General features: G+C 42.3%; 1 protein-coding gene across 1 annotated transcript; it reads right to left on the minus strand.

The window, feature by feature from the left end:
- Positions 1 to 10,615: 10,615 nt before the first annotated feature.
- CACUL1 (CDK2 associated cullin domain 1) lies at positions 10,616 to 66,597 on the minus strand. Its single transcript, XM_010998937.3, has 9 exons — positions 65,815 to 66,597; positions 47,101 to 47,227; positions 46,141 to 46,243; positions 29,946 to 30,041; positions 27,595 to 27,697; positions 25,447 to 25,536; positions 22,236 to 22,374; positions 15,943 to 15,986; positions 10,616 to 15,515 (listed from the first exon to the last, which is right to left on the minus strand). Exons 1-9 carry the CDS (start codon positions 66,179 to 66,181, stop codon positions 15,475 to 15,477), a joined length of 1,110 nt encoding a protein of 369 aa, XP_010997239.1. The 5' UTR covers positions 66,182 to 66,597; the 3' UTR covers positions 10,616 to 15,474.
- Between the last annotated feature and the right edge of the window lie 77,582 nt (positions 66,598 to 144,179).

Raw genomic sequence — 144,179 nt, forward strand, 5'->3', positions numbered from 1 at the left:
GATGTTTTCTTGTGTGTAGACTGAGGTCATGGACTTGGACGTGAAGTGTCCTTCTCACGCATCGTACCAGGGGGAGGACATCGACACAGCTCACTACCAGGTTGTGAACCTTGATCACTCAGTTAAGGGGCTGCCCCCTGGTTTCTCTGTGATGAAATCGGTTATTTTCCCTTTTTTGTACTCTGTTAGAAGCCAGTCACTGAGTCCAGCCCACATTCAGAGGGAAGGGTATTTAAGCTGTACCCCTTGGATGCAGGAATATCAAAGAATTTGCAGACATGTATTACACCAACCACACTAATAAATATTTGGGGGGTAGAATAACTTTGAGTTTACGTAACTATCCTATTTCTCCTTAAATTCTGCTCACTAATTTAGCATTCATCAGTAAATCTTGCCCACAGCAATTATTACTGTGGTGTTCTAATGGACTTTTTTTTAATTGAAGTATAGGTGATTTACAAAGTGATATTTCTGTTGTACAGCATAGTGATTCAGTTATACATATTTATGTATTATTTTTCATTATAGGTTATTACAAGTTATTGAAGATAGTTCTTTGCTCTATATAGAATAACCTTGTTGTGTATCTACTTTATATACTAGTTTGGGTCTGCTAATCCCAAACTCCTAATTTATCCCTCCCCCTACCTCGTTTCCCCTTTGGTAATGATAAGTTTGCTTTCTGTGTCTGTGAGTCTGTTTCTATTTTGTAAAGAAGTTCATTTGTGTCATTTTTTTAGATACTGCATATAAGTGATATGATATTTGTCTTTCTCTGTCTGACATACTTCATTTAGTATAATAATCTCTAGATCCATCCATATTGCTGAAAATGGCATTATTTCACTCTTTCTTATGGGTGAGTAGTATTCCATTGTGTGTGTGTGTGTGTGTGTGTTTATTTATTTATATATATAACACACCTTCTTTATCCAATCATTTATCAGTAGACATTTAGGTCATTTCCAAGTCTTGGCTATTGTAAATAGTGCTGCTATGAGCATTGGGGTGCATATATCTTTTCCCCTCCATATATATGTGCCAAGGAGTGGGATTGCTGGATCATATGGTAACTCTATTTTTAGTTTTTTTGAGGAATCTCCAGACTGTTTCCTATAATGGCTGCACCAAACTACATTCCCAGCAACAGTGTAGGAGGGTGGGTGGTTTGTTTTTTGTTGTTGTTGAGTTGTATGAGCTGTTTGTATATTCTGGAAGTTAAGCCCATATCAGTTGCATTATTTGCAAATATTTTCTCCCACTCCGTAGATTTTTTTTGTTTGTTTTATTTATGGTTTCCTTTGCTGTGCAAAAGCTTTAAGTTTAGTTAGGTCCCATTTGTTTATTTTTGCTTTTATTTCTATTGCCTGGGTAGACTGCCCAAGAAGAACATTGCTAAGATTTATGTCAGAAAATGTTTTGCCCCTGTTTTCTTCTAGGAGGTTTATGGTGTCTTGTCTTATGTTTAAGTCTTTAAGCCATTTTGAGTTTATTTTGGGGTATGGTGTGAGGGAGTGTTCTAACTTCACTGATACGTTGCTGTCCAGCTTTCCCAACACCACTTCCCAAAGAGACTGTCATTTCTCCACTGTATATTCTTGCCTCCTTTGTCGAAGATTAGTTGGCCATGGGTGTGTGGGTATTTCTGGGCTCTCTACTCTGTTCCACTGATCCATATGTCTGTGTTTGTACCAGTATTTCCAACAGCCCATCAGGACCCTTCATGCCCCTTCCTAGGTTGATACCTACACTGCCCCTCCCCCCACACCCAGACCAGGTCGCCAGTATTCCGACTTCCATCGCCGCAATTCAGTTTCTCCTTTTCTTGAACTTCACACACGTGAGTCGTGCAGCGTGCGCTTGTCCGGGGCCAGCTTCGCCCCTCAGCCGTTGCTGTGTCTGCGAGTTTCAGTTGTGATGTTCTTCACAGCAGACACTCTCTTTCACTATTGCCTCTTATTACACTTTATGAATAGTCTGCAGCGTATACCAAGTCCACCTCATTGTAACAAACAAAAATCGGAGAGACAACATGTCATGGGCGTGTGCTTAACATCCCTTTAAAACCTCTACACCCCTTCTTTCCTCCAGCACTGCAGGCCTGAATCTCCTCTCTGTTCTCTTAACCAGAGTTAAGCCTGAATATTTCTGATCACTGCTTTAACGTCTTTCATCTCATGGTTGGTAAAACCAATAAAATTTCGCGTCGCCCACTGGTCTTTGATCCCATAGGGAGGAGCCGTCTGCTCACCAAGCTGTCTGTCCTCTACGCTGTGAATGCTTCTCCAAGCCTGGGCTCCAAATCTGAGGGCCTGCATTAGGCTTTTGACAAATAATAATCAAACTCAAGTGATGTCAAGTTGAATTTAGTCCCAGCCCTGGATTCTTCTGTTAAATTTCTTTTTTGTTAAGGCCGTTTAACTATCCATTTAACTATCCGACAGCCAGTGCACACAGGAAGACAAGCACTTCCCCTCATGATGAGATTTTATATTCACAAAACACAGCCTGAGGACTAACTGGTCTTGGTGGCAGGTCATGAGCAGAAAGAACAACTGGGAACCAGTCTCTCTAAAAGGAGTCATTTTATCTGGCAGACGGTGTCTAGGATGAAAGAAATGATTCTACTAACTCCACCCAGGCCTCTTCTGTCCCTTGGAGACCCCAGTTGGCTTGACCCCAGTTGGACTAACTAGCTGTGTGAGCTGGAGCTCAGCTCTGAGTCTTGGCTGCTTGGGAGAGAGTGAACCCGAGACCGGCTGTGCAGCACTGAGCCGGGCGACTTCCATGCAGCATGTCCTTTCATCCCTGGTGGCATTATTGCCACTTCACATAGGGGAAATTGAGGCTCAGACAGGTAACTTGCCCAAAGCACGTCACTAGCAAAGAACAGAGCTGGGATTGAACCCTGCTCGTCATAACTCCAAGGCCCAAGTCTCCACCCAACAGAGAACATGACTTTTCCCTATCCACCTGTCACCAGCCAGGTGACAAATGAAGAAGTGCCTGGGGAAGCATGAAGTATGGGACAAACGTTCCTAGAGGTGTCCTCAGGTGTAAAGACATCACAAGCACGGAGAAAGAACCCACAGAGCTGAACACGCTACCTAAAATCTTCCTTTTCAGAGCTCCGTCGGACATCACCCCACCTGACAGGTGCTGCGTCAATGGCTGGACCCAGTCAGGGTCGCGAACTCCAGGAAATCAGGCAGCAGCTACAGGCAGAGAAACCTTCTCCAGAAGGAGACATAGACTTGAGCAATCCAGGACTTCTGATGGGAGGGAGCAGGGCAGCCATGAGAGTAAAGTGGTCTAAGTCTGCGGGTGGGAGGCAGCCACTGGGGTGAGTATGGGAAACGTGGTCCAAACTAAAGAAGCAGAGGTGGGGGTGCCGAGAGCAGCATTTGACACCCCCTCCCCAGGCTCCTCCCACTTCAGGAGGCCCCTGGAAAGTGCAGGAAAACTTACAAGTGGGACTCACATACCCAATCCAGTGAAAGCCTCACTCTGTTATCACCTGGGCAGAGCCACGGGCTGGGGGAGGGGCAGAGAGGGGACAGGGCTTGAGGGGACCCTAAGCAGGGCTCTGCGGACAGGGAGTCCCTGCCCTCTGCCGGTGGCGCTGTAGGCTGCGCCATGAGGGGAGTCCCTTTTCTAGGGGATGCTCACGGCATGAACCGCCACCCTTCTCCCCACAACACACCTCAATTGTCCTTCTCTGCTTCCTTCTCAGCCTGGGTCCTGGAGGGAACTGAGCTCCTCTGCTCTGAGGCATCCGTTGTATGAACTTTTCCCTGTACATTTAGAAGTTCTGTGCCATCCTTGGGAAAAGTGGGGAAAAAGCACTATTCAAACTGTTTCCTATAGGGCCTCTCTCCTGGAACTCCAGCTGAGAAAACTGTCTCCCCTGAGGTTACTGTGGACACAGTTTAACAGCCCCAGCTAGGGTGGATGTGATTAGTGCGTCTTAAGAAAGACACCGCCTCTAACGAAACACAGGTCAGGGGTCAGGGGTCAGAGTTGGGACAGTGTTTACCTACACTGGAGGCTGACAGCAGGGAGGACCAAGCAGGGAAACAAAAGCGTCCTGACAGACAACTGTTTAAATCTGTCACTATTCTGTGACTTTGAGCAAGCTACTTAAATCTCTGACATCTTGACAATCTCATAATAGTTATCATAATAGTATCAAATTACTCTAAAACTTAGTGACTTAAAACACCACACATATATTATTTCCTAATTTCCACGGGTCCAGAATCTGGGCACAGCTTAGCTAAGTACTCTGTTTTAGCATCTTTCCCGAAGCTACTGTCAAGGTGTTGGCCAGAGTAGAAATCATCTCCAGGTTCCACTGGGACAAGATCCACGTGCAGTTGCTGTCAGGGCTCCATTCCTTGTGGGCGGGTGGCTGATGGTCTCAGTCCCTAATTGGTCATGGGATGCAATCAATCTTCGCTCAGTTCCTGGACAGGTGGCCCTCCCTGTTAGAGGGCGCACACCAGCAGGTCAGATGCCACAGTCTTCTGTGACCTCCTCACAGAAGTGACATCCATCTCTGTTGCTGAGTTCTCTTGGTTAGGCATCCCTAGGTCCAGCCCATGCTCCAGGGGAAGGGGTTACACAAGGGTCTGAATTCCAGGTGGGGATCACGAGGGCCAGACAGGAGCTGCCAGCCACACTGCTCTAGAGCGGGGCTAACGACCGCCTCGCAGAGTGTTCAGATGTGCAGGTATCCACAAAGAGCAGCCTTCACCACGTGGCAGGTGCTCGGTTCACGGCCACCCCCTCTCCCCTGGTGTGCTCTCTGAGCTGTCTTCTCTCGTGGATGGAGGATCTGTTCACCCCAGTGCCCTCTCGTCTTTGCAGTGTTAGATGCCGTCATGCTACTTCGCTTTGTGACAGGTGAAACTAGACCTGCCTTGGAGCCTCTCCAGCCAGGGCCTGTGTTCAGCTACCTCAGGCTCTTTTCAGCTTTCCCTTATCTGTAACTCCCGACTATTCCAGGAAGGGGGTGTGACTGTCCTCTCTATTGTGTATGGATTCTACATTTGGACCACCATGACTTTCAAACTAAAGCGTATCAGTTCATTCTGAAGGAGGTGTAGAAAGAGTTGGTGCGTATTTGTGTACGTGTGGGGGAGACAGCATTGATGTGCAATCAGAGGGTTCATTTGTTTTGTTTTCTGCCGTCTCCCAGGGGCTCCCAACTAGCAGCAGTCACAAGTCCGCGTAGTGGACGCGGGCAACCAGCAGCCATTCGAGTATCTCCTCTTCCCCAGGCCACTGGGGGGTGAAGCCCAGTTACAGCCCCAAGAGGTGAGACCTGTTTAGCCTAAGTCTGCCATGGTGGTCCCATTCTCCTTCCGACTGGTTAGTTTGGGCATGTTCACGTAGCCCAGTTTTCCCAGTGGAAAGTGAGGGGAATTGTGCTGGTGGGTTTCTGGGAAGTTTCCTGATGCTGGAGAACAAAGAGACCGCCTTCTCAAGTGGTTGGTGTCATCTCTGATGACTGCGGCAGCCAAGGGAGGATCCCGAGGGGAGCAATACGGGGACAAAGCTCACATCCTGAGGCCAGCAGAGCAGAAAGCTGGAGGGAATCTGGGTCCTTGATGGTATCAATGAGCCGCTGCATTTCTGGAGCCTGGAAACTGCCCAACCTTGGGACTTCAGTGAGATAACAAATCTCCCTTAGTGTTTAAGCTATTGGTCTCCAAAGCAAGCAAGAGGGAACACAGAGATGCAGGAAGAAAACATGAATTATATGTGTTTTTAAGAGTAAAGCAGCTTTACCGATATTTAATATACCCAGTGCACATGTAGATGGGTCCAGCAGCATGCAAAAAACCCATGAGGTATCCTGAAAGGAGCAGAGGGACTCGACAAGGCTTGAGGGGTTGACAACAGCACCATTCTCTTCCAGAAAATTGTAGTTTATACGCCCCCACAAGGCAACTGGACTTAGATTTTATCTCACGTGAGAGCATCTTTACAGTATTTTATGAGATAGAGAAATTCAAATCCCAAAACCGGTTTGCTGGCTATCCCATAGCAACATTCTTAAAAATACTGTGAATATTAAGGATGTTATGTATTTTTTACTTATAAAAAGACAAATGTTTGCAATTTGCCAACCTCTCTTGTGGTGACAAGAAAGAGCCTGTCAGTAATATGGAATCAAGAAGGCATTTCAGAAAAACAGAAAAGGTTTTATCTGACCGTTCAAGGTAAAGATAATATACTAACAATGAGTAAGACAGTGGCTATTTTTCCTAAAGGAATTCATTATTAAGAGCATTTTGAAACTGGTTAGACATGTTTCCAGTTTTATGACGATGTGTTGCCAAAAACTGTCACCTATAAAAACTCTCATAAAGTGCACTCTTGGGAACTAAAACCCCAAAGTGAGTTTCGGGAGGTTTTGAACCTATTTGTTAACAATAAAAATATCACACTTGAAATTACTGAGCAGGTACAAGTTAGTGTCAGTGAGAAAGATGGACGTTTATTACAAAGATTTCAACACACCTTTTTTTTTAAGATGAGCAGATAGAACTTAAAACTGAGTATTGTTTTTCAGAAAGCACAGTCATCTGATTCACAGATCTTACTGAAGTGGCTTTTTCAGCTACAGCAGCGATTAAAACCTAGCATTACAATAAACTTACCTTAGAATCAGACATTTAAGTTGTGTTTATCATAAAGTGTTCAAACTAGGAGTTTCAAAAATAATGAAGTATTTTTAACCATGTGGCTCTCACTATATTTTTTAGAAAGAGCAAAAGGTTGGTTTTTGTTTTTGTTTTTACCACAATACACACAAAATACATTTTAAAACGTTTTCACCTCCTCTTTTTTCTTTTCTGTTTTTTTGTCTTACATGGATTAGTATAGTGCATAGACATTAAGTTAAAAATATACACGTATATACAAATGCCCGGGGGTAGTGCCCTGCTGAGTGCAGTCAGGTGACTGGTTTACACAGGGTTCTGTTTCAGGCAACTGCTTACATCCTTCCAACGAACTTCTCCCACTTCAAGAAAATAGTCACTGTATTCTAGTTTTCATAACTTCTTTTGTCATTTTCAGGCCATCTTGAATTTTTTTGGTGAATGGTATGACAGGAATCAATTGACTTTTCTCCAGTTATATCTGCACCTTTCATTGAATAATCCATCATGGTCAGAATCATTTCAGAAAGCCACCTTTAACGTACTCAAAATTCTTGAAAGCATTTGAGTCTTTCTATTTTAAACGATCTTCCATTAACTTGTCTATTTTTATACCAGTGTAAAAACTGCACATTTTTGAAGTGCTTTTTGGTACAACAAGTTCCTCTTCTTCCTCCTCCTACCCCACCCCTTTCAATGAACATTTTCCCATTTTTGTCTGCTTATACCTCCATACGAACTTTTAACTAATATTTAAAATATTCTTTGGCATTTGGATTGACTTTATGCTGAATTTAGATACTAACTCAAGAACCAGTATGTTTACAGTGGTCAAAATGTTCCCATTGTTAACTGCTTATAAGCCCCTGTATTCCCTTTCACCCCACCCCCAAGGAAACCACACTCTTGAATGTTAGTAATTCTTTTCTTTAGAGTTTTACTACTTATGAATCCCCAAACAATACAGAGTTTTTCCTGGTTGTGAACTTTATATAAATGTCCCCAGGCTGACCGCTTCTGACTTGCTTCTTTAACTCAACACGACTTCCGAGATGCATCCATGTTGATGTACAAAGCTCTGCACTGCACTTCGGGCTCTACAGAATTCCTCTGCGCAGGTGTACTTCGTTTATTCATTTTACTGTAGATGAGCAGCTGGCTCTCCTGCTCTCCTTTTTGGTTACTACAAATAATGCTGTTGTGACCGTTTCTGTACACGCTCCCTGGGTGTAGACATCTACACAGGAGTTTCTCTAAGCGTAAATCCTGGGCTGTAAGATACCTGTTCAACTTCACTAGCCGACACTGTTTTCCGAAGTGGTAGCACTGACTTCCACACCAAGAGTAGCAGATGAGAGTTGCTGTTGCCATAATCTCTCCAACTGTTGGTATTTTCTGACTTTTTAATTGTTGCTAATTTGGTGGCTAGGAAATGGTATTTCTTTATGATTTCAATGAACATTTCCTGATGACTAATAATGTTGGACATTTTTTCGTGTTTATGGGCCACTTCTGTTTCTTCTCTGTGATATGCCTACTTAGACTTTTTGCCCATTTGTTTTTTTGTTATTGATTTGCATTCAGGTGCTTTTTTTTTTAGCAGTTTATGTATATATTGTGATTATCTGTGTCTTGTTCCAGTTGGGGCTTATTGTTCACTCTAGGGCATGTTTGGTAAACAAAAAAGTACTTACTATTAATGCAGCCAATTTTTTTTTTTACCTTTTCACTAATGGTTTGCCCTTTCCATCTTGTTGACAAAATCCTACCCTTCCCCAAAGTCATAAAAATATTCTTCTATATTGTCTTCTAAGCTTTGTAGTTTTAACTTTAATCTAGTAAATCTCTAATCCACTTGGGACTGATTTTTGTGCCTGGTGCAAGGTGGAAGTCCAATTCTTTTTTTTCCCCCTTGGGAAGAATTACTAGAGCCCCATTTACTAAATAATCCGTCCTCCGCCTCTAACTGATCTGCAATGATTACTTCCTGTACACGAGTGGGTCAGTTTCCAAGCTGACCTTTATTCTTGTCCATTCACCTGTTTATAACCTCTGTGCCAGTTCCGCCTTGTTTTAATCATGTATTTCACAGTAAGTTTTATACTCTGGTAGTGCTAGTTCCCCTCGCACTTGATTCTTTTTTAGGAATGTCTTCTATATATCCTTGACCCTTTGCTCTCCCATTTATATGTGAGGATCAGCTTGTCAAGCACCACAATGAAAGCCATTGGGACTTTTTTGTTGGAATTGCCTGACTCTTAGGAAATTTGGAAGAGTTTGAGACCTAGATGATCTATGTATATATCACACTCTCCATTTATTTGGGTCAACAAATGTGCTTTTTAAAATTATCGTTTTTCTCATTAAAAGGCTTATATACCTTTAAGATTTTTAGGTACTTTATAATTTTTTTGTCCCTACTGTAAATTCTATTTCTTAATTACATTTAAAAAACTTAAAAGCCATTACTGCTTGTGGCTGCTGTGTGACATGTAATTGATATTTGCATATTGATTTGGTTCCAGCAACTTTTGATTAACTCATAATTCTAATTTACCTTGTAGATTCTTTGGATTTTCATAGACAATGTGATCACACAACGTTAATCCATTAATAGATGAGTCACATTAATTAATTTCCTAATATTAACCAATTTGCATTCCTGAGATAAATCCAATTTGGCCATCATTTGTTATACTTTACTTTAGACTTGGCTTACAAAAAATGCTTTAAAATGCTTTCCTTATTGATGAGTGCAAAGGGATATATATGTCTATCAGATCAGATTTATTAACTGTGCTATTTAAATCTTTTATGCCCTTAGTGATCATAATAGTTATGTCTTCTGTATGACCTGCTAATTAAGAAGTGCATTGAAAATGCTTATTATATTAGTAGCTTAACCTATTTCTCCTTGTAGTTGTGGCCTTTTCTTTCTAAATCTTAAGGTATATTACTGGTCATTTAGGTGCATAATTTATAAGTTCAGAATTGTTATATCCTTCTGGCAAATTAAGTTCAATGTCATATGTAGAGGGGAAGGAAAAGGGCTTAGTGTTAAAACATGGGGAGACTGAGGTTCAGGAAAAAAACCTACCCAAGAACATACAACTAGCTGAGACTTAAACTTGTGCTCTCAGATTATATGTACAATATTCTTTCTACTATACCATGTTCTCTGAAATTCAAAATGCTTTAGAATTCTGGATTATTGAGGAATAAGACAATAGAGGAAATAAACACACATAAAGAACTGGCTCTAGTAGAACATTTTCACTCAATTTTTTTTAAAAATTGCTAAGAGGGAGGATTTAAATAGCTCTCTACTTGACTGGGACAAAAAAGCTGAAGAAGAAAAAATCAGTGATTCAAATGCAGAGAAAAAGAAAAGCTAAAGTCATCGAATCCTACTGTGTGGTAATCAAAGAGCGGACATTACAATACAGCTCAGGTTATAAAGAAGAGGAGGATGAGAACTGGCACCCTCAGAACACCTGTAAAGAGAGAGCAAAAGAAACTAAAATTGTGAAGTTAAGACTATAAAAATCTAGGGGATATTACTAATTTCATATCAAGGAAAACAAAAAGTAATTTTTATAAAGCACAGTATAATCAATGCAAAAAAGCTCCCAAATCATAAAAGTTTTGATTAAAGGTCCATAATGTACCAGTGTCAAAAAAAGAAAAACTACGTATGTTCACATGTCTATATACTATACATGTATATAGAATATGTCACCATATGTATAAGGTACACAGTTTATCACTGGCACAGAGGTCAAGACGGACACTGACCCTGCAGGCTAATTAACTGTGATGGGACATGGACAGAGTGTGGTTATCATTTAGGAGGCATTATGAACGTCCTGTAAGCAAAACTGTACGTTCTGTATTGTAACAAAGTTACAGTAAACCAGGTATCAACATAACAAAGCCAAGGATATCTGTACAAGATTTATTTCATTAACCACAATGTTTGAGTGATGGTATATACCCGATACAGAAGGAGTGATTCAAATCCATCAAGGGTTAAAGATCAGAGCCAAAGTCAGTGGCTTTGAATTCCCAGTCAATAAGAGTTTCATCCACCATTTTGTTTTTCTTGGATTAACAAGAGTTGATGTACAAAACACCCTGTTTGAAGCTCCACCATGCTCTCTAACAAACAAGCACCACCAGGGACTAGACTTCATTGCTTCACTTCATCCTTCCTCTGGCTATGCTGGTGGGTGGCAGAAGCCTCTTGCCTGCATTTGACCTCCATTTATTCATAAGCATTCCTGTCTCCAGCCATAGCTCCCCCCAACAGCACATCTCAATAATTTCTCCTGAATTGCATGGCTGTCATATTGACAAACAGGACTAATGAGAGCAATTAAGTTGCCATCTGTTTAACAAAACATACCCTTCTAAGAGAACATCCACAGTCTTATTGCATTTAGTACAGTCACAACATTGACATGGCATGTGAGAATCAATACAAAATATTTATTTTCTTCAAACCACAGAATTCACCCTAGAGCCACATTATAAATTTCCCAGAATTGTAAGCCATTAACATTCTTCTAAACAATGCAGTCCAACCAGAAATGAACATAATTTCCAATCAGCAGGGGTACAACATATACTAGGGTCCTGTAAGAATGTACCTCTGATTAGCATTTCCTTTAATTCTCCCACAGCCACTCCACCAACATAAGCAGAAAAAGTGTATGTACTTGTACCACTCGGCTCTGGAAAGAGGTTCAAAATAGGGTCTTGGCCAGTGGAGATGGGAAAGCGTCCATGACTTAGTTAATAACCAGTGGGGACAGAAGAGGAATCATTTCCTTTGGAAAGAACAAGAGTCCTTTCATATATCCTGGTGGCCAGAAACTGGGGCAAATTTCAACAGGGTAATGACAGTAACAGGAAAGCCACTTCTCCATGGACTCCTATGTCTGTTTTAACTTCTGATAAACATGAGCTACATCTTACACAATCTTATTGAAAACAGTCATCACAACCAAAAAGGTCCTTTTAAACCTCTCCTAGGTGTCAGTCAAGGGATTCATATTCTGATCTTAAATTTTAAAGTCCCCTTAAGAGGCTTAAACCTGGATTAAAGTACATAATACTCTGAAGCTCAATGAGACACCAATTAAAAAAAAAAAATCCAAACAATGACTGGATAGTCAATGGAGGGGTTTTGCTTTTTAGTTGTAAATATTTTTAGTATCTCAGATTAGCGTATATTCATAAAACAATGTTTAGTTATCTAATAATAGCTGCTTATTAGACAATTGAATTTTAGCTCAAGGGCAATGCCACTTGCATAATAATCACGGAAATAATGAGCTGCAATGAAACAGAAAAAACATAGAAGAAAATAGAGCCAGTCTCAATGAGAAGACGACAAAATCTGAAGGGTTACCCTGGGAGATTAAACAGGCTCACTAAATACCATGACACAAGTGCTCCCGCTCACTTCTTAACTCCAGAAACCAATCGTGTTTGCTAGACCACCATTACCTTTGCTAGGACGTGTGCACAGACCATCACTCTGAAGTTCTCCTTTTGTGCTGAAAAACTTTCAAATCCCTTGTTCGGTCAGTACAGAATATTGCGAGGTGATGCGTGTGCAAACTCTTCCTGAGGAATTCTTTGTGTGCAAATTTGCAACCTGACAGAAAGCATGGCATAGAGCAAGGGGAGTGACAGCCGTGGTGCTGGAAAGGGGCATGCAGAGTTAGCCACCATGGGCATCCAGCCTTCCGCAGGCTCGCTCACACATCAGCTCTCATCCCCCACCCCAAAGCAAGGGACGGGGACCGCCTCAAACGTGTAAAAGGGACAGGGTGAAAAAAAAATAGTAACTTTTCCACAAAATTTAATAATGCACAGCTCATGCATCCAGGTTTATGTTTCTTCTCACAAACTCTACCTAAGAACTAGTAGGTTGAGTCACACCACCAGATTTTGCTCTCTGCCCTCCAGAAAACAAAGCAGTCGAGTTAGGATGCAGCTGTGACAACAGAGGACATGAGATGACACTGTTACTGAAGCTTAAGGCCAACCTTTGAAATAAGTACAGTCTCTCAAAACAATGATCATCTACTGATGTTACGTGTCATCATTCCAAGGGGAGCAAGCTGGCTTTCTCTGGAGGGTCTGGTTTCGGGCCGCACATACATACCAGGCAGTTTGGCCAAACCAACTGCGTGTGTTGCCTCATGAGACCACCAACCTGCTTTACAGTTTTCTGTCTTCAGCGACTTGGGCCCCACCAAAAGCCAGTGTTTAACTGGCATGGAGAAACTGTATACTGTGCTGGCAAGAAGAATACAAGGACACACGAGAAGAAAATACTTTCAGGCAAACAGTGCTTAGGCAATACAAAATGGAGGCAAATCTGATTCCCTCTCATGTTGCAAACTAAGATTTCTGCTAAGACTCCCAATTAAATAAGCAAAGCCAGTAACAATGTAAAGAAACAGATTCTTCATACTGCAGTATACTTCAAGGGGCCAAGATGAGTAACAACCAGGTCACCTGCACTGGAAAAACGTGTATATTCTTTCTACAGTGCCTTCCAATCACGGCTTTGCATCACCAAGCCCTCACCCACAGCAAGCTGCAGCCACTGTGCAAAAATGTACAGAGAAATTCAGTTCTGCAAACTTTACTCTGCCCACTTTTTGTTAATACATACATAATAAAAAGAAGACAATATAAAATATTTCTTCATTAACTTAATAATGCAAAAAGCATCCAAAGATTTTAATGCCAATTCACATCATAATACAATGCTTTTTATAGGGAAAGTTTCGTTGTTGGCTGAAGAATACTCCCTCCCAGAAAAAGCATTTCGGTATATGATTAGGCTACTGGAGAATTCATCCACCTTTAAAGAACCATTCCAATTTTATTCCTTACAGAAACATCATTAAAACTGCTCAAGAGCTCAGTTGCAGGTGTTATTTATAAGCCTGCAGCAAGCATTCCATCAAGTAAAATCTGAACTTCATAATAAAATGGAATTCTTCCTTGATACTAGAATGTTACTGGTGTAGCAAATCAAACTGTACAGGGCATACAGAGAGCCTGTATATATTCTTACAGTAATTCAGTGTTTATCGAGACAGTCCAAACTGCTCACAGTTAAATGAGCCCAATTTAAAGTCCTCCTCAAAATCCACCAACTCTGGTTGATAAGTACTTAAAAAAATAACTCTGACAACTTTTACTTCTCTGAAGAATAAGTGGACAAATAGAGGACTTATTTTAGGTGACTGACTTGCTCCTAACACCACACTTCTAACTCTCCCACCCAGCCCGCTCCCCCAAAAAGGACAAAGTGAATTGGCAAAGGCACCTCTACTAAAAACCTGCCATCAGAGTGTGACAGTATCCCTGCCAGGTCTTCTTGTGTTGTCCCAAGTTCTCTGAAGAGGCAAATATTAGTCCAACACAGCCCAACGCTCAGGCATATGCTCGATTCAGATTTAAGCAAAACTGAGGAGGAAAATGTTTTTCCCTTGCCACAGCTTTCTATTTCTCTTTGCCTTTCAAAAACAATTCAGAATAAGCTTCAGAGTCTTTTATAAGGAACTAAATAGCACTGTGGGTGTATGGAGACAGAAAACACAGCTTTGCCACAGCCGGAAGGGAGCCTTTAAACAGAAGTGCTGCTGCTTCTCTATTATGCTCAAATGTGATGTTTGAAAAGACGCAGACTGCAGACTTTTTTTTTTAAGTACTTATCTCACCCATTTAAAATGAAATGGATCAGGAATCCCACATCATTGATTATATTTGGATTTAATAACCGTACCTGCTTCCTAGAGCATCGCAGGAACCAGCTTTTACCGATGGGTGATTCTCCACAGTATTAAAAAGGGAGTTTTAGTGCTAAGGTACTGTCCCCTAAACTAGCATAATGCCAACACTACAGCAGCTGGTGAGATCATGTTGTGATGGAGGAAATGGAAACGTTCTATAAGGTTGGTCCCTAACATGCCACGGTGAGGCCAGAGGAAATTTGGCCAATGTGCAACATGTTTCTATTTTCCCACTTATTCAGCATCCTGTTATCAAAGTCACACCTGACATCTTGGCGGGTTAGTCTGTGATTTGATAAACGTTTTCGGGAAGCATTTGTGAGTTTGACAACATGGTCACAGAGTTGCAAAGTGCACAAAGCTCAAGGCACAGAGTAGAAAACAGTTGTGAACTGATGGGGGGAAGAAGTTATATTGAAAGCAGGGTTAGCATTTTTAACAAGACTGTCTAATGCTAAATAAAGACCAACTCTTTTAAAGGGGTTTGTTTTGGTTATGGGTGAAAAATACTGTATTGTAATGATCTGCTTGATTTTAAAGCAAAAGATATCTTGATGTGTGAAACCAATATGCCAAAGTGCCAAGTCCACAAATGAACAAAACAAGTGCTTTAAAAGAAAAAAGAAAGATTCTTCTGCTCTTGTATTTTTGGAGGAAGCTGCTGATTTTGGCTGCCGTATCGCACTTAGCAATGGTCACTCTTCATGACGCCTGTTGCTCACGGAATCTGTAGATAAACTCATTAGAAGATTGTCCCATTTCAAAATTATCCCCAAGTCTAGCAGCAACTGTTTTTATCGTTTTTGTTTTTCTTTGTTAGTTTTTTGTTTTTTAAAATTACAAACCAAAGTAAGAAGTCCAACATCCTCTTCCGAGAACAGCTTTGTGACAGAGCTCCTGAGTGTCTGCAGGACCCCCGCTGTGCTCTGCAGCTCCAGTGTGTCCTCTTTTCAGGAAGGAAGGTACCTCCAGCACAGTCACTATCTGTACCCTCTGGAACTTGCACATGCTGATGAGCTGTCTGAAAAAAACATCAGAGGAGGAAAAAGCACCAATGGCAGACAGCATCTGACAACGGTAGGAATCTGTTTATTTAACACATACATCTCACCCCTGTCCTAATCCCCTAAAAGGAGGTTGGGGAAAAAAATACCTCAAAACCATGTGGTTTTGAATGAAGTAAAAGGGGACGAGATCGTCAGGAATTGAGTCTGGGTCCTTATCTCATTCTAGGAGAGCCTGACGAGCTGGCAGCCTCTTGACAACTGCCCAAGAACCACCACCACCAACTGGACCTGAGAGCTGCCATGGCTTTTGCACAACAGCCCGACCCTGACCACACACGGGGCCCGAGAGCCCACCATCAAGAACACCGTGGGTATCATTATAGCCAGTGGCTGCCTTACATCACAAAACCATCAAAGACGGCAAGGAACATCATTACTTACTATAAGCCAACTCATCCCCAGCTCTCTTCCGGGACTGGTCACCTCTGGGGATAAGAAGAGAAGAGGGAGTCAACAGAGCTGACTGACATCTTCACACATCAAAGCAGGAGAAATACACTGGCATAACCGATAATGGAAATGGAGCAGACATTTCGGTGCTAACCATCTATTCTAAAACAGACATTAAATGGTAGCTGAGTCATTTATAATCTGAATGTTCTTAGATAAAAGGTGCTATCTTTTAAATATAGAAAGCCATTAAATGAAGGAAGGATTATCTATAAAGATGGTTTATACTGGGTTCTAGAAATTGGTTCAGACTAAAATGTCTTTGAAGAGAAATCTGGCTCTACTATCAATGTCCCTGGTGACCTGCATATAATAGGGCAAATTTCAAATATGAAAATAGAATAATTCAAAATCTTCCCTTAAAAGCCCTATTAAGTGACCAAAAACTGCTTAAAGCTTCTGAAAAATCTCAGAATCTTAATGTACATGAATATCCTTCTTGCAGATAAAAGAACATGAACCTTTACATACATTAACCAGTTCATCTCCAAACACCAACAGAAGTTCTGGTTCCACTTTAGAGATAAGAAAATCGAGGTATGATTAAGTCTTATGCTACCTGTAAATCCTATTTTTTGTCTCTCTAGTTTCTTAGGCAATAATCCAGACAAATGACTAAAATGCTTAAGCAATGAGTGATAATAACCAATTCACTAGCTTTTTCTTCCTCGGCCTCTGAGCAGCATTTCCACAGTTGACCTCGTCCTTCCTAGGAAACAGTCCTAGCTCTGCCCAACAATCTATCCTTGGCCACTTTTTCTTTGTATATATTCTCCTTAGTCTAGGCGAGCGGTCAATCCTGTCTTGTGACTTGAAATACAATGCATATGTCAGTGGCTTCCAGATTTGTCTTCAGCTCTGACTTCCTCACTACACCAGGACTTACAGGTCGAGCTGCCTCATCGCCACTGCTGCTCGGATGACTTCCAGATACTGCAAACTTACAGCAGCCGGAATGCACTCCACCCCTACGCCTTCCTCGGTCTTCCTCAATAAATCGCACCACCATCCACCCAATTACTCAGGCCAAAATCCTAGGTTATCCTTGATTCCTCTCTTTGGCTCACTCTGGAGCATTCTGACCCAAAACATAATCCAAAATCAACCACTCCTCAACTGCACAGCTACAATCCCAATCCAAGCCACTACCATCTCTCCCCTACACAACGGTGAGAGTCTCATTATCAGTCCAGGCAAGAGTCAGGCAATCTTATGTACAAGCATAAATAAGATTATTTCATGCCTCTGAAAAGCCCTTCAGTGGCTTTCCATTACAGGTAAAAACTCAATTCAAATTCATTTTCCCAGCCCTGTGAGATACGGCTCCTCCTACCTCTCAACCCTCATCTTCCACCTCTGCTCACTATGCGTCAGTCACTCTGGCTTGCTTTCTGTCCCCGGGACCTGTCAGCACTTCTGCACTTACTCTTTTCTCTGCCTGCAGCACTCTTCCCCCAGTAGCCATGCGGCTGTCTCCTAGGTCTAGCTGGAGGCGCTACATTACCAAGTGAGCTGAACAGCCCCTCTGCCAGGCCCTGCTCACTCACTCTCTATCCCTGCTTCGTGCTGTTTTTAGCCCTTGTTATTACTTGAAACAATTTGTTTACATGTCTGTTATTAATCTCCCAACAGCAGAGCATAAGCGCCATGAAAACAGGAACTCTGCCCGCCTTGTTCCCCCAGTACCCAGAGCAGTGTCTAGCACATAGTAGAAAATGGTGAGTAATTCATTAGCAGCCTCTACAGAGGGATTCAAATCCTAGCCCAAGTAATTACTTCATGCTTTCGTGTCGTCTTCCAGATTACCGAAGTTTCCCACTTTCTCTAGTTACGCCCAAGAACGTAAACCAGGACAGAACCCTCTTGCGCTGAGTGAGAAGTCTTAACGACTGGCAAGAAAAGAACACACCAAACCGTCTCTGAAGGGTTTTTCTCTGGGCTGAGCATTTAGAGAAAAACAGACGCAAGTGTTAGTATGGACTAGCTTTAGGTGGCCTAGGGAGCTCTGAGCAGACCTGCTCTCCTGCCACTTTTTAAGCATCTCTATTGTTAACGCTGGATCTAGCCAAAGCCAGCAGAGAGTCTTACACTAGCCATCATCACGGCGGCGTTAACCAGCTATTCTGTAACCAGTAAGTTAATGCTGATCAAGAAAGAAGACACAGGACGGCTCTTGTATCTGGGACCTCTATAGACAGTCTTCATTCCTACCTCCCCCCAAATATTTTTTAATGGAATATGCAAAAATAGAAAACCACAGATGTGGAAACCACAGGAGGCACAAAGAATGTAAATGTGAGGTGTGTGAGAGGCTGCCAAAGATATTATTCAGCGCCACAAGCCTGGAAAGCTATTAGCTACCCTCAAAGCCAGATCCCTGCTACTAAACAGAAAAGCCCCAAGCCCAGAGTGACCCTCTCAGCTGAAGAACCAACAATACCCCTAACAAGGTTCTATTTTGTTCCAGAAATCCAGGTAACAATCACTCAGCAAGAACATTTTTATGTGCCTTTAAAAGCTATTTGGTACATGCTTCGAAGAGGCCTGGAGGCTGGTTTGAATGCAGACGCTCCATCTGAGGGCCTGCATGTTAGAAGCTCCCCAATGAGCTTATCTTACGTAATGTGATCGCTGACAGCGACAGACACCAACCTGCCCTTCCCCCACAATAACCAATACAATAATGCAGGTAACACGTAAACAGAAAATGTTTCTCTTAGCTTGTATGTTACTTCTAGCTTTGAAATAAGTCCACACTATACTTCCATGCAACTAAAGACGTTTCACATAAACTTCAGCTCAAATGAGAATCTGTCCATTAACTTCAAAAGAGGATATATTTGACAACATTAACATGTTATTTCAAAACACTTCAAAGACCTTCTCTGTGCCATCCACGTTACAGCTGTGTGCTGCCTATTCAGGACTCCCTACATCACATAAATGGAACACAGCCTTACATGAAAAAACAGCCTGCAAAGCTGAACGGGAATCACGTGATTGGCTAGACACAAACCATAAAATGACTGCTCACAACAGGAGAGCCAGTAACAGATTTTTTTGTTAGATAGCTAATACTATATTTTTGCATCATGGGACACCATTTCTTCCAAAACAATCTAGCCAAATAATGGTGGAAGGCAGCACCAAGTCTGGCAGGGCAGCTACGGAAGGTCCATGCGCAAGAGCTGGCAGCACAGGCAGCCCTTCCCTCAGCTGCCAAGTGCATGGTGTGCGCACGCCTGTCTGACCGCTCGGAGGCAACTCAGCAGTGAGGTGGAGTGAGTCTGGACTGTCACCTAAAGCAGGGCCTACTCTGTGCAAAGCACCCATCAGAATAACTTATGAGGCAGACTTTAATCCTCCCAGTAAATGTATAATACACTGTTAATTCTAGAAATGGCCCAATTCAGTTCATAAAATAGAACATCTTAATTTTATCACCTTTTGGAATACTAATATTTAAATTTCACATGAAAGAATTCCATTAAGAGAAACAAAAATTCCAATTTACACAAAAATCCAAGGCATTTCCTTGAATATGACCAGCCTGGCCTTAGCAGAACAGCGCCAGGTTGGTTCTTCATGTTCAAAGGCAATGTTACAGGAGACTATTCATGGAGTCAGTGCCCCATCTCAGCCCAAGCAAATTTTACATTAAGAGCTGCTACACACCAAGCAGTCCTGCTCCCTGTTCCCTTATTCCAGTTCCAAAACTGGGACTAGGAAAATGTCTCCAGATATGTTTAAACAGTTCCACACAGTTCTGGATGGTGAATTTAAGGTGCTCAGAGACATGTACAAGAGCACCTTCCTACACTGCTTCACAGAAGTAAGTTTTCAGAAGGCTGTTTATTTGTTAAAGGCTCAAGAAGCTTGGCTCTAAAATTACAAGCAAACATTCAAATAAAACATGAGTGAAAACATAAAAGACTTCAAAATTATGGTAAGCCTAGGAAAAAACTTACAGGTACACTCGGTTTCTTTTGCATTTATTTGAAAAGATTTGAGAAAAAACTTATAATTCAAAATACATTAAGCCATAAAGAAAAAACTTGATAACGTTAGTTACACAAAATAAAGAACTTATGCATGACTTCAAATAAAACAAAAAACCACCAGAAGCAAAGTCAAAAGACAAACTGAGAAAAATAACTGTCTTATCTTGAGTAAACAATCTCTTCACTACAGAAAGAGCTCCTAGAAACCAAGAAAAAAAGACTAAAAATCAAAAAATCAGTGAAACACAGAAACAGGCAGTTTACAGCAAAAGACATACACAATATGAAAACATGCTCAGCCTCACTCATAAGAAGAGAAACGGAAATCAAACCAACTCTTGAGTATTTTTCACCTGCCAGACTGGCAAAATCTCAAAAGTGGAACAACACACTCCACAGGCAAGGCCACAAAGAACAGGCACTTTGACACGCTGCTAGTGGAGGTGCAGAATGGCACAATCCCCCGTGGAGGGCATTTTGTTGGTATTAAGCAATTTTACCACTGCATCTCCTCCTGACCCAGCTTTCTCACTTAACAGGAGTTACTCTCCAAACACACTGACAACAGGTACAAAATTACACATGCAGCTTTCTCTGTAATAGAAAAGACTGGAAATAATTCAAGTTGCCATCTACAGAGAACTGGTTAAATAAATTATAGTGCATCTACACAATGAAATGTTTAAGAAAGGAATAAAAACAAGAACATACATTGTGTTTCCTGTCTCTGTATATAAAATAAGCACTGAAGGGAATCATAAGAAACTAATAAAAACGGTTACCTAATGGCTGGGAGCAGATGAGGAGACAGGTGGGAGTAAAACTTCTCAGTGTATATACACTTCTTGTATCATTTTTTAAAACTATACGAATATATTACTCTTTGAAAATGAGTAAGTGAAATTATTATAGCATTAAATGGCCTCATTCTGTGTATGAAAATAATACTGCTGTCAGAAATACTACAATTGATGTCAGGAGACACCTGACCACTGGGCAACAGGGAGAAAAATCAGCTGTTTACATCCAGCATGTCCCAGTGGCCTTTCCTCCCCCTAACTTGCCACAGGAAAGGCAGGATTACCAGGCCTGTCTACACAGCTTCCTGGGGATAGCTGCCTGAGCCTTTCCAGTGTGAGCTGCCAGTGAGGGGGGTAAATGACCAGTGGATTACTCAGTGCCCCTCTACCACAGGAATACAGATGCCACCAGGACAAAAAGGGAATTCATACCAATCCGTGGGCCAACAAAGAACAAACCTGTGCTGAAACCAGAAACTTAGAAACAGTGATCTTGGTCAAGACTAGAATCCTGAGATGGAGCTTGGCCCCAGAACCTATGAAAGACGGTGCCCATCCTCCACCCCACCCAGACAGGTGGTCTATTCTCAGGGCACTCTGTGGTCACAACTACGCCTCAGTGAGGAACTCGGGTGTCTTCCTTTCCACAGGTTTCTTCAATGTGAGGGATTCAAATAAGAGAAGGTATGTAAAAGAGCTAAGGAGGAGGCAAGGATTATGAAAATATAAAGTACCACACTGCTGTACCCTTCAATGATTTGGTGACGTAACAGGGTGTTTTCCCACAGGGAATCAAAGAATTTTTACAAAATTTTAGTTGAAAATATGCACTTGAAAGATTTTCTCTGATAAAGCCATGATACTGAATTGGAAATTTTAGAAAAATTAGCTAAGCGTATGTATCAAAACCAAGGGAGGCAAATTTTTGTGGACACATATAAGTGATACTCTACTTTTTAAGAAGAAACAAAGTTTAGGAAAAAGTGAAAATATGAAAAACAGAATCTAAAGCCTCTTTACCAGTTTAGCCGTAAAACTAGTCATCTGCTAGTTTAGTCATCAAAGTACATTATAACTGATCATAAAACTTTTACGAAGTTTTTCCAAATGTTTGGAACTAGTCAGAAGAGCTCTTGGAGGCGGCCCAGCCTATCTGCCACCCCCACCCATAAGAGGTGGCAGGTGGTCTCTCCATAAGAGACCCCTTCCTCAAACTCTACTCAAGTGAAAAGCAGCTTCCGTGACGTCAGAGCCCAGCTTCAACATGTCCACGGACAGGGAACTGACCCCTCTCCCAGCAGCACCGCCCCGACTCCTGGACAGTTACCCCCCAAATCCTAAGAACGCCGGCTGCCCTCCCCCGCCGAGCCATCTGGCCCAAACAAGCAGATACCTTTTGTCACAAAAGGAAAAGAAAACTTGCCTCGTAAAACCGTTTTGTATAAGTTCTCTTTGAAGTTTCTGATCTTGAGCAGCATATTCAGAAAGTTCAGATTCCACCGCCCGAGGGAGAATGTTTGGAATAAATTTAGAAAATAGAGTCGGAGCCATCTGAACCCACTCTGTGAGGGAAGGAAAAGATCCATTAAGGAAATCATGCAGAGAAATTAAATAGAAACGAGAGAGTTTTCTTCTCAAAGAACAAGAATATATACTAAACCAAACTTAAAATGGGGAAAAAAATCAGTGCAATCCCTTCTGATACAGAGGTTAAATTTCCTTTCTAAATAGAAGTTACAGAAAGTGAGTATTTTTACATTTTACTGATTTAACAAAATTTAATGAAAACCCCTAGAGAATTTCTGAATGAACCTTATCAAAATTCCTAAATATATAAGAAAACATGAATAAAATAACCAAAGAATTCTAAGTGGAAGGGGACCTGGAGGGAAGGGGTTTGGTGGAAATACTTAGCCTGAAAAAGTATTAAATAAAACAATATACTGGCCAAGAATACAATAGCACATGTAGTAATAAGCAGACATAAAAAAAGAAGTACCACAAAAATGGGGAGGCGACAAGAGAGAACATGACAAAGATGAATTAGTATCTTTATTGTAAAGCATTTTAACAGATTAGGAAGTCCACATAAATGGGTGAAAGACAGGAATGAATTTAAGAAAACAAAAATAAACAGAATAATAGGTTTGTTAATATTCAGAAAAACTCAAGCTAAAACAAACATACACTCTTGCCCAGTACTCAATGGACACTAACAATATGAAAAATGTCCACCTGTATGCCCTTTTGGACTCTTTTAATCTAGCCCTTCCAAATTTTCCCTTCTGGAAAACATCTTAGCTGTATATATCAAAAACCATAAAATGTCAGTGCTCCATTTAATCTAGCAAATTCACTTTAAAAACTGTAATCTAAATAAGTAATTCTAAATCTGAAGAAAAAAACAAAACACGCTTAATGCTATGCAATGCTGAGTCATTAGTAAATTTTAAAAATGTCCAATGAGAGAATACCTAAGTTAGAGATGGCAAAAAAAAAAAACAAAACACCAAAAAACTCAGAAAACAAGCACCGCAAATACCACCAAGGCCAATCCACTCACCACCCCTTGTACTAATTCATGTCAAAATGTTCTCAACAGTGCAGTGTCTGTCTCTCCTTCAAGTTCAGCTCAAAGATGGCTTTAGTCTCAATTCAGTGCCCTGGGGAGCCACTAACCCATCAGTCTGAGCTGGCAAGGAGTCAAACCAGTCTGCCATTTTATGGAACTCCAGGCATTCAAAGTGAAAATGAAGAACAAAGAAAGTATGTGTATTAAATGAAAAAAGGCAGAGTAGGGTGGTGGGAATTATTCCTAGACTGAGCTTTGAAAGACTGGATGGAAACACATCTAAAACGATACTATTTATTAGAATCTGCAAGGACTAGGGCCCAAGAATCCATAGTTTAAAAAACTTTAGGTGATTCAGATGCATTCATTTATAAAAATCAGCATTTAAGGACTACTGCAATGAAAGAAACATTTACATTTAAAATTCAACTTTTAAAATATTTTAACCTTAATCTGTCTGGTGAATAAAACTGCTTTAACAAACCAGGAACACAATGGGTACTGGGAAGACAAGTTAATGTCAAAATTTGCTTAACAGTATCTCAGAAAATACCTAGGGTAGCAAAAGGTTAGTCTGTGATAAAATTCACCTTTTCAAAAGGACAATTGTCAAACACAGAATTCTCCTCACAAGTAGTAGGAATCCTATTACCAGAGCTCAAACCTGGATAAAATAGCACTTAGATAAACATGTATCTGTAAGGTTTTCTACCCTTAGTGACTATGTTCATTCTGTAATTTTGTTACTTATGATAAAGCCAGAGCTGATAAAGCTGCCTATTTGGGAAGCAAAATTTAGAAATTTGTCATACTGCACTTGGATGCCTGCCAAAACAAAAGAACGAAATCATTCATAACCTGGCACTGAAAGAAAAATTCAGGAGCCACTTTCATCACAGTTAGTAACATGAAACTCAAAATTCTGAGAAACTAGAAACACATGAGCTGATTGGACACACGCAATATTTCTGCCACCTTAGGTAAATAATTACAGGAATCGTATGTTAAAAAATTATGAAGACTAGAGTAAGAGCTGATCCAAACTTAAGCAACATTAAATCTGAATACTCTAGAAGTCACTAATTGTTTAAAGTAGACTGAGAAAGGAGTTATTTCTGACATCACAGTCTACCCCCAGTATCAGTTTTACTTGGTTTCCATTTTAACAAGCTAAATTCTGACATATATTTTAATACTAAGTAAACAAACAATCAAGACATCAATTAATTAAAATAAAATAACCACTGGATCTAAGTGGACAGCAGTAACCACAGTTAATAGTGGCATGCTTACTACACTACAGGTACTGTGTTAAGCTCTTTAGATCACATTTTATTTCATTCAATCCTCAAATGATAAAAGAACTTCACAAAAAAGGTAATTACTGTCAAAAAAGCATCCCTTATGTTTCTAGATTGAAGAACAGTTTTCTACCCTGAACTTCTGTAGTCTCTCTCCTCGCCATTTTTTAATTGGCTAGACAACTGTATGGGAAGTGTGAGGTTCTGGCTTGCAAACAGGAAGATATATACAAAAGCATGTTGGGATTCCTTTAAATTCACAGTGTTTTAGTCTAAGATAGAGACATTAAGATAATCTACAAACCACACCTTTGAATATAGTGATCTCTGAGTTTTGGCTCTGCTAGTCTCTCTCCTCAAAATATCCTTATGCAATGACTGTAACGTTACCAACACTTCCAGATTCCTTGTGTAACAGGCCTAACAATAGAGTTGTGAATGTGTATGTCTGGGCAGATCTGCAGGACAGGGCAGAAGTGAAGGAGAAACTCATAACAAAAAAGAGATTAATGACAGACATGAGATTCAACTTTCATCTCAAGTGTCACCTACAAATTATTTCTTGTATTTCCCAAACCTGTTGGTTTTCACTAGTATAGAGAGGTTTCCAAGGGAGGTCATGATATCTACTCAATTTTTTGCTGTAACAAATCCAAACACCATTAGGCCTCAGAAAACACAAAGAAACATGGTCCTCTCACACAGGGCTGGAACTGCCATAAATAAACAAGCCCAGCCCCTGAAGACATGACGCTGTTTACCTGGTCTGAGAGTGTACAGGCCTTTCACAATATTTGCCATAGTTGAAGGTGTGACCTGAAATGGTGTTGACTGGGCTTCTAAAAGTAAAGCTGAAATAAAGAGAAAATGATTTAGAAAAATGTACCACTTACTGATTGTCAAGGTTTCTCTATCACCCTTTTTCCCAAAAACTGAAGGGTAAACAAGGGCAAGAAAAGAACAGCCCAAGAGGACAAACCAAGGGTCTATATACTACAGTTTTTGGTGTTTGTTTTTTTTTTTTAAATCCAGTGCAGTAGAGTTCAATCTAACAAGTAAATATGTGCAGGACTGTTGAGACACTAGCAGAAATGATTCAACTCACGGAGGTTCTTTAAAGTAGTAAAGCTTCCTAAAACCAACAGTCTTCACGGTTCTTGTGAGTTACAAGTGCTTCCCATTAAGTTTATGATTCACAACATTTACATTTGGGGGATGAAATGTTCCCTAACTCTCGTAATCATTTCAACATTAGGGTTCCCGTTCCTTCAAATCACCATGTATGATGCTCTTGGAATTCTTCTGAAAGACACGTCACTAGTAATTTTAGGAACCACAATCAGAGTCAGACACTCACTTTCCCAAATGCTGCATGTGTACTTTTTTCTTACTGAAGGTGAAGGTAACAGATCACACTGGCTCATCCTTCCCAAGTTCAGGACTCTGGTAACTACATGACCCTGACTAATCATGACAACAGTTCGTTTTCTTTTAGGTTATCTACGGCCATACAAAAATCTTATTAAAACATTTTTAAATGGATAGGAATAATTCCTTTAAATAACATTAACACATACAGATGAATTCCATCATTTAGTGACTACAACAGGTACTACTGACTCAAAACAGCTCGTTTTTCATTTATTTTTCAAAGACCTTAGTCTAAGTCAGGCTTGTAAAATTACATAAGCTGTTTTCTTCTGTCCACGCCTTTCTTAAAATGAAAACGTCATCTCACTTGGCCAAAAATGATTTTGTAGTTTCAAGCATACAATGTGAGTTATATGTGAATTTATGATGAAGGCCAGGGGAGCACTGTTCAAGTTTATCCTTATGATTTTATCATCAGTAGTTAGTTATAATTTTGAATGACAGATAAATTTTAAGGATGACAAATGTTAGGCATTGCAGAAAATCGTATTTTAAAATGCGGTGTTCAAAAACTGAAATTATAAACTGTAGGTTCTCTTCTACTCAAGGTTCTAATTTCAAATGTACCCCAAACCCAGGCTCTGCCTCTATGGATCCATCTTCCACCTTTCTGGCCTTGTTCCCACTAACTCTTCATGTTCTATCACATTCATCATGTAGTCAAATATACACGTTTGCAAACAGCCTCTATATAACTATAACCACCTGTGTCAAATTTGATAGCTATAAAGAAATGATAAATTCACAGACTAAATTATACATAAAATGTATATAAATTTAGGATGAGTTACTTGAAAATAATCACATTCAATAATAAAAGGTTATTAGAGTTGAGAAGGTGTAACATTTCACTAAACTCCTCTGCACTTAAAACTCCGTAGGAAAACAATCTTTAGAAGATTTTCTAGTTGAAATCCCCTTTTAAGGAAAAAGAAATGGGAATTTGAGAGAGCAGTAGCTTGAGAGAGGAAAGAAAATATTTACTGAGTATTTAATACGTGCTAGGTACTTTACATATGTTTAATTCTCATAAGTTTTATTTAATTTAGGATTTACTTTCTCACAAGCTAAACTGTCATCTCCCTTTTTTTTTTTTAAACACAAACAAGGAAACTGAGAATTCTATGCTACCATTTCAGAAACATTAACATTGCACTCCTTCTAGAATTACCTGTAACAAAGTTAGGGGTGAACCCCTTAATAATATCTCCCCCAATGTCAGAGAAAAAAGAAAAGGGCAGCAAGCATCATGCCAGATATGAAGGCACTGTCCAGTGACCAGGCTGCTCCTAGCTCCCTGGGTCACATTTTCAATTCCTCAGTGTCTCTCTCTATATAACTGGACTTTAACACTTGCTATATGATTCAGAAGACGTCAACATCAGGGTTGAGATGCCAATGCTCTTTGATTAAAAAAAAAAAAAAAAAAAAAACCACTGCTAGTGTTATCTTACCCCTCTATAAGTTGAATTACTTACGCATTAGGCTGTATATGTGCTTTTCTGCAACATGTTCCGTAAACAGCTTTATAAGATCATCTTTTAAGTCTCTGTTAAGCTTGGTTTCGATGTAAAACTTATTCTGAAAAAGAAAATAAATTATTTTTCAGTGTATCAATTAGAAGGAAATGATTAGTCTAATGAACTGAAGCACTAAAAAAATTGTTTTGGCAAACAATTCATAAAGGCATCAATTAAAACATAAAAACTCGACATCAAAAAACAAAAGCCCTGTCACTATTAGTTATAGTCTTCCTAGCATGGGGTTAAGAGCACATGAAGATAAATGCTATGAATCATATACCCCAAAAGGAACATGGGAAGATACCCAACATTAACTAGTCAGGAATGTAATGGACCGCACTGTGTGACAGGCACTTAATATGTCCTTTTAAATTACTACATCATCATCTAAAGGCAATACCAGGAAACACTAGTGAAAGGTAACCCACTTATCAAAGATCCAGGCTGACAGCAGACAGTGGACACACATTGGTTGACTCTTTAACAAATATTCCACTTCAACGATTAGTGGACGTCACTCAGCTTATGACATTCCTTAGGGATGGATGGTCTTTGGTTCAAAGACAGACACAACCCAAGGTAGCCCAATCAGACTGAGAGAAACCTAGGCTTTAGTGAAAAGTATCTTACGGTCATCTTACAATGAGGAAAACAACATGAAACAGAAGTGTAAAGCAAAGAGACAAAAAACAACCTGAGGTCTTCATAACACTGCTGAACCACAGATTCAGCCAACCTCAGAGACTGCCTTCTTTCTAGAGTTTTATTACAAGAGATAATTCTTTATTTCCTACAATCACTTTGAATCGGGTTTTCTGTTTCTTGCAGCCAAAAGCATCCTAATAAGAACAACTGGCTAGTCAAAAGGAATTTGTTCATGTTTTAAATGTTAACTCAACGCACAGGAGTGGAAAATGCAAAGAGGAATGTCAGCAAGTTGCTCAGAAATTCTCTCAATGCTTAACATTTTTTTCTTTCTAAAAAATTATAAAAATAACATGCACATAATTACAAAATAAAGCCATGCAAAAGAGTATGCCACAAAAAGAAATCTTCCACAGCACACCTTCTCTCCCATTCCCAAAGGTCCCATTCTGCACTGCAAAAACTTTTATGTATTCTTTCTAAAATGTTTTTTGCATTTTTTTGGATATGCCTTTTTTTTCCTAATAAAGAAGAAAATACTTGCTGATGAAGAAATATAACATACTGCTTTATATCTTGCTTTTTTTCACCTAACGTATCTTGAGAAGATTTCTCTCTAAAATAACACACAGACATGTCATTATTATTATTATTTCTTGGTGGGGAGGCAATGGGTTTTTTATATATTTTATTATTTTTTTCTTTTAATGGAAGCGGGGATTGAACCCAGGACCTCATGCATGCTAGGCATGCGCTCTACCACTGAGCTATAACCTCCTCTCTCAGACATGTCATTATTTTTTAATTGCGTATTTTTCTACTGTAAATATCCTCCATAAATTATTTAAATAGAAGTCCCCTGCTGATAAAACATATTTCTCCCAATTGTTCTGTTTTGCTTTTTTCAGTAAAGCGTATCTTGTGGAGAATAAACCATTTTATAGATTGGCATTACACATACAGCCATCTCTGCTACAAAACGTGCCACCCATCATCCCCTGATCTAATCAACAGAGAGGAACTGGGATATTGGTTTCTAAGGGCTCCTCCGTTTAACAGGAACACTAACATTAAGATCCTATAACTTAGAAACTAATACAACACTGTAAATCAACCATGCTTCAAAAAAAATCCTGTAACTTTATATATTTAGGGGGTGAAGGAGCAACTAATCAACAAAGTCAACAGGCTGCAAGTTATACTCATGGCATAATTCTCCAAATGAAAGAGATCATCAGAATGAAAGCAAATTTTATTGTTCTATTTTTTTATGACGACTTAAGTTGGCATTTACTATACGTCATGTTTTTAGATATGTCTTAACTCTCTACTTTCTGAAGATAAGAAATCTTTCTTACATATCTTTATTTTCCAAGCATAGAATCTTCCATATGGCAGAAAAAAATTAATGCTAATTGGGTGACTGCTGATTATTAATGCTTAATTGTCTATTCAGCAATGATATTTATGAAATTTTAGAACAGTAAAAGGCTAAAATATTTCTTCTGTGTCAACACTATCAAACATTGATGAACTAGATTAATTTCCTTTTTTACATAATAAACAGTAAAAGAAAAATAGAACATGCTTAACCTTCTGCCTGTGTCTGCACTTAGACCAAAAACTGGAGTATCTTGAAAGAGGAAACAGCTCTAGCTTACCATATATATGAAAAGAGGCACAATGCTCTGCAATGCTCCCATATATTGTCCAAGAGCTATATTAAATCTTTCAATATAGAGATCTGGCGGGCTGGCCTGTGAAAAAGAACATAAATGTGATTATTCTGGGAAATGTGGTATAAAGATCTTCCAGCACAATCTAAAATGCAAACAGAAGTTAATCAAAATCCATACTGAAATTCACAATAAAAAAGAGGAGGCTTATACCCTGAAATTTAGTTAAAGCTTCTATCTTTACTCCAAAATCTGCTATGCAAAGCTGAGGTTTGGTTTAGCTGTCATTAAAAATTGTGTAACCTTACCATATTAGTTAAAAGGCTTGCTCTGTTAACAAGTAAAAAGGTGAATTCACAATTAAATGATATTATTTTAAAAATTATCATTAAACTATAGACATTTACTATGGGAACCAAACTATATTTGGACCTGTAATAGGGAAAAAATTCAAGGAAGTGGTAAGGCTTAATATACTATGAAAATGGCTGTTGATAACATTATTGGCTAGAAAGCAGAACTCAGATGGTCCAAATACATCTACAGCTCTGGACAGCAGTTAAAATATAATACATGCTTGGCATTTAACTCATTGTTACCAAATACCATGTCATAAAGCCATCAAAAGAGAACACTTCCAATTTTACTGCATGTTGTGGAGTGTGTGTGTGTCCCACACAAAAACTGGTATGTTGAAGCCCTAACCAATGCAACTATATTTAGAGTAAGAACGTAATTAAGGCTAAATGAGGTCATGAGAGTAGAGCCCTGATCCTATAGAATTAGTGTCCTTATAAGAAAAGACACGAAGGGGCTCACTGTCACCTACTCCCTCTCACCCCCCCTACACCCCCCAACCCATGTACACTCAGAGGCAAGGCCATGTGAGCACACAGCAAGAGGATGGATGGCTTTCTACAAGCCAGGAAGACAGCCCACCAGGAACCAAATCAGCTGGCACCTTAATCGTGGACATCCCAGCCTCCAGAATGGTGAGAAATAAATTTCTGTTCTTTAAACTACTCAGTCTGTGGCATTTTGTTATGGCAGCCCAAGCAGATTAAGACACTGTGTTTTACAAAAATAAATCAACGTACTATTTCATTTTATTCTCTAAAGCTAAATTAATTAGGTACCAGTTTAATACTGAAGAAACATACAAATGGGCAAGCAATTTGCCTAAAATTAGTGTGTTAGGAGATGACAGATCCGTGTCTTCCAGTATAAATTCACTCCTGGGCCAGGGAGTTAGGGGAACGGGCATGGCACAAAACATCATGCAAACAAAACTGATTCCACACAAAGGGATGACAGACTCATAACCTGACAACCGTATCCTACACAGAAGGTCTGGCTTTCAAACAAGGATATAAAGAAATGCCATATGAAAGGCTCCTAAATATTCAATTTAAACACTTAAATTATAAAACCATTTCAGCTAAGCTGTTTTATAAATGTCCAAATACTCCAATAATACTTTTAAATAAGACAATTCACTTCTTTCTGTTCTATTTAGAAGCTTAGCGTATGTGTAGTGAACTGTCCTTACTTCTAATTCATCTTCCATTGCTGAGTTCTTACAGGTTTGGTACACACTAGGTGCTTTTTTTTACATTTACTTTCCTTAGTCCTCCTACTGACTGTAAATTGAATGTTACTTCCATTTTACATTGAGGCAACTGGGGCTCAGAAATATTTAGTCACTTGACCATAGTCCCAAAGCTAATAAGCCAAGAACTAAGACTCAAATCTTGTTCAAACTGAGTCCTTCCGTCTATTTACATTTCGTTTTTAGCACCCTCAAACCTTTATGGAAAAAAGTTCCAACTTCCAATTTAGGGCACACTCTCTGCTTTCTTATCCTGCTCCTCCTCACGCGGAGCCCAGCGTGGCGATCGCATGGAACTACCAGCAGTTCCACAACAGCGTCCGTGCACTGTTCAGGCCTCCCTGACTGCGCTCCTACCTCACGCCCTTTGTCACCACCCCCTAACCAGACTCACCCTGGCTAACTCCTGTCCACCCTCTGAGGGTTGTGTCACTTCCTCAAAGCTATCAAAGCCCTTCAGCAAGACACCACCGCACTTATTCGCTTCTCCACTAGGTGGTCTCTTTCAGCCGCCGGAGGGCAAGATCTGTCTTATCTTTACATTTCTAGTGCAGACCACAGAACCTGCAACGTGGTAGGTATAGACGAATGTGAAAAAAAAAGAAAAGAAAAAAAAATTTTTTTTTTTGCATTTAGGACAGTCTTGCTTAAATCCAAACTAGTTTAAATCTAAATCTAATCTAGCCTTGTTTAAATCTAAACTGCTATTTTACCATTAACAATGTTACATAATATTAGGCAATTCAGTTAGCCCTTTGAATTTCAATTTCCATAACTATAAAAAATAAGAAAAATACTAACTGTCCTACTCCTAAGATGTGCTGAGAATCAAAGAAAATAACGTGTATAAACGTGCTTTGAAAAATGTCAACTGTTACACATGCATATGCAAGCAGGAAGAGTAAGTAAACTCCTTTCTGAATTAACTACCCATTTGTCTAATACTTCAGAAAAACCTATTAACATTATCAAAGACATTCTTTGTTAACTAAAGAAGTTGGGGAAAATGGTTCCACATTATGGGCAAACTTTTCACTATAACTAATGAACAGAATCGCATGTAATATCGTTCTCTAAACTGCTTCAAAGAACTCTGCAAATGATATTTCAGTATTCAAAGAAATAAATTTTAGAAGTATTATATGAAAAAAGAAAATCTGAAGAGTTTTTGCATTAAAATAATTTTCCCTTTTCATAAAAGGACATTTTATCTATCCAAAAGTTAAAAGTACGAACACAGATCAAAAGCCACACTTAATAGCAGACAGAATAAATAAAACTGAATTCCTTTTTCTTTTCAAGAATTCTCAAAACCTCAAAGGTTATGAGTATTAAAAAGCATTTTGTACTGAATCAAATGTCAGAACATTTACTTGGGTTTTTACTTCCATATTTCATACAGCACTTATTCAAAACCTCTTAAATGACAGGACTATAAATTATAAGTCTTCTAAAATAAACCCAATCTCTCTACTAGGAACCTAGAAATAACTGCTAGTAAAAACTAATCAAATTGTTCCTCCTTAAAACTTAAGTTCAATATACTTTGGGCCCCACTAGGGAAATTGCTACCTACTTGATTTACATAACTTCACCATGAATGTATTTGGCTTGGAGATTAAATGAAATTTTTACCCTCAAAATAAGCAAGCTTCATTTTCTTCTCAAATAAAATATGACAAAGCAAGTCACCAGAAAAATAACCATTACTCCAAACTTGCTCCAACTTTTCATAATAGACTTAAATTCCCTGAAATGTGTAATATAGCTGGTAGGAATGTTTTAATTTCTTTTTCTTTTCTTTAATGAGTAATGACTACATTCATCTGGTTTAAAATTCAAATGAATTCAAATGGGTTTACAGTAAAGAGTTTACCTTTCATTCCTTCCTTGTTGAACAAACCAACACTTAATTCCTTTTTATACTTCCAGGAGAATTTTATGTATATACAAAAAAATAAGTATCCCATTTATATTCCTTTTCACATAAATGCTAGTTTACAATGAAGCTGATCTACACTTTTCCTAACAATGTTATCTTGGAGACTTTTATTCTACTAGTTCTCAAACAATTTGGTCTCAGGAACCCTTTGTACTCAAAAATAACTGAAAATCCCAAAAAGATTTTATTTATAACATAGGTTGTAGCTATTAATATTTACCACATTAGAAATTAAAGCTGGGTTTTAAAAATATGTATTAATTCAAAGTTGACAATAATAAACTCATTGCATCTTAGCTTTTTAATGTTAAAATACAATTAAATAATTTATATTATAAACTATACAGTTGTACTTTATATGTGAATAACTATATTTTCCAAAAAAAACTGGTAAGAAGAGTGGTATTGTTTATACATTTTTGTAAGTCTCTTTAGAGTCTGGCTTAATCAAAGACAGCTGGATTCTAACATCTGCTTGTACTGAATGAGTTGTGACTCTGTATTCTGTTATAATAAAACCCACTGTTCTACCTTCTACTTTGAATGGGTCTTTTACACACGCATTTTATAGCATTTGGGTCCTTTATACATACATTTTATAGCATGACAAACTAGTTTTTTGCAAAATACTGACTCACTGAGTTATGTAGATCTTTCAAATGTTGACACATTTCACTATACAACATCAAAAAAAACAACAATTGTTAATATCACCTCTTATCCTATCAGAAGTCTTCTTAAGTATTGGGAAGTTATCAAGGTCAATGTGGTAGATATATGTTTTCCAAAATTCTAATTTTTACTTCAAAGTTCAAATTTTATCATTGGAAACAAACACTAATTGTTCTCCTTGGATTGACACACTTCCTTCATTTTTCAGAAAAACATCTATTAAATACTAGTTAGTCTAAATAACCAGTCTGTCAGTCAGACATTCCTTCAAATAAAAAATTGTGTTCTATAGGGAAAAAGAAAAAGGCTAGTTTAGCTCAAAACTCATGTAACCACACAAGTGCTATTTCTCAAAACAACTACTGTTACTTTGGTATACAGCTTCCCTTTTCTTCACAAAGAATTTTTTTTAAGTATACTGAAAGGCACAATTTCATGAATTAATACTTTTCACTGCTCCGTCTAGGACATTCTTAAGTGAAACGCTTCTGTTTCCTGCCGGGAGTGTGTGGAAGTGGGATGCGTGCTAAGGCAGCACCAGCAGCTTCACCCACTGCGGCTTGTGCATCATCAGAACAAGTATCAACCGAGTGAAAGGAAAAATAAGACCTTAGTAGCATTAGAAAAACAGATCTGATTTTACAGACTCCTGAAAAGACTTCAGGGACCCTCAGAGGTCCTCAAACCACTTTTTCAGAAATCTATTCTTTAAAGTACAATGTTTGAATGTGCTGTTTATTTAATCAGTCCCCATACTGACAGCTTGCTGCTAATCTTTTGTTATCACACAATGTTGCAAAGAATAACTTCACATAGATGCTACTTTGCAGACAGTAGTTTTAAAGAAAAATTAAGTTAAAAAAGGTAGAACTAAATGATAATCTTATGTATCATTATATAAAAACAAAGTAATTGTGGCACTTACAGTTTTATAGAACCAATCAGCTAAGTATCACTTTAAATACATACATACATACATATATACATACATATATATATATATATGTATGTATTTACTTATTAAGTATATTCCTTAGTTAACTTTAATTTTGAAAGCTAGATAAGGAAGCTTGGTCTGTCACTTTAATTAGATGTATAGTAATTTTAGAATAACATGATTTGTTTAAATAATTTTACTAGCCAATATACAAATATATTATGACCTAGTCAGTACTGCCCAACAGAACTTTCTGTGATGATGGTAATGTCCTAACATTTATTCCTATATTACCAAGTATGACTTTGGCATTTTGAATACCATACAAATGGACCGGAATGCTCTCTTAGTATTATTTTCTGAATCAAACTAGAAATTCCTTTTTTAAAAAAATCTGCCTCTATCTAACTAACTTTAGTAAAAACAAATAGTGCAAAAATGTGACAATGAGTGTGTATACGCCCATGTATGACTGAAAAATTGTGCTGAACACTGGAATTTGAGACAACATTGTAAAATGATTATAAATCAATAAAAAATGTTAAAAAAAAAGTGAATATTGCAAAAAAAAAAATAGTGCATAATGTGCTTTTGGTCTAACTAGCTTACTCCATGACTTTCCAGATCAACACCATATTGCCAACAGACAGATCTATCAAGGCTTCAGAAGCAACACTAATTACACCAAAGGCTGACAGAGATGCTACATAAAAACAGAATTTCTTCCCAAACAGACATATACATACACCTGACATTATATTCTCACCCATTCCCATTCCTGCTGTGCAGATAATGTTCCCATAGTAAAATATCCAAAAAACGTTAAGTTACATAAAAGGTAAATGAATCTCAGGAGCTATTAAGAGCTATAGCATACATTTCAGATGCTCCTAATATAAACTGCAAGAACGATTTTCTAATTAAAAGCAACAATAAAGAAGTCAGAGTGAGTCTAACAGTAGAAGACATTTCTCTCTTAGGTTTCTTAACTCTCAGAAAGTTAACAGCCACTATCACTATTATATGGAAATTTCTTCCTCGCTTACTTCTAAAATAAGACTTTCCTCACTTTCCAAATACTATTTGGACCTGAATAGTAAACTGAATTCAAGTTTGGCCTCTGTGATCCTACATTCCTTTAGCTTATCCACATAACAAGATAAATCTAGGTTCTAATCTTAGCTTTTTAACTGACTAACTAGATAACAAAGAACAGTTACAAAAGGTTCGAGGATTACTTAACAGAGAAAACAGCCAGAGAAATCAGATGGACTAAAATGACTTCTCAACTTCCTATACACCTCATCCCTTTTAACACTGAGCAAAAAGTATCACTTATCCCTCATAAACAGACTCTGTACACTGTGATAATAAACAATTGCAAATAACAATTTACTATTCAAGCGATTTGACTCTCATCATCAAATTCCATTTTCTGAGCTCAGAATGCTGGTTTAACAGGAATAAACAGGTAATTCTAGTAATCTCGGCTGTAAAGCAAGCATATGTTTTCTATTTTTAGCAACTAGTAAGTACTGTTACTGGATCTCTCTTTGAGGCCTGGCATTATGTTAAGCCCTAAAAGGACACATGAAAAGAAAACACAGACACAGCCTCCAAAGGATGATAGTAAACTTATTAGAATAATGATCTGAATGGAAGCCTGTAGCCTGTGTTAAGTTTTGGTTTGGATTTAAAAACAGATCTCCTAATAACATATTGAGAAAAATGTTCTGTAGAATGCACAAGTGAAGAAAGAACTACTTACTGGTTGGCCGTAACATTTGCTTTACTTGAAATCTGAAATCTTCCTCACTCTAGCAAGGAGTGAACAGCATTATTCGGGGAGAATGAAAAGTTTTTTTAAATACACTTCATAGTTCAACAGATACAGAAATTATTGCCTTTAAAAACTATATAAAATTTCATGTGACCACATTTTACAACTAGTTGAGTTATGCTGCCACCCACCGGACGAAACACAAATAGCAAAGCAATCCTTGCTCTGATTTTAAACACAAAAGAGAGAATCTGGTTCACTAGGTTGGCAGTTTGGCAATAAAGCTTTTTATAGGTAATCTGGGGTCTGTAAAGAAAGAATCAAAGTTAAGTAAATCTGACGGATTATGATTTAGTTTCTATTAATTTCCACTGTTAACTGGTTTGAGAGTCAAATTATATTTAACTAAATCAAGATATATTTAGCTTAAAAGACACCATTACTCTAATTTCACTTAAATGAATGGTTTAAATGTAATTAGTTAACTTCCTTTTAATTAAAATAGTTGACAAATACTCATTTAACTATTCTAAATTCTGCCCTATTTGAGAATAAAAATTGCTGCGTTTTCCTTCTTTGCCTCTGTCTTTGTGTTCTCTCTTTGGGACCCTGAACTCAAGTTAGTACTAGCAGTTCTACGCCTAACACTTTAATATTATTGTCCTGGTCTGGGAACCAAAAACCTCTATTTAAACACCATTTCTTAGGGGTAACGTTCAGTGTAGGTTCCAAACCACTGACAAAGAAATTGTTGGAAGAGTCACACTCGTTAGCGGGTTCCTGACTATAAAGCTACTAGAGCAAAACATCACAATATTTTCATTCAGTCAAAGTGAAAATATACTCTCAACTCAATAAAGCTTATTAACATATTCAATGAACTTATCAACATTACGTGGGGAGAAAATGCCTAATTGCTGTAGTGAATTTTGGATTCCAATGTACACAAAAACCATCAAAATGTGTAAGTGTCATTAAAAACAGTAAAAGAGTAAAGGATGTTATGTCCATAAAGTTCAATAATCCAAATGGCAGTAGGGCAAAACAGAATATTCTAAATATTGTCAATTCAAATACTTCTTGTATCAGTCAAAAAACAACTTCCTAAATCTCAGTGACTGAACATAACAAAGCCTGGATAAATAAAATGTGGTATAACCATACAATGGAATGTTTTTCAGCCATAAAAAGGAATGAACCTTGAAAATATGCTAAGTTAATTAAGCTGGATACAAAAGGCCACATGCTGCCTAATTCCATTTCTATGAAGTGTCCAGAACAGGCAAATTCACACAGACAGAAAGTCAATCAGTTGTTGCCAGTAGCTGAGAGGAGGGGAGATTAGGGAGCGACTACTAACGAGAACCGGGCTCTTTCTGGGATGACTATAATGTTCTGACGTTAGTGGTGATGGTTGCACACCATTGTGACTATACTAAAAACCACTGAGTTGTGCACTTTAACAAGGTGAATATTAGGGTATGTGAGAAGTATCTCAATAAAAAAACAGATTCTTAAAAGGTGTTTTTAAAAAAAGGAAAAAACATATCTAGTAAAGCTTTCTCTCTCACTCATGTTACACGCCCATCTTGAGGGTCTGCTCCATTTTATACTCACTCAGGGACCAGGTGAAGGGAGCCTCTACCATCTAGAACACTTGCAGAGAAAAGGAAACATGTAAAATTGTACAGCCAGTCTTAAAGGCTTCAGATCTTCGGGTACACACGTCACCGAACACACTACACTTTCTCTCACAACTCACAGCACGTGGCCAAGGCTAACTTCAGTGGGACGTATCCAGAAGGAAGAAAACTGGAGACACTTGGTCAGCAGCATTATGAGCAGCATATGCATCTAATGAGGACCGAGTTCAAGACTACAGCAGACCGAGAGAAACCAGTGCTCTGCAGTCAGGACTCTCACCCTCAAGAAGGTCCCAGTGTTGCAAAAGTGACTTCCTGCTTGGTAACGAAATCTGTGCCAAAGTGCTAAACTAAGGACTCCAGCAGCAACACAAATAAAGCGCTAGAGCAGCAAAAAAGAGAAAATGATTAATTAAGCCTACAAGCTGGGCAAACCCTAACAGACAAGCAGAATGCCCTCCTTTACAGAAAGGGAAGGGAGGAAAGAAATAGTGGCAAAAGAAATCAAGTTTAAAAAAAAAAACACAAAGATGAAAAAACCCTCTCCCCCATTTAAATTCTAAAAGCAAAACTCTGTTACACCATCTTGCTAAAGCGTGAAGAGCCTTGCGACCCTTGTCAAGGAGCACGGTCTTTGCTCTTTAGGCAAATGGAGAGCCAACGCATTCAGAAGATGAATGGCGTGCGGAAGTCTGAAAAATAAGCAAAGTAGATTGAGGGAAGGTGCAGGGCCAAGACACAAACTAGAAATTGTTTTCTATTGTTTCTGTTGTGTTCTGTTGTTGTACAAATGAGGACCTAAACCAGGAAAGTGGCAGGGGATAAATCTGAGTCATTTTACAAGGGAGAAAATCAGCAAGACGTGCGACTCATTTTGTATCTCTATCCTATTATGCGTGACACTCCAGTATATTACGATGATTATTACACCTTTCCCCTGACAGTACAAAGAATAAACCCATCTTACTTATCGCTGTACCCTGCGCACCTAGCATGATGCCTGGCATACAGACACTAAATGTTAGTTGGACTAAACATTCTAAAACCACCACCATTCTCCTTTCCTCTCCCAAGTCCCAGCTATCAACTTCTAACATTTTCACTGAAACTAAAATGACCTCTATCCTCTTACCCTCTCTTCCAACTAGTTACTGTCTTATCTATCCTGTTTCTTTGATCTTTGCAATGTGGCCCAGACACCTCTTTCTTCCTTTGCATTAACCAACAGGTCCACAATTTCCTATCCAAGATTCCTGGGGCAAGATGTGTCATAATTCAGAGCTTTGCAAACTTAGAAGGTATTATGGAACATATACCATATATTATGTAAAATACCCAGTAGAGATTAGGACTATCAACACATTGATATTTCTGGGAGAAAATATATGAATATTCCTACTAAGTTCCTCACATGTGTTTGAACCAAGTTACTACCAAATGAGTTTGCACAAACAGAGAGGGGAAAAATTCCACTTTCAAAGTTTTATTTTGTATTTTGGAATTACAGGTAAGGGACTGTGGGCCTGTAATTCACCTAGTGTACTGTGATTACACGTCATTCTTTCCTATTCCAATTCATCTTATATTCTCTTATCCCATCCATCTTCCTAAAATGTAACTCCTGGCATTTAAAGGCTTCTACAATTTGGCTCCAATCTGCCTTTTTCATCCTTACTGCCTCCCAATCTTCCTCAAATACCATACATTCTAAAAGCACAGGACACTGCTTGTTTCCCAAACCTCTCTGAAGTACTGCTCTTAACTTATGTTCTCTCAGCTCCCCAAACATCACCCATTCTTCATGATATATTTTTAATGCCTCCATCCTCTTCATTCCTCCATCTGGCTGTGATCATTTCACCTTTTGTCTGACACAGCACTTTCCTTATTCTTTGTACCACAGTTCCCTGAATATTTCTCATTGTTCCAAAGATCCACGAGTACAGATTGTGACCTAATAATTTGGGTTTCATTTGTTATTCTTTTTTCTAATTTCTTGAGACAAACGCTAAAGCCATTCATGTGTTAATTTCTCACTATGATTGTAGAGTTGTCTGTTTCTCTTTTTGGGTCTGTTAATTTTTGTGGCTATGTTACTGGGTACATACAAATTTAGAATAATCTTCCTAGCAACTGAATGTTTTGCCATAATAAAAAGCTCTCTTTATATTCAATAACACCTCTAGCTCTGAATCTACTTTTTATGATATCAATGTAGCTGTATCATTTTTCTTTTTGGTTACTGTTTGTATGGTGTCTTTTTCCATCATTTCCTTGCAATCTCTCTGTCTCCTTATATTTTAGGTGTGTCTCCTGTTTGCAGCATTTAATACAGCTGCAAAATTTCATTCAGTCCAATAATTATTCAATTCTTTTAATGCAGCATTTTGTCTTTAACATTTCATATAATAACTGATACACCAAAGTTTAAACTTATTATCTTACTATTTCTTTTCTATTGGTCCCATCTGTTCTCTGTACCTTTCTCTATCCTTTCTTGACTTTTTTATTTTCAAAGTGTTCTATTTTCTCTATTATCTTATCACATTTTCTTTTACTATTCCTTTAGTGATCACCCTAAGATTACAGACTGCATCCTTGGCTTATCATAGTGTAAAATAAACTAGTACTTTTACCTCTTCCTCAACAATGCAAGGGCATTAGAACATTTTAAATCCATTTACTCCCTTCTACCACCTTACATGAACTGCCATGGGTTGTGATTATTTCTATTATACCCGTTTAAGACATAATTGTTATTATTAACACTTGCATATTTATCTTCTCTGTTGTCCTTCATCCCTACCTGATTCTCCAAGTTTTCATCTAGAGACATTTTATTCTATCTGAAGAACATTCCAGTATTTCTTTAAAGTGAGGGACCACTGGTGATGAATTCCCCCAATTCTTATTTTAAAAACGTATTTCATCATTTCTCTTGATTTCATGATCACCTCATCTCCCAATACGACTAGTTATTTCTAATTGAGTGTCAGACACTGTTTATGAAAAATCATGGAAACCATTTGATGCCTAGGATAATGCTATCTTTCTCCAGAGAGAATTTACTTTTGCTTCTGGTAAGCAACCGAGGAGCTAGCAAATCTAGGCCATCTTAATGCAATCAGGAACAGGTGCCAGCTTCAACAAGCTAGTCCATAACTTATTAGTCTTAACTACTCCTGGGAAGTGATCCTTTAGGTTTGTGGGACCTAAACTCTAATCTTTATCAATCTACCCCCATTAGCCCATTAAAGCTCTATTAAATTTCTCAGCCTATTAGCTTCTTCTTCCAGAATAAATAGGTGCCCCCTAGTAGAGAAATGGCTCAAATGCTATTCTCCTCTCTCTGGATTTCTTTCTTTTCCCAGATCTTGGTCCTATAATTCTTTACTTTTGTATTAGCCCACTGGTCCATCTTTTTAAATTGTCCTCAGCAGGAGGGTTGGTCCAAAGTTATCTAGTCTTATCAATCGTATGTCCATGGCTGTACCGAACAAGAGTACCTCACATACTTGCACAGGAAAATGCTAGCTATGTTAGGTTCCCAACTAGGAACGCCTGCAACCAATCAACCAGCTCGGTTTTTTTATACTGACCAAGAAATCAACTGTGATTGACTGAGAAAAACAACAGGAAGTCTTTAAGGTTTTAGAACAAGAAAGTATGCCCATCAAATTAGCATTTTTGGAAGATCATTAAGCCAAAAGAACAGACTACAGAAAGGCAGAGCAGTTAGGAGACTACTGCACTAGTGCAGGCATGAGCGAGTAATGACACGGGAAAGGATGACAGTTATGGGAATGAAGCCATGAAATTATCGTATACTACCAACCCTGACTATCACCTGGAAATGAGGTAAGGGAGAAAAAAGGAATCAAAGGTGAATATGAAATCTCAAGTCTGAGAGTAAAGCTGATTTGGCAGAAGAGGAACTTAGATTTAGACATACATATGAAGTATTCATAAGAAGAAATTCAAGTTGAAATGTCTAATTAAGTATTTGGAAAACCTGGTTTAAGCCCTCATCAAAAATATAGTCATTGCTAAAAGTTTCAACAGAATTTTCCAAAACTAACCAGAATATCATTTACTAAACTAATAAACCAATTTTCTCTCCATGGTCATCTATTTCCATTCATTGGTGTATCAAAAAGTCAGAACTGAAAAATTGACATTTTGAGGTTTTGGAGACATGGGAAAAGGAAAATAAAATAGAGATGTTCACTATCACATTTAAAGCAGAGGAGTTAAGCATAAGGGGGGAGAATGGTTTAAAAAAACTAAGGCAAAATGTATGTCACAGTTCAAATAATCTAGTAGTAAGTAAGAAAGCAGAGAAATACAGGCAGTAAAACACAATAGTAAGCAGAATACCAAGTGGGTTTAGCTACTTAAGTGGTTTTATAAACTTAACAACAAAAAAATGTTTCGAAGTGAACTGAAGTGATTAAAAAGGTCATTTTTTCCAAAATAAAAGAAATATGGTGTTTTTTTTTAAGGTGAAGCAAGTTAGATTATGTTATTTTATAAAAAAAATATTTAGGTTCAACAAATTAAAATCATCTTTTAAAATCTCTAGAAACAGTATTCTCTAGCTTTTAAGTCAATAACTGGGGAATATGAAATACTGTATCATATACTCTTGAGTCGCTCCAACATGACATGGCTTTGGTAGAGATAATTAAGTCACTCTGACACAGTTTACAGTTTACATAGAGACCAGCTGCTATTTTAAGATGCCCTTGAAAGACAGAGGCTGATGCCCTAAAGGTCCAACTCATTGATTTATCAACCCCCCAACACTAAATTTCTGATTATCTGCCAAATGCAACTCATCCCACCTTTTGTTTTAGCTCATAATATTTCATTACTAAAATCAGAGCTGCAAACAAAACACTCCAGCCAAATAAAACTTTCCTGGCTCATAGGGCCTGGCTTATACTCTTGTTCTGTCACGAATGAAAACTGCCCTTTAAAGTCTCTGTAAAGCAGAGATTACACCAGGATTATGCCGCATACTTGTAACACTGAATAAATAAGTAAACTGAGTTAACTGAACAATGAATAAATTAATAAAATGCCTAAGCGTCTGGGGAACATAAAGGTTAGTGGTCATATAAGGCTAATTATGCTACTCTTCCCACTGGAACAGGTCAAATTTGATGTTGAGCGTTCATTCAGTAAGCATTTGCAGAGCTGGAACTGTGCTAGGCACTAAGGGTAAAAAGACAACAAGACAGAGTCTCTGCCCTCAAAGGAGGACAGACCTGTGAGGTGGCCAGACAGGGACACGGAAACGGAAACAGTATACACGATCTCTGCTGTAATAGAGCTGTTATTGCCAAGATGCTATGAATACACAGAAGAACTTCCAATGGTCTGTTTTGCTTTGTTTTAAGGGGAGTATAAGGATTCCAGGAAGATCTTACACAGGTGGACACATATGAGTTTAAGCCTGAGAAAAGAATGAAGCATTTGCCAAGCAGGAAGCAGAAGAAAAAATATCTTAGAACTTAGCTTAAAGGAACCAGATATTTCTGCAAAGCCATGTCATTTAATGTTGAGAAAATTTGCAAGATGATATGAGCATGTTTAATCAAGAGGCACACAGCTGCCAAGTGGCAGAGGTGAGACCAGAGCCCAGGTCCCCATGTTTTTATCCACTTTACTCTGCTATTTAATAATGGGTTTGACTTTACAGTCTTGCAAAAGAGATCATTTTGAAGTAAGATTTTTTTACAGTCCCATATTGCTGAACTCAAAGCAAGACATGTGCTGATTCTAAAAATAAACTAAATTCCCTGGTTTTACATCTAATGTTACCTTCACATTTATCAATATGGCTTTTCAAATACTAACAACAAAAGAGATTATCACCCTTGTCTATGTTTTAATTTTTGTAAGAATTATTCCTATATTAATACAAAACAAAAATTCTTTCATTTCCTAATACACTGTACTAGTAACGGTGACAGAAAACCAGCATTTTGATACATACAGAACTGGTGGGAGAGGGTCACTTGCTACAACTTTTGTGAATGCAGTATGGACACGGCAAACGACATGACAGACAGATCTCGGAGATGTGGGTTCAGTTACAGACCATCGCAGTAAAGTGAAATGACACAATAAAGCAAAAATATCAGTAAATCGAGACACACAAACTTTTTAGTTTAGTGAGATTGTACTTAAAAAGTTCAAGGAACTGAAATAAGTTCAGTGTGCAGGAGCAGAGAGGTAAGATCAGGCTGCAGAAATAAGCAGTAGTCAGATAATGAAAGGTTTTCAAAATCGTATTAAGTTTAGACTTTATTCTGATAGAAACATGATAATCAGAGCTGTGCTTTAGAAACAGTCACTCTGACTGAAATGCAAGAAGTCAGACGTGTTAAGTCTAGAGGCAGAGCACCAGTTAAGATGGGCGTTTCAGTAAAACATTTGAGATGTGGCCCAGACTGGGCAGTGGCAAGTGAACAGAAGTGGTCAAGAGCCAAGAGAGAAACAGAAAGTAAACAGGACTTGGTAGTAAGCGGGATACAGGGAGTCAGGGAGAGAGTAAAGTCAAGAGTTAGTAGCAAACCATTCAAAGCTGTAACGCACAGATCTTAGGTTTCATCTATAATTTACATATGATGTCTAGCACTAAATACATCTGTTAAATGAATGAAGATTTTGTATTTAATGGCAAAAGATGAAGAAAACAATTTATACTAACAATAGGAAAAGATATATTTGGCTATGATAAACACAGCTCTGGCTATAATTACAAAAAAAAAGCTACAAGTGTAACGACCGTTTGGAGTAATTAAGACTAAGGTGTCTCAGAGCCCACGGCAAGTGGGGAACAAAATCCAAGCCGTGGCCCAGCATCTGCTAGAGACTGCGTATTTCAGAATTGCCGGGGCACTTCCTAACCGTGGTACAGACCCGGGTGGTCTAGTGCTGAGGGACCTGTACACACATCTTGTAACTTCCACACCATAACTAAAACCACGATCTGGCCCTGGAATAAAGACAGTACCAGACCTTCAAGCACTGAAATTTTACTGAAGTGAGGAGGGGCAGAATGGGATCAAGAGGCCAAGCGCCTCCTTTAACAAAATATCTTCCACAATTCGCCCCAGGCTTTACCGCTGGGATGATGTTCATCTATAAAAGGTTTATCAACAAAATGCTGACCTCAGTTGTTTATATTAGCAAATGTTAGAAACTGGTAGGCAACTCACACTCAAAAGATAGTAATAAAAAAAAAGTTCCAGAAAAAAATTAAAATATACACATACATTTATATTATAAAAGTCATCAAATAATGAAGTCGACAAAGATTTTAAATGAAGAAATGCTGACATGGTAACAAATGGAATCAGTTAAAGTCTGAAATACATTCAATCTAAACATTTCCACAGTTTATGTTAAAATTTCAGATTAACAATCTATTCCAAAGATAAAATGATCTGATCAATAGTCACCTAAAAATATTTATAAATTTATATTATAATCAAATTAACAAGCCTCCAAAGGAATAACAAACAGGTTAATTCAAACCAGTCAGAAAATCCCAAAGCAGCAAAAATCAATACAATCAGTTCTTTACCTGCAGCTCCTTTGAAACTCTCTCTAAGTGATTAGTTATCTTTTTAATCAGATCACTATACATCTGTTCCGAGTGCTGCTGGCACACACATTTATACACACAACTGTGGGGGGGGGGGGGGAGACAGAAAAACCAAGTTAACAATGAAGCACTTAATTCAACCTATGGTTAAAGCATACTTTCAACATACAGCCACCCATCAAATAATTCAGGCCTAAAAAAATGACCAATCACAACTCAAATAAAAATATATCCCATCCCAGTCAGTGTTCAGATGGGAGAGACATTATCACCAGCTACAAGTTATCTTTTTGGGTACTCTGTTAAATATTTTATCAGTACTAGACAATCCAATATTGGGCGGTAATCTGAGAGTTTGACTATGATAACTACTTATAAACCAGCTTCTCTCACATTTTAATGAGTGTCAAAATAAGGAAGAGAGAGTGATAATCAGCACAAAGTTTCTAACTCAGAATCGCTGTGCATCACTTGTACAGAACAACACAGCTGTCACTTCCTCCTCTTCTGACTGGACTGATTTCACATCCGACACTAGTTCCTCATTAATTTGCTGCTTCCATTTACCAGGAGATGGGAAACAAAATAATCAAAGATAGTTAGAATTGTGTCATTAAAATCAACAGATTAAATTAGTGTCTCCCTGTGAGACTAAAAATACATATTGTTTTGCCTTTTTCACTGACCTCCATAATTTCTGCATTATGTATGGCAGGGATGGCGGGGCTGAGGTGCGATTAACACTATCCTGGTTTGAAAACCAATTTTGAAGCAAAAAGTATAACTCAAACCTCCAATCCACAAGTGTGTAACATATAAATAACCTACAGAGCCCCATTTTAGGTATGATAGATTATACACATACTTACTGTCATCATTCATGTTGCTGTGAACCTCAATGTGCCCTCTCAAACCCAGGCAAATTAAACCTTGACTTACCTGTATATCTGTTCATAGGATATGGGGATATAGTCACCGGGACTCTGAGTTAAAAGCTGATCTATGGCACCATCCAATTTTGGCCAGTATGTGCTCTTATAATCTTCAATAGTTATAACATTCATTACTAAAAGTAAAAAGTAAAATTAATATTACTATATGCCACATGTAAAATAAACACAAATCACAGCAATTCTGCACTCTCAAATTCCTTTCACTTACTCTCTGATTTCACACTGGCATTCTATCACCCAAATACAACTCAAATTAGTAACCCATTTCCAATTAAAAAAAAAAAAAGCAACCTGGTCAGGGATTTTAAGCAGACATTAATTATGATTTAAAAAGGAATTACTATGAATCTATCCCTGTTTTAAAAATGAAAACAAAAAAATATGCAATTATCACTGATTTCCTTTCCTGGTTTCTGCAAGCTTCTGTTTATCAGTGGAGTGTTCTCAAACATGCACTGACCCTCAAAAACACATTGTCAATGATGTGGCAAGATGACCTATTAATAAACCACAATAAAGTTTTGGGAAACTATGACCCCCAATCAAACCTTACAGACACGCCTGGGAAAATCTACCTAAGGAAAGGACTGTGGAGATTCAAGGCCAAATGCTAGGGTCACAAAAGAGGGTGCTAGGAACTTGCAGAGATTTACGGCATCACTAGTACCTCCGAGACATGACCAGAGCTGAAGGTGGCTCTCACTATCTCACACTTTAGATAAGCCCAACAGAAAAGTCATCCATGAAGTGGAGCCTTACCTCATTCCTAATGGCTGGCTCTTTTTCCTTCACTATGGGTTTAATAAAGCATTTGTAACAACTTGTCATAACATCTTTGAAATGCAGGACCGACAGGTGCTTCCCAACAATAAAAAGAGCTACCCAGAACACCTAAGATGCCCTGCATCTTATGAATCACAAAAAAAGCTAACAACTACTAGATCAGCCATTTTACTATTTATTTTACTTGAAACTGGGGAACAGAAGGTTGACTTCCCCAAGAGCACACGGCTAATTACTGGCAGAAAAACCAGGTAAAGTAACGACTTAACCTAGCATCCAATTTTAGTCATACAGGTTCAAGATGTTTCTCATACCTACGTGCCACCTCTATCATGTTTGTTCAATATTTCCTTTAAATACATTCACTTTTTTGGCTTAAATGTATTTATTTTAAAAGACATCTGGGGAGTGCACTATTGATTTACACAACATGAAATAATCCTAAATGTATTCTGCTAAGTGAAAGAATCAGACCAAAAAGGCTACATATGGTAAGATTCTCACTTATTTATAAACGCAAAACTATAGGAAGGAAAACAGGTCAGTGGTTGCCAGGGAGTGGAAGGTGGAAAGGACTGTCTACAAAGAGTCAACATAAGGGAATTTTTAGGACAATGACTCCACCGCTCCATGCATTTGTCAAAACCAACAGAACTACATGCTATAAAAAGTACATTCACTGTATGAAAATAAAAAAGAAATGCCTACCAGGATGTAGTGGTCAAGATGGAATGCAAACTGTGACAAATGAACCTAATCTGCAAGTGAATCACATAACCTGCACTAAAGGGAATGGGGAAGGCAATGGGGAAGAACTGAATGTTTTTAACTCACATGAGGTTAAGAACAAAAAGAACTGCCCACGCATGTGCATATACAGGCACACACACAAAAGGCAAGGGGAGGTCAGATCCGGGAGGGCCTCATGGGCACTGGAGAGACTTTGGCTTTTACTGAGTAAGACGGGGACATCTGGAGGGTTCTGAGCAGACTAGTGACGTAATCTGACTTAGATTTTCTATGGATCATTCCAGCTGCTGCACTAGGAGTAAACTAAGCTAGAAGGCTGCAAGATGACAAGGGGTTCGACCAGGTGGTGGCAGGGAGGGCAAGAGGAGGTCAGATTTCAAATGTATTTTAAGGTAGGGCCAACAAGATTTGCTGATGGTTTGGATGTGAGATGTGAGAGAAGGGGCAAGGATGACTCCAAAGTTTTTAGCCTGGGATGAGGATGCTGTTGACTAAGATGAGGAGGATGTCAGAGAAGCTTATTAGCAGGTTTGGGAGTGTAGCTGAAACTACTGGAACCATATCACTTACTCTGTCCACAGAGATCACTGTCAATACCTACCATTCTTTGACTCTGTTCTCTCTGGCTGCCAGAGCTGCTCTGCCTGAAGGAGGGGCAGGTTGGATGTTCTGGAGAATGAACACCCCCAGGAGCTGCTATCAAGGAATGACTAACAAGAACTTGGTGTAAACACCCCAGCATTTCCTCTGACTCTCAGTTGAGTGCTACACTGACTCCCAAAGTCCTCACTGGGATTACACTCCAGTTGCCACGGCAGTGACTTCACCAGCTTCCTTACTGTTCCTGTCTCAGTCTCCACTCTCCTGTAGGAATCACCCCCTCTTGTGCTTAAAACTACTTGCATTAAAAAAAAAAAACAAATTGATCAAAAACAGAAAAGCAGTTATTTACAATATAGAAATAAACAGTGTTATTAAATTCTACTAGGTTCTACTGCCTTTAAAGGCTCTGAGTGATGCTTGCTTTCCCTTTAATAAAAAAACAGAGATCGGCAGATGTTGAGAAGTGTTACCCACTAGCTCCAAAACTCTAACTTTCTGCTTTCAGAAATATTAAAAAAAAAAAATTACCAGAAATAACTGAAAAATAACTTTCTCACTAAGCGATTCTAGGTTACTGAATCTCCAATCAGCGTTATCACCTAAACCACATCATACACCTGCTCTACACCAAAAGCTGGGACTTAACAGAAGGGAACTGACACGCTCAGAAAGAAAACTTCGAGAACTGAAAGCCAAGAACGAACATGTCAATCCCATCGGCTCCTGGACCGCTTTTAACGAACTACATCCTATGCTGCTGAGGAGCATGCGTGCTTCTCAAGTGCAGGTTTCACACGTCTGCAAATCACCGAGTCAAAGGTATGATGGAGGAAAACATGAAGGCTTGCAGAAGTCCCACTACAGAGCAGTGATTTCTGATGCCTCCCCAGGTGTCTTTCATGTGGCACTAAAAAAAAAAGTTCTGCTTTTAAATATCTTTGAAAAGAAACTTTCAAGCCAAAATGAAAAAGGCATTAGTCACAGTAGAAAATCTTAAATCTTATTTTCAGATCTAAAAAGACACTATTTCCACCTATATAGAAATCTATTTCCACATATATTTTGCTCAAAAAACAAATAAACAGGAAACCAATTCACTTACATGCGGCTATCGTGGAGTGAATGTTTGTGTCCCCCCAAGACTGATGGTGAAATCCCAACCCCCACTGCGATGTCATTAGAAAGTGGGGCTTTGGGGCAGTGATGAGGTCATGGGGCGGAGCCCTCATGAATGGATTCAGTGTCTCCAGAGAGCTCCCTCACCCCTTTGGCCATAGAGGACCCAACAAGAAGATGGCATTTTATGAACCAGGCAACAGGCTCTCTCACCAGCCTCCGAATCTGCCAGCACCTTGATCGTGGACTTCCCAGCCTCCAGAACTGTGAGAAATAAATAAGCCACCCCATCTATGATATGATATTCTGCTATAGCAGCATGAACAGACTAAAATACTAGCAAACGTAACTTTCTTCTCAGGAGACCAACCAATCTTCACCCCAGCAGCAGAGGAAAGCAGAACACAAGCATCTGCGGGGCTACAGGGGGTCTGAAGAATGAGCACTCGTTAGTATATCTGCACTCTGAGTCAGAGATTAGGAAGGCTTTTTGTAACAATCTGCAGTCAACACTTAAAATGACAATACAGGAATTGTGCTCTATGCTGGATTTGACACAACACTGTAAAATGACTGTAACTCAATAAAAAAAAGTTAAAAAAAATGACAATACAGGAACCTTTAATAAAATATTTAATCCCTTGCTAATCTCAACCCAATCTCTGATTTAAAACAAACAAAACAGATTAGCTGTTTGGTTTTTTTTAACATTTGATACAAAGTGTGTGTGTGTGTGTGTGTGTGTGTGTGTGTGTGTGTGTGTTCTTGAATTTTAAAACTAGATCCTTCTGTTAGAGAAATGTAATCAGTTGCTTACAACTCTGCCCATAAAGTTCAGACTGACCAAAAGAAATACAAAGCATTGAACCTAAACGAAAATGAAATTACCATTAAATAACTATTTTATTTAGGTTTTCCAGCTTAAAAATAATGCACTATTTTATAAACCATTTTAAAAAGGCATTATAAACTCAAATGCCTTCAAGGCCCAGGCCAGTAACATAAATGATTAAAACAGGACTGGTATAAGAATTAAAAAGAGCAGCGAGCACTTTAGTGAACACATATGCCCTCTGGAGACATTCAAGTTGAAAAATTTTTTAAAACCTCATGTTAGCCTCAAAACATCATGCCACAAGGCTTAAACCTCATATTTTACAAGATAACAAGCTCATGTAGCTTCAGTCCTATTGAGAAAGTACTTCAACTGACCTTTACTAAAATAAAGCGGAATAAAATCTAAAACACATGGACCAGCTGGTATCTAAGGTTCAGGAAATATTAATAGGTTGCTAATAAATGAGAAAGTATCAGAGATCTGTGATTCATACCAGGCAGGAATCAGTATGTTCAACTCCCATACTTTTTATCCAAGTAACTAATCAAAACGACATATTATTTGTTTATTATCCATCTTCCTCAGAATAGACACAAGCTCCCCGAAGCAGGGATTCAGTGCTAGAGCCCCAACTCCAAACTAGCACATGTAGGGATTCAATAACGTATGTGAACTAAACTAATTTAATGGAGGTCAAAATGAATACTTACTACAAAAACCGTCCCGGGCGTAATACTAATTAGTTGTTCTGGAATTAAAGCTTGAAGTGTATTTGGTTTCACACAGGCTAAAGCAAACCAGGTAAACCCTACTAGATACTCCTTTTTACTTTTTTTCTTGTTACCTGTGTGTAAGGGGAGGATACATTTAGAAATTATAGCAGGTATTATTAATGCATACTTGGTCTGCTGCAAAGAACAGTCATCACCTTCTACCAGGGGCTCTCAAATGTGATACTCAGAGCAGCATCAGCATCACCTGGAAACCTGTTAACTTGATGTAAATGCAAAAAGGCCGGGGAGGGGGGTGGGCAGAAAGGGCGGCGGGGGCAGGGGGTGGGGGGGCGGGGCGGGGTGTGACACAGGATACAGAAATCTGGGCCCTCCAGCTGATTCTTACAACTGCTAGTTTGAGAACCACTGCCTAATGATACTATTCAGCTCAGAACCGCCAAGGTCACAGGTGCTCCTCCGTTCTCAACTGCTAGCACATGGTTGTTGGTTGTGAACAACTTGAACTGGCGAGTCAAATAAAGGTGTAAATGTAGCAAAGAAAAAAATGTAAAGGGCAGCTAGGAACTGTGTTCATGTCAAAACTCATTAAAGTCCTCTCTCCCATATCTCTTCTCCCCTGCAAAAAAGCCACCTGCATTTAGAATTGACTTCTTAAGAATATATTCGCAATTATGAAATAAAATGATTAAGACAAAATTAATGGGCTAAATTATGTCTCAAACATAATGACTTTTTTGATTAATTATAATTAACTACAATTAGATAATCTGACAGATGGACTGGCAGAAAAAAGCTCTGGGCTTTCTTTTTAACTCTGGCCAGTGTATGTGGTCTAAGGGGAAAATAATAACTTCTTGCTGCCACAGTGTGCCCACCTACCAATAACGATCTAGTAAATGTGTGTGGTCCAAAACATTACCACCTGGTAGAATATTCTCTACCTCCAGCACAAGGGGATGTCTGAAATCTTTCAATTAATGAAGAGAGAAGAGCTGAAGGCCAAGAACCAGGCCTGCAAAACATGGGAGAAGCCTTTGGGAATAAAGGAAAAGATTAGTAAGAGGGGAAGAGGAGGATCAGAATCAGAACAAGGTAGTGCAGCCTAATAAATCAATAGTTTTACTCTTTATTTTTAAAAAAAATCCCAGTTACTTATTTCTCTCAAAAGGAAAATAACCTGATCCTGGCAAAGCAAACAGTACTACTTAGCTGCTCCTAAGAGAACTGCCCAGTTGGGGGAGAGGGGGGATAGTAAAAGATGTTACCAAATCCTTTAAATATCCTTTTCCTCATTAGGAAGAAAAAAATAAAACCTGCACCTCCTACTCCGGTTTATTTTGATTCGCCAATAAAAGAAGATAGCTAATGTTAAATTCTAACGAAGCAAGTGTTTCTAAAGTAAGCTAACATCTTTTAAAAGTTACATGCCCTATGAGGAGTTTCTAAGTTTTAAGTTCTAAGTTGCATGTGTCCGGTGAGCTTCTAAGGTTTAGAGTTTGTGGTTTGCATAATTCAGTTTAAACACTATGGACAATATAAAATGTCAACCGTGATCATTAAGAAGTCATTCTCTGTGATGTAGTTACATCCATGTAAACATTAAGCTGCATTCCTATAAACAAATAACTAGATAACATTTTGGTCCAGATAAGGCTTATACAGTTTCACATATTATGTTATAACCTGATTTGCCTTGCTTCAAATGACATGTTTCTTTCCCCAAACAACTGTAAAACTTGTACAGAGAACACATTTGATTATTGTCTTACTTCTTAGAAATCCACACATTTCTCAATTTGAGGAAAAATAACTTAATATTAGAAACTTCCCTCATCACTACTATTTTAAAAAACAAAAAAGTAGCTGCAGTGGCTACCAGCAAGATCGAAATCCAGATCACTTTACGATAGTTACCGCACGTTATTCTACAATTACAACACCACACTTGAGCCTGTGACCCAGTTCCCAAAATGAACATGTTATGAAAGTACATATATGAAAAAGTCAAGTGCTATCAAAACATCCATTATGGCTCCAGCTCCAACTTACCCCAAATCTCACAATATTCAAACAGAAAGTATCTGATTGAGATTACATAGGCACATAGTTTTTAAATTCTGATTTCCTGCAAGGTTTAAACAAGTCAACCTCTCCATGGCATTAAGACCAGGAAATAACTCTGAAGTAGTAGCACAAGGCAGTGTGGGCTGAGGTGGAAACACACCAACAGGTGATTTAATCTTGCCCTGCAGGATCCTGAGAAGTTCAGGACCTGAGGACAGGACATACAATGAGTCACGGTTAGAGGCAGAGAGTTGGTGGGTGGTGTGGGAAGGGTGAAAACTGATTACAGGTCTGGAGACTAACTAGTAAAAAAGGGAAGAGAGGGGGTTATTCTGCACAGAAACTGAAAGATAAAAGCTTGGGACTCCAAGACACAGAGACAAGGTGGGTAGGTGGGTGTGTGAAGCACAGGGCTGGCAGATTTCAGTAAAAGTCAAAATAAGAAATGATCGAACATCTAACCATGCTCCTTCTCTTTAATTCTACAATGTCATGGGCCAGGGGAAATGTCTTTACTTCCTGTACCACCTACCCACCCCCACCATTCTCTCAGAATGGGAGATCCTTCCCTAGAGAAACTTAACAGTTTCAGAGAAAAAATGTTCAGGTACTATTTGGCAGTTCCCCAGGAAAACAGCAGCTCTGCATCCAATTAGCCTGAAGTGAAGCCCAATACTTGCACTTGGCAAGGTCCCTTGAAAACAGAACTACCAATCAGCCTTTTTCATTTTTAAATATGAATAGGCAGTTAAGGATCACCAAGATTCGCAGTCTCAGACATGAGATCAAAATAAACAAAAATTGCAAAGATAAAAGCAAAGATAATTAAGAGAATAAAATAAAACTTTTTAGAAAACCTTTAATTACTATGCTTGGAGAAAATAAAAATTCAAAAGTCATGAAAAAAAGCAGTCCAAATTGCTCTTAAAATTAAAAATACAGCCACTGTTAAAAATCCAAGGAAAAAAGAAGAAAACATCAAGAAAATCCCAGAAAATTAAGAGAAACAGACTATAACATAAAATAGTTAACAGACTTAGAAGATCAAAGCAGGAAATTCAACATCTGACTACCAACGATTTAAAGAAAAAGAATAGAAAAAACTGTAAAGGGAGAAAAACAGTGACTCATTAATCTAAGAAAATATCCCAATAATTTCTTCAAGGGAAAAAAGGCCACATGAAAAATAAGAATTAAAAATGGTACCTAAATTGTCCATTGTAATACTGCAAGCTTAAAGTCAATGAAGCAAGACTGTAAAATTTATTTAGATAAGAATTCTACACCCAAACTGTCAATCAAGTGTGAAACCAGCATTTTTGTATATTCAAGACCTGAAACTATTATCCATACATATTTTCTCAAGAGGCTGTTAGAAGATATGTTCTACAGACACACACACACACAGAATACACCAATAAAAAGGAAGACATGAAATGATGTGGACAAGACGGTGGAGTACAAAAACCCTGAACTCACCCCTCCTCCCACGGATACACCAAAATTACAGCTACTTACAGAGCAACCATCTGTGACAACGGCCTAAAAACTAGCAGAAAAGATATTCCACCACTAAAGACATAAAAAAGGAACCACAATAAGCTGAGTAGGAGAGATGGAGACACAGTATAGTCAGGACCCACACCCCCAGGTCAGGGACTCCACCAATGGGAGGAACATCACAATCACAGGAGTTCTCCCCAAGGAGCAAGTCCCAAGCCCTCCCACCCAGGCCAGGCAGAGAGCAGTGGGAAGCCTACTCTACTCTCCAGCAGCCCCACAGCCACCACATGAGGCAAGGCCTAGCAGCCAACCAGGCAGGGGGCCAGCCTGCCTCGGTGCCCACCCACAGCAGCAGTCCTGCCAAACAGAAGGGTGCACACAGCCCACAAATGAGGCACCCCTAGAGCATATTGTTCTGATGACCAGAAGGGAGCGTGCTGGTGGGCCCCATAGGATGTCTCCTACAAAGGTCACTTCTCCAAGACTGGGAAATGTAACCAATCTACCTAACACAGACAAATAAACACAGAGAATTGGGCAAAATGAGAAGACAGAAGAACATGTTCCAAACAAAGAAACAAGATAAAAAGCTCAGAAAAAGGACTAAATGAAGTATAGACCGGCAAGCTACTCAATGAAGAGTTCAAGGTAATGATCATAAAGATGCTCACCTAACCTGGGAGAAGTATGGATGAACACGGTGAGAACTTCAGTAAAGCTAGAAAATCCTGAGATGAAGAATACGATAACTACAGTTAAAGATACACTAGAATATTAGATGATACAGAGTAGTACTTTGGAAGAGTAGTAGAAATCACCCAAGCTGAACAGGAAAAAGGAAAAAATAACTTTTTTAAACGATGATAGTTTAAGAGACCTCTGGTACAACAGCAAATGTACTAACTTTACAGGAGTCCCAGAAGAAGAGAGAAGAGGGCAGAGAGCTTACTTAAATAATGGGAGAGGGTATACCTCAAGTGGTAAGGAGTGCATGCTCAGCATGCACGAGGTCCTGGATTTAATCCCCAGTACCTCCTCTAAAAATAAATAAACCTAATTATCTCTCCCCCACCCCCAACAAAATAGAATTATCAAATAATACAACAATAAATTAATAACATTTAAAAAAATAATAATGGCTGAAAACTTCCTTAACCTGGGGAAGGAAACAGACATCTGAGTCCAGGAAGCACAGAGTCCCAAACAAAATTAGCATGGGTGCAAAAGGTCCACACTAAGACACATATTAAAATGGCAAAATTAAAGATGAAGAGAAAATTAAAAGCAGCAAGAGAAAAGCAACTGCTTACACACAAGGGAACTCTCATAAGACTCTCAGATGACTTTTTAGCAGAAACTTTGCAGCATGGAAAGGAATGGCATGATTTTCAAAGTGATGAAAGAAAAAACCTACAACCAAAAATATTCTACACAAGGTTATTCAGATTTGAAAGAGAAATAAAGAGTTTTATAGACAAGCAAAAGCGTAAGAGTTCAGCACCACTAAACCAGCTTTACAAGAAATGTCAAAGGGGCTTCTCTAACAAGAAAAGGCCACAACTCAAAGTATGAAAACTTTGAGAGGAACAGTCTCACTAGCAAAGGCAAACATACAGTAAAGGTAGTAGACCAACCACTTACAAAGCCAGGAGGAAGATTAAAAGACAAAAGCCAGTAGGAAGGTTAAAAGAGTTTATAGTAAAAATCATCTATATCCACAGAAAGTAGTTAAGGGATATACAAAACAAAACAAAACAAAAAATGGAAACAATGACATTGAACATGATGGGGGCAGTAAAAGTGTAGGGTTATTAGAACACATTCAAACTTACAAGCTGATCAACTGAAAACAATGCCAGAGGGATGTAATATCCAGCATAAGATACATGGTCAATAATACTGTAATGACTTTGTATGGGGACAGTTTGTATACAGTGAATCTGATAAGGATGTTGAAAAGCTTTAAGAATAATTTTTTTAAAACCATGCAAGTATAAACAAGGCAACTTCATACCAAAGTTCTCTGTGAAAGAAATGTAATCTGAGTACACTCCTGGCCCTTCAGTAAATGTTTACATAGTCATAATGTACGTACAATTTATTACTGAACCAAAAATTGCAGTATTAAGAGAATTAAAGAGGTAAGGTGCATAGAGGTAGAAGAAAACTAAAACTTCAAGTTAGTAACAAAGTCAACAGATAATACAAAAGTGATTAATTCATCAGTAACAATATTAACACATCGAAATATGTGGATAAAAACCAGAAGAAACAACCAAATGAATTAAAAATAATTGACTCTGCGTTACAGGTCTAGGAATGGGAAGGAACAGGAGAGGGAACCACTGGTTTTCATTATCAGTGAATTAAAGATTCAACATATTTCATACAGTTTGAGTTTTTTAATTATAAACCTGTGTAAGAGAAAAGTTCTGTGTTGTTTTAAGGCCAAAGAGTTTGGTGAATCTCAAATTCTCAGAAAGGGAAAAACAAATCTGGTGAAAATAAATTTTTGTTTCAATACTTCCAATATTCTAAGGCACAGAAAATGAGAAAGCTCAGTTTGCCAACTGCCTACCAGACCTCTCTATCCAAATGTACCATAGATAACTTAAAAAAGAGACAGACAGGTGCATGTGTGCACGCGCGCGCGCGCACACACACACACACACACACACACACACACACACACCCCTACCACCCATATTGCCCCCATATCCGTATTTTCCCTTGTTCACCCCCAAATTTTATAGACTGAAGTCACAAATATTTCCAAAATCTGACAACTCTCTTCCAATGCTTTATTTGTTCAGGCTGTCACCTCTTGCCTAGACGACAATAATTACAATCCCCAACCAGTCTCTATGCTTCCATTCTCTCTTTTCTCATCTAAATTAACACACTAAGACAAATTTTACTGAGCTGGCTCCCTTAACATCCTTCAGTAGCTCCTGTTCCTGTAAAAGAAAATCCAACCTCTAGCGAGGCATGCCCCTCACATCTAGGCCTTTCTACCTAGGTTTGGTTTGTGCCACTCCCTCCTCACACCTCATGTTCCAACAGTAATTTCAACTTGTGAGTCTTTGGCACAGGCCTCCCCCTGTGCAAAGGTGTCATCAAGCCCAACCCTGCCACCTCGAGCCTCCTGACAAACTAACTTTCATTCATTTCAAAGATTATTTTTCCTCTACACTACCATGCATATACACATAACTTTACTATAGCATTTAATCATAATGTATCATCATCAGTCCATCAACTCCCACACTGAACTGTCTCATTCAACACCAGAGGCTAAAATATTACCTTAGCATACAGAAGGCAGTAAGTAAATATTTGCTGAATAAAATGCCATTCTAGTTGGCAAGCCTGCAAATATAAATTACATACCTATAACTCCATGTATAGAGGTTAACAGACAAATGACTACAAAAGTAAAAAAAAAAAAAAAAGGAAGGCCAGTTTGCCCTGCGAAGACATATTACAAAAGGATATCAACAATAATTTTTTATATAGCACTTAACAGATTACAATGTAATTACATATGGTCTACAGCTTACAGAGTTACAATTTAAAGAAGTAAACAGCATTTTTCTTTAAGGATTTGGGCCTGGGCCTCACATAAGCATTACAATGGCTTTATCTTACAGTTTCATCAACGCCACTTTGTCCAATACATGGCAAAAAAACGACAAGACAAGATCTCCAACGAGTTCCTAAAATTCGGACAATCACTATCAGAGTGATGCTTGCTGCAGCACAACTCCACTAAGCTGGAAGGCAGGAAGATACCAAATAACCACAACAGATGCTGCAAACAGTGCCTATTTTAAGACCTGAATACATTAACTGATCCACTGACAAAACAATCTGGAAACTGGCAGACAGGACCTGACCAAGTAAAGAGCAACTTTATTTAGAATTTACTAAAATCAGTTAACACTTTCACTGAATTGAAAATTTTAACACACTTTTGAATCATTAACTTAAAAATGGAATAATTTCACTCAGTTCAATTAAAAGTACTGTGGAGCTTTTGTTCATCTGGAGAAGCTTTTGGTGCACTGGGTCATAATTCTAAGATCATGGCACAGTATCATGAGTTAATGCAAGATTCCCCCACCTCCCTCTTTCCATCTATCCATACACTGCCTTTTATCCTCACACTCCAGTCCCACCTGCTCCCATCACATGCAGACAAGGAACCGCTCTATTCTATTTAATATATCTGGAATATAAACAGATGTGACATGTGCCACGTCTGAGCTACATCTGTGTGTTGCTGTCCACTCTCTTCTGCCTCTGCCAGGCGTGACAGGACCCAGGAAAGAGCTGCTCTTCAGAACACGATGGCCTGTGAAGAGCCATAGCCAACTGTCGGCCACTAATACAACGTGAGCAAGAAATAAGCCTTTGTTGTTCCATGAGCTCCTGAAATGTGGGGGTTATTATGATAGGAAGCTGACTAATGTACAATGGAAAACTGAAATAAATAATCACACTTCCCAAATTGCATTCCATCAACGAGATACATTTGAATGAGATTAGGAAGGCCAAGGACAGATTATTGCTGTGGGTGGTTCTGGCAAGTAAGGCAAGAGACGTGAGTCTGTGGCAGCCAAACTCCAAGTTCCAGTGTCTGATCACCAACTTCAAGGATGAGGGAGGCAGCCGTGATGATGTAAGAATGGTGGTGGTGGCGGCAGGGGCAGCAGCCTGCCCTCTGGCATACAGCTTTAGTGCAGCAGCCTCACTGACCTCTATACCTCCAACCTTTCCAACAATTTACAAAGGACCTAACTCGTGCTGTTACATCTCCTGTTGCTTTAGACACCTAGAGTGTTTTCTTGCACTGAACTGTGACTGGTAAAGTCTTCGGTACCAGAGTAGTTACAGTGACAGATTCTTAAAACCTAGGAAGCTGGCTTTGGTTTTCCAATCTAGTTGGATTTAAAGGCAATGATTTCATTGCCACCATTAGATAACATGATACTAACAGCACCTAGCATGTAGCAGCAAAGAATTACTTCAACATCACCTGTCAATACCTGGAATAAAGTTCTTCTTGAAGAAAACATGCAGACTGCTATGGAAGTTAAGACAGAAATGAGAAAGGCAAGGGCTGTGGAGTGGTCTGATTCTCATGACAGGTCAAAGCTTTAAGAAAATGATTAGCTCAATGAACAGAGGACCCAACAGCATCCATGGCTGCAAAAAAGAACCGCTTACTTCTTATAGTCCCAGGGTTGATACAGCCAAGAATTAGAAACCAAATGATCCTGCAAGTTACAGAATTACCATACAAAAATAAGTCAAAGCCTAGAGAGATGGCTTAAGTGAAAGTTAGGGCACTGATTACGAAACAGCAAGACCCTGAGATCTGAAATGGGGTCAGTTTGGTGGAGTTTGATCAATCTGAGAACCCTGATCTCACAAAACTCACTGAGCCTTCCCTGCCTAAGACGCACTCCCCCTCCCCAATATGAGGCTAATCTCTACTTGACTGAAGACCCTGCGTAATGTTACCTGGAATCTTGCAAGGAAATGCAGATTCTCTTCATGCCTAACCTTCAAGCAGCCCTCACTGCCTCTAAACCTCCAACTGAATCAAATTTCCCAGGGGAACAGGCACCAGATGTGAACAAACAGGAGCCAGTCTACAGTCCAAAAGAACTACAGGCACACCTCGTTTTACTGTGCTTTGTTTTATTGCACTTTGCAGATATTGTGCTTTTAACAAATTGAAGTTTTGTGGCAACAAGTCGAGCAAGTCTTTCAGCACCATTTTTCCAACAGCATTTGCTCACTTCGCATCTGTCAAATTTTGGTAGTTCTTGCAATATTTCAAACCCTCCACCAGCAAAAAGACTGACTTGCTAAAGGCTCAGATGATATTTAGCATTTTTTAACAATAAAGTATTTTTAAATTAAGGTACATTCATTGTTTTTTAGACACAATGCTACTGCACACTTAACAGACTACATTATAATGTAGACGTAACTTTCATACACATTGAACCACCAAAAAATTCATGTGATTCGCTTTACTGCGACATTCGCTTTACTGTGGTGGTGCAGAAATGAACCCATGTCTCTGAGGTGTGCCTATGTGGACTCTTGGAAGACTAAGAATTTTAAAGACAAACATAACTTTAGATAAGACATAAGTTATCAAAAGAAATACACCTACTGAAGATTATTCTTTATTTATTTTACTATTTCAAGATGCTAGATGTGGTTATAACAATTTGCTCAGTTAACTGACTGAAATCTGGACTCAGTGACAGCCTATGTTTAAAAAAACTGGAACTCTTGCTGATTAAGAACAGATTAATGAAAACAAATATATGTATGTATATGCATGACTGAAACATTGTGCTGTACACAAGAAATTGACACACTGTAACTGTACTTCAACTTAAAAAGAGACAAACCATAAAAAAAAGGTTAGACAGCAAATACAACATAGCAATAGAAACTAACTGAACTAAAGCAGAGGGATGGGGGGAGAAAAAGCTGAGAAAGATAATGAACAAAGCCTCAGTGACTTAGTGTACAATAACAAATGGCTAAATGCATGTGTAATGGCAGGTATGGGGCAGTAATTCTGAAAAAATACATAACGAATGATAATGTTCCAAATATGACAAATTCTAGAACCCCACAAATCCAAGAAGCTCAAAGAACACTGAAAAGAGTAAGCATAAAGAAAACCCTACTGTAAGGAACATCACAGTCAAATTAAATTTGATTTAGTGAAAGATATAGTGAAAATCTTAAAACCAGCCAGAAAAAAAGGACACATGATATAGGAGAGGAATAAATATAAGAATATTCAAACATTTATTTATAAGAATAATGGAGGGCAGAAGACACGGAAAGACATCTTTAAAACATTTAAAGGAAAAACAAAAATAAAACAATACTGTCAATCTAGAATTCTATATCCAGCAAAAATATCTTTAGAAAATGAGGGTAAAATACTTTGCAGACAGAAAAATAAATTCAAGGCCAAATCTCTGGCAATTTTAGGCACGATAAGTATCTTCTCTAATTCTTTTATCTGTCTTTTGCTAAAAAAAAAATCTTCAGTTTTTATCTAAGTCATTACTTTTTCACCTTTATAGTTTTAGGAGCTTTAAGAAGTAAAGAGCTTCTTCAACATTGTCTTCCATTAATCTTATAACTTCTCCTTTCATATTTAGATCTTTAATTAGCCATAGTTCATCCTACCTGTGGTACTGCTTGTTTTTTCTCCATACAGAGCCACTCTTCCCAGCAACACGACCTTTTCTCTGGTGATTTATGATGCCACCTTTATCTTAAATTCCTGAACATATATATATATATAGATAGTAAGTCTCTGCTCTCCAATTTGTTCCCCTCAGACTATTTTTATGTTCTTGCACTTACACTAGTTTTATTACTATAGTCTTGAAACAGTATCTTAACTTCTGATAAGCAACTCCCCACCGAAGCAAATCTTTAAGACTGATTTAGCTATTCACAGACTTTATCCCACCTGTCATATACATTTTAGATCTCAGTTACTGAGTTTGTCGGACAAACCAACTGGAATTTTGATGGCAGTTTAGTCAAATTTATGGATTAAAATGGAGAAAACTGACATCCTTATGACAATAAGTAATCTTATATCCCATTTACTTCTAGCTCCTTATTTAAATTTTCTCCTTAAAGATCTTATGTATTCTCAGGTTAATTCCTAGAGACTATAGTTTTGTTGCTATTAATGTATACAATACTTACTGTTGATTACCTTTATTAGCTGGTTATTGCTTAGTGTAGCAAATGCCACTAATTTTTGTATCTTAAATCCAGTAACTCTGCTAAACTCTTAACTAGTGCTAGTAGTTTCTCTCTTCTCATTGTTCTTCTAGGTAAGTGATATTATCTGCAAATAATGAGTTTTATTACTTTCCCTTCTGTCCTTATACTTTTTATATTTTCCCTCTGGAGTGTCAGTCATGTTAAACAGTAACAGAGATAGAGAGCACCCTTATCATGTTCCTAATCTTAAAATAAATGTATCTAAGATGTATCTGTTAGGTATTACTATTTGCTGTAGATTTTTGGTAGTGACTATTATCTAGTTTTCTTGTATTCCAAGCTTGCTAAGAGTTTTTATCAGGGGGGAGGGTATATAGCTCAGTGGTAGAGCACATGCTTAACATGCATGAGGTCCTAGTACCCAGTACCTCCACAAACAAACAAATTTAACTGCACCCCCTTCCCCAGAAAAAAGAAAAGAGCTTTTATCATACACGGGTGCTGGATCTTATCAAATGATTTTATGATATCAAAATGATAATTTTTCTCCTTGAGTCTATTAATGAGATAAATTACATTAACAGATAAACAGATGATAAACCACATTTACATTCCTAAAAGAAGCTCTACAGATTATGATTCTTTTAACACACTGTTGCATTTGATGAGCTAGTATTTTGTGTAGGATATTTATATTTATGTTAATAACTGAAACGTGTTATTTTCTCATATTGATCTTACCTAGTTTTGGAATCAAGATTTCAATAACTTCAGAAAAAGAGCTTGGGATCTCTCTTTTTTCGTTCCCTATTTCCCAAAACAACTTGTAAAAAGGAACGATTATTTAAAAGTTCACTGCAACTCGTAAGATTATCTCCATCCAGAGTTTTTGAAAGGGGAGGTTTTACTATTTCAGTTTGTTAAATATTTATTAGTCAGCTTAAACTATTTCTTCTGATACCAACTTTCATAGTTTGTAGTTTCCCAAGAATTTATACATTTCCTCTGCGTTTTCAAATTTATAAATCTATAGCAATTCATAAAATTCTTTTTTAAACATATCACGTTTGTAGTTACTTCCCATTTATCACTTATTTTATTTGCATCTTTTTTTAATCAGAGGTCTGTTCAGCTTATTAATCTTCATAAAACAATCTTTTAGTTTGGCAAATCTTTCTTTTGTTCCTAATTTTACTGATTTCTGCTCTTATCTGTATGCTATCTTTCTGAACTCTTCAAATGAACTTTGTTGAAGCACTAAAGCAAGCTTCCTTCAGCATTTAGAGAAGTCACCCTGCCACTCCATCTCATGTTTGGTTTCACTAAGTAGACTTCAAAACACACACAATATAAACATTATTCTCATATATGCAAAATAGGGAAAAAAACCCACACAATTCTCACCAACCATACCCACATATGAATGTCTCTGACTAAAGCAGAATCTTGAAACAAGTAAGGTTATGTGCTTGTTCCCCCCCAAAAAAACTTTTGTAAAGCTATGACTACGTATATGAACCAAGGGAAATATTTTCTCTGCACAGCTAATTGGACAATTACTGGCACAGCTTGATAAAATTAGTAACTAGAAATGAAATCTCCAGTTGCTTTACCAGATGCCATTCAAAAACTTGCAGTTATTAATAGGAGAGAAAAATCTGGCTGTGACGGTCAATTTTCACCACCACCAGCCCCCCAAAAACCCACTTAAAGCAAAAGCACTTTTTTCCCCTGTGGAAGCATACATCCTGGATGGGAACAGTTTCAGTTACAAAACAGATTTTGATCTTAAATCTTTCTGCCTGCCACTGAATGCTTTAAGGCAGATCACTAACATGAAATTCAACATTCAACAGAACCTTGGATTTGGACACATATGGAATGGCTTATTCTTACGAGTGTAGGCTTCGAAAAGTAATTTTACACATTATTAGCTTCAAAACGGATGTCGCAGCTCCCACTGTACTGGTGTTAGGAAGGTTAACGTATCTCCCTGTCAGGATGCAGAAGGCGTACACTGGAGAAGGGAAAGAACCAAGTGTAGATATAGGTCAACTTTCTAATTCCTGACTTGTTTAACGCAGACTGGCTAAGGGAACAAGAACACAAGCTGCCAGATTTCTTTTTTTCTCTAACTGTAAAAAAACACTGAAGGCCTCTCCCAAACGAAACTCAGGCAGCCTTATTTTCCCTTCACGTTGGAGGGTTAAACTTTAAGGGGGAACGGAGAAGAAAAGAGCTTCCAAGGGTTGAGAGATAGCCAGTTGTGATACGGATCGCGTTTGTGGGAGAACTTGGGGCTGTGTGCGCAACCAGGCTGCTCCTCTGGGCCAGGTAATACAAGAAGCCAGGGCCGCTCCGGCGCTGGCCGCAGACACCAAACGAGGCGGGGGAGGGAGGCGGGGAGGGAAGGGGAGACCCAGGCCTGAAACAAAGGGAGCGGGGCTGGCCGACAAGGGTGGATTCGGCGTCCGGGTTGGGAGGAGAAAAGCCAAGGCTGCTGGGGAAAGGCTGGACTCACAGAACTTGGAGGTGGAGGTGTTGATGTTGATGGTGGAGCTGGGGGTGGGGGCGGGGGCCGCCTTGGCCACGGCGGCGGCCGCGTCGCAGCTCTTCAACATCATGATCACACCATTGGCCTCCGGCGGTGGTGGCGGCCCCATCGGGAGCCCCTCCTTGGGGCCCTTCCTGTCCACGGAGACCGCAGGCATTGCCAGCAGCTGACCCCCCGGAGGCTCTCGGGCAGGGGCCGGGATCGAAGAGGGGGGCGGCGGAGGTGGCGGGGGCTGCCGGAAGCTGTCCACGGCGGCCTCCCAGTTGTTGTGGTTCTGGTCGTCCATCATCGCCTCGTAGCTGCCCCCCTCCTCCTCTTCCATGCTTTCCTCCATCCTGCAGGCCCCCAGCACCCGCCCGCCTCACAAGCACCTGCTGCCCGTCTCAACCCCGGGCCGGGGGGCACCGCAGCCTCCTCGAGCTCACATCGCCGAAGGCCGGAACGGGCGCGGCGGGGAGGGCAGCGAAGTGCCGGGTCTCTCACTCTCCGCAAGGCCGACTCTCAGAGATAGGCTTACGGCGGTGGGCGCTCCCGGGCTCGGGTCTGGGAGAGGCAGCCGTAAAGCCGCAGCGCCCCTCACGACATTTTACAGCAGCTTCCAACAGGCACTTGTAAAGGGCAGCTGGGGGAGCGGCCAGGAGGGCACGTGGTGCGGGGAATCAGCCGCGGGAAAGCTAAGCGAAAAGGGGCGGGAGCTGTGAGCCACCCCGACGCAGTAGAGCAGAAGTTCGCCCCGCCTCGGCTGGCCCCGGCCTGAGAGGGACTGGGCTGGCGTCCCGAGCAGCTTTCGTCGGCCCCGCCCCCAGCCCGGCCTCACGTGATAAGGGAGTTTGGCTGCGCACGCGCGTTCTCAGTTCGGTTACCAAGACGACGAGGAGCGGACGGGGCTACTGAAGATGCTCCCAAAGCCCAGCGCGCGGTCGGTGTGACCCAGGCTCCCTGTCTCGCTGCGGTGTTTTTCTCGAGCTCGCCCAATTTACCCGGCCTTAGCATCGCAAAGGGCCTCTCAGCCTCGGCCTTTGGCGACGGAGCTAGGGGGCCACTAGAGGCTCCGCGCCGCACATTACGAACGGGTGGGACCGCCCTGGGTGGCCCTTGAAGGGACTGCATGCTGGCCTCAGCCCACACAACCTAAACCCTCAGAATCGAGAATAACCACCGAAATATCATGGTAGCTAAAATAATACATGTGTTTGAGCTATTCAGGGATTTTTTTTTTAAGTTCCTTAACTTCTCCATACACTGAGGCCAGAAATTTTACACTTAAAAATGCCATGCGCCGTGTGCTGTTTCACAAAGCTAACTACGAATTGGAGATTATGTATTAGAGTCTTGAGGGACAAAGAAGGAAGAATGTGTGGCTATTATAATTTCTTTGGCCCTCTACATTCTCAAATTATAGTAACAGCAGTATTTTCTATGAGAATGTATAATTGTTTATTGTGGAGCTCATTCTAGCAACTGGTGATAACAAAGTTGTCTAGAAAAACCATTTATTACATTTAAGCCAGAGATAATGAATCTTTATTTCCACAGATACGTAATTAGTGTGAAGTGAAGTAAAAAAATCACTTAAGCCACTGGGAAATTGTCTCTGGTATACTTCGTTGTCCACATTTGCTTCAGCTTCTCTACACGTTTTCTCAACGTAACTGTGCACTGAATGAACCGTTTTTACCGATCAGTTAATATGATACAATTTCAGACAGTGTTCCCTCATATTAATTAATGGCATGTAATTTTTGGACTCAGCACACGTCTTTAATTCTCTGGGCCTGGAACTATACTAATTATCTGGCCTTGGGATATTTGGGGGATATGAAAAAAAAAAGAAGAAAAGGTTTTCTCAAGTAAAAGACAATTGAGTGAAATGCTGAGGGGGGAAAAGGTAACCTTAGAATTCTATGCCTAGCAAGAAAAGGAAAGACAAATTATAATGTTTTTCAGACAAACAACTGATAGTTTGTCATCAATAGATGTTCTAGGTGGTTGAGTGCTGTTATGTGTAACAAGATAAAGAGAGGTCTCCACATAGTAAAAGACTCAATACACAAGGAAGATCTGAGAGTCAAATCTGTGGCTAATAACATGTTCATGAACAATATGAAGCAAGAGTTGACAGAAGTACAAGAAGGAAGAGAAATCTATCATCAGAGTAGGTGATTTTCACATCTCTAATAGGTTGCAGTGGGTTGAATAGTAGCTCCCAAAAAAGAAATGTCTATTCATGTCTTAATCCCTGGAACCTGTGAATGTTACTTTATTTGGAAACAGGGTCTTTGCAGATGTAATTAAGTTAAAGATCTTGAGATGAGATCTTCCTAGATTATCCAGGTAGGCCATAAAACCAGTGACAAGTGTCCTCATTAGAGAAAGGGGGGAGATTCGAGACAGAAGAGACACAGAAGAGGAGGCAATGTGACTCCAGAGACAGGTATTGGAGCAGTGTAGCCACACTCCCACCCCAAATGCCAACAGCCACACGAAGTTGGACGAAGCAAAGAATGGATTCTCCCCTAGACCCTCCAGAGAGTGGACAACCCTGCCAGTGCCTTGATTTCAGACTTCTAGCGTCCAGAACTGTGAGAGAATAGTTTCTGTTGTTTAAAACCACCACCTTTGTGCTAATTTGTTACAGCAGTCACAGGAAACTAATACATAGATCAAAGAGACCAAAAAAATCTTTAAGGGATTAGAGGATTTGAATAACACAATTACCATGCTTGATTTAAATGAATACATATAGAACATCACACTCAACTGCAGGATATACATCCCTTTCAATAATATGAGAAACATTACAAAAATCGAACATACTGGGTCATAAAGCAAGTCTCTTTATGTGTCTAAGGATTGGTATCATAGCAACCACATTCTCTGATCACTGTGTAGTTAAATTAGAAATCAATAACCCAACAGACAGCTAGTAAATCCCCATATTTCTAGTCTTCCAATCAACTCATGTGTCAGAAAATCATAATGGAAATTAGGAAACATTCAGAACTAAAGGGATTGGTACTATCACAGCACTGTAACTTCTACCTGTAAGGCCCTATTCCAGAGGTTTTTACCCAGCATACTGGTGACCACTGAACCCTTCCCATGTATACTGCCAAAATGGTCAATATAAGACATTCATTTTAGCTGGAATTGGCTAAACACATCATTATGGAAAAAAATCTAACAGTGATTGAGCCAAAGCAGTTGCTGACAGGGTACAACTTGCCATAAATAAGGTGTATCACCTACTGAAGGGAAACAAATGAACATACTGATAATTGGTTGATTTTATGGACACCATGAGACATTTTTATATTACCCTTAAAAGCTTAATATATTTTAATAGGTATTAACTTAAAAATCTTTGGTGATTTGTTCCAGGATGTAGAGATGGGGGAAAATATTATTAGCAACCATTGACCCAACACTGGACAGTTATTAACAAAGGTTAATAATTACTACAGCTTTCCATAGTCTCAGATATTAATCTGTTTGTTTGGCTTTTGGGTTTGTTTGTCTTCATTTCCCACTAGGCTATGAGTTTCATTAAAGCAGGATTTTATATAAAAAAAATATATATATATACACACACACACACACACACACATTTGTAAAATATGTATGTAACTTTATATAAAGAAAAGATTAATTCAAAACATTAATAGGAGTTATCTAGGGCTCATGAGTTATAGATGGTTTTAATCTTCTCTATTTCTGTCAGTCTTTTTTATATTCTCTACAGTGAGCATGTATTATTTTTATAATCAGAAAAATATTCCTAACCTTAAAGATTAAAGAATAAAAACAACATTAAAAAAGTAAACTGGGATTCTGTATATTAAAATTTATTTTGGCTTCCAGAAAGAGAAATCTCAAGTAAAAGTTGCTTAAAAATCAAGGCTATTCAAGATTTACTATATGACCCAGTAATTCCGCTCCTGGTCATATATCCAAAAGGAACCCTACTTCAGAAACACACCTGCACCCCAGTGTTCATAGCAGCACTATTTACCATAGCCAAGACATGGAAACAGCCTAAATGTCCATCGACAGATGATTGGATAAAGAAAATGTGGTATATTTATACAATGGAATACTATTTAGCCCTTAAAAATGACGACATAACACCATTTGCAGCAACATCAATGTTCCTGGAGAATGTCATTCTAAGTGAAGTAAGCCAGAAAAAGAAAAAAATAACGTATGAGATTGCTGATATGTGGAGTCTAAAAAAAAAAAAAGGAACATAAATACAAAACAGAAACAGACTCATAGACATAGAACACAAACTTGTGGTTCAAGGGGGAGAGGGGTGGGAAGGGACAAACTGGGATTTCAAAATTTGTAGATACTGACAGGCATATGTAGAATAGATAAACAAGATTATACTGTATAGCACAGGGAGATATATACAAGATCTTGTGGTGGCTCACAGTGAAAAAAAATGTGACAATGAATATATGAATGTTCATGTATAACTGAATAATGGTGCACTATGCTGGAATTTGGCACAACATTGTAAAATGACTATAACTCAATAAAAACTGTTTTTAAAAATTAATTTTTTAAAAAAAATCAAGGCTATTCATTGGCTCACAGACTGAAGGTTTAGGAAGGGCAAAGGTGAGGTGTGGTTCAGTCAGGGCTCCAGCTCTGTTCTTCACCTTGTTACTTGACCTGATCTCTCTCCTCTTTAGCAAGCTTCAACCTCAGGCTGCGAACAGAATGGCTGCCACAGCCCCAGGCCTCAGATACTTGGACAACGATGTCCAGAAGAAGAGGGCCCATGACTTCTGGTAGCTGTCTATTATGGGCAAGGAAGTTCTCTCCCAGAACTTCCTCTCCATGTCTCATTGACTCATTCCTGAACCAATTTACATGGCATTTAGAGCCATTTACTGCAAAGAGTATGGATTTACTCCTGGAAAATGAGGCCCATCTCTGGGTCTCAGAGTGGGATACAAGAACAAAAACTAGGGTCAATTTGGGAGGTTTAAATGGGTGCTGGGCAGGCAACAATGCCCATTATAGGCCCAAGTACCTAATTCCCAGAGCCCTTCCATTAATAATCTCATTCCAACTGCTCCCCTCCCTCCCCTTCATAAATGCTTCCCTAATCAATATACTTATACAAAATTATGTATGCACTGATTAGAATCAAGAAAGACATAATTACTAAATAAATATGTAGCTAATTGTCTAAAATAGTTAAAACTTGGAGTCAAGGCAGAGGGCGGTGGCACAGAGACTTTGTCACTAAGAATTAGTCTTTGTATAGCTTTAAATACCTTAACATCACCTTTCCCACAGGATAGTGCATTGCAATTGTTCAATATTTTTGAATAAATAAATACCTTAAATCTACTTGAAACCTTATTTCATGTCAATAGTCCTTTTTTCTTTAGTCAACTCTTAAAACATAACCTGGACAATGATATATATTTCTCCCTAAGAGAAAGCAACTTTTATTATTGCCATTTTTACATCTTTTCATCTATACTACCTTCCTAATTCTTGCATTGTTAGAAAAGGATGAAACTGCTCAGAGGTGAGCAAGGAGAGGAAAGAAGAGAAGAACATTTATGACAAAATTAATGACAAAATTCACAAACAGCACATGCTTCTTCTCAGTAATCAGGTAAGAACTAATTGAATCAGACAAGCTTATGGTAGACAACATACAAACCTACAGATGATTTGTTTTCATTGCTATTTCATTTAATATTTACTATTAATTTCATGAAGGCATTAGCATGGAAAACTTTAAAATACAACTTTGATACAGATAAACTATATTAAGATAAAGGAGAATGAATATTTTTTTTAATCCCTAGGAGATTATAATGGTACCAGTGCGGCCTTTGACGAAGAAATGACTTGTGAACGCATAATGCAGTTGGAAGTCTAAAAGCAAAGCTATTGGAATGATCTTGATTAGACGGTAAGAGGATTAGAGACATGTAAATAACTCAAGCGTCAATAGCTGCACACCGAGATTACTGCTTACAGTGAAGATGTGTAGCCACTCGGGGGAGTATTCTCTATTCGATCTTTCTTTCCAGGTTGGATTTTGTTCTTTCCTTCTACATCCCAGCATCTGAATCCTAAATTTCATCCTAGCAGGGGAACAGAGATAAGGATGCAGATTCTCTCTGTAAACCTGATGAATCTAGGAGCTGGAGGAAAGGACTTTAGGCTGAAGGAGGCTGTAGAAAAAAGCTTTTCCTCCCAGCACCCTGTTGCCGGTCTATTCCTTTCACTTAGTCATTCACAGATGTCTGTGTTCAGGCCCTGTGTTGGGGCTGCAAGAGTCAACAGACAAAAAGGGTTTCATCCCCTCATGGGTTGCCATTCCTCTGAGGTGCCAAGATTTAAACAACTAACCGCATGAACCAAAGCCTGACACCAAACATAATAAAGGAAAAGATTAGCGTGACGAGAGGGCGTAACAAAGTTACTTTACTCTGGGTGATCAAGGAGAATCGTCCTGAAAAGGTATATTTCTGCCAAGATAAAAGGATGAGTAGAAGTGAGTCAACAAATTAGGGAGAGAGCTTTCCAGGCAGAAGGCATTTGACATCATCCAGGAACTCTGAAAGAAAGGTCATGAGACTCTAGTGGAGTGAAGAAGAGGGAAAGGGGCGTGCCTACAGAGGAAAGGAAAGAAGTAGCCAGGTTCTGCTTGTCTTTGTAAGTCTTGTTGAGGATTCTGTGTTTCTGTTCAAATGGAAAAGAGGTAAGGAAATGCTGCAAGACGGGACTTACAGTCCATATGGGCACCCAACTTCCCTGAGGGGAGTGGCCTGTAGAGAAGGGAAAAGAGACAAATTAGGGAGTCATGACAATACTTCAGGCAAGAGATGATGATGGATTGGATCAAGGGGGTGGTAGTGGGCACAGAAAGACATGGTGGACTGCAAATTTATTTTGGCGTTTGAATGGACAGCACTTGATGGGTTAAACATGGAAGGTGAGGGAAAGGTTTCAAGGATGACACAGCTGCTCTGACATAGATCACATTCATCTAAAGCTGGGGTTTTATCAGATCATGCAATTGAAGGAGAGTTGGATTAGTGATGAAAATGATGAATCAGTTATGGACTGCAGGCTGAATAAGAATGTAAAGACAGATGGGGCAGATGGCTAGAGAGAGAGGAGAGTTGTTGGTGGATGAGAGGTCTCCATGAGGTGGAAGATCTACTGTAAGGATGTCGGTCCCTGATCAAGAAACCAGCAGGAGAGTTGATAACCAGGAGGTAGAATGTTTGAATTAGCAATTCAGTATTGCTTCTCCACACCCCACATCCTCGAAACAAAAAGCAAAAGCTTCTGGATGCCATGAAGGTTTCTGGGTGGTGTCTACCACCAACATGAGACAGCGGCATAGAGTGCAGAGAGGATTTGAGCAGCAGAAGCACTTAACTGAAAGAGAGGATAAATTAATTAACTCCTGAAATCCTTTCCACTTGGCATTAATGCGATAGATACTTGCATGACAAAGTATCATTTCCCAGTTGTGCCAAGTGTCCATTTTCTTGTTCTAATTCATGGTCTTAGAGCTACTCACTGTGTTAAAGCAATCTGATTTAGTTTAGACAAGATAGATGAGATGCACTTGAAAAGTAAAACAATAGATCCTCAAATATGAGTGAACTGTAGTCTTCAGTGCAAAATAAAATTACTTATTTTGTATTTGTATTTACACAGTCCACAGGTATGTGGTATGAACTGTTGGCTTACAAAAGAAAACCATAGAGTTGTTTGTGTATTTCACTTTTTAAAGCATCAGTATTATAATTTTTAAAGTAAGTTTTAAAGAAAACAAAAGTGTTTGCACAACTATAAAGAGACTCATACACAACTTCCCAAAACTAATTTCTGTGGAGACTATTTTTGGCCATTATAGGTCAAAATGTAATCTGAAGAAAGATTTTAAGAAATTAAATAACATGTGCAGTTGTCACTTACTCTTATCTCAGCATTGAAGGATTTAAAAGGAAGATACTTCAATGTATGAATCTTGATCTTGCTCTTAGGAGCCAGTGAAACTCATGATATTCATGAAAGAAATTTTCACGATGAAATTAAAATATTTTGTACTATTTTCTGTGACAATAATTAATCGTATACAGCCTAACCCCATCAAAATGTTATATACTAAACATGATGTATTAAACCCATGATATATCATGATCATATGAACATGATATATTGGACTCATGGTTCATTTCCGGTCTATGTGTTTCTTTAAAAATTTAATTGACAATTTCAGTTGCTCCTCAGCCAAACAGTTTCTTCATTTTGAAATTAATGAAAAGCACCCTTAGAACCACAATGTCCCCAGAAGTTTGTCTAATTTGTCATTACTCTCAGTAGAACACAAATTATGTGAAAGTCTTGATTATAACAACATAATTAGTAATTTACTTAAGTGAAGGCAAGAAAATTAACTTTTATGGAATAAATATAATTTATGAATTATGTATAAGTTCATCTTATTACTTATCCAAAGAATAAGCTCATGGAAAGAGCACCCAGACATATATAAAAATAGTTAAATTCAGTCATCTTTGAAATTTTATCATAACTTTATACATTTTTTTAAAATCTTGTCATATAAAGGTATTTATCAAGGAAGGGTTTAGTACGTGTCCTGTAACGTGTGTTATTTAACATTTTGTTAGCTAGATGTATACACGTCAATATTTGGACACATAGATGAGCCTCCATGGGCACTCTTGCTGCAGATATTAGAACTGGCCTGGTGAGGAGGCTGGTGACGCGAGAGGCTGGAGGACTGAAAGGGCAGCCATGCAGGTGTTGCTGATGTTTACCTCATGAGAAAGATGGCAGGAGGTGACGTGGAGATAAAGGGCGCCTGGAAACAAAAGTGAGGGGTGGTCATGACCAGGAGGTGGTCACTGTGCAGAGCGGGGTAGAAAACTCCAGCGGTGTGAGCCTCAGTGGAGCTCACAATGGGCAAGGGAAGGAAAGGAATGGAGCAAGGAGGACGCCAAGGCCACCTCCCCACAGGAGGAACACAGGCTACAAGAAAGGTGTCCCTCTGAAAGGTCACAGGGAAGCTGGCTCAGGGGGTAGCTAAGTCTGGGTTAAGGCAAAGACGTGGAAGGAGTATTGGAAGAAAAACTACATAAAAGAACGTGCTGGTCATGGAGCAAGTGTTCTAGAAAGCAGAGCAAAAGGGATTATGAAGGTGGGGAAAGGGTGAAGGAGTGCTTCAGGGGAGAAGATTACAGAGGAGTTTGGAGATGAGAGTTGAGAAGTTTATTAAAAGTCACCGCTTGCACTTGAGTGATGAAATGGTGTTGAAAGTTCCAGTGCATCCCATCCTGATGGAGTCCCAAGGGAAGGGAACACCTGGGCCTAGCATAGTTCAGCTGTGACCTAGAAATAAGGTCCTTCCTGGGATTAAAATTCAGAACTGGCAGTCCGCCATCAGCCAGCACTGGCAGGTGCCACGGCCATAAATGTGGTTGACAGCAGTGAGCACAAAACACCTGGCTCTTCATGGCCATCAATTCAGGCAATTCTCATTGGCATTCCAGGTGGATGGACCAAGATGCTTCATGATCTTGGGGCCAACACTCTCAATGGATTAGCCCTGGGCAGGGACCAGAGCCTTTTAAAGACCACACTGATCATCTGGTAAGAGCTGACATCTATCTTGTCATGTTTAAGAAGGAGCAGACACAAATGGGCCTCAACTCCATCTGTTTTGCATACATTCAGCACTTTCAAACATTATACCTCAAATTGCCTCTCATCTTCTAAACCCAACCATTTCCAGCTTTGGCACAGTGGTGCCTTCTGTTAGCCAACTGGTCAGTTTGGGCAGCTCCCTTTCAGTATCTGGTCAACAGTATATGTTCATGAAAATTGCATGTTTTTGCCTTATTGTTTTATAAAAATGAGTAGAAAATGGAAAACTGGATGAACTGATACCAGTGATTTTTAGAAAGCTGTAAAGTGAATCCTGTTTAAACACATATGGAAACCATTAGGAGAGCCTCAGAGGCTCTAATCTCTACTGGCCGTTCACTGGACTTCAGCCAGTTATTCATGTGTTTAATTGCAAAATAAAAGAACAAAATGAAGTTCAAATGGCAACAAGATATCATCAAGGAGTATTAAAAAGGACAATTGTGATCGAGGATTTTATAATATTTTTAGCTTTCTGAGAATGGAATAGCCATTTATAACTACGTGGCTCCACTGATCAACCTCGTGCATGCAGTTGTCCTAACATCTTGAGAAACACGTTTTGTAGGGAAGTGGAGGCTGCCTGTGCTGTCAGCAGAGATTCAAAATGGAAACTTCTCTCCTGGAGCACAGTGTCTCCAAGGTGACATTTAAGCATCACTCAGAGGCTTGAAAGGAGAAACAGGTACAGCAGAACAGTAGAGTTTGGATCAGACAGATAATCCCACCTCAGAAGACTGCTGGGGGCATCTGCTAGATGCTGAGGTCCAGTCCCACTTTCTCTGATACCCTCATTCCCAAGGCAGGGCTCTCAATGTCCCTCGGAGACAACAGGGCCAGCTTGGCCACTCTCATAGCCACATGGACCTCTCTCTCATCTTCCAGTCAGTGTGGCTCCTCCACCATTTTCTAAACAGTCCTCTTGCTAACCGATCTTTTCCATCCTTTTCCCTTACGTTACCAACACCACCTACAAGCAAAGCTAAAGCTCATCCCTCAGGAATACAGAGATGGCAGTCTTCTGATGGAAAGGCAAGAAGCAGTTATTTGCAGCTGGAGTCCTTTGAGCATCATATTGCAGATCCAGGCTAGGCTCAGACAGATCTGCCTCCGGTGTGGCCACGCTGGCTCCAGGCATGGACAGTTGGTACCCTAGCTACCAGCTACACCCCCTGTCCTCATGGCCTCTGCTAAGTTGCCAGCAGGCATCAGGCTTTGGGCAACCATGGGTTCCACAGAATGAATCTTTGACTTACCCAAGCCAATCATGGTGATTCCTTACAAACAGTGGTTGACTTAGGAAAAGCCTGGGCTAAGGTCCTGGCCAAGGAGTCACAATAAATCTTCTGGAGCTCAAGGGATGCAAGATATGCATGTCCTCTTCTAGGGGACATGGGAAAGCTTGGAGCTGCAGCAGGGGTCCCACAACCTTGGGCTGGAGGTCAGAAGCCAACACGCTGAAGTTAGTAGAGCAGGAAGATGGAATGAGCCTGGGTGTTTTGAAAGTAAATTAACTAACCCTGGAACTGCCTCACCTCCATGCTTCTTACCATGTGAGACTTTAAGTCACCTTGAGGTTCGAGCCTCATTTGGTTGGATCCTCTATTACATGCAGCTGGAAGCTCCCTGATACAATAGCCCAGTAGCATCTGGTAGCCCTTGCCATCACTGGGGTACCACGTCCAAGTCTGCTTCTGAGTTGGGGGCGGGGGGGGGGGTACTGTGGGAACTCTAGTCCCATTACCACCGCCCCAGACCTGTGGCCAAAATGCAAGTGAATGAGTGAGAAGTGATATAATGAATTTTCCTTGAGGCCGGGAAAAGTGTCAGAGCACTTTACAATCAAACCTAATTGAAAACAGCAGCTCTTTCATCGAAATTTGCAACATAATCAGCCTTCTGCTTACCTAATTATAATTAAATTAGATCGGTAGCGTATTTCATATATGCTAATTAAAAGCACCAAAAGAAAAAGCTGCATTTGGAAACTGCTGTGTCTCTTCATTCCCTATGAGAGCCAAGTGTGAACGGGAGCCCCCTGGGCTGTAGATCTGGAGACCTGGGCTCTAGTCCTGCCTCTGCTCAAACTGGCTGTGTGACTTTAGGTGAGCCCCTTAGCCTCTCTGAGTCTTCTTGTCTGTAGGATTCCAATCAAAGGCCAAGTGTCACCATTTATTCATTTTACCTGTTCTTTTTTTTACTTTTTTTTATTGAAGTATAGTCAGTTTACAATGTTGTGTCAATTTCTGGTGTACAGCCCAATGCTTCAGTCATACATGAATATACATAAATTTGTCTTCATATTCTTTCACTGTAAGCTACTACAAGATATCGACTATAGTTCCCTGTGCTGCATAAACTTGTTTATCTATGTTATATATACCAGTCACTATCTGCAAATCTCGAACTCCCAGTTTATCCCTTCCCACCCCCTTCCCCCCGGTAACCGTAAGTTTGTTTTATATGTCTGTGAGTCTGTTTCTGTTTTACAAATAAATTCATTTGTCTTTTTTTTTTTTTGGATTCCACATGTGAATGATATCATATTCATTTTACCTGTTCTTAAACGTCATAACTAAAATCATACACAATGTACTTTTGTGTGTATCTGGTAAGAAGCCTACTACAATTTTTAGGGTGTTTTATTGCTAAAGAAATGACAAGCCCAAACTAGCAAAGATTTTGACTGTTCAAGCATTAAACAACCCTCGGGGCACCAAGATTGCACAGGAATTGCGGGAAGTTGGCTTGTGCAAGCTGTACAGCCTCTAAGTAGGGCAAACGCCCCAAGATTCACTTTAGATGTGGCCTCGGAGATAACGATCAAGGAGAACTCTCCCAGATGGCGGAGTCAGCCATCAAGAACAATGGACCAGGGAGCTCCTCCCAGAACTCAGAATGGATTCAGTGAAGGAACTTCTCCAGCCCTGGGCCCCTCTCCTCAGTGCCTGCCCAGCAGTAGGGCACAATTATCAGGGGCCAGGCACTGCTCTGGCTGCCAGTCTTCCCCTTGCCCCTTTCCAAATACAAGTTTGTATTGTAGTCATGCTATTTCTGCTCTACCTCTGTGGGTGTGGGGGTGGGGGTGGGGGGTTCAAATAACTTGTCCTTTTAGTTTTTATGTCCCTAAAGCAACAGAAGCCACATCCAAACTCGAGAGGACTGCCCATCCTCATCTCTGAACTGGGTACAATGCCCTGAGAGTTCTTTGGATCGTTTCCTTTGGGGACGAGATGAGTATGTTCTGGGAGAAGGAGGAGGAACGGTGCATACCGAGGTTTAGCTGGTCACCAAAGATTTGTGACCCCCTTCTGAAGTGTGCAGTTGTCACTGGGGAGCCCCAGCTGCCTAGCCAGGGATGACGTCTTTCAGACCCCTTGCATTCTTTTTTTCAATTGAGGCAAAATTCCCATAACATACAATTAACTGTTTTAAAGAGTATCATTCAGTGGTATTTAGTACATTCACAATGTTGTACAGCCACCCCCATATCAAGATCCAAAACATTTTCACCCCCCCCCCAAAAGAAAACTGTGCGCCTACGCCATCTCTGTAGACCTACCTATTCTGGATACTTCTTACAAAAGGAATCATTTAATGCGTGTCCTCCTGTGTCTGGTTCCTTTCACTTAGAACAATGTCTTCCAGGTCCATCCGTGTTGTAACCCGAATCACTGCTTCATTCCTTTATATGACTGAATAGTATCCTATTGTTTGGATTTACCGCAAGTTGTTTATCCAGTCATCTGTTGATGGGCATTTGGGCTGTATTCCACCTTTTGGCTTCTGCGAATAATGCTGCTACAAACATCCATGTACAAGCATTTGTTTTGAGAATCCCTTTTCAGTTCTTTGGGGTAAACACCTTGCAGTGGAATTGCTGGGTCGTATGGTAACTCTACGTTAAACTTTTTAAGGAACAACCATACTTCTTTTCACAGCATCAGCCCCCTTGCATTTTGGTGGCATCATGTGACTGACCACTCATTCTTGCCAATGGCAAGTGTGTGGAAGGGATCTCTGTCACATCTGGGCAGAAGTCTCTGCCCACACAGTGGACTCCAGACTTGCACGGGAGGGAAGAGACACAGTATGGAGGGATCTGGGTCCCTGGATGAAGGCTGCCTGGCCAGGAACACCCACACACCATGGTGTAAATAAGAAATAAACATCAATTCTGTTAAACCCACTAAGGTTTCAGGGTTTATCTGTCCCAGCTGCTGGCGTTGTCTTAATGAATACATCACTCAGGTTCCATCTCTTAATTTCCATCTTCCTGGTAGAGTCTGATCTGTATGATCCACCCCCAGCATCTCAGCTGGCCTGTATCAGAAACCAGATTCATCGCTTCTGTTCTAGACAGGGAGATGCTGATCTCAGGGATCAGAACCCACTCAAACTAGCTGAAGCAAAGGAAGAGTTTACTGTAAGGCTACTGAGATGTCACGGACTTTAGAGACAGGAAAAAAAATACATCCAAGCCCGAGCCAACAGTCAGAGGCATAGCAGGTGTGGAGGGTAGAGGGAACATGGGTGCCTGAGTGCCAGTCAGTGCGGGCATCACAAAGATGTAGGTAGAGAACTTTTTCTATTTCAGTTTCACACTGAGCTACTATTTTTAAATATGTTGACCATGAAACCTCTAGTTTTGCTATGTGCTTGATATTTGTTTCCAGGTGAAGACCAGCCCCTGGGCCCTATTTATCTCCCTCTGTCCTGGGATGAAGGTCCAGATTGCCTTTAGAAGCCGAGGCAAGTACAATCACCACTTCCTCATCCAGGGTCCACGTGGTCTCAGTCCTCTGCTTCCCTTTTGGGGACTGTGCCAGGCCCTGCCCTGAGGACAACCGTTTCCTGCTCACTTTCCTCTCCCAGGCCTGGCTCCCTGCTGGAGACGGTCCAACCCTTATTCCTGAAAATCCAGACCTCACTGGCTTCTTGGTTGCCTCTGAAATCTTAAGCGGTGTGCAGTCCCCTCCCATCTGTCACCTGGAATTATTACCTCATGTGGCTGGTTCACTTTCTGGTAAATGTTTATCTCATCTCTGCAGGGAGAAGACAGGGCAGAGTTTCACGCCCAGGTCAAAATCTGGCATCCCCACACGTTATTTTGTGATCTCAGGCAAATGATTTAATATCTCAGAGCCTCAATTTTTTAATCTACAAAATGGGTAGAATAATAGTACCTACCCCAGAGTTCTTGCAAATATTATGTATTTTTTTAAAAGATAATGCAAGGAAAATGCTTAGTAGGGTTCCTGATACACAGTGAGAGCTCTCCATTGTTATGGTTCTGTCTCCCTCCTCAGCCTTGCAGGTGTTTGAGGAGTAGCAATTGTGATCATAGAATCAGTCTGGTCCTCAGACCTTTAGATGAACAGAATCAGATAAGGAGCTTTGGGAAAGATTCCTGGCTCCTCCTCCATGCAACTGGATCAGAATCCCAGGGTTGTGCTGAGATTCTAATAATCAGCCTAGGGGAGTCCCCACCGGGCTGGCCATGCCACCTCCTGCAGGAAATAGGGTGAAAATGCCAATTTCAGGGTAAAGCAGTTATCCCCCTGCAGTCACAAGAGTTCCTCCCTCTCTCATTCAAGCCCTCGCTCAAAATCCATCTCCTTCCTGGTCCTTCACAGCCCGTCACTCCCCGACCTTGAGTGTGTGTTTACTGTTCATCTTCTGTCTCCCCCACCTTTGATGCACCTGGCAGTGCCTAGCGCACATGAGGAAGAATAGAACAAACCAGCCTCTGCTGAATCTCCCTGTCCCATCCTTTAACAATATCTTGGGCAGATTTCAGTTTCCAGGTCCCCTTTCTTATTAAAACTCAGCCCAGTCTGGTTTAGAACTCTGATGCCTTACCTGATTCCATGGTTCCCCCTTCCCCATCACGATTGGGCCGGGAGCTCTGAGGACCTGAGAGGGGATAGGCAGTCTGCTTTTCACCTCCTCCCCCCCATGCCTAGGAGTGAAGGGGAGCTTGGTGTGACTTTGAGATAACCCTCCCCTTCCTCGGGCTCATCAGGGGTTGGAGGCTGGGAGTCAGCAACTTGTGGGAAAAGAGGGAGGGCTCCTGGTGGAGCTGGTGCTGTGCAGTCCTCTCTGGGTTGGTAGGTGAGGCTTGCCTGGCTAACCCTGGGCCTTGTCGGGGGGCAGGCATGGGTTCCCCCGGACTCGAGGTGGCCTCTGCGTGCCAGCCAGTTCCCTAAGTGAGCGATCTAGTTCCACTCCACCACGCTCCTAAGCTGCCCCCCACCCCCGGCAGTTACACCCACCATCTCTTGCTGCTGGAGTCCTTCTGCCTGGAGGCAGCCACCTCCCACTGTGTCCCCTTGAAGGCCTGAGAAACTCACACACGTGGGTGCTCAGAACACATGTGGGTGGACAGGTGCCGGCCCTCACCCTGCCATTTCTCTCAGCCCTCTTCTGCCCTGCGCAGTGAAGCTCACCTGGAGACCAGCACGTCCCGGGACTGAGCACTGCCTGATGTGGATGGAGTGGCGTGCTCCCCGCCCTGCAGGCACCCCCAGTCCCGACAAGGGATTCTTCTGCAACGTTTCCCCGGTACGGGGCTTAGTGGCACAGTGAGGGTAGAAACACAAAGGAGCAGCCCCACCCTCCCACAAACACACCCTTACAAGTGTGCAGCCTTGGGCCCAGTGCCATAAGGCAAGTCCCACTCTACAGTCTGTCCAATAACCAAACACTTCTTGATCTTCTGATCAAAGCTTGCAAGTTTGGAGGCTCTGCCAAGGGCAATGAGCTCATGAACCTTGTAGAAGACACACTCATAACAGAGCCATAGGAATAAAATTATTGGTTCCTCCCTCCCCTCCTTCCTTCTCCAATTCTCCAATGACTGAAGGAATGTAAACTGCCTTCTAGGAAGAGGCCCTTAAAGAAAGCGGCAGGATCTTCCCTGCTTCCTGATGGCTAGAAGGTAGACATGATGGATGATGGCTGGAGCTGCAGCAACTCTCTTGGGCTATAAAGTAGACTCCACATGATACAGGTGTCAGAGCAACAGAGTAGAAGGAGTCTGTTCCTGACAATCATGATACTGCCTTTCTAACCCTGGGCTATTTGGGTTTATTTACATGAGAGAGAAATATACCTTAATATGTTCAACCAATCTTTTCAAACTTTCTTTCTCTCACAGCCAAACCTCATGCTGATAGTCTGGCTCTACGCTTGAGGTCTGCTCTTTACTGGAAAAATTGTTTCCTTAATATAACCAGGATTGAAAGATAAGTGGAAAGGAAATGATTATTGCATTATGATCTGGTATTCTTTAAACATGTTTCTGTACTACTTAAGTTATCTCTCCTGCCACAGGTGGCACCTGCCTCATGCTTTAGGAAAACCTCACAGGTACACTCTACTAGATAGACAATAGATAAACTCAAGGACCTACTGTATAATATAGCACAGGGAACTATATTTAGTATCTTGTAATAACCTTTAATCAAAAAAAATCTGAAAAACAGTAGATATATGTGTATAACTGGATCCCTTTGCGGTACACCTGAAACTAACACAACATTGTAAACCAACTATATTTCAATTTTTTAAATTTTTTTAACTACTTAAAAATTTTTAAATAAATAAACTTTAAAAAAAAAAAAAACCTCATAGGTTCCAAAGTCAATCAAACACAGGTTAGAAATTGGTTTCTCAGATTCCCCAGCTGTGTAACCTTAAACAGGTTCCCTAACATTTCTGAGCTTTAGTTTCCTGTTTTATTCAGTAAGAATAATAATGTCTGTCTCCAAGAGTTCACCCAACACATTTTTATTGAATATCCACTATCTGCAGGACATTATGCTGGAGCAAAGCCTCTGCCTTCATGGGGATTGAAGTCCAGTGAAGGTGAGATGGCAAAGAAGGGAAATTAATAAGCAAACAGAATAGTCACAGTAAGCAGTTTACTGTCACAGAAAGTATGAATGTGGGAGCCCTGGGAACTGGGAAATCATCCCCTCTTGGGACTAAAAGAAAAACCTCATGTCCCTCTCTGAGCACACATGCCAGTTACTATCATGATCCTCACCTGGAAGCTTCCAAACCTCCTTCCCTCACAGGGGAGCCTGCCATTAACAAAGCTTGAGACCACCCCCACCTCCACCCCCACCCCATGCAGCCAGTGCACAGCTCCTACCAGGGTAACCCAATCTGTGCCTTTTCTGTCCATCCGAGGAGGGAGGGAGGGATTGGGGATGGACAGACAGAGGGCCTCACACAGACTGCCAGCGGGGAAGGCTACTGGCCGCAGACCCTGCCTGGCACAGACCCACCACTGAGCTCGCTTTGTCCCTTTGCCTAATGGGCACCACCTGGGTCCCAGGGCAGGCAACTGGCATCAATTAGTTGTCCTTGAGCCCAAGCTGGAGTGGCAGCCTGGCTCCCCTCCCAGGTAGTGGAACTGGAAGCCGCCCACGCCTGGGCTGAGTGTCTTTCACTCCTAATAGCCTCCACCGGTGACCTCTTTTCGAGTAGGCAGGACCCACCAGGCCCGCAGCTGTCATCATCATGAGCAACCTGGTTCTCAGAGCTAAGGGATCCGACTCCATCCACCACAGTGCACCTGAAGGGGCCAAATGTGTGCACCGAGGACAATGGAAGCAGCAGCAGGACTCTGAAAATTCTCTTCCTGGCTTTCCTCCTTAGAATTTCATTCAGAAGAGAAAGACAGGCGGTCCAGAATCGGAGGTTTTGAATAGAACCTAAGCAGGCACTGTGAAGGCTGACCAGGGAGAGCGGCTTGGTTTTTCCGTCTTAAAGTGGGCATGGTAACCACAGTACCTACCCCATACTGGGGGGCAGGAGTAAGTGAAGGAATCCACGTAAACACATTCATGAAATGTCCCGTGTGTTCGCTGTGACCCATCTTCTTCACTCCACAAATGTTTCTGAGCATCTAACACGGGTGAGGCTCTGTTCTAGGCTCTGGAAGTGCGAAGACAAATAACAAAGCTGGGAGGACCATTGAACGCCATCTCTCCTGGTGACCACCCATTTTTAGACTGCGATGCATCTAAACTAGGCGAAAGGCGGCGCGACCTACCCACCCCACTGTATCACTCCGCTTTTGCGTGTGACAAACCACTCCAAAACTCAGTGACTTCCAGCCATAAACGCTTCTCCTGTCTCATGACTGTGGGTTATCTGGGCAGTTCTTCTGGTCCGAGCCAGCCTGGCCAGGGCTGTGTGGGCCAGGTCAGTCCCACGCACAGCTCCTGCGCCTTAGCCGGGGTGTCTACAGCGACCGTCCCATGGTCTCTCAGCTCCTGGAGGCTCTTGGTGGGCTTGCTCTCAAGGGGCCAGAAGACCCCACAGTAAAAGAAAAGGAAGCGGCAACTCATAAGCCCTTTCCAAGCCTGACACATTAGCTATCGTTCCATTGGCCAAAGCAAGTCACAAAACTAAGGTCAGAGTCTATGGGAGGGGCCTCCCAAGGGCGTAGAATGAGGGAAGCACGAATAAACAGGGGCTGTCATTGCCACAGTCAACCACGCTGAGCCATTTTCACTTTCAGAGGAAAAAGAATTTGATAATAAAGAATCAGAGAAGGGATATATGGTGTGAAATAAAATTCGTATTTTATGGCAAGACAAGAAAAATGTAAACATAAAAAATTCTCTGCCCTTTGACTCCTTACACACCACTGTGCACTGTGGATATAAATCCATCTTTCAAGTAACTTTTTTTTAATTTTATTTTATTGAGTTATAGCCAGTTTACAATGTTGTGTGAATTTCCAGTGTAGTGCACAATTTTTCAGTTATACATGAACATAATACACATATTCATTGTCACATTCTTTTTCTCCGTAAGCTACCACAAGATCTTGTATATATTTCCCTATGCCATGCAGTATAAACTTGTTTATCTATTCTACATATGCCTGTCAGTATCTACAAATTTTGAACTCCCAGTCTGTCCCTTCCTTCCCCCGTCCCCCCTGGCAACCACAAGTTCATGTTCTATGCCTATGAGTCTGTTTCTGTTTTATATTTAAGTTCATTTGTCTTCTTTATTTCAAGTAACTTTCTTGATAATACTAATTTTGGGTGGCAAGGGGACTGACTTCTTCTTAGATCTCATTTCTACCTCGTTATGTGCTAATACAGAGTTCACACTAGACGTCTCAGCTAATCTTTTGTTTTTTCCCAGGTCTTGTGCTATTAGTATTGTCTTAAATCTTCAGTCTCTCTACAATAATGTATTAAACAAGTTTCCCATTTTGTGGGATTAGTTTAGCTAAAACTAGATTGTGTAATTTGTGAATCCACTTACCCAATAATACCTGAAACTCCCCTAGCGGGTCACGCACAGGTGAGGTTGCCTCTCTTGGCTCCTCATTGTGGAGCCCCTGAAGGCCTACCTGTGCCATGGGCGACATCAGACCCTCTGACAGCTCCACTGGAGGAAGCTACTGGTGCTGATCTCAACCTGCAAAGATCAGGAAAGTATAACTGTGTTCTTATTTGCGGGGGGAGGCTCAAAGTTCCACTTTTTCCACACACCCAGTGGACTGTGTTGAGCATCCCCCTGGAGACCCCTGATTGGCTGTGTCAAAGACAAACATGAGATTTGACACACGATATTAAAATTTAAAACAATGCCGTATGCCCAAACTTGGTGGCCTAAAATAAGAGGAATTTATTCTCTTACAATCTGGAGGCTTGAAATCTGAAACCAAGGTGTGGGCAGAGCCCTGCTCCCTCTGGAGGCTCCGGGAGAGAATCCTTTCTTGACGCCTCCAGCTTCTCTTGTTGTCAGCACTGGCTGGCTTGTGTCACTCTGTGATGTCTTCACATTGCCTTTTTCTCCAGGTATGTGTCCTCTCCTCTGTGTGTCCTTTACCAGGACATTTGGCATTGGATTCAGGTCCTACCCAGACAATTCAGGATGATCTCATCTTGAAACCCTTAACTTAATTACATCTGCAAAGACCCCATTTCCAAATAAGGTCACATTTGCAGGTTTTGAGGGTCATCATTCAACCCAAAGCACACATCCTGCCCACAGTTTTAATGGGCGAAGTGGGGCCCAGTGTGAACCAGCTTCTGTCTTTTCCTCCCTCATGACTGTGCAGAGCTCCTCTGAACACAATGCTTCTTTACAGAACGCTTCCCCCTGCAAAGAAGCACTTCCTCGTTGTCATCCGTAATTCACTCCTGTTTTCTGGTGTGAAGGAAATGCTCGTGCCTTGGAAAAGCAAAACCAATTTCTTGCCCTTAAGGACCATTAAGGCTCCTTCCTCCTGTCTTTCCACCACCATTTCTACGTATTTCTCCTCCTCGAGGACTCTCCAAAACATTCTCTCCAGAACTGCCAGCCTGGTTTCTGATTTCCAAGGAAGGAGCCAGCCATCGGGGTTTTATAGTGGGCATGACAGGGCAGAGCCTGGCCAGCCCCAGGGCAGAGCTCTTGCCAACAGGAAAGGGAAGAGTGGCCTGGGGAGACTTCCTCTTGGCCTCAGAGTCAAACCACTTTCAAGTTTTAACTAGGTGTTTGCCCTGTGATCAGGGTTGCTGTATTTAGCAAGTAAACACAGGATGCCCAGGTGAATTTGTATTTTGGATAGACAATGAGTAGTTTTTTGGTATAAGTATGTTTCATGCAATATTTTTAAATCTACTTAAAATGCAATATTTGGGACATACTTTTTTTTAATTGTTTATCTGAAATTTAAATTTACCTGAGTATCCTGCATCTTATCTGTCAACCCAACCTGTAACCTTCCCTCCCTCTCCACCTTTCTTCCTTCCAAAAAGCTTACTCTCTGCAAAGTCCTATATTCAGCATAAATAAAACATAATGCTTTCCTTCAAGTATTCATAGCATAAAGAAGGAGGCAAACGGGTAACAGATGCCTTTTGCACAATATGGTCCATCCCCATCCTAATAAATTTTATACAAATTATTTGGAGGACACAGAAGAAACAATTAATTCTGTATAAGGAAAAGCCGGATGAGGTGGAAGAAAAGCTTGAGAAAAGACGCAGGGGTTGAGGTTCCTGAGCTGACCTCCAGGGACAGGTGCAAAGCAATGGACGGTGTGGTCTGAGATCTACAACCGCAGATAGCAGTGTTATTCAGAGCTAGAAAAATCTGCTTTTTGAGACCCTTTGCAATCTATACACACACACAATTTTTTAATATTTATATTCACCTGAACATCCCCGAATTCTTTAATATTCTAAAGAAAGTCTTTGTATCTCCAAAGTGCAGTTTAAAAACAAGAGTATTGTTAAAGTTGTCGTTTTCTTTTTGACAACACCTTGTCTCCCCTTGTGGTAAATTGCATCAATTTACCACACTTTCCTGCATCCAGGCTCTCAGCCCTTTGACTCTGCAGCACCTCCCACCAAGTGGGTGGAGCCCCATGATGTTAAGTCTGGTCATGTGACCTGCTTTGGCCAATGGGATGTTAGCAGATATGATGCAGGCAGAGGCTTGAAACAGCCTTACTTCCCCAGGCTTGGGCCCCTGCACCTTGGCCAACTGCAGGAGAAGCACGTGCTGGAGATAGTCTGCTGGTCACAGGAAGAGGATGAGAGTCAGGTGGAGCTGTGCCACCTGCAGCCAAACACAGTATAGTTTAGACAACCACCAGCTGACCCACAGACCAATAAGCTAGTTATGTTTTGATGCCTCTAAAATTTTATGGTTCTTTGCTAGGGAGCCCTTTTGTACCCATAGTTGACTGTCCCACCCCTCGATTTCCAGAATCTCAAGAAATTTTTCATTACCATGAATATGTGATTATTAATAGCAAATCCTAATGATTGGCTAGCCAAATCTATGCCCCCTGCCATTCTCTCCCACTAGTAGAGCCTTGATTTTATTTTCAGGAATTCACTCTCTGCCAAGCCCAGACAAGTGCACTCAGAGGTGTCTTTTTTACTCCCAAGGGTCAAATCACAATTAATTGATGCCAATTGTGATTTGCTAGCAATTGGTTTAGGGGAGAGCATATAACACAGTTATGGCCGATGAAACATAAGAAGGTTGGTAGGGGCTCTCTGGAAAGTCTTCTCTCCCCTTTCTAAGAAACTCATGGAGATGATGCTTACTTTTCTTATGCCACTAGACTCTTGGAACTGCTGCCATCATCGGGGGACCATGAAGGGAACTGATGACAGAACAAACCAACATTGTGAAGAGGACAGATTGGGAAGAGCATGAATCCCAGATGTCACTGAGAAGCCATCCCAGAGCAAGCCTTGGCACTGCCCTAACTCAGGGCTACTTGTTATGTGCCCTTATTTAGGCTTCATTTCCTTACAGTGTCTGTTCCTTGCAGCTCATTTCTTCCTGATTGAGATGCTTCCTCAGAAAAAGAAAACCCAAGTTAAAGAGAGAGATTGATTGATTTTCTTTTCTTATGATTTTATCAAGTGATTCATCACTGGGGCAAGGCCTCTAACAAAACCTGTAACAATGGGCTTAAAAAAATGTTTGTTCCGATGGATGCCTCCGAAATTTCACTTTAAGGGGTTTTGCCAGTGCTACTGCTGTAAAATGACTTCTGACTTCACCGTGTGACTCTGTGCTGCTTTACCCAGTGACATGAGGACCCCTCGAGGACACCTTTAGAACCTTGGGCTGACAGGTAAACGCGGGAAGAATTTCCCCAAGCATAAGGTTCCTTGGTGATGGTCCCTCCTGCCAAAGAGAGACTCCCAGGGTCTATCATCCTTATGTGGCCAGGGTGAAACTGATCCCCTTTTGAGGAATTGGAGCTAAATTATAAAAAGCAAATTTAATCCACAAGCGTGATCTTTCTCCAGCACAGTGAGCACGTGATACATTTGCTCAGTATGATAGATTCCACTTCAGTGGACAGCACCTTCAGAAAACCCATTAAAATGTCATTAGATTTTATCTAAACTTGCTGATGATTTGGGTAACTTGACTGTCTCCCCCTCTTCCCATGCTGTGCTCAGCAGAAACCAGCTCATGCCAAATTATCATTCATTTGGTTAAAACAAAACTTCAGGCCACCTCTGGACTTGCCAAACTTTCTCCTGCCCTTGGGCCACTGCCCTCGCTCTTTTTGTTCCCTGGAATGTCTGTCTCTCACTCGCTGCCTGGCCACCTCCTCATCTGGCAATGCAAAATTTGAATGTCAGTTTCTCTCTGAAGCTTTGCCTGGGCCCCTGGGGCATCACTGCATGAGGGGTGGTTAAAGTCAGGCCCACCTGATTTGGGATTCACCTCTGTCCCCAGTTAGCTAGGTGATCTCAGTCAAGGAGCCCATCTTCCCTACCCATAAAATATGCACCCTGATCACCCCTGCCTCCGGTCTGTGCCGAGAATGAGCCGAGTTCACGTGAGAGGCCCTGGCACAGAGTAAAGGCTCAATGTTTTGGCTGTTGTTGCTGGATATCTTCCTACAGAATCATAAAGCTTTATAGCCAGAGAGGGCTTCAGAATAGCTCCTCTCAGTCTTTGATGTACAACAAATCACCTGGGGATCTTGTCAAACACAGACTCTGATTCAGGAATTTAGTGGCGGTGCCTGAGATTTTTGCGAGTTTCTTACAAGTTCCGTGGTGTTGCCGATGCTGCTGACCCAGGACCGCACTTTGACACACACGGCTGCACGAGACGTGAGCTCCTGTGACTTTATAGAAGAGGACAATGAGGCCTGAGAGGGTGTGTTTCTGTTGAGAAAGGTAACACGGAACATTCCTCCTGGTGGAGTTTGATGAGAGCCACTTTTCAAAGCAACCCTCATGTGAAACAAACACGGGAAGTTTACCTGTGCATTGCAAATTGGTTTCCCCGCCCCAAGAGCCAGCCCTCCATTTCCTGAAGATGGAAGCTTTATTCCTGACCCCAAGATGGGAGGAAGAGGGACTGAGACGGACAATGTCAAGAATAAAGGCATTAAACCAAGATGAGCAGTGTTCTCTTGGGGGAGAAGAGGAACCATATCACCTCAGGACCTGTGGCATAAAATGTCACTTATAAGGAGCCACCATGGGGGTGGTGACTATAGCTCAGTGGTAGGCACATGCTTAGCATGCACAAGGTCCTGGGTTCAATCCCCAGTACCTCCATTAAAAAAAAAAAAAAAAAAAAGACTTGAAAAAAAGACAGTGAAAAATAAGTAAATAAAAATTAAAAAAAAAAAAGGACCAACCATGGGTTTTTACTCTTCTCATCATATCCTTAAAAAAAAAAATCAAAGTTTTTAGGAAATCAGGCGAGTGTAGGAACAGTCATTGCTTTTTCAACATGAGACAATTACTAAGTGTCCAATGTTAGAGAAATAAGCAGCTCTCTCGTCTTTGGGAGGCATCTGGGCTGATGCAGCTACACTGAGTGGCAGACAGAGCTGGGTCCTCCTGCTTTCCTAAGTATATCCCAGGGTCATTCCTTAATTGAGAGGACATATCCATTGCATCTTACCGTTTGGGCCACTGCTCAGGGACCTGTCACATTTACTGCCACTGTGGGTTCTACTTCTTTTTTCCCAGACCTGACCTTTTCTCTCCTTTGGATCTTCCTGAAGCTCAGTCCATGCTCCCCAGTGTGGCTGGAAAGGACCTACAGAAAGGGCTGGAATCTATCAGCCCCTGAATACAATCCTTTTGAGAAGGCATGACTCAGTCCTAAGTAAGAGCTAATACTTAACAATCTTCCATCATCCACAAGCCCTGTTGGCGTCAGCAAAGATTTTTCCATCAGCTGCTGGAAAGAAGAAGAAATGGCAGCACATCAGCCAAGAGTCGCTTATGTCCAAAAGCCAGAGTCCAGAGGTGCAAGTACCAGAAGACATATCAGTTCTTCTGCATTAGAACACTAATAATTCCAGCAATTCTTTTCATTTTTCTATCAAAGCACAACCAGCAAACACCCACAGGTCTCTGTGCTGTTTGCTGGAAGTAAAGAGACAAGACAGATGGCTCTGGTCTTCAGAGAGTCAACAATCCAGTAGAAGGAAGAAGAAATGACAGAAGCAGCTAGAAAATGAGATGAAGAGGGGCTCCTGTGGGAAAGGGGCAGGGGGACTGCTGAAGGAAGGGAAGGTCAACCCTGGTCTTAGAAGTAGAGTTCCGCCCTTCAGGTAATTTTCATAGTTAGTTTCATGGCCCAGCTTTCTCATATTTCCTAGGGATATCTCACATATGGGACAAGTTGTCTAACTTAGAGTAAATGAACAGGCAATATTGTATATTGGCAGTCCTCTGCTTTTCTAAGTATGAAAATGTGTATGAAAGTAACTGTATAGAAGTGGAACAAAAGACGTACACATTATAAGTAGTTGTTTCATCCCAAATGGCACTGTACAGTTGAGCAGGTTGTGTACTGTTCAAGGGGGTAAGTGAGAACTGAAATCCAGCTATGTGCCCTGGTGCAGAGTTGTATTTATCCAGGAAAAAAAAAAGGAGCCTCTTTTTCTGACTTGTATAAGACGCCATATTGGCTAATAGTGGCCCTGATTCTGAGAGGTTAAAAAATTTTTTTTTATTTGAATCAAATATTTATAGCATTCTCTTTCATGAGGTTCTTTTCCTTTACCATTGAGTCTATGGTAAACCACATTCCTCATGGGGGATGTGTCCTTGTGCCAGAATAAGACACAAAAGGTATTAGGACACCTGGTTGTCTGTGGACTCAGGCCACATGAAAGCAAACTCTTCACTAGAGATTGCCAGCTCAGTCCAGCAGCCTATCTACTGAACACCCACTATGTGCTGATTCTCTGCCAGGCCTGGGAAAAGAGCAGACACAAATGCAATTTTGTCCCTGCTCCCCCAGGATCAAGATAAACATCAATAATTCTCACAAGTGCAGACCAGGGGGAAGCACTAAGAAAAGTGGGAGTAACTTGGTCCTGGAGGAAGGGAGAGATTCTCTATGGCCAGAGGGACTGGGAAAGCTTCTTGGAGGAGCTGGGAATTGATCTGGGGAACTGAACAGTCCAGAGGGGCCATTCCAGACAAGGCCAACAGCTTGAGCAAAGACTGGGAAGTGAAAGAAAACTGGGCTTGTAAAGGGAGAGAGGCGAGGCGGGGACCCAGGATGCTATGGTGGAGGGGGGTGGGTGGAGGGAGAGGTGGGCGGGAGAGAGAGCCAAGAGGTCAGAGCTGTCAGTGGAGATAGGAGCTAGGCCTGAGAGTGCTGAGTGCCAAGCACTGAGATTTGTACTTAATTCTATGGACAGTGAAAGGTTTGAGTCAGGGGTAAAAGGGTCAGAGCTGTGTTTAAGACTCATGTTGATGACTATCTGGTTTGTAAAAGTCAGCGTCACCTCCCAGAAACATCAAAGTGCCAGTGGAGTGGGTGCTGGTACAAATGGCAGGGAGGAGCTTGCTGAGCAAGGTCTGTGGTGCTGGCTTTGCAGAGGAGGCTGCAGGGCAGCAGGACTGGGCTCTGGCAAATGCAGTCTGCTGAGATCTTTTCTCTAATAATCAGCTCCCTGCTCACCTGGAGCTGGGATGAGGATTTCTCCCTCTCTGGCCTTGAACATCTGCACGTGCCTACTGGTAGCTGTTCCAGAATATTTGGCTTACACGCCCACCCCAGAATCAACCCTGCTGGTCATCCGGTGACAGGTAACATGGAACAGGCAGTCCAGGACCTCAGGCAGAGATGTTACCAGGCACACAAATGAACTTCACTTACTTAAAAAACAAAACAAAAAACCAGATTTCCTGTTTGCAACTCTAAAGAGGAAGTTTCTGTAACTTCTCGAATCTTTCAGGCCCCAATGCTGGCTTTTCTCTCCCTTAGGAACCTGCAGCCTCAGCCCTGGCAAAAACGGTCCCTTTGTGAGTTGGGATCAATCACACTCAACTTTAACGGCTGATTCCAGCCAACCTTCTCCTCTCCCTGTTTCCAACCCCAAGAGGATGGCAAAGACTAATTAGAGAGAAGCTGTCTGCAAGAAAGCAACCACATTATGAGTCTCCAGAGAGCAGGGCCCCTGCCTAATTCAGCCACTTATCCCATAAATACTTATTGGATGTGCCAGGCATTCTTCCAGGTAACAGAGCAGAGAGGTTCTGGGCACAGGCTCTGGGGCATGACTGCCTGGTTCCTTTCTCAGCTCTACTACTTACAAGCTGTGTGACCTTGGACAAGTTAATTAACTTCTCTGAGCCTTAGGGATAAGGGTTTTAAGGCTTAAATGATATCTTTAAGTTTCTGAGAACAAGGAATGAGAACATATATCCACACAAAGCTTGCACACAGATGTTCATAACAGCCAAAAAGTAGAAACAACTCAAATGTCCATCTGATGAGTGGATAAATAAAATGTGGTACATCCATACAATAGAAGATTATACAGCAATAGAAAAGAATGATGTACGGAGAAATACTACAATAAGGATGAGCCTTGAGAACACTATGTTAAGTGCTAAGTGTGAAGTAAAAGAAGCCAGTCACGAAGGAGCACATATTATACGATTCCATTTATATGAAATGTCTAGAATGGGGAAATCTAGACAGAAAGTAGATTAATAGTTGCCTGAGCAGGGGGAGGGGAAAATGAGAAGTGACTGCTAGTGGGTACAGGGTTTCTTTTTCGGGTAATGAAAATGTTCTAAAATTGATTGTGGTAATGGTTGCACAATTGTGTGAATATACTAAAAGCCATTGACTTGTATATTTTAAATTGATGAGTTGTATAGTATGTGAGTTATAGCTCACTAAAGCTCTTTGTTTTTTTTTTTTTAATGGAGGTACTGGGGACCAAACCAAGGACCTCACACATGTGCCTACCACTGAGCTATACCCACCCCCTGCTAAAGCTGTTTAGAGCAGTGCCTGTCATATATTAAGCACTAACTAAGTGTCAGCTAGTATTATTTGGTGCTCGAAAAACAGGAATGAAAAAGATGAGCAGATTCGCTGCTTCCTGAAGCTTGTATTTACAGAATTCACTTCTGCATCCGATGCATCGCCAAGCTCAGCGCTGGCACAGGGCCAATGTTCACCAGTGTCCGTTAGACAGTGTGCATCCATAAGTCCCGCCATATTCCTCTAGGTGAAGGTATGACTTGTGACGTCTGGCCAGGCCTGACTGCCTGTCCATTCTTGTCCCTTAACACCCTCTCATGGTCGATATGGTCAACTCACCAGTTTTCCTTCTGGATCTTCTCAACTTCTGACCTGGCTTCGTCTCACATTCTTAGAAGTCTTTGACCTCCTCACTTCCCACCCCACCCTTGGACTTGACAATGCATCTGTTTCTCTGGTTTGGACCTTCAGTTCTCAGGGACAGGCTCTGGACCCCCACCCAGGGGATGGGATGGTACCAGTGAAATGGGGCCATCTTGTTCTCAGGGCATGGCCAAGGTTCCAAGCACACCAGTTCTCAGATCATTGAATTCACCAGAAGGACTCCAAGTGCAGAAGCAAAAGAAGATTTCATCTCCCAGGAGCCACACCTGGGTTCACACAGTCGGGTGACCGCAAAGCTGCACTCCCGGGGAGCCTCAGGGGAGCAGGAGAGGCAGGCTCTGTTCTTCCAGGACAGCAAGGCACTGCCTCCGGGCCCATCCAACCCTGGCTTTCACATAGGGTGACCGACTCGTCCCAGCTTACCAGGGACTTCGTCAGTTTTAAAACTCAAAGTCTCACCTCCCAGGAACCTTCTTGGTCCCAGGCACATTGAAGTGGTTGGTCTCTTTAGTTCCACAATTCCGTGGGAGGGGACTTTTCCCAGCACAATCTCCCCTGGCAGTCAATGACCCCTCCTTCTCTTCCTCCAACTCCTCCTCCTCTTCCTTCTCCACCTCCACCACTGGTAACAGCCAGGGTAGAAATTATAATTAGAGAACCAGGCTAAAGACAGAGGCAGAGCCAGCATACAGGTCACCAGAGACTGGGAGGCAGGGAGTGGCAGAGCAGAGGAGCTGCAGGACAGCTCACGGTGCCCCGGCACCACCAGTCTGTGGTCCCGAGGGAGGAGGCTTCCAGGAACGAGTTGAAGAGGAAAAGGCAAGGAGGCCAGAATAGCAAATGCATTCCAGGAGAGGGCTGGGCTGGGCTGGGCTGGGCTGGGCTGGGTCATCCATCCTCCCAGAGCCCCAGCCAGCTCCAGCCTGTCTGCAGGGGCCACCTTTGCCCTTGTCACCCTGAGTCTGTGCCTCCACACTGCACACCTGCCTGGATGACAGCAGCCATCCATCTTCCTGTGAAGGCGGCAGTGGTCATCAGGTGGAATGAAGCTGGTGGAGCAGAGATAGGCATTCACAGGTGTGGGCAGAGGCTGGCGTGGCTGAATCCCAGCACTGTGGGTTTAGGACTAATGAATGCCACACATGGGAGCCAGACAGCAAAGAGCCCCTGAGGAGTGGCCTTCCTCATCTCTCCCTGGGGCTTTTCTGGTGGCTGGTCTCTCAGTCCAAGAGAGCCAGGCCACAGTGTGTAAATTCATAACCAGCCAGAACTAACACTCAGGAAGTAATCAGGGTGTATATAGCATCCTCCACCCCCACATCACACCAAGGAGGGGCTTTTTAAAAAACAAGTAGTCATTGACACTTTAGTATAAAGTCCTGCAATCAAGTTATCAGGTTCTTCCCTCCTAAGCCCTAGGTGACAGCATCCTTAAGTGTCCTTGGAGAACAGGTTGTGGGGGCTGGAGGGCTCCAGATGGTGGGTTGGGGAGGGGGAGCTCTGTGCAGTCAGGATCCTGTGGTAGGAGAGATGGAGTGCTGAGAGGTACCATTTTTACCTGTTCTCAGCTGATTTTTCCTCCCTGCTCCCCAGTGCCCATGCCCACCTGCAGACCAGGCACTACCTAGGTCTGAGACCAACCTCATGGGCAGCAAGTGGCAGCCTGAGCAATGCCAGCCCCTGGGGCTGGGGTGAATTTCTACTGCCCATGGGCCTAAGGCCATACAGCCAGGTCACTCTGGGAGCCAGAAGCCTGCATGGGGACCCACGGGTTGGCCCAGCATGTAGGACAAGGTTCTGGCCTCACTTTCCCTGCCCAGCACTCTGTTGCCCCCACAGACCTCAAGCCCAGCTCTGAGTCCCCTGTCTGCTAAGTTGGGGACCTAACACTCTGCTTGAGTTTTTCCAGCCCCTTTCCTAGAGGTTGGAGCTCACTTCCCAGACTGCCCAGAGCTTGTCATTGGGCCCTGGACACCTGGCCTTACCGGGACCACACTTGCCCCATTCCCCTCGGTCCTCAGCTCTTCTCCCTTCCCGTGAGCCTGGCAACCACGTGGCTGTGGCCCCAGTCGGTCTCACACTTGAGCTTGTCTCCTTTCTTTCCCTTCTTCCATATTCATTCAGTGGACTGGAAGGGGTGGCCCAGTTGCTGAACAAGTGGCCATCACTTTACTGAGGACAGAGAGGAGCCAAAAGGGAGCAGAGGCAAGAAGTGTCCCTCAGGGAGGCAGGTGCTGCTACTCAGAGGAACCAGAGCAAGAAGAAGGTATGAAGGGCAGCTGGGAAGAGGCCCAAAGCAAATACAAACACAAATATGACACCAAAAAAGTGTTGCATGTGGGTTAAATGCCCAAGATCTGAATCAGGCTTCCCAGGTTCAAATAACCTATGTGATCTTGGGTAAGTTACTTAATTTCTCTGAGTCTCAACTGAATTTCCTCATCTGAAAAATAGGGATAATAAAACCTTCAAGTGTTGTGGTAAGAGTCAAGTGAGAGGCATATGGACCATGCATGGCACATAGTAGATATGCTAGAAATAGGGGCCATCATTTTATTGGAAAATACACACTGTTTTGGTTATAGGGACACCGCCTCCAGGAAGCCCTCTAGGCTTTCTTTCAAGTTTCTGGAGTACTTTTGGGGGAAAGAGTGTACAGGGGTAGGGGAAAGAATAAGGATAAAAAAAACAGAAACAAGCATGCATTTTGCCCCTCCCTGAGGCCAGACCTTGTGCTAAACCCTTAATATCCTATACCTCATTCCACCCAGCAGACCAAAAAAGGGAGACATTCTGGTTGACCCAACAAAATAACCCAGCCTCAGTCCGTGACCAGTGAGTTGCTCCTGAGTGTTTGATGTGGGAGAGAAACAAAGCCCAGAAAAAACTAGCTCAGGGTAGGCCCTCAGTGACAGCAAGGACAGCCTCATCAGCACAGAGAGTAATGCTCTTTTGTAAGGCCGGGGTGGGGGAGGGGCGGGGGCACTGGGAGCATCTGAACATCACACTTCCTTCCCCCCAGGACAGCGGGTGAAGAGAAGGCTTTTTCCAGGTACAAAGAGGAGCGTGGGCACGTGTCTGTCAAAGGGGAGGTCACACACTGAGCACAGAATTCAGGTTAGAGACTTGGCATCTTCAAAGCGTAGCCCATTCACTGGGCTGGGGCACAGGGTAACCAGTGGGGCAGGAGTTCTGGAATGATATGCTTGGCTCTCCATAAATGGCTGTTTGCCATGGCAACGGGGGCTGTGGAGACTCTGAGCCTGCTCAGATGGGAATCGGCTCTCCAGGGAGAGTTCAGACCTCTTTCTCCTCATTGTGCGGGAGCAAGCTGCTCACAGAGTGGACGCAGAGGACAGAGAAGCCCAAAGTGCCCTAGTTCCCTTTCGTAGTGGCCGCCCACATCTCCCTGTTTTCTTTCTCCAAGAGATTTGGATCAAGGGACAACAGACATGAAGGGGAAAGAGAACGCAGCATAGACTCTGGTCGGACCAGCCTGAGAATTCACTTTCCCCATCCCACTCCCACCAGCAGAAGTCAGGAAGCCCAGGAAACAGTACTGATTCCCTCGCTGCACCATACATCGCTTCGGCCCGGGACTTCCTGGCTGGAGTCCTTTGAAGACTCTCCCTCCCCGTCTAATGCCAGGCTGGGCTCCTGCAGCAGCTTAGGCTTCTCTGTCTCTATGTGGTGTCTTCATGGGGTCTCTCCAGCATGGCGGCTTCAGAGTCACTAAAATCTCTGACCTGGAGGCTCAGGGCTCCACTGGTGCATGTCTCAAGAGAGAGAACCAGGCAGAAGCTGGCTTACCTTCTGTGACCTAGCTGCACAAGTCATTTGGCCACACTTGACTGATGGAGGCAGTTACCAGTGTCTGCCCAGGTTTGGGGGAGAACAGGTCGCCCCTCTGGCCCCCACCTCCCCTCCACCTGTGCAGGCCCTGGCAGGCGATGCTTCAAGGCCCCCGGAGGAAAGCCTTCTCCGGAACCATTTCCACCTCTGCAGGTGGCAATGACCTCAACCCAGGACAAAGAGGGGCTGGAGCTCACACAAGCCAGATTTATGCCCCCACTGCCTTAAAGCTATAAGATTCTTTGGGTTTTTAATTCCTGCCATTCACTCCCCCATCCATTGAGATAAGATAAGCAGAATAAAAGAAACATTAAAAAGCCCCAGCTTGTCCCCTGTGCCCAGAAGGGATGGCTGGTGCCCATTCAAAGCGTTACCTCACCAGACAGAGACCTGGGCTGCAGACTCATCTCGTGGCTTCAAAACTGGGGAGGTGCAGAGAGAGGGACTGGCTGGAAACCGGCCAGGAAAACGGGTCAGCATCCAGCAGAGCAATGCCATCAACCACCCACCATGGGCCCAAGGGGCTCAAGTCTTTTCTAGAGTGGATACAACCCAGGTGTCACCTGAGCTCTCTCTACCCCTTAAAATCCAGAAAACGTTGCCTCAAACCCCCTCCCCCATCCCAGCCCAGGGCCCCCACGAAGCATTACACCCCTGTGGTCACTCCAGCCCTAATCCCTGCCTCTCCTGAATTCCTGTTTTCTGCTCTACATTCGGTGGCTAGTTCTCTGTGCCCACATGGTCCCCGCCCAGCCGCAGGGCACAGACCCACCCAAGCCTTGAGACTGGTGATTTGGGAACGTGAAAGGCAGATGGATCCACAAAACAAGTTTAAAATTAAATCTTGGACGTGCTTGCTCTCAGAAGGAACCTCAGCCATTTCACCAGCCTGGGCGCCAGCACCTTCTGGGCTCTTCAGGCTTCTCTCATTGCAGGCTCCCCTGCAACTCCATCCCCCCTCTTTATTGTGCAGACAACCCCAGGTTTCTCCATCTCCAAGCAGCGCAGAAGCCCTTTGTGTGTCGACCACAGCACGTTCTCATGACAGCATATCATCACCTGCGGTGTCCGTCTTCCTTCCATCCCACGTGACATATAAGCCCCTCCTCTTGCTCACGCAGATGACAGGCATCCTAGTGTCGGCCTGAGGTTTTTTTAAGATGATCTTTTTTCTATCATATGGAGCTGGCTCTGCCTTCACCCAGCACTGTTGTCTCATCTGGCCTCACCCACCTGGTCCTCCAACCAAAAGAGACTGGGGGTGGGTCTGGAGGGAGAAGACACTGGCCCAGGTGGGGACTGGACTTGTTTGTGAACTAGCACGATGCATGAAGCCATCAGAAGATGAAGTGAGAGTCAGTCACAGCCCTGACAAGTTAGGTCAAACGGTTTCACCTGAACAGCCCAGACTGTCGCATGGTGAGTGCGGGATGAGCTGCAGCGTTCCCAGGTGTATGACAACCCCACTCCTTCACTCCAGGATAAAGAGAGGGCTGGGCGTGCTGGGACATCTGCAAGTAAGAGGCCACAGAGCAGCTCCCTCCTGGAACACACTGTCCCGGGCCTGTGGACTGCACACATCTACCAACACCTTGTCTTTGCTAGTCCTTTGCAATGTGTAAGCGCCCAGCTGGCAGGCCCCTGAGTCCAGTGACAAGGAGAGGAAAGGAGAGGCGGCTGGCAAGGGATCAGGAATAAAAGCGAGTTGGCCCAAGCAAAGGCAGGCCACACCTGGAGCCCTCCCCACGGCCATAGTCAGGGTGCCTTCTGTTTGGCTGGCCTCCCCACACTGCTCCATGCCCAGACCTTCCCGGGAGCTTTTCACCCTCCGTTAGCCACCATCTGGCGGTGTCGTTGAGAGCCTGGAGGGTGGCCAGAAGCTGGCACAGCTAAGCACAGAGATTTGCTGGCCTGTGTGCTGGGCCTGGCCCTGGGGACCTGAGCTGTCTCCTTATTCGATGACAGGGGAGGGTTTCAGCTGCACCAAGAGTGGCCTCTCAGGGCCGACAGATGGGCAGCCCCAGGAGGAAGCCACATGGCAGGGCCGTGTTGTTGTTAAATGCAGCTCATTAGGTTTTATCAGCAAGATGCTGCTCCGTTGGCAGGAACACACCTGCCCCAGCAAGAGCAGCCGTCAGAAGCATCAAGGTCCCTGGGAAGACTTTGGTGGAAAGGCTAGCCATGGGCTTGCTCTTGGAGCCTGGTGCCCTCCCACACCCACCCCTCTGTGCTTGGGGGGAAGTAGAGGGCATGTGGGTGCACTGCGCCCGAGGCCAAGGAAGCTCAGCATCCCGCACCCCCAGGGCCAAGATGGAGCCAAGGCCAGGTCTCTCCACCGGCAGCCAGCAGCCCCCAAGGTTGGAGTCTAAAGGTAGAACACCCCAGGGGCCAGCAGACTTTGTAAAAACTTTGTAGATAGTCCATGAGGCAAAACTGAGTATATCGCGTAGGTGCCTGTGTAAATATTTAAAATTTAACCACTTAAAAATGTGAAAACCATTCTGATTCCACAGGTCGTACAAAACCAGGCAGTGGGCCAGACTTGCCAACTCCTGGACTGCAGTTTCCCCCGCAAAGTGTCCAGCAGGAGAGGCCGTGTACAGCCTTCCGCCAAGGGAGACCCACAGAGGTCTAGGGGTTAGCGGAGCTCACCCAGCCCCTGTGCACAGCTGCCTTCGCTGGGGACAGACCATACGTGTGTCAGTCTCTCCCCAGCCCCAGGCTGCCACCTGCATCATGCTGAGGCCTCTCTCCCGACTCAGGCCCCCCAGGCCACAGTGTGGCCATCCAAACATCTCCTGGTCCTTACTGGCAATGCTGCCTCATCTCAGGGATGCTGAGGGGCCCAGCTGTGCTCAGGCTCCCCATGGTCCCAATGATCCCTCCCCTGTGTCATGCTCAGAACTGGTCTTCCTGATTCCCTCTGCCTGAGGTGACTTCTCTCCCAGCAAACTCCTTAGTCCATCTGGCAAACACACACAAGCCCAGGCACATCTGAATCCTCTTAGCCACAGGCTAGGACCCTCATCTTCTAGTTTATATTGCCAACACTACCCCCATCTGACTGGGAGGAACTAGCAGAAAGAGGCATCGGGGTGATGCCATGAAGCCTGGGTTAGACACCTGGCCGCAGGACCTGGGAGCCAGCTACTCAGCTCACTCTGCAACACCTTCCCATCTGCGAAATGCAGTAATCGCTGTGCTCGGCTCAGGTGCCCATAAATCAGATGCTGTACGTGGAGGGGTCCAGCATAGGACATCTATGGTCTGGAACATGTGTAGTCTTTAGTAGCTGCTTATTGGATCCACATATAAAATTGAAGTCCAGAAAGAAGATGAGCTGTGGAGATGGTGGTGGAGAAACAGCTACGGGAGAGCAGAAGGCAGCTGATCTGAAGCTGATGAGGAGGGAGCACAGAAGTGGGGTGTGGGGGTACGGAGGGATCACCTGACCATCAGTCACCAGGTGAGACTTCAAGACTTGGCTTTTCCTGTCTCTTTAGAAAGTGGTATTGGGAAAGCTGGACGGCCACATGTAAATCAATGAAATTAGAACACTCCCTCACACCATACACAAAAATAAACTCAAAGTGGCTTAAAGACTTAACGTAAGACAAGACGCTATGAACCTCCTAGAAGAAAACATAGGCAAAACATTTTCTGATATAAATCTTAGCAATGTTCTTCTAGGGTAGTCTACCCAGGCAACAGAAATAAAAGCAAAAATAAACAAATGGGACCTAATTAAACTTATAAACTTTTGCACAGCAAAGGAAACCGTAAGCAAAACAAAAAGACAACCTATGAAATGGGAAAAAATATTTGCAAATGATGCAACTGACAAGGGCTTAGTTTCCAGAATATATGAACAGCTCATACAATTTAATAACAAAAACACAAACAACCCAATCCAAAAATGGGCAGAAGGCCTAAACAAGCAATTCTCCAATGAAGACATACAAATCACCAAGAGGCACATGAAAAAATGCTCAGTATCACTAATTACCAGAGAAATGCAAATCAAAACTACACTGCTGGTGGGAATGCAGTTTGGTGCAGCTATTATGGAAAACGGTATGGAAATTCCTCAAAAAACTAAAAGTAGACTTACCATATGATCCAGCAATCCCATTCCTGGGCATATACCCAGAGGGAACTCTAATTCAAAAAGATACATGTACCCCAATGTTCATAGCAGCACTATTTACAATAGCCAAGACATGGAAACAACCTAAGTGTCCATTGACAGATGCCTGGATAAAGAAGTTGTGGTATATTTATACAATGGAATACTACTCGGCCATAAAAATAATAAAATAATGCTATTTGCAGCAACATGGTTGGACCTTAGAGATTGTCATTCTAAATTAAGACCAGGAAGAGAAAGAAAAATACCATATGATATCACTCATATGTGGAATCTTAAAAAAAAAATACAAATGAACTTATTTGCAAAACAGAAACAGACTCACAGACGTAGAAAACAAATTTAAGGTTACCAGCAGGGAAACAAGGTAGGAAGGGATAAATTGGGAGTTGAGATTTGCAGATACTAAATACTGTATATAAAATAGATGAACAAGTTTATACTGTATAGCACAGTATATATATCAAGATATATTCAATCTTATAGTAACCTATAATGAAAAAGAATATGAAAACGAATATATATGCATATATATGACTGAAACATTATGCTGTACACCAGAAATTGACACAACATTGTAAACTGACCATACTTCAATAAAAAAGAAAAAAAAAGACTGAGAACTATATTCAGTGTCCTTACAACCACGTCCATCCCTGGGCAAAGATAGACACCTTCCCTTAGCTGCACCTGGCCAAGGGCGTTACCACCAACCCAGCTTCAGTTGGGATGGTTTTGGCTGCAAGTAACACCTGAGTAAACCAGGCTTAAACAGTATGTAACGAGAAACCTGGAGGTAGGCAGTTCCAGGGTGGGTTCATAGCTCTGTAATATCTGGACCCCATCCTCTGAGAGTCTATTGTGTTGGCCTCACCTGCCTGGTTACAAGACAGCTGCTGCAGGCATCAATTTCCCAAACAACTGCATCCCAAGACCCAAAGTTGTAGGGTTGCGGTTTCTTATCCAAATCAGGTCCCCAGGAGAATTCCCTCAAGTCCCATTGGCCGGAACTGAGTCACATGTCCAACCACAAAGGTATCACTGGCAAAGAGACGAGAGATAGGCTCCAGGCTGACCCCCCACTGAGTACACCACATGCTGTGCTGGAGCACAGTCGGGATTCTGCTGGAAGGAAGATGGTGGGAGTGGACATTCAGCTGGAAACCAACCAAGCCGCCAGGGCTTATCGGGATTTTTGGTTTTTAGCTTCTGCATTATTTTTAACTAGAGATATTATACTGTCAAAACAAGTGAGTCACTATGCCCTTCTGACTGGAGCCTGGTGGCTTATTAATACTTTCATCCAAATTCCCAGGGAGACACAGATGCCTGGATGGGATGAAGCAAGGAAATGTGAGGCTGCCGTTGGAAGGTTTTCATGTCATCACACCAGGAGCTGGGAGGCTAGGTTTATGGAGAGGGGCTGGGCTGGGAACCCATGTGTAGGGATTTGGTAATTAATGGCTTTTATTCATTCACTATGTGACAGGCACTCCATTAAGACTTGAGGGAAACAGTCCATAAAATATTAAAGGGATAAAACTAATTGAATTGTCCCAATACTCCATGGGTGGTCCCAACAGGGAGGAGAGGTTTCTCTTGGCCCATCCTGGTCACTTAAATGGTTCAAGAACATCAGGCCAGGGGACAGTTTACCAGCATTCTGATTCTAGATGAGCCATTAGCTTGACCCCATTTGTAAAATCACCACTTGGTGTCAAAGGTTAAGATCCTGGCAGCTCTGATCCTCACTGACTACAGCCTTGAACCACAAACAACAAGCAGGACTGAGAGGTCTGAAACCAGCAGACCTCTAGACTGATGGAGACGATGGAGTGGTGATGGTGATGATGGAGGTGGTGGTGGTGGTACCAGCATGCAGAGCACCTGTTGTGTACCATTACTGTCCTCATGTATTACCTCATTGAATTCCCTCAGAAACTCTACGGAAGTGTTACTTTTATTAATCTCATGTAACATATGAGGAAACTGACCCTTAGGGAGGCGCATGCCTATGTTCAACTATTACGGATGGAACTGTGTCCCCCCAAGATGTAAATGTTGCAGCCCTACCCCAATGTGACTGTATTTGGAGACAGGGCCTTTAAAGGGGTAAAGGAGGTTAAATGGGTAGAGCCCTAATCTGGTAGGACTGGTGTCCTAAGACGAGAAGAGACAGGAGGGATTCGCACAGAGAAAAGACCACGAGAGGACACAGCAAGAAGGCAGCACCTGCAAGCCACGGAGAGGGGTCTCAGAAAAAAACCAGTCCTGCTAACACTTGATCTTGGACATCCAGCCTCCAGAGTTGTGCGAGAATACATTTCTGTGGTTTAAGCCACTCGGTCTGTGGTATTTTGTAATGACATCCCGAGCTTCACCCAACCACAGAGCCATCACTGGGACAGGTTCCCTGACTTCAGAGCCCCGTTCTTAAGGACCTCGCTATCTGCAATTCGACTCTGACTAGGGAGGTGTGTAGTGATCTCCATATGACTGGGTCTGTGTGTACAAAGTATACAGATTGCCAAAGCTCACCCTCTTCCCTCTTTATTCTACATAACAAAAGACACTAGCCAAGAACTAGCCAAGACCCATGTTTGGAATAGAAACAGTCCCGGGGAAACACGGGCCAGTGTCCAGTGGGTAGCTAGAACCATCTGGGTAACGTGTTGACCTGGGTCATGCCTAAAATGACTGTAGGCACCAAAGAAATTTCTGTCAGAATTTAAATGGTGTCACCATCTGCTTCCAGGGGACAGTCTTGGATGCTGCCCAAATCAAGCAGACCTGGATTTGAATCCTGCCTTCCCCAGGTGTGGGACCTTGGGCAAGTTACTTCACCCTCTGAGTCTCAGTTTCCCCATCCGTCACATGGAGATAATCGTTCTGACTCTGCGGCAGTGCTGTGACCATATAGAAGTTAACACGCGGAAATCTGCTTCACAGATGGTCTTGATTCAGTAACACCTAACCCGAGGGACCACCTGAAATCCCCTTAGCTTCATCAAAGCAAAACCCGCAGTTACAAATCCCCTGGCAGGCAGCCGCCCATCCTTTCTGGAAGGAGCTGGGGATAAATTACAGATCACAGCCTTTTAGATCAGCTGCTGTTCTGGTTGTCACCCCACTGCAGGCAGGGGTCTGGGCAAGTCCCCTCAGAGTGCTGTTCATGGGGGTATCTCCTGCCCCCAGCTTTCCTTCCTCCAAGCATTTGCTATGCTCCTGGGGCTGGGGGTGAGGAGATGTCCCAGAAGGACTCCCAGAATGCTGCCTGCCCATTGGAGGGCCACAGCCCAAGCCCCACACACCCCAGACCCACTGAGCATGCCCACACCCTCCTCCATCCCCCGGGAAAGGCTTCATCTCGGGAGACCCAGAAGAGGAGCCAAATGCCCTGAGGGATTTCTGTGTTTAAGACTGGGAGGCTGCAAGGGGCCAAGTTGAAAGCAGCCTGTTTTCATCAGCAGGGTCTGCCCAACTGAGGGGACCTCAAGATTCCTGGCTTCCTTCCTGTGGCCGCCCGCCCTCCCCACCATCTCTCACACACACTTCACTCACATTCGCAAGCCACACCGGCACCAGGCTTTCTCTCCCACCCCTTGGCTCCTCTCCAAGGAACCCCCAGCCAGGGCAGGCCAAGCAAGCAAGATGATGTCCAGGTCCAAGGATTTCTCTTCCTAGGAAATCGGGGCTTCTGCTTTAAGAGCAGAGGCCCCTGGAGCCAACCAGCCAGGACTCCAACCAAGTTCTGTCTTTCCAGCCTTGTGACTTTGGACAAGTTTCTCCCTCTCTAAGCTCAGTTATCCTTGTCAGTAAAAATGGAGATATCGGTAGCACCCGTTTCACCAGGTTGTGAGGAGTAAATAATGCATGAAACATGAACAGCACAGGGCCTGGCAGGGAGCAGGCTGGAGACAGAGGCTAGTGAGCTCTGATGCAGAGCTAGAGTGAAACAGGCGAGGTAGCGAGGGCACAGAATGCAGGGGCCTGAGCAGGGGGTGGTCCTTAAAGTTCGTGGCCTGGCACCTGGCTTACCTCACTGATACTGTGCTGGTGAAGCTGAAATACAAAAAGCCCAGAATCAGCCAACATGCAAATAGATGCAAATCAATCTTCACAAAGGATAGGAAAATACAGGGTCCAGCCTGCAGAGGGCGCAGTTCCTGGTTTGGCTTCACTTCCTCAACTCGCCTCTCTTCTCTGGGCCTGTTGACTCATCTGAAACCCTGAGGCTCCCTCGCGGGTCCTTCCCCACCATCGCCATCCCAGAGCTGTGTCGGGACAAATGAGATAAGGGAGTGAAAGGGCTTTGTAAACCGCCTGGACCAGACCACTCAGAATCAGATGCTCATGATCAGGAGGCGTAGGAGGAAGTCCTGCAGCTTTTGCCACTCTCCCCACCCCAGCTCACCCCTCAGCTCCCCTCCCAACAAGCTGGAAGTCTCTCCAGCTGAAGTCTTCATTAAACATATCCAACTTCCACTTGACTCTCTTATTTCGTTTGTTTCATGTCTTCATATCTGAGGAAATGAAAGCAAAAGTATCCAAAACATGAGCTGGTAACAAAGCGCTCTGTAGCAGGACCCACTCATCTCACCTCCGTTTGAATTTTGTAAACAAAAAACACAAATCATGGACCACCACCTTCAATAAATTAAATTGTAAGGAAAATTAGGAAACAGCTCAGATTTTAATCAATATTTGCCTTCTTTTGCCTGTCTCTAGTCAGGAGTGTTAATTATCTTGCTACACGCTAGCAAGTTAATTATGAACTAATGAAGTTAAAGGAGGTCATTTGTTAAGGAAAACTGATTACATATTATTATTACATATTGTTAGCTCTGGGGGAATTCTGTGGAAAACCACTGTCATGAAAACAGCTTTAAAAATGAGATCTGAGCCTTGATTTGTGAGGTTGCCCAGCCGGAAGGATGAATCACAAAGGGACCTGCTGCAGGACTTTGGACCACAGGCTGCCATCACCATCACTCCTCCACTGTACCTGAGTCTTTCAAAGATCTGCCCACATGTGGGAGCCCACCTACCTGTAACCTACTCTCCGTGGAAAGATATTAACACTAGAAGAGGTTTCTTTCCTTGTAGTGTATGTGTGTGAGCAAGAGAGAGCTGGGAGAAATGTAGGTGATGGTGAAGAGAGAAATGGGGGAATGGAGGGGTGGGGTGTGCGTCACGTGCAAACATGGGGTAGGCTCTGGCTGGTGGCCCTTCAGCGGCAGTGTCTTCTCAGCGGACAACTCCAGGGCAGCTGAATAGAAACTGCCCGACTCGCTGGGGAACACAATAAGAGCCCTTAGTCGTTCTGCCCTGCACATGGGTGTCCAGATGCTGCTGACTTGGAAGCAGCAGAAAAGCTGAGCAGGCGGGCAGAATGCTCGGGCTTGGTCAGGGGTTGGTTATCCAAGTCAGGGCGGACAAGCCTAACAGGGCTGAATGACCAACTTCCAGTGTCCTCCCATCCGTGAGCCAGGCCTGCGGTGCAGGGAGAAGCAACAGAGTGAGCTCACTGCTGGGAAAGTTCATTTGAGGCCTTGACTGCCATGCTAAGTGAGGCAGAAATTGCTAGTTGCCTCCCAATATTCATTCTCCTATTCTTCCTTAGAAACAAAACTCTTGTTTAATTCAACGTGATAATGTGCCCAGTTAGAAAACTACATTTCCCAGCCTCCCTGCACCTGAGTGACTAAGTTCCGGTCTAGGAAATAGGAGCAGAGGTTACTGGGTATGGTATCTGAGGAGAACAGAAAGCTGGGATGCGCATTTTTGCTCTTCCCTCTTCCTCTTTTTCCTGCCAGGAATATCGTCGTGATGGCTGGTGCTCCAACAGTGATTTTTGGGGCAGAGGCAAACTTGAGGATGAAAGCCACTCACTAACAATGGTGGAGCAGAAAGACGGAAACAGCCCATGTCTGATCACTGTGGAGTCCCACATCAGTCCCAGTCGCCATCCTCTGGACTTCTAAGGGAGAGGGACAACAAAACACCTGAGATGATGTGTTTGAGCTACGGTTTTATTGGGGGGTGTGAGGAGGCTGTCTCTTTGCTCAGAGTTGAATACTATTTCTAACTCACGCAGTGAGGAGTGTGACCATCTCAGCACTGGCAGTGGGTAGCCCCAAAGATTTGATTCACTCAGTGTTTGTCAGACTGAAAAAAGAAACAACTATTTATAAGAGGGAAGCCCCTGGCTGGGGAGACGGAAACCTTCAGTCATGTGGCCCCATTCACTAAGGATTGGAGGTAATTAAACCCAGGCTGGGTCAAACCACACTTCTGTGTGGTTCACAAAAAGTGTTAACTAAGCCATATTCCAGAACAGCGCTGTTCGCTAGCAATAAACACATGCCACTCATATAATTTTAAATCTTCTAGTACCCAAGGAAACAGGTGAAATTAATTTTAGTGATATATTTGATTTGATTCAATATATCCAAAGATTATCACTGCAACCTGTTCTCAACAGTAAAGAATTATTGAGATCTTTTACACTATCTTTTTCCTACTGGGCCCTTAGAATCGGTACGGGTTTTGCACTTACAGCACACCTCAGTTCAGACTGGCCACATTTCAAGTGCTCAACAGTAACATGGGCTGAGTGGCTCCCTTATGGAGAAGCATGGTTCTAGAAGGTTAGTGGGAAAGCTTCCCATGCTTAAAACTACAAAGCACTTGGTGGACATATTCATGCAATTATGAAGACCAGGCAGGGCTGAGATTGCCTTTTCTCCTACATCCTCAACACCACTTGATCATCCATCATCAATTTTTGAAAAAATCATCCGTCTGAGTTTTCAGTGAGTGTCTTTGTTTTAGTTTGTCTTTCCCCGACCACGAGGGAAATGACCAAGTACATCTCTGTAGGTTGACTGCCGTCACAGATGCCCTCTGTGAATTTTCTTAGCCAGATCTTTGGTCCATTTTCTAAACTGGGCACTTCAACTTTTTCTCATTCAATATTTTAAACATTAATTCTTTTTTTTATTTCAATTTAAAAAAATTTTTTATTGAAGTGTAGTTGATTCACAATGTTAGTTTCAGGTGTACAGCAAAGTGATTCAATTATACATATACGTATTTTTTTTCCTTTCAGATTCTTTTCCATTACATGTTATTAAAAGAAATTGAATCTAGTTCCCTGTGCTATACTGTAGGTCCTTGTTTATCTATTTCATATATAGTAATGTGTGTCTGTTAGTCCCCAACCCCTAATTTATCCCTCCCCGCCTTTTCCCCTTTGGTCACCAGTTTGTTTTCTATGTCCGTGGGTCTTTGAACATTAGTTCTTTGTCAGACATGAAGAAAAAGTTTCCTGTGGTCTGTGACTGGGCTGCACTCTACTCACTGTACCTGTGTGTCGATCCAAAGCCTTTTTTTGTTTTGCTTTGTTTTTATGTGGTCAAGTATGTCAGTCTTTTCCTTGGTAGCATCTGGGTTTTGTGACTTGGTGAGGAAGGCTTTCAATGCCCAAGATGACAAAAATATTCTCCTGTATTTTCTGCAAATATTCTATTCTAGTTTTTTGTTTGTTTGGCTCTTCGCTCCATCTGGAATTTATTTTCGCCCAGCACTGTTCCCAGCACAGCTTACAAAATGCTGGCCCCGGTGCTCGTTCGGGGAGGGAGGAGCTCTCTGGGAATGGCCTGTTGAGCAAGAAATGCTTCTGGGTGAGAAACATAGAAGCAGGGCTGGAAAAGGGCCACACTTGTTGGGGAGGTCAGAGCCAGGACACGGGCAGGCGGGCAGCTCGGGCCTTGAGCCCACGGGGTCACTCACCCCACGGCCACCAGCGGGGACCCCCAGGCAGACTTTCTAATCTCTCAGAACCTCAGTTTCCTCTCTATAAAATGAGGATCTCCATGCCTTGTAGCACAGTTGTGGGGATTCAATAGCCCCTCTGTGGCCCCGTCTCCCCCTTTCTCAAGAGAAAAAGAATGCCCCTCCTCACAGGGCTGTGGTGAGGATGAAGTTAGCTCACACCTGGTGGCTCACACGAGCAGAGGACATCTCTCATGGGTTGATGAGTTGACCAGGCTCAGCCGGGCGGTTCTCATTTGGTGTCTCACATCCTTATAGTCAGATATCGACCAGAGCTGCGGCCATCTGAAGCGTGGTGAGCGTGTCCGAGACGGCTCACTCATGAGGCTGACAGTGGATGAGATTTCTGGCGGGGTGAGGGCTACTTCAGACAGGTGGTCAGGGAGGGCTTCTCTGAGGAGGTGACATTTAAGCTGAAGCCTGAATGTTGAGGAGACAGACATGCAAATGCCTGTGGGAAGCCTGTCTCCAGCTGAGAGGATAGCAAGTAGGAAGGCTATGATTCCAGAAGGACCTCTGCTGGAAGATCTCAGTCCCAGTGGCAGGCAAACCCAACTGGCCAGTGGAGGAGGCAGCTGGTGCTGTCTGCCTTGGGAGTGAGATCTGCAGAAGAAAAAGAAAAGACGATGCAGAGATGGATGGGCAGGAACCCTGCTAGCATGAGGCTTGGGAAAATGAGATTGGGGCCAGGATCCTCCTTCATCTGGAAAACTGCCTCACATGTTTAGTCCAGGCCTTCTAACTGAATTAGGCTATTTCCTCACTCCTCAAGTTTTATTACTGCCACCAGCGACACGTCAGTGACGGCTTACCCCAGAAGAAACAGCACAACCAGAAACAGACAGGATCACAAGGCACCTTTTATGAAGCGAGCCCAGCAGGCACCCCAGACACCCCTCACTCTGTTCCCTTCTCTCTGACATGAACAGCTGCACTAATGTGAGTTTACCCATCAGATAAAAATAATTTGCTAAATATCGCAGTGGAGTTATTTCTATGTGACTTCAGTCACTGTCATAAGATGCAGGGCTGGCTTAACAAAAGCAGGGATTTGAAGCAAAACTCCAGATAAATGAAGCATGAATTCACAGTTCAGTTAGGCACCATGGTAGCCTGGATGATTTAGCTATCTGAGTCCCCCAGTTCAAATGCTAATCTCATCTGGAAACACCCTTGCAGACACACCCAGAAATGTTTTTAGCCAAATATCTGGGCAGCCCATGATCCAGTCAAGGTGACACATAAAATGAATCACCACACCTGGTCCACACACATTCACTCACTTTACTGAAGCTCTTTCGGGTGGTTTTTTATTGCCATCCTGTTGTCTAGATGAAGAATTTGAGGCTCAAAGCTTCTAAACTTGCCGACAGCCATGCAGCTATTTCGCAGTGCGTGCCGGATCCGAAGCCAGGGCTCCCTGACTTCACAGCTGTGCTGGTTTGTTTTTCCCTGGCACCTGGCTGCCATAGAGTTCCTAAATATTGTGCAGGTATGGATACTGGTTACAGGAGGCTGGGAACCCCATGCCTAGAGAGGAGTTGCAATGTCTCTGGTTGGGAGAAAAATTCTACTTGTGCCTGGAGCTCCTTCTTTATAGAACAAGCATGCTTGCCTGGGAAGGAGAAGCTGGTCTAGAACTCTGTTAAGCCTCTGCCAACTTTTGGACCTTAGGGTGCCACCCTCCTCCTGGGGGCATTTTATGTGAATTACCAGGTAAGGGCCGCAGAGAAAATAAAGAAGAAATAAACAGCCTGTTAACAGCCCTGCCTTCTCATCTGCTGCCGTTTTGATCCTGTAGGACCACAAGCCCTGTCCTGTCCTGAGAAGGAATCCAGAGGCTTTTTCAGAAATGTTCTTAAAATGCAGAGACAGAGGCTCAGAGGTAAGGGCTGAGGGACCGGTCCAGCTGCCGAGGGGGAAGGTAGGGTGTGGGGTGGTGGGGGGCCGGCAATGCTGCAGTGGCCCCCAGCCAGCCTGCACCAGGGCTGCAGGGAAGGCACCATGGCAGCTGCTCCCCACTACCATCCACTTCCTCTCTGCTCCCCTTCCCCAGAGGCCTTCCTGGCTTCTTCTCCCAGAGCTCAGCCCACTGGCCTCCAGCCAGCCCAGCACCTGGCAGGTGGATGAAGGCAGGGTGAGTCACAGCATCCTGGAAAACCGTGGTCGAGACAAACTCCCGGAGGGCAGAGGCCATGTCCAACCAGCTTCTCTGGGAGCCTTGTTCATTGCGCGCTGGGCCAGGCACATGAATTGCCATCAGAAGAGAAGTGGAGACATACAGGCTCATCCTGGGTTTGGGACCCAATTTCTGGCTGTGTCTCCTCCCAGCTAGGCCCAGTTCTGTGCTCCCAGGGAGCCAAGACTGGGCTCGGGAGATCAAGGAACTGTTGTCTGACGTGTCTCAAACTGTAATGCACTCAAAAAGTCACCCAGGACCTTGCTAACATGCAGGTTCTGATTCGGCAGAGCTGGGAGGAGCCAAGTTTCTGTATTTCTAACAAGTTCCTGGGAATGCAGATGATGCTGGCTCCCAGCCCGTACTCTGAGAATCGGGAGGATCGAAGCTTATCTACTGCACTCCCAGGGCATGCTTTGGTTCAAAGAGGACATATCCCAGCAGGGCTGGCAGATGCGGAAGGGGAGCAGCATCAAGTAATGAAAATATGAGAGTTTGGGGGTCACTTCATCTGTCTGAGCCTCAGTCTTCTCAGCTGTGAAATGAAAATAACTACTTCATTGGAGTTTCTGAGGAATCAAACATCCTAACGTTGATAAAGTCTTCATTACTACTTTTGGCCATTCAGAGTATCTGATACTCTGCAGACACATCTGCTCATAACAGTGCATTCAGCCAAGATGGAGTAAGGATTTTCCATACCAGTGGACGTCAGGTAATGATGGACAGTGACCCTGAAACACGAAATAAGACAAGACCTATGGCTTCCCTAGCTTGCTGCCTTCAGAAAGTTTCCAGAGGTGGTGCAGAAAAGGGAAACCCAAGAGGAGCCCAGTGGACTTTCTGAGTTGCAGAGATGGAGATGAGAGCTGGGGGAGAACCATGCAGCTAGAAGCTGAAGGACAGGGCCCTGGAGAGGAGAGAGCTGTACAGAGAGAACTGCAGAGACCTGCAGAGGGTTGCCTTTGAGTATCTGCTGAGACCGATTAGCTCCTGCAAGTAGGAAACTATCCACTCTCGTGGAAAGAACCTTCCAAAAGGAGGGCCAGGAACAGTGCCCATTCCCACCAGCCAGGATGGAAAGCTTCATGGACATTGAGTATTCAGAAACGTCTTGCCTCAGCAGTGGAGAATAATTAACCCCAGACAGCACTGCTTTGGTCCTGCCTAACGAATATTAAAAGCAAGACTCAAAAGAGTCAAACTGTAATCTAACTGCATCCTAGAAAAAAATCTCAAGAACTTGGAAATACCAAGCACCCAACTAGGTAAAATCAAAATATCTGACATCCAACCAAAGATTGCTTAGACATGCAGTAAAGTGGAAAAACATGATTATAGTGAGGGGAAAAAAACAATCAGTTGAAATCAACCCAGAATTGGTTGTTGGAGTTAGCACACAAAGACATTAAAACAATTATTATAACTGTATTCCATAGGTTGAAAAGTTATATCCCAACATGGAGAATATTTTTAAAAGACCAAAATCAAACTTCTAAAGATAAATACTACAATGTCTCAGATAAAAAGCAATACTGTATGGGATTAGTGGAAGATTAGACATTGAAAAAGAAAGGATTAGTGAACTTGAAGACAGCCACAGAAATTATCTAAAATGAAACGGAGCGGGGAGAAAAAAAATTCTGAAAAATTAAAAGAGCACCATTGAGCTCTGGAACAACTTCCACCAGCGTAATATACATGCAGTTGGAGTCCCAGAAGGCAGTGGGAGTGTGAACAGAAAATATTGGTTCTGATTCAGTAGGTCTAGGGCAGGGCCCGAGAACTTGCATGGCCAACAAGTTCCCAGGTGATGTGAATGCTTTTGGTCCAAAGACTACACTTTAAGCGCTACTGCTCCAAGGCAGCAGTCAGCAAACTATGTCCTCTGGGCCACAACTACCTGCTTTTATTGGAACGCAGTCATGCTTATTTATTTACGTATTCTCTATGACTGCTTTCATGCTCCAAAAGCAGAGGTGAGTAGTTGCAACAAAGGCCATGTGGCCTATCAAGCCTAAATATTTACTACCTGGTCCTGAACAAAAAAGGTCTGCTGACCCCTTGCTTTAGGGAGTAAGTAGGGCTCGGTGTGTTTGGAGCCAGAGCATCAGCACCAGCAGCTGGCGTCTGCCACTCAGAGCAGAATCTGACCAAAGCAGGCCCCATCTGGGGCAGGAGAGCCCAGAACCCCAGCAGCTACTGAGGGTCATGTTCCTAGACGACATCCGAGTAATCCTAACATGAAGTAGAATTTGGTGGAAATGAGGTCAGGGCATTGGAGTCCATTTTCACTGGGGCCTGCCAACCACTCTGCTGCTTCCTTGCAGGAACCATCTTCCCAGAGAGATGGGGAAAAGCATGTCCCCTTTGCCAGGAATGCTGGTAGCTATTACTGTTGATGAGAACAAAACAGGAGCACAGATGGAATGAGGCTGAGACAGGGAGCACCCCAAGAACAAGGGTCTCAAGAGCCGCTATCCACTGTACATCCATCCAACCATCCAGTCATCTAACCACTTATTCTAATTATCCATTCATTCCATTTATCTTTCCAACCATCATCCAATCATAATCCATCCACCACCTTCCCCCTTCAGCCTTCATCCATCTATCCATCTTATAATCCATTTAACCATCCATTCATTTATTTGTTCAAAGAATATTTATTGAGCAGCTGTTATATCCTGGGCATTGTGCTAGTTGCTGGGAATACAGCTGGGAACAAGAAAAATGTGGCTCCTTCCCTTATGAAGTTTACAGCCTGGTAGGGAAGATAGGCAACATGTAATTACACACACATACAAATCAGAGTTACATTTATGTTCATTGCTATGAAGAAGTTCAGGTAAAACCAGTCCAATCACGGAGACTGAGGAAAGCTTCCTTGAGGAAATGATGTTGGAATTGGGGCCTGGAAAGGAGCGGAGTTGGCCAGGCTAAGCAGGAAGAAGAGCATTCCAAGAATCAGACTCCAAAACATGAAGGAGATGAGCAGCAAGGAGGGACAAGAGCTAAGACTAGAGGGGAGCGGGGACCAGGGGCCAGCCCTGAAGGCCAGGTAAAGAGATTGGTCTGTGTCCTAGAGCACTGAGGTAGCCATTTAAAAACTGAAGTATAGGCTACATGATTATTCTAGCATTTTAAGGCAATGGGTGTGTTGGTTATGTAGATGGTATGGAGGGTGCACTTGATGAGAGTCAGACTGGAAATAGGTGAACAAGTTCAGAAGCTGCCTCCAGATGAGAAGTAATGGTGGCTCAGACTTGGGATGGAGAGGGAGATGCAGAAAAGTGGACAAATTCTAAATACAGGCTTAGACTGGGCCCCATGTCAACTCAGAGAGGGCCCGGAAGAAGAGGGGTCCTGGTGATATCGAGTAGGACCCTGCAGGCTCCCTCCACCCCTGCCTCTTGTTTATAGCCCCATGTTACCAAGGCTGTTGCCCCCAGGATTATACCCCTGCCCCCCCACCCCCAAATAGAAACCAGTTACTCTTATCTAAGTGTCAGGAGGCAGCCACAAAGAGAAGAAACAAGAACAGGTTAGAACCAACTAGGCCCAAGATGGTGGAGGATTTGACTTCAAGTGGACCTTGAGCCTTATTACATGCTCATTGTAATACATTAGCATGCCAAATGACACTCACCAGCGCCATGACATTTGCCAATCACCATGACAACACCTGGAAAAGCCCATATAAGGACAGGAAAAAAGGCAGTTGGATCCAGCACACCCAGAGGGAAGACATGATGGCAGAAGCTTCTAATAAAAGTCCACATGGCCCGACCCAGAGCTGGAGCTGTCCTGAGTGCCATCTTTGCCGATGGCTCCCAGCTTAAGTGTTTCACTTCCCTTTTCCCAGCTTGAGCACTTTCCTGCCTTTTCCCTCCCCTTGAGCAATAAAGCAGTTTTTCACTTTGTCCTTCTGCCTCTGCTGCAAATTCTTTCACAACCACAGCGAGGACCCACACTTTAGCCTCACTGTCTCGTAGCACTGGGAGTGGGGTTGGGGGTCCTGGCTAGGAGGAAAGGAGCCTTGACAGGATGCCAAAAGCCCACTCCCCTAATTTATCACCATTCCAGGACCTTCCCTCACACTTAGCCAATTGCCTTGTGCCAGGTATCAAAAGCTCAGTTCCTGGGTCAGGCCAACTGGGTGACCAGACATCCAGTTTGCCTAGGACTTAGGGGTTTCCCAGGACACAGGACTTTCAGTGTTGGTCACTCTATACTCAATATCCATGGCAGGAGATCTATGGGAGAAGTCAACAGCCTTGGGAGGTAGTGTGGAAAGCATCAGACACAATGTCCAGAGTATGGCTGAATGCATAGGCCCCTGGTTCTGGCCCAACTGGAACACAATTATTGAGCATCCAAGAGCCCCATCTCCACCGGTACAGTGTTCTCCATTTGCAGAGTGCTTTTATGACAATTGCTTCTCTGGGCCCCATGAGAGTCTCATGGGATGAGAAGGATCAGCCTTATATTATAGATGAAGAAATTGAGGCCTTGGGTCGGGGGAGGCGAGGCACTGTTAAATCGTTTGCCTAAGTGTCCCCAGCTAGGGAGGAGCCAGGAGTGGCCTTAGCCTAGGGCTTTGGTGGGGGGACAAAAGTGTGCCCCCCGAGCCTGGCCTTAGAAAGCTCCCAGCTAAAGGGGCAGAGAATGTTACTCAAAAACTGGGCTTACCTCTTGGTGAGTGTCCAGCCAAAAGTCATAACCAAGTGTTGAATGGGAGAAGGAAGGATTTATTACTTGCTGCAAGTAAGGAGAACCCCAGGGATCTTTCCCAAAGCAGTATCTCCCCCAGCAGCAAAATCAGGGACGTTTTAAGCTAAGGGTACAGGCGTATTCATAAAGGGACTTGGGCGCTTCAGTTGACTGAAGTCATGATGGTCTGAAGAGGTTCCAGTTGATCTGGTGGTTGAGCACTTCCAGCCAATCTTTACCACTGAAACAGAACTGGGAGTCTTTACAACTGATACATTATCTTTATACAGTTACTTCTCTTGCCTGATAGCAGTCATTTGTTCCTGCATTATTTTGTTCCCTTGAGATCATTAATTACTGAGATCTCTTCAAGGGCAAGCATTGTGGCCAGGCTTAGATCACAAAATGGCTTAGGCTAAAAATGGCTTCTCTTATGTCAAGCCAAGCCTGGTTCTCTTTCTCAGGGACCCCCCCCCCCATTTTATCTGCTTATAAAAATGGTACCCACAAGCCACGATGCCACGGGACAGCCTGAGCTCAGTGTGCAGACAAAAGAAGAAACTCATGGTGGGGCCATGACAGCTCAGGAAGAAAGGGTGCAGGCAGAGGATTCACTGAAGATGGACCCAGAAGGAATGATCCAACCCCTGTCTCTTCACCTGTGTCTCAGGGTGCATGGGCTGGATCACAGCTTCCCCATCCCACGGCAGCTGTGTGACAATACAGACTCTCAATCCCACCCCAGAGCTACCGCATCAGTGTTTCCGAGGAATGGTGGCCCAGGGACCCCTGTTTTTAAAGTTCAGCCAGTGGTTCAGATGATGACCCATGTACGCAAACATTCTCCAGTCAATTTCTGTGACTCTTCCCAGCCATGTGAATATCCTGAAACACACATGAGGATTCCATCAGCAGATTCTTAGCAGGCAGCCACCTTATGAGACCATAACATTTAAACACCAGTTTCACAGATTAGGAAACTGGCCCACACAGAGACCAGCTAGTTCATGGCTCATTTCACTTGGCCTTAATTCCACCCAGAACCCAAACTGTCTCAAGCTTGTGCTTCACACCTGTGCATCTCAAACTACCCCACAGACTGGCCAGCTTTTCCTGTAAAGGGCCAGATAGTATCTTAGGCACTGTGATCCACAGCCTCTGTTGCAGCAGCTTAACTCCACCACAACAGCACAAAAGCAGCCTTAGATATGATGTAAATGAGAAAGCATGGCTGTGTTCTGATAAAACTTTATTGACAGACACTGGAATTAGAATTTAAATATGTTTTACATCATAAAATATTTTCCTTCTTTGTTTTTTTTTTTCCAACGATGAAATAAATTTCATATTTTATGGAAAGACAAGAAAAAATATAAACTAAGTTTTTCTCCACCTATTAAGGCCTCCTCCCTCCCCTTTAGTGGATATGGTGCATCTGTATTAAGTAGACTGCCTTAGGAGGTAACATTCTTTCTTAGTCTTGTGAGGGTCACGATGACCCTTTACTCCCCAGAAGATAACCTTCCTTCTTAATTTTGTAAGGGGTCATGATGACCCACTACTGCTTTGTACACACAGATCTGTGTAAACCATCAATTCGTCATATGATGTATAACCCTTTGTCTCAAAAACTATACAACCGTGCTTTGACCTCTCATGGGCAGAATAGTCCTCTGGGCTTTCTGAAAGACTATTTCCCAGGTTATAATCCTCAGCTTGGCTTGAATAAAATTTCCATTTCTTTCTTACTTAGTCACTGATTAATTTTTCATCGACACCAACCGTTTAAAAACATAAAAACAACTCTTAGCTCACAAGCCATACAAAAACAGCCGTAAGATCAGATTTGGCCCACTGGCCATAGTTTGCCAGCCCCCGCACTAATCCATCCACATATCAGGCAAGCAACCCTCTGGAGCAATGAGCTGAGGTGTGTGGGTCCTGTGGGCAGTTCTCATTTGGACCCATCACTTCGCTCCCCAGGCTCCGCTTCCTCTGTCCCTGGGCTTGCCCAGCCTGACCTCTGATTCTCAGATTTGCACTCATCCCTTGGATCCAGAGCAGAGTCAGCACCATCCACTCTGCCACCTTGCCTTAACATGTCTCGCTGAGGGCCCCAATGCCCATTGCACTTCCCAGAGATCAGGCACATTAATTGCACATCATTTGTAAATTCAAGGTAGGAGTGCACATTCATTTTAAGGGAAAATTATATCCTCCCAGCTGGTTTGCAACCCACAGCCCAAGAGGGGGCAGCATCCCCAGCCCTGGGTAAGCCTGTTGTCAGAATCAAACAGTGTAGAAGTCACATTGTTCCGTACTTTTCACAAACAGCCCCTGAAGTTCTCTTGTGACCCTAAACTCTTTTTCGGTGGATTATTTTAGCTACCAGCCAGTTCTATGATCTCTATCCCCTGGGGTCAAGTTCAAAGAGAATTCCAAAGTGATTAAGTAAACATATGCAAGCAGTGGATTTATGTGCTACTGTGCTATTCTTTGTGATGTTGGCGTTGGGGGCAGGGAATTATAACAGCTCCTGGGTGCTCAGCCTATTTCCTAAGAAATTAACTCATCAGTCCCCACTGTGGATGAAAGCACTTCTTGGGACATCTGAAATTCAAAGTGAAATGCATTCAAGGCTCTATCATTCGAAGAGGAGGCAGGGGGGTGGGGTGGGGGGTGGGGGGGAGGATCAGGAGGAGGTGATAATTAACAAGAAAGGACCGGTGAGGAGTGAGCTGATGAATCTCTGCTGTTTGTGGAAGTGAGTGGTTCATGGAGAGGAGTAGAAGTGAGTCGGGTATTTCTGTCCATCACAGCTGAGAGATTGAACTGTAAATGGTACCTGGAGCAGTGGGCTGCAACTGCCCCACGCAGGAAGTTAATGGAAACGTGGAGATCTTTTGTCTTTTAACAAACTACTCGAGCAATTATCTCAGCACACCCACTGCGCACGGGGACCACGCAGGCTGCTGGGTTACCCAGGCAGTTAGAGCCAAAATAAATTCCCTCTCAGCCTCAGCCACCAGATGCTCTGGCCTTAATGTGCCACCAGCAACAAATGATGTTTGAGACCCAAACCCCTCCCCAGCCACCCCCTTCTGCACCCCAGGGTACAGAGGCCTTTTAGGAAAACAATTAGTCAGTGGATTCATATCACAGCCCTATCCCTATATGTGCCCCTGTTAATCCTCACAATCACCCTGCAAGGAGGCAAGGAGGCTCTATCATCACCCCACCTGGTACATGTGACAATCCCATTTTACAGGAGAGAAAATTGGGGCTCAGAGAGGTTATCAAAGCAGAGCAAGGGCTGGAAATCAAGTCAGCTCACTGAATCCTGAGTTCACTATGTCACAGCGATAGGACCCTCGGTATCCTGAAATACTCTATGCCTCATCCCTCACATCAAACCCAACAACCTCTTGGGTCAAGACTCACTGAGAACAGCTCATACCACTCAATAATAACAAAACAAATAACCCAATCTAAAAATGGGCAGAAGACCTAAACAAAAATTTCTCCAGTGAAGACACATAAATGGCCAACAGGCACATGAAAAAATTCTCAATATTGCTAATTACCAGAGAAATGCAAATCAAAACTTCAGTGAGGTATCACCTCACACCAGTCAGAATGGCCATTATTAAAAAGTCCACAAACAATAAATGCTGGAGAGGGTGCAGAGAACAGGGAACCCCCCACTACACTCTTGATAGGAATGTAGTTTGGTGCAGCCACTATAGAAAACAATATGGAGATTCCTTTAAAAAATGAAAATAAACTTACCCTGTGATCCAGCAATCCCACTCCTGGGCACATAGCCAGAGGACATTCTAATTCAGAAAGAGACATGCACCCCAGTATTCATAGCAGCACTATTTACAATAGCCAAGATATGGAAGCAACCTAAATGTACATCAACAGATGACTGGATAAAGAAAATGTGGTATGTATACATATACAAAGGCATACTACTCAGCCATAAAAAAGAGTAAAATAATGTTATTTGCAGCAACATGGATGAACCTAGAGATCGTCATACTAAGTGAAGTAAGTCAGAAACAGAAAGAAATATGCCGTGTAGTATCACTAACACGTGGAATCTAAAAAGAAAAAAAATGCCACAAATGAACTTATTTACAAAACAGGATCAGACTCACAGACATAGAAAACAAACTTACGGTTACTGGAGGGAAAGGGAGTAGGGAGGGATAAATTGGGAGATCAGGATTTGCAGATACTAACTACTATATACAAAATAGCTAAACAACAAGGTCCTACTGTACAGCACAGGGAACTATATTCAATACCTTGTAATGGCCTATAATGAAAAAGAATACAAAAAGGAATATATACATGTGTAAATGAATCACTGCTGTACACCAGAAATTAATACAACATTGTAAGTCAACTATACTTCAATTAAAAAAAAAAACATAAGTAAGACTCATTGAGGATGGGAAAGTGGCTGGCCCTGGCCCTGAACAAGAAAAAAAAAAGAAATGGGGCCGTGTTGGGGGGTGGACATATAAAAGTAAGTGGAGTCCCACTCAGATCTGAGTGCGAATAGATGGGGGAAACCCATATGGGGTTCTGCTAGACCTACTTTTGCATGATGGTCAGGTTGCACCTTGAGAAAACCCATTCCATTGGAAAGGGAGCCTGGGGGAAGCCACTTGCCCAGTCAACAGGTTTGCTGGGCGAGGAGAGAGACTGATTTCAGTGTGGGATTTGTTGTTTGCACTGGTTGATCCCTCAGCTGGCCCCATGGATTCATGATGGAACTTTAAAGAGAACAAAGCTGATAAGAGAAAGGCAGTTTGGTGTGTGCTCAGGAAGACTGAGGTTCTCAGGCCATGCAGCATACACCTGGACCTGCTGCCCCCTCTTAATACCCGAGTGACCTGTGTAGATTACATGACTCCCCTGTGTGTACGTGGCGTAAAGAATATAAATGATTTTGTGACATTCTAATTCTATCATTCTTGTATCCTTGGCATGGGAGAAAGGAGACACGTGTGTGAGACAGAAAAAATCTGGTAAAAATCCTGAAGTTGAATTTGAATAGGAAATATTAGTAAATATTCATAACGTATTTTGTCTTTAACAAAAGAACTAGTTCAGAGATTTATTCACTGAAAAATCCTAGAAACCACCACCAATCCAAAAGAAATAAGCATTTCTCTTGAAACACCATTTCCTATGAAAGAACATACTGAAAGAACAAATGATTGGTTCCAGGACTGGCACAGGAAATGTACAAGATGAGACTACGCAGGACACTATCAAAGACTCTTAGGGTCATGACAGAGGACTCAAGGGTCAATGGGGAAGGCGCTCCCCCTGGCCCAAGTTGAGGAAATCTGAGCATCCTTAAGGGTAATAATGGCCATGGATCAAAACACACCAAATATACTTAAATCCATGAGGTGATTAATGGTGCTAAAACAGACTAACTGGCTACCATTGGAGGATGCTAAAGAACCCATTCATTATTAAACACTGATAAAATTAAAGCAAAGGAGTCAAGAATTTAACCTATCTTTCCAAAAAGGACTGAGTCACTGAGGAACCAGAGTTGACAGAGGGGTGTTTCTCATAATAGAAGTAGCAGCCAAGCTAATAAATAAAGAACAATGATAGAGTTAGAATGTCACCATTTTGCAATCCCTAATAAACTGATGGACCTAAGCATTGCTCCTCGATGGCTGCTAATATTACAGAGAGATAGAGACAGAGATGGATACAGAGACAGAGATACAGAGAGAACCAGACTTTAACATCACCTTCTGGTAGAAGAACACAACATCACCTGTGAAGTAGTGCTGACCCAATAAAATGAGCTTGAATCTGATCAAGCTTCTAGAGTCAATGACCAATTTATAGGAAATACAGCAGAGGAGCAAGTTAAAGGACACCAAGGGGCTGCAATCAGCAAAGCCCAGACTAGGAAGCCCCGTAGCTCAAACAGCTTGGTTGTTTGTCTGACTAATTTACAAGAGGGAAAAAAGAGATGGAGGGGCAAACAGTAGAATAAAAGAATGAAAATTTTTAGAGACAAATGAGCCGATCACAATGTGTGAACTTTCTGTGGATCCTGATTCAAAGTAACAAACTGTTTTGAAAGTTGGACGTCTATGAGACAACTAGAAATTTGAATGCTGACGTGATATTTGATGATGTTAAGAAACCATTACTCATTTCTTTTAGGGGTGATAATTGGATTTTTTTTTTTCAAATAGAGTCCTTATCTCGGACTCATCCTGTAATATTTACAGTGACTCTGCAGTTGAACTCTGAATAGTGTTGGGCACTGGAAGACCTCAGGGGCTGGGATCCAGTGGCGATGATGAAGTTGATCCTGAGGCACCCAGGAGAGGCCGGGAGGAAGATGGTGGGTGGATGCCGAGCAGAACCTTGGGTAGCCCACGGCGCCACCTGGTGGGAGAGCGCTTGATCCTTAACATGTTTCAGTTACTTCAACGGAAACTGCATAAATTGCTTGGGTGGTGTTACAATAAGGGAGCTAGAAATCCTGTGTGTACAGCTGGGGTAGAATCAGCTTAATTGGGATTATTACTTGTAACATGACTCTTCCATATGCACAGGCTGGTAAAGTCTGCAGAAATTCAGGTGGCAGATTATTTACAAAAAGGTAACAATTTCTTACACAAACCTGGAAGGACTTTTTCTAGACACTCAAATTTCTTGACAGTTTCCCACAAGAAGAGAGACCCCAGTGGTTTCTTGTACACAAGGGCATTAAAACCCTAGTGTATTTGGGTTTAAATGCACAGACCTTTCTTTTTCCTTAGGAAAATGTTTCTAAATCAGTAGTGCTCAGACTCTTGAAGGCATCAGACTCATGTGTTAAAAATACAGGTTTGGGGTCATCCACCACCCTAGACATTTATAGGTGGGTCTAAGAGAACCAGAGCCCTTAAAAAAAAAAACTCTTAGACCTCTGGGAAAGGTGAAGAAGGAGAAGGAGAAAGGAAAGGAGGAGAAAGGAAGAGAAGGAGGAGGAGGAGGAGACCTCTCTCTCCTCTTCCCATTGGTTCCAACTAAGGACATTCAAGGCCACTGTGCCTCTGTCCTGTAAGGCAGGTGCTCGCTCTGTGTCTTGATGGTGCTGGAGCCTCACAGAGTGGGCCCAGAAGACAGGCCCATGGCCAAGGTCAGCTGATGGTCATGACCCTTCCCCACTGTCCTGACCAGCTGATTATAGGATTTCCAAACTATCCAGCTGCTCTATCTTCCTGTGGATCCAAGAGGAGGGAGGGACCACCTGGCAGAAAGATGACTTGGGGATGGAGATGCCTGATCTTTGAGGATGGAGCAGGAGGGGAATTTTGCACTGAGGGGGCAGCTGGCATCTCTTTACCAAGTGACTTGGGGAGAAGGCACCACCTTACAGAACTAGGTGGGTGTGTAGCCTAGAGCATCCCCAGGCTGGCCAGAAACCTGTGACTTTGGCAACCTGGCTGGAGATGACAGCCTAGGTCAGTCAGAGCTCTCTATCTGGATTCTGGAACTGGAGCATGAGGGACTGAAGTGTGAAGCTGTGAGAGATGAGCAGAGAGGACATGGGGGATACCTGCATTCAAACCAGCCCTTGGAGTGGTGAGCAGACAGAAGTGGGGCGGTGGGAGCAGCAAGGATGTAAAAGCCGAGGAGGGCAGTCAGAGAAGAGTAGAAAGAGTGGGTGGTAGACAAGCTGTCTTCCATCCGTCCGTCCGTCCTTCCTTCCTTCCCAGTGGCTCCTTGAGCTGTACTTGAATTCCTGTTCTGATTCCAAGTCCTGGTGGTATCTCTACAGCAGCCACTGGCCCTTCACCTGAGCTCATCTAATAAGGTCTGTTCTTCGCACTGAGAAGAACCTGACAACACCCAACAGGCATCTGTAGACCCAAGTTGGGTAGACCAGCTCCCCCGGACTCACGGCTTTAAGGATGGGTTCCTTGATCTACAAAGAAAACAGCAGCTCTCAAATGGCCTTTTCTGGAGCCCAGCTGAGAGAGCACCAGGCTGAGCACCTGGCTGAGCACCTGAGGTTCTGTATGTAAGACTCCAGGCCCATTTTAGACAGTGGCCTCAGAAGCCCTTCCACCTGCCTGGCAATGAGAAGTTCCCGTTCAGTGTAGGTTTCCACAGCACTGACCAGTGACCATCTCGGTGTCTTTCTTTACTTTCCTTTGTCTTCTGACTTATTTGATATGATTTAGCCTCTGAAATCCCAAGTTAGCCCAGTTTACACAGAATAACAATTGGTGTGGAATAATAAAGATAGACCAGATATCTTATCTGTAATGACCTTGAATTTATCAGTACTCTTCAAAGTAAGGAGAAGACTTTTCACATCTCACTTTTAATGAGGAAAAAAAAAACTGTTGCTGGAAGTATTTACCTTTCATCTACTGTGCTGAGAGATGGGGGAGATTTGTCGGCTTTGATCTCCACTTGTTTAATTACCGGGAAATGAAGTGCGTGTGAGCCAGCGGGATCATGAAGTCTCTCTTGCTGCAAAAGATGGCAGCAGGGGACCCAGCAGCCTGGCCTTTCATTTTCCCAGATCAAAGCTGAGCCAGCACCAGGATAGAAGAAGCAACCCCATGAGACGTGTCTGAAGAAGAACCAGGTGGCAGGGACTTGACCAAAGGGGTCACTGGACCAGTGTCTCCCATAGGGTCTGCCCTTCTTGCCTCCCACCCTAAGGGGAAGGCAGAGTGTAATCCAGGGCCCTGCCCAACTGGCCTGAGCCAAGTGTCTGCCCACACACTACATGCCAAGCCCCAACTTGAGGCAAGCCCAGCATCCCTGTGCACCCACAGCCTTAGTTCTGACCACTATCAACCTGTGCTACAACTGATTCCACCTGTGCTACAACTTCAGGTTGGTCCTCTTCTGTGCAGCCTCACCTGCACAACCCAGCTGACAGAACACCATCCCAAGGATAAGAGCAGGAGACCGAAAACAAGACAAAAGCTGGCCTTCTCCAAGGACAGACTGCCCCTGACATGGAAGCTGGGTTTGGCCTCTGGGAATGCAGGGGCTGTGGGTAACCATGGGAATGGAGGTGGGTAACACCTGAGGGAAGGCACTGTCTGTTGTGATTGCTGGCATTCAACCGTCCTTATCACAGGGGAGCTCCATGCTGCTCATCTCTAAAATGAGGGTGTTGAGTTAAATCTTTTTAAAGAGCCTTCCCTCTTTAACATCATTATCTTTATTATTTCACTTATTGAGCCTCTTGTGTAATCAGGACTGTTCTAGCTACTGAAAAAGGCAGATGGGATAGTGATGATGGTGGTGGTGATGATGGTAGCTGCTAATATATGTTGAGCACTCACTACAGGCAGGTGCTGTACAAAGATTAAGTTATTTAATCTTTACAAATACACTAAGGGGGTCAGTTAGCATTATTATCCCATTTGACAGATGAGGAAACTGAGGCCAGAGAGGTTAAGTAACTTACCCAAGTTCACACAGCTGTCGAGTAACAGAGCATGAGGTCAAGAAATTAAATTTCCATTACATTCTGAACAAGAAAAACAAAACAAATCCACATGAAACAACATAAGAGAAAATATGATGTAGGGTTAAATTGTGCAGAGCAAATGTTAAGCCCTAAAGCAGGAGTGAGAAAACTCTGGGATGTGGAGCAAACGGCCCACTGCCTGTTTTTGTAAATAAAGTTTTATTGAAACACAACCACACCCATTTGGTACCTATGGTCTACAGTGGCTATCATGCCACGGTGGCAGAGCCCAGTAGCTGCAACAGAGACTGTGTGGTCCACAAGCCTAAAATATTCACCATCTGACACTTGAAAGTTTGCCAACCCCCTCTTTTATGATGACCAACCAGCTGGGTTTGCCTAGCATTGAGGGAGTTCCTAAGATGCAGCACGTCATGTTTTAAAACCAGTAAAATCTTGGGCAAACTGGAACAAGTTGGTCACTCTACCTGCCCTAGAGCAGCTCGGAGGAAGGCGAGGCCCCTGGGAGTCACAGAGGTGACAGAAGTGGGTGACTGAAAAATGTGCAGGATTTGGATATATGGTGGGTGGAACATGCATAGGGCAGAAAGAGGAAGAACATTTGAGGTAGGAAAGACCAGCAGAAGCCTGGAAGACCAGCACGAGATGTTCACGGGACAGTGAGGAGAGAGCTGGGTCCCTTGAGCAGACAGTGCCTGTTGGGAAGCAGAAGTAGGGTCCATTAACAGAAAACTCCACAGAGTATGACACATGCATGGCTGGTGGTGGTGTAAACTGGTCCTGTCTGCTGGACAGTTTGTAAATATTGTATCAAATGTGCAAGTGCTTGGACCGCCTGTGGGGGAGAGGTTAAATCAACCACCCCAAATCTACACCCCACCCTGTATCCAAGCCTTTTGAAACACGATTTTGTGGCTCTTCCCATCTTTACCCCCTAGGTTGAGTTCACCCAGGTGACTTGCTTAGACCAATGGGATAGTAGTAAACTTGATGCAAGGGACAGCAAAAAAGCCCTTGCTTGTTTCTGCGTTTCCTCTTGTTCTTCTGCTTTTGCCCTGAGAACATGTCTGGGCCATGGAGCAATGCCGAGCAACCCCAGCTGTCTCAGCTGAGGCCAGCTAAGGTCATCCAACCTGCAGCTGCCCACAGACATGTGAGTGAGCCCAGGACAGCCCAAGACAGCCCAGTGGTGTGCCACCTAAATTGCCAACCCACAGAGCTTTTCAGCCAAATAAATGCTTATTGTTTTAAGCTACTAAGTTTGAGGTTATTCATCACACAGCATTATTGTGCAAATACATAACTGACACCGCCTAATCCATTTCTAGGAACTTATCCTAAGGAGCTAATACAACAAAGATGGAAAGATATATAAATAAGGATGTCCCTTACAGCGTTATTTACAATCATTTAGGGAAAAAAAAAAACTTTTTTGGGAAATGATCTAAATGCTCAATAATGGTGGATTAGTTTTTAAAAATTAAATCCATACAATGGAATGTCATTAGCCATTAGAAAAGGTAATGTATGAATGTTTGTCAATATTTACTGACATGGAAAAATGTCTACTTCATGTTAAATTAAAAAATAGATGGAAAAACAGAACTTAAGGTACAATCTATTATTTTTGTTGAATTTGAGAGAGAGGAAGGGAGGGACAGAGAGATACATGCACTAACATATTAAGTGATTATCTTGACCTAGTTAGATTTTTTACTTCTTTATCCTACTCTGTATTGTATAAATTTGTAAAACGATAATGTATTATCTTTACAGACAGAAAAAAAAATAAAAATGTCTCAAAGAAAACCCTTCTCTCTATACATATAAAAGCATGGCCTTTCAGTCCATAGAAAACCCCTGCCCTCTCCCCCAGCTCCCCTTGCTACCAACTCTGGAATAAAATGACTGCCCTTGAAGTTGCCCTTCTTGCTGGCCCAGGAGACTAGAACCCAAGTTGGGGGATTGAGGGGAGAACACCAAGCCCCAGGAAGGCCTTCTGTGGAGATGCCGGGGAAAAGTTTTCCCTTCCCGGCCGTCTGCAAACGGAGCAAGGAAATTACCCGTGAAACCAACTCCAACCACACTTTTTAAAAAAATCCTTCCATCCAAGTCATAATATTTTTGGAGTGAGATTTACTTTACAATATTTTAATAACTGCAGTGTTGCGGCTAGAAGTCCTTTGTAGCTGGTCTCAGGGGCCTTCCTGGGACGCTGCACTTAATGAGGTTTATAATTCAATGTAACTACATCTGCATCTTTAATTATGCCTAACATTTAATCTTCATTGCTCCACTTGAATTGGAAGAGCTAAAATTAGGTCTGCTGTAGTTTAATCTGACAATAAACATCCATGACATTTAGAGCAAAAATGTACTCATTTCATTAGAGTGGCCGACACATTTACCATTTGCCTGAACTGAACAAATACTCTCAACAGTCCTTCCAACTGTAACAGAGAGCATTGTTTTAAATTATCCCCTGTAGACTCCTGGAACTTTAGAGCTGACAAGGACCTTGGAGGTTAAGTAGTCTAACAGCACTAGTTTTCAAGGGAGGGCACTGAGGCCCAGAGAGATTAAGTCATTTATCCAATGTCACACAGCAAGTTAGCAGATAGAGTGTATTGCAGGAAACAAGACCCAGGATTCTTGAATCCCTGCCTGTCCAGTGGTCTATTTGGCATTCCTCTATTGGAACCCTGGCATATCTAGCTAAAGTACTGAGATCATTTTTTGTTGGCCAAGCATCCCTCTGGGCAACCACCACCTCCTTATTTATTATGGAATCCAGATAAGATGTCATTCAAGTACCTATATTGAGCATCATGCCCCAATCCCAAACTCAAAGCAATAACAAATAAAATATAAAAAGAGAAAATTAAAAAGACACACTCTTACAAAAAATGAGTATCTCCAAAGACCAAATCTCAAGAAAATAAAACATCAAATGAACAGAAGTTTGGAGCTATTTGGCTACAGGTCTGGGAGGAAGCAGAGGTGGTCAGCAGTTTAGTTCCTTAGGATGCTGAAAAACAAAGATGCCTCACTTAAGTCAAGGATGAGACCCAGGCTCTTTGATTTAAGCTGGGACAGAGGCTGAAAAATTAGGGAATAATGGAGTTAGACAATCACAATTTGGCAAGCATCATAGTAATAATTAATAATAATAATTCAGGCAAGAATCATAAACAGATGCTAAAACTTGTGGGTAAAAATTTGAGGATAAGCAAGCTATCTACATAGTCTCAAAGACTTCCCCACAAAATGTTAATTACTTACCCAGGGGGAAATACTAACTGTGAAAGTGGGAGGAGCTAGCGGACACCACCCAAATCAAGAGATCAAAGTTCACATCAGTAGCAGAGGCACAAAGAAGAACTCAGCATCACTTCCTGGCCTCTTTCCACTTCTCTGGGTTTCTTATTTTGTTCTTAACTCATTCTCATCTGTAAACCCATTGCTCTCTGCTTCTATGCTGTCTTGAACCGTCATCTCTTAGGAGGCAGGGACTGGTCTGCTTAATTTGTTTGTAAGGAGCTGGTCAAGAAACATATTCCTGATCCCTCACATGTGCACTTTAAAACGGCTTTTATGCCCAATTCCTCATTGACACTCAGTCTAAAAATTAAGTAAAACATATTTTTCTCCCATTTAAAAGTAAATGCAAAAACAGGCTCAGAGGGGTTAAGACATTTACCCAAAGTCACACAGCAAGTGAGCCCACGTCTCCTAGTTCCAGAAATAAGATGCTGCAGAAGACATGGTGCTGACTCCCCGACATGCATCCCCGCTCCCGCTGTGTGACTATGGTTCAGTTTCAGGGACTGACCCTGCCTCCCAGTGGGCCCTGCTTAGTCAATGGGAATCATGACATCCCATCTCCCTTCTTCAGCAGTTGGAGCAAGAGCCCAGGCCTAAGTGATCAGTATGTGCCATTCCCCTGCGCCTGGGAAGGTTCTAGCCAAAGAGACTCGATAAGTCTGCTGGGGGTTTCATTTCCTCTGCTTCCTTACTTTTAAGAGCAAGACTAGGAGGCTTCTCTCTCTTCCTAAAATAAATGAGGAAGAAAGTAGCCCCGCTTGCTGCTGGCAGCCAACCTACCGAGAAGGGAACCAGCCCTAGAACAAAACTGACACTGTGGATGCCAGAAGAGAGCCGTAGAAAGGACAAAGCATCCATGATGACCTTATGAAGTACTGTGGGAGCCCATGATTGGGTTAACAAATTGTAACAATCCCAGCCACTTATCTGCTTAAAGAAGATGTGCTTAGTAACTGCTTTGAGGTTTTAGTAATGACCCAGGCCCCCAGCTATACACGCTGGGCGTGCCTGCTGTCAGTCTTCTATCCCCAAAACAGCCTTGGGCTGGAATGGTAAAAAGCTGCAGACTCAGAGGTGAGAAGGCTGGTTAGCCAATGATGGGTAAGACCCCCTGAGGGGGCAACCTAAGACAGGCACAGCCGCCTGAGTCCAGGAAAATCTTGTCAAGCAGCTGATTCTCATACGTTCCGCCCTGATAAGCTGAAAGGCTCAACACGATTATGATTCACCAAAAAGGGTCTTCTGACCTTGAGCCAAACACCAACAATAAACAAAGCCTTTGTACTCATTGTGATCCCACCCTGTCCTTCCCTAAATTCCTGCTTCAACTGTACTCAATGAATATGGGAGATTTGAGAGGCTCTTGGAGTTGGCTTCCGACTCCCTCTCGCTCTCTTGACTTTTCCCCAGAGTCTTGAGTAATTCATTCCATCTCGGTGGGACTTCTGCTGGACAGAACCCACAACTGGTGACGAATCCACAAAGTACAATGTCAGATAACCCTGAAGCCACATGAAGTTGGCTGATCTGTTCATTGCAATCAAAAGCACCCCACTGGATGCAGCCGTCCTCTCCCCTGAGGCAGCCCCACAGCGGGGAGCCCAGCAGCCCAAGTGTCCCATTGCGCTCCGAGGTAATAATGACACCTGCCTCACCAGCCCCCCACGCTCCCCCACGTCCTCAAATGGCTGTTTATTGACCATATTGCATTACATCTCTCGAGCTTCTTTGAACTTCCCAGGGAAGGCAGTTCTAGAGTGCTGTGAGTCATCCTTCCAAGAAGCAGCCCCAGTGCTAAGGCAGGATGAACACTCGTCTGTTCCCAGTTCCCACCTCCCCTCTCGCCTCCCCCACAAAGGGCAGCTTTCCTCTGGAATCCATGCACATGCAATTTATTTCTAACTGCACCAGCAGGTCCCAATCCTGTTGCTTGCTGCTTCTAGTTATTCGCTTGGAATCAGAGCTGCTGGAAAGTCAAAATTAGCCTCATTCTACCAGCATGAGAAAGAAATACAGAAGAAGTCCTTTGGCTTCACAAGAGGCAAAGATCTGGGATTTTTCTTCTCTTCCTGTGAACACCAGGCCTCAGGGTTACATGGGTCTGTGATTACACAGCCATTTGGAAATTTTGTGAGTTGGAAGCAGCCCTGTCATCAACTTCCTACAAAGAAGAGGCAGTAGGAGAAGTCTTCCAGAGGAGGGACATAGGGCAGCCATCTGGTTGGAAGTCATCGCATTTACATAAGTTGTCTCTTCCCTTAAGGTGGCGAGGAGCAGTCTGCAAGGGAGGGGGTGTTAATGACCATGGCTGTGCTTGACATCATGTATTAATAATGTTTTTCATTTGACACAACATTGTAAAATGACTATAACTCAATAAAAAAAAGTTTAAAAAAATGTTTTTCATTTTCTATTTTCTGTATTTTATAATGCTTTGATATCTTTGGGGCCTTGCTGATCCTGGACAGACTGCCCCTCCCAGGGCCAGCTAATCCCTGAAGACAGCGATCTTGCCTTCAATACGCCATTCCTACGCAAACCAGCCAATCCAAAGCCTGTACCTCCACCACCTCCTTTATCTAACTCTCGCACACCACACCAATATTCCCCTTGCCCTAAATCACCCGCAGGCTAAGTGTCAGACATCTAGAGATCACCCTTATAGCCCAGAGCCTGCTGACATTATACAAACTATCCAATCCTAAACTTGGTCAAACTTGCCTACCTGCCCACCAGTTCCTTCCCTCTGAAACCACAGTAAAGGCTCTGGCCATGCTCTGCCCTTGCTCCTTCACTCCTGACCCACCCAGGTGCCTCCCCATGTGGCCCTGCAGGGTGTGGTGTGCCCCCTTCCTATGGGAACTGTGAGTAACAAACTCTTCTTTCAAGGCAATTGTCTCCCTGTCTGTCCTCTTACCACATCTGATTAAAACAGATCTGATAGCAAGAGGAAAACAGCACGATTGTACGTCATGTCTACTACATGCCACCTAGAGGGTATTAGCTCCATTTGACCTGTGAGGAGAGTGAAGCTCAGATGGCTGAGTAACTTGCTCATGTTGGTTCAGAGGGAATATTGATCATGAGCTAAGTAGGCTGTGGTAGACTTCTTTTTATAGAGGTATACGAAATTTTAATGATATTGATATTTGGTGGCAGGGTTGAGTCCTATTCATCAAAATTAAAATGTTTTATTTTAGGAGGAAAATCTATTAGGCTTCGTTAGCGGAAATGAAATATGTTAAGTCAGTCCATGCAGAGGGGCTGCTGGGGAAATTGACAGATAACTCCGAGGAACCAGCCAGCATTACTGTATCAAATCTCCTGGGTTTTTTGTTTACATTCTTACAACCTTGAGAGGAGGTGAGCCAAGTGGGAGGGCAGCCAGCGGAGCAGAGGGTCCAGCTGAGCCTAAACTCAGCAGCCCCTCTGCAGGGTCTCCCAGTGACAAAACATGCCGCTCCCAGCATGTTAATGATACAGCGAGGAAAGCCACGTGCAGAGAGTAAACAGTCATTTGTTGATTGTCGACTCCTAGCTACACTGAGAGGAGTCGAGTTCCTAGTAGAAGCCTAGGTGGGAAGTCCTGCTGGTAAACAAGCTGGTCCAGAGGAGAAAATGGGCAGTGAGAGCAAGTTTCAATCAAGGCAGATACTGCCTCCATCCGAAACAGGGGTTGTAGGTGCATGCTTGCCTGAGATCCTTCCGGATTAGACATTCTGTGACTCTGAGGCTGTTGAACCACCCCTCCCCAGGGGACACTCAGTAACCAAATTATCTCCAGCCCTAAGGTTCCCTTCAAATTATTTTCTGGAACCTAAATAACACTGGGACTCTTCCGGGCCCATCTCAGCACAGGGCTGCATGCAAAGAACCCCAGACTAAACTCCTTTCAGCTTTGGAAAGAAATCTAAGTCCACTACAGAAGGACTCCTCAGGAAATGTCAAAAGGGAAGCCACACTACACAGCACATACCTAAAAATAACATACATTCTCTCCCCGCAAACCTTCCCAGCCCGCCTCCTGGCCCCTCTCGCACCACAGCCGCCCCAGCCTTCATGCTTGTTACCTTTTCTTCCTGTCCCCTCCCCAACGACCCTGCTCCCGACTTCCATCATTCTCCTCTTCCCCACCCATGCTGAGTAGCCCCACAAAATCCCAGAAGCTGGTTCTATTCTCTGCAAACAAGTTTGGCTGCGTGAATCAGAAAAGGAAAAGTACTTGTGGCTGAAACACTGTAAGTTCTTCCTTCCCCGTATCAGCATTCTGGAAGTCAACAGTCCAAGGTTTGTACAGCAATTCCTTTAAACCTCCCACTCTGCCCTGTGCCCAGCTGGGAGTGCTCTCTGTTGCCAGGGCCAAGACGGCTGCCGCAGTACCAGGCATCACGTGTGTTCCCAGCCCAGAAAGAAGAAAAGGGATGAGAAGGGCCCATACTCCCCCTTTAAGGACGTTTTCAGAGTTTTGCTGCTGTTTCAGATGGAGAAGGATGTAAGTCTTTTGATACTGTGGTAATAACAACAACAAATAAAAACCTGGACAAAAATTAAAATCATCCTTCTCTCTGGGTCTAGCAAAGAGCAAAGGGTAGAAAGAAGCCTTGATGAACTGAATTCCAAAAAGGAATGAGCCTTTCACAGGTGAACAGAGGGCCTCCGCAGCTTCCCTACCCAAAAAGGGATGGGGAACTGGTCCAGGACGTGCAGCATGCCCTGAGGGGAGAGACTTTCCATGAATGAGGAGGAACGCGCCTAGCCTTGGGTGACTGTGCACAGTCAGGGTCAATCAGAGAAACAGAACTACTACTGTCAGAGAAGCAGGGATAGTCTTACAAGTCTGACCTTACACAGTATGGGGAGCCAGTGGAACAGTCCCCACCGGCTGTTGCCTCTGTAACTAGTATGAAGCCTGAAATCACTGAAGGTCAGCCAGACAGGAAAACTGAACGTGAATGAAGGAAAGGACAAATTGGAATCACAAGGATGAACTGGGACATATGAGGACAAACTGGAAGCCACAACTGTCGCTCACACTCCAAGCTGAATGCTCAGGGTGATGTATAGGAAAAGCTAATAGCCTTCGCCTGGGAGGTGCAGTTGACCTACAACTCGGAGAAGACGAGGGGATCCCATGGGAGCTAGAGAGCCAGCCATCTAGGCAAGCGTTCCTGGTGCTCCCACAAACCTGAAGAATGTCCAACAATACACCTGCAGCTTCACTTCTATCTTCCAAGTCTTGTGCAAACTGTCTCTTGTGGCCTAAACTAACCTAGAAATAAGAGAAGGAAATTCTTAGAAAAGTAATTCTAGTTCAAACTAAGTACAGAGCTGCGACAGACAGTGTGGGCCGGCAGGTGAGGTGGAACTCGAAAGAACCCCAAATGCAAAAACAAATTACTCAGCCCAACAATGCTACAGGTAAGCAGCGACTAATCACTTAGTCTCACTCAGCGTCGTAATGATCATGATGGTTGGATCTGGGGGCTCTGGGGAGCTGACTGCACAGCGAACCAAAAATACCTGAAATTGCAAACCCACCTCCCAATTTGAATACTGACCAGATGGAAAAGGTAGAAGACAGGTGGACTTTTAGCAAGTAAACTCTTGATCTAATCAAGGATGCAGCCCAACCAGACTCAAGGAAGAATCAGACTGATTCAGCCTCTCACCCTATCTGAGAGACAGTGGGTTTGCATGCTCTGGAAAACAAAGCAAAAATATTACACTTCAGTCTCCAAACAGAAAAATTATGAAACATGCAAAGCAGCAGGAACATGTAACCAAAAGTCAGGAAAACCAGTCAACAGAAACAGATCCACAGACAAACACTAGTTATTGGATTAACAGACAAGAAATGTAAATCAACTGTTACAGATAGGTTAAACAAGCTAAAGGAAGAGATTAATATAGTGGCTGAATATATGGGTTATTTCAAGATAAAAATAAAAAAAATTAAAATTGAAGAGAGAACCAAATAGAAACTCAAGAACTGAAAAATAATTACAGTACATTGTAAAAAAATTATAACAATACATTGTAGGATTTATAGTGTATGTAAAAGTAAAATATGACAGCAGGTAAGCAGCGTACATAATGAGGGAGAGGAGTAAAGGTTCTTTTTTATTCATGAATTCAAGGTAGTCTATGACAAATTAAGAATATATATTTAATCCCTAGAGAAACCATTGCAAAAGTATAGAGACAGCTGAAAATCCAATAGAAGATGTAAGATAAAATATGAAGTAAGCACCTGCTTCATCCAAAAGAAAACAGGGGGGAAAGAAACTATAAACAGATGAAACAAAAAGAAAACAAATAATGGGAAGATAAACTTAATGCACAAACCGTATCAATAATTACATCACATGTAAATGGATTAAACGTTCCTATTTAAAAGTAGATTGTCAGACTAGATACAAAAGCAAGATCAAACTATATGGGGCCTACAAGAGACATACTTTTAACTACGAAGATTAAATATAAAAGGATGGAGAAAAATACACCATGCAAAAAGTAATCATAAGAAGTTGGGGTGGCTATATATAATTAGATGAAGTAGATTCTGTGATTTAAAAAAAATTACCAGTGATAAAGAATTCATAATAATGAAAGGGTCAATTCATTTAAAGAACAAAACAATCTTCAATGTATATATACCTAATAACATAATTTCAAAATGCATATGGCAAAAATTGGCAGAAAAGGGAGAAATAGCAAATCTATAACCATAAAAGTATATTTTAGCATTACTTTCTCAGGAATTCATAGAAGAAATAGACGAAAGTACCAGCAGGGATATAGAAAATCTGAATAACACTATCAACCAACTTGGCCTAATTGACATTTATAAAATATATTAAACCATGATACAAGTCTCAAAAAATTTTAATGATTAAAATAGTTCAGAGTATGGTTCTCTGATCAAATGTAGTTAAATTAGAAGTCAATAATGTAAAACTCTAGAAAATCCCTAAATATCTAGAAATTAAGCAACACTCTTCTGAGCAATCCATGGATTATGAAGAAATCACAAGAGAAACTAGAAAATATTTCCAGCGGAATGATAATGGCATGGGTAGTTCAGTGGTGGAATTCTTGCCTGACAATTGAATGATAATGAAAACACAACTTATCAAAATTTACAGGATGCAGCTGAAGGAGTGCTTAAAAGGACATCTATACCCTTAAATGCTTATATTACAGAGGAAAGATTTAAATAAATAATCTATGCCTCCACTATAAGAAGCTACATATTAGAGTAAAAAATACAAAATTAGTAGAAGAAAGAAAATAATAAAAAGTAGAAATCAATAAACTAGAAAACATATGAACAAAAGTAGATTTAGCAATGTCATAGGACACAAAGACAATATATAAAAATCAACTGAATTTCTATATACTTGCAGAAATAATTTCTAAAGGAAAATTTTAAAAGACTAAAACCTACAATAGCATTTTTAAAAATGATAAGGATACATTTAACAAAAGACATGCAAAACTTCTACATTGAAAATTACAAACATTGATGAGAGAAATTAAAGAAGACCTACAAAATGCAATCATATACTATGTTCATGGATTATAAAAACTTGATATTGTTAGGATGTCAATTCTTCCCAAATTCAAGCCAATCCCAATAAAAATCCCATTTTTGTAGAAATTGTAAGACTGACTATAAAATTTGTATAGAAATAAATGCAAAGGACCTAAACTAACCAAAGACATTTTGGGAAAAAAAAATTTTGGAAAACTCACACTACTTGTTCCAGAACTTACTATAAAGTAATAACAATCAAGTTAGTGTGGGATTTGCATAAAGATAAAAATATAAATGGAACAGAATAGAAATTCCAGAACTAGACCCAAATATAAACTGACAACTTATTTTTGACAAGACACTAAGCAGTTCCATGGTGGGGCGGGGTGGGAGGATCTTTTCAACAAGTTATGCTAGTACAACTAGACACCCACATGAGGAATAAAATGAACCTCAACCCCTACCTCATCCCATATGCAAAAATCAATGTGAGGTGGGTCACAGATCCTAACATAAAAACTAACTTTATAAAACTTCCAAAAGAAATCATTTGAGAATAGCTCCACAAATCTGATGTAGAGAAAGTTATTAAAGAGTACACAAAAAGCATAAATCATTTCATCAAAATTAAAAACTTCTGCTCTTTTGAAAAACACTGTCAAGAAAGCGACTGACTGAAGAAAATGCATGCAAAATATACATCTGACAAAGGACTTGTATCCAGAATATATAAATAACTCTTACAACTCAATAATAATAAGAAAACCCAATAAAAGGAGAGGGGCAAAGATTTGAACAAATATTCACAAAATAAGATATATGGATGACAAACACATGAAAATATGTTCAACATTATTAGTCAAAGGAAAATGCAAATTAAAGCTTCAGTTAGATTCCACTACACACCCACTAAAATGCCTAAAATTAAAATGGTTGACAATACCAAGTGTTGACAAGAATATGGAGCAACAGAACTTTCAGACATTGACGGTGGGAATGTAAAATGGTATAATCACTTTGAAAAACAGTATGGTAGGTTCTTACAAAGTTAAGCATACAACCTAATAATTTAAGTCCTAGGTTTTTATACAAGAGAAATGAAGATACATATCCCCATAAAGTCTTATACACAAATGTTCACAGAACCTTTACCAAAGTAGCCCCAAACTGGGAACCAACCCACTAGCTGATGCACTATTCATCAATTAGTGAATGTATAAACAAATGGCGGTGTGTCCATACAATGAAATGTCGCCCAGCTATAAAAAGAAAAATACATTAATACATGCAATTAAATGGATAAAACTCAAAAAAAAAAATGCTGAGCAAGAAGGTCAGAAAAGAGTACATACTGTATGATTCCATTAATCTGAAATTTTACAAAAGGCAAAACTAATCTATAACAGCAAAAGCACATCAGTGGCTGCTCAGGGCTGGGAGTGGGAAGAGGGAATGAAGACTGACTGCAAAGAGGCATTTAGGGAACTTGATGCGATGATGGAAATATTCTATATCTTGCTTGAAATGGTGGTTATACAGGTATAAGCATTTGTGAAAACCCTTTGAACTCTACACAGAAATGGAAGCATCTTATTGCATGTAAATTAAGCCTCAATAAATTGGTTTAAGAAAAAACCAAGCAGCCCAATTTTTAAATGGGCAAAAAACTTAAACAGGCATCTCACAAAATACATGTGAATAGACAATAAGCAAGTAAAAATGTGTTCAACACATTTTAGTCAACAGGGAAATGCAAATGAAAACTATAGTAAGATACCCAAATTACAGCATTAGAATGGCTAAAATGACAAAGACTGATAATACCAAATGTTGGTGAGAATATGAAGGAACTGGAACTCTCACACATTGCTGGTGAAAGTGTAAAATAGAACAGTAGCTTTGTTTCTACTGTATAGCACAGGGAACTATATTCAGTATCTTACAGTAACTACAATGAAAAAGAATATGATAACAAATATATGTATGTATATGTATGACTGAGACATGCTATATACCAGAAATTGACACAATGTTGTAAACAGACTATTCTTCAATAAAACAATGCAAATTAAAAAAAAAATAAAGAAGAGCATCTTTGGAAAACTCTTCAGCAATTTCTTATAAAGTTAAGCATACCCCTACCCACTGATCCAGCAATCCTATTCCTTAAAACAAATGAAAACGTGTCCACAAAAAGACTTTACAAGCATGTTCACAGCAGCCTTATTCTTATAGTCCAAAACCAGAAACCTCCCAAATGTCCATCAACAAGAGGATGGATAAGCAAACTGTGACACATCGTACAAGAGAACACTGCTCAGCAATAAAAAGAAATGGGCAACTGATACAATGAACAACATGGATGAATCTCCCAGACATTGTGCACAATGAAAGTAGCAGGTACAAGGGTACATACAGTACAAGTGAAGTTCAAGCATAGATAAAACTAATCTATGTGCTAGAAATCAGAGCAATGTTAGCCTAGGGTGGGGGTTGCCCAGACTGAGGCATGGAGAGAGGAAGAATTAATTGGATGTCAGGAACTTTCATGGATATTGGAAATGTTCTTTATCTTGACTGAAGTGCATGTCTGCATTTGCCAAATTTCATTGAACAGTACAACTAAGAGCTGTGTGGAAATTATACTTCCTTTTTTTAATAATGAAAGAAAAAGAAAAAAAGGAAGTCAAACACACCACTTCTGCTTGGACATTGATGAGCAGAATTTAGTCACAGGGCAACACTTAGCTATAAGGAAGACCAGGAAGTGCAATCTTTATTGCAAGTAGTTTTGTGCTCAATTAAAATTGGGGGAGGGGGGTGGGGGTACTTTTACTGAGCAGAGACTTGATTTAGAAGGACAATGAATGGTCTCTGCCATTGACCAATAAAGCAAATAAATGATTATTTTTTCAGGGGGGTGGGGCTCAAGGAAGGTTTCAAATACTTACAATAATTAAATAATTCTACTAATTTTTGCTATCATGCTACTTTCTGTGCTTTTTCAGTGTTTCTTTTTCCTTACTGTAATCAAGCAAGGCCACTCTTTCTGCAGTGATCATAACCTTGAGAACCTGCCAAGGGCACACTGGTGACAGATGAAAGGGGGACAAAGGAAGGAGGGTAGCAGGGCTGGGAAGGAAAATGAAACAGCCTTGAAAGTGTGAATGAAAACCTGCCCGGCAGACGGGATGTGTGACACCTGCTGCCTCCCCGTTAGAGGAAACCACCTCCTCTGTGTTTAAAGCTTGGCTTGGCTTCCTTTGGGGGCCACACAGGATTTTGTTGGTTTTAGCCTATTATGAAAGACGCAGCAACAACAGCATCCGTGGTCCCTGGAAGTTTTCAGTCCCTCCTGGGCAGTACTGGCGAGGTCTGCCGCAAACACAGGAGAACTTCCTCTCCAGGGATAGTCCAACATTGACGCTGCTAATGGGCTAGGATGTTCCTACTGAGAATCTCATTCCATAGGCAGGAACTGGAGAAGAACACGATTTTCTTCCCCATGGGAACCACGCTTGGCTGATTTCCCTGCCACATGGAAGGAATCCTATACCAGTGCTTTCTCGGTTAGACAACAAACATTCATTGCGCTCCTGCTTTGCCTGGCTCTAGGCTCAAAGCTGGGAATACACAGAAAGCACAGAACTGTAGCCTAGGCTGGGATTCAATCTCCTGTTGCCAGCCCACCCTTTGGAGCGAGCCCCTTTGACACTGATGTCATCCAGAACCACACCTGAGATTCCTAGGACCCTGCACTAATTCTCCAGCCACCTCCCTACCCCATTCCCCTACACTGGCCCATCCTACCAGGGTTTCAGCCTGCTCCTGCTTGAACCACACACAACCTCATTCCCAGTACAGAGGGATGAGAGATGAGCAGGGTCTGCTTGATGAAACTGGTTCATGGGCTGCCTCCAAGATCTGGCTACAAGGAGAATGGACTGTTAACTGCACAGTCATTATCTTTGCAGACAACCCTCTCCTCCCCATCTTTTCAACATAATGAATTGCGTGGAGAGCTCAGCTGTCATGAAAGCTTTTGAATTCTAGCCCCACCATCTTCTAGGACATCCTTGGAGGTTATCTCAGCAAGGCAGGTGGAAGAGGAAAGAGAAAAGCTTAACCCTAGAAGAATAATTATGATGTATTATTAGCAACTGATGGCAATCTAATGCAGGATTTTCAATAGAGACACTACTGGCTGTAATTTTTCTCTGTCATATGCACACACACAGAAAGACTACATTTAATGACTCTAAAATTCAGAGCAGTTTCTCAAACTAAATTTAGTTCCTTAGAAGCAGTGTCAATACAGGGCATTTTGATAAAATAGAGACACAGTTTGAATGCTGGAGACACTTTTCAGGGTAGATGGAAATGTTATGATTAGCAAGTTTATATGATAAGACCACTAGTCAGCATTAGCGTTGAGTTTATATGGCCGTGCTAAATGTATTATGTGCAGAATTCAGAGTGGCGCTCAAGATGGCAGAAGCACATTTGCCGAAGGATCTAATCACAGTGAGTACCTTGCAGACAGGAAGGCCAATTAGTTTCCCTCCTCAGCCTCTAGCACAACACTGGGCGCAAGCAGAGGTTTGATAAATGACTGCTGGCTGGACAGATAAACAGGCAGATGGATGGATGGATGGATGGATGGATGGATGGATGGATGGATGGATGGATGGATGGATGATGGACTGACTGACAAAGATGCAACTTTAGCAGTTTATTTTAATGTGTTGGGAAACCAGCCTTGTTACTAAAAGGCTAAACACCTGCGGATATAAATTCAAAACACAGTGATGTGATTGCCTGGAGCATGTTTGACTTAGTTAAAAAGTATCCATATCTGTGTCTGTAAATCAGTCTTTTGTGCCAGTCAGATTCGGAATACACAAAAAATAGAAACTTCCAATAGATGTTTAATTGTCTGTACTTGAGCTCCCCCAGAGCAGACCCTGGGGCAAGGGTTGAGGTGCAGGTGGTTTATTGGGGAGGTGATCCCGAGAGGTGCAACTAAGGAAGTGAGGAAAGTGTGACAGCACAGGGAGGAAACTCGATCATGGGGACAATAACATGTGGGTTACTGCTTGGGCAACTGGGGCTCAGTCTCACTGAAGACCCTCTGAGAAATCCTGTGGACCATGTCCTGGAATTTTCCCACCAGGGCATATAGTTGGACACTTACCAAATCCCATCTCCCAGGGGCTGAAAGTAGCCCCAGGACACTCGCACCCTGACCCCCTGGATTGTCCTTGCCTTTAGCAGAGTGAATTCCAGGTTCTGGAAAAAGCCCTCAATCAAAGAACAAATTTGACACAAGCACTTCAGGAGGGAAGCTGGGAACCAGCTACCACAGCTGCAGGAGAACCCAGGTGGTCTGCGGTAGGGAGGTGGGGGTGGGCATCAACAGCGCCCCCTGCAGCATTTTGACAGGAAGGGATCAATACCAGGAATTAAATACACCAACATTTCCTGGAAGGGCTAAAGGAGCCTTTCAAGGCTGGCTTCCAGGAGTGACTCCCAGACAAACAGCACTGACCCACCGGGGGACCTTTGCCCTCTGAGGCCACCACTGCTACTCCTGTTGCCACCAAAACTCTCTCCACAGCTGGGAGGCTATAGGATAGGCTTTGCAACGTGGCTGCAGAAATCCTGACACTTCCATGATCTTGTTTATCACCAGAAAACAGCCTCAGGGAACAGGAAGAGGGTTTTTGCCACAGTCCCCCTGTCCCAATCTTGTATGCCTGTGTCTAATTGATAGGACATGATTTACATCCAGATGCCGGCTGTCCAGGAGTCTGGAGAATGTTATGTTCAGCTTTCCAACCTCCCGAACTGGAATGAGACATTAACAAGTTTGGGAAGCCAATGTGCCGTGTCTACCATGCTCCCTAGCCACCTACCCTCAGCCTGTGTTTCCATCACCATCCAGAGCCCCTCTCAAAGGGGGAGCACGCCTGTGGCCCCTGCTCTGCCTACTCACAGAAGCTGGTACAATGAGGTAGGAGGACACAAGGCTGCCTGCTCTGCACTGCAGCCACACGAGCCTTCTCTCAGTTTCTCAAAAGTGCCTAGTTCTCTTCAGCCACAGGGCCTTTGCACACACTATTTCCCCACTAGAATGGTCTCCATACCTCTCCCACCACACTTTTCTTGTAGTTACTTTATCCTTTGAATTGTGGCACAAAAAACACCTCCTCCAGGAAGCCTTCCCCGATTCCCCCAAACAATTTCAACTTCCCCAGTTAGAGGCTCACTTAGACTATAGCACTTGCAGATCAGTAGCTGAGGTTGGGCCTCCCTGGTCAGCCATGCCCTGTGACAGCGTGCCTGTGAATCTCTTTTTTACCCGGGCTTATAG

This window comes from Camelus dromedarius, chromosome 8 (assembly GCF_036321535.1).
Source record: "Camelus dromedarius isolate mCamDro1 chromosome 8, mCamDro1.pat, whole genome shotgun sequence".
NCBI classification, from domain to species: domain Eukaryota; kingdom Metazoa; phylum Chordata; class Mammalia; order Artiodactyla; family Camelidae; genus Camelus; species Camelus dromedarius.

Excerpts from the sequence above, each read along its gene's own strand:
- CACUL1 (XM_010998937.3), bottom strand. The coding sequence starts at position 66,181 with ATGGAGGAAAGCATGGAAGAGGAGGAGGGGGGCAGCTACGAGGCGATG. Across the intron at positions 27,698-29,945 it reads TGCCTCTTTTCATATATATG|AATAAGTTTTACATCGAAAC; the intron begins GTAAGCTAGAGC and ends TTTCTTTTTCAG. Across the intron at positions 15,516-15,942 it reads TGGGGATGAGTTGGCTTATA|ACAGCTCATCAGCATGTGCA; the intron begins GTAAGTAATGAT and ends TGTTTTTTTCAG.